This window comes from Excalfactoria chinensis, chromosome 1 (assembly GCF_039878825.1).
Source record: "Excalfactoria chinensis isolate bCotChi1 chromosome 1, bCotChi1.hap2, whole genome shotgun sequence".
In the NCBI taxonomy this organism is placed as follows: Eukaryota; Metazoa; Chordata; class Aves; order Galliformes; family Phasianidae; genus Excalfactoria; species Excalfactoria chinensis.
This window is the reverse complement of record NC_092825.1, coordinates 99,761,729-99,883,780: the sequence shown is the minus strand read 5'-3', so window position 1 is coordinate 99,883,780 and position 122,052 is coordinate 99,761,729. Positions and strand designations below refer to the sequence as shown.

The 122,052-nt window shown below is 43.1% G+C and overlaps 6 protein-coding genes across 13 annotated transcripts; 2 read left to right on the top strand and 4 right to left on the bottom strand.

The window, feature by feature from the left end:
• Window positions 1-1,589: 1,589 nt before the first annotated feature.
• On the bottom strand, window positions 1,590-21,178 carry LOC140254366 (trifunctional purine biosynthetic protein adenosine-3-like). Of its 2 annotated transcripts, none has more exons than XM_072340819.1 (21): window positions 21,034-21,178; window positions 20,165-20,260; window positions 19,395-19,569; window positions 17,632-17,743; window positions 17,029-17,088; window positions 16,074-16,199; window positions 15,259-15,343; window positions 13,763-13,848; window positions 13,098-13,266; window positions 11,682-11,913; window positions 11,454-11,548; window positions 10,394-10,503; window positions 9,128-9,326; window positions 8,338-8,589; window positions 7,895-8,047; window positions 7,236-7,442; window positions 6,153-6,296; window positions 5,699-5,829; window positions 3,600-3,741; window positions 2,949-3,064; window positions 1,590-2,267 (listed from the first exon to the last, which is right to left on the bottom strand). In XM_072340819.1, exons 1-21 carry the CDS (start codon window positions 21,176-21,178, stop codon window positions 1,995-1,997), a joined length of 3,108 nt encoding a protein of 1,035 aa, XP_072196920.1. In that variant the 3' UTR covers window positions 1,590-1,994. The 2 variants fall into 2 exon arrangements, with proteins under 2 accessions (XP_072196920.1, XP_072196926.1); XM_072340825.1 differs by having other exon boundaries at window positions 6,153-6,293.
• A 3,252-nt stretch (window positions 21,179-24,430) lies between these two features.
• DNAJC28 (DnaJ heat shock protein family (Hsp40) member C28) lies at window positions 24,431-27,858 on the top strand. Of its 3 annotated transcripts, none has more exons than XM_072345019.1 (2): window positions 24,431-24,539; window positions 25,849-27,858. In XM_072345019.1, the coding sequence occupies exon 2, from the start codon at window positions 25,902-25,904 to the stop codon at window positions 27,021-27,023; it is 1,122 nt and encodes a 373-aa protein (XP_072201120.1). In that variant the 5' UTR covers window positions 24,431-24,539; window positions 25,849-25,901; the 3' UTR covers window positions 27,024-27,858. The 3 variants fall into 3 exon arrangements, with proteins under 3 accessions (XP_072201120.1, XP_072201136.1, XP_072201130.1); XM_072345035.1 differs by having other exon boundaries at window positions 24,489-24,613; XM_072345029.1 differs by lacking the exon at window positions 24,431-24,539 and adding an exon at window positions 25,274-25,486.
• Window positions 27,859-28,237: 379 nt separating this feature from the next.
• On the top strand, window positions 28,238-39,378 carry TMEM50B (transmembrane protein 50B). Of its 3 annotated transcripts, none has more exons than XM_072345046.1 (7): window positions 28,238-28,315; window positions 32,071-32,246; window positions 32,965-33,077; window positions 33,835-33,902; window positions 35,004-35,096; window positions 35,720-35,777; window positions 37,743-39,378. In XM_072345046.1, exons 2-7 carry the CDS (start codon window positions 32,148-32,150, stop codon window positions 37,786-37,788), a joined length of 477 nt encoding a protein of 158 aa, XP_072201147.1. In that variant the 5' UTR covers window positions 28,238-28,315; window positions 32,071-32,147; the 3' UTR covers window positions 37,789-39,378. The 3 variants fall into 3 exon arrangements, with proteins under 3 accessions (XP_072201147.1, XP_072201148.1, XP_072201149.1); XM_072345047.1 differs by lacking the exon at window positions 28,238-28,315 and adding an exon at window positions 28,320-28,349; XM_072345048.1 differs by lacking the exon at window positions 28,238-28,315 and adding an exon at window positions 30,030-30,051.
• A 1,076-nt stretch (window positions 39,379-40,454) lies between these two features.
• IFNGR2 (interferon gamma receptor 2) lies at window positions 40,455-48,256 on the bottom strand. Of its 2 annotated transcripts, none has more exons than XM_072344834.1 (7): window positions 48,047-48,256; window positions 46,693-46,819; window positions 45,931-46,106; window positions 44,747-44,895; window positions 43,331-43,484; window positions 42,557-42,711; window positions 40,455-41,627 (listed from the first exon to the last, which is right to left on the bottom strand). In XM_072344834.1, the coding sequence occupies exons 1-7, from the start codon at window positions 48,117-48,119 to the stop codon at window positions 41,457-41,459; spliced, it is 1,005 nt and encodes a 334-aa protein (XP_072200935.1). In that variant the 5' UTR covers window positions 48,120-48,256; the 3' UTR covers window positions 40,455-41,456. The 2 variants fall into 2 exon arrangements, with proteins under 2 accessions (XP_072200935.1, XP_072200941.1); XM_072344840.1 differs by lacking the exon at window positions 48,047-48,256 and adding an exon at window positions 47,447-47,619.
• Window positions 48,257-57,548: 9,292 nt separating this feature from the next.
• On the bottom strand, window positions 57,549-75,533 carry IFNAR1 (interferon alpha and beta receptor subunit 1). Of its 2 annotated transcripts, XM_072338075.1 has the most exons (12): window positions 75,347-75,533; window positions 70,921-71,041; window positions 70,032-70,225; window positions 69,231-69,391; window positions 68,007-68,154; window positions 66,997-67,111; window positions 66,604-66,652; window positions 66,450-66,513; window positions 65,123-65,277; window positions 64,256-64,406; window positions 61,003-61,157; window positions 57,549-59,149 (listed from the first exon to the last, which is right to left on the bottom strand). In XM_072338075.1, exons 1-12 carry the CDS (start codon window positions 75,426-75,428, stop codon window positions 58,922-58,924), a joined length of 1,623 nt encoding a protein of 540 aa, XP_072194176.1. In that variant the 5' UTR covers window positions 75,429-75,533; the 3' UTR covers window positions 57,549-58,921. The 2 variants fall into 2 exon arrangements, with proteins under 2 accessions (XP_072194176.1, XP_072194165.1); XM_072338064.1 differs by having other exon boundaries at window positions 66,450-66,652.
• Window positions 75,534-82,025: 6,492 nt separating this feature from the next.
• On the bottom strand, window positions 82,026-104,556 carry IL10RB (interleukin 10 receptor subunit beta). The gene is made up of 16 exons (XM_072338770.1): window positions 104,306-104,556; window positions 102,715-102,868; window positions 101,350-101,443; window positions 98,121-98,165; window positions 97,660-97,789; window positions 97,317-97,480; window positions 97,044-97,216; window positions 96,266-96,428; window positions 95,735-95,853; window positions 94,528-95,217; window positions 90,466-90,650; window positions 89,483-89,649; window positions 87,572-87,738; window positions 85,833-85,983; window positions 84,224-84,381; window positions 82,026-82,802 (listed from the first exon to the last, which is right to left on the bottom strand). Exons 3-16 carry the CDS (start codon window positions 101,408-101,410, stop codon window positions 82,590-82,592), a joined length of 2,586 nt encoding a protein of 861 aa, XP_072194871.1. The 5' UTR covers window positions 101,411-101,443; window positions 102,715-102,868; window positions 104,306-104,556; the 3' UTR covers window positions 82,026-82,589.
• Window positions 104,557-122,052: the final 17,496 nt, after the last annotated feature.

Genomic DNA, 122,052 nt, shown 5'->3' with positions numbered 1-122,052 from the left:
AGATCTTCCTCTTGCAGAGAGAGAAGGTAAAGGTGTGGGGAGCATCCTGCTCTGGTTGGGATCCAGTCCGCACAAGGTCAGCACATCAGCCATGACAGGGCACAGCTTTTAAGAAGTTAAATTATCTTATACAGCGGTGCTACTTGTTTTGCTAATTGCAGAGTTAATGGTTGTAACATTGGTTGAAGCAGTTTAATCTGTGCCAGGAAGGCACTGGGTTAAAATACTGCTACCACTCCCAGTCTCAGTGGGATGCCATGAACTCCACTGGAGAAAGCTGTTTGATACAGTGGTGATAGTATGGAGAACTACAGAGCACAATAGCTTGCAATCTATAATCTTTTAACCATTTATTTGTTTGGTTTGAAACATCATCAATCATGCTTGCTATGCATTCCAAATAACACACAACGTGAAGTAACTACAGGCCAAGAGCAAAATAAGCAACATGTTTATCACAAGTATTAATCATAGATACCAAGGATTTGTTCATCTCTCCTTGTTACGATTCTTCCTATTTCTCCTACATTGAGCTCCATGCTCCTGCTGCCAGAGTGCAAAAGACAAATACAGGTTACTGTACATTAACGCAGAGCTTGCAGCAAGAAATGGATTTCCCCTTCCTCTCCCTCCACTGAAGCACCACTGAAACATGCATTAAGTAAATAAATAAACAAATAGGGGTTTCTGAATGGAGCTGACTCATGCTGACAAACAGCCCGACGCAGCCAGCAGCAGTTACACAGCATGTCCCTTACTGGTACAGGATGCGTAATTCCAAAACAAGAACTTTTTTTTCACTGCATCTAATGGCTGTTAGTGATCTCTCCCCAGGAAAAGTTAGCTCTGGCTAAGTGACAAATCGTGCTGGGGATGTCCTGCTGATTTCATGGATGAAGAAAGAAAAATGTCTGAAATCTGGTAACAGTTTCTAATCAATTTTCCACCCCACCAGATATAGAAGTTTTAACACCAAGTTCTGGGAACATCTGTCTGCAGTGCCTTCCAGGAATAGGGCAAAGTGTTAAGATTTATGTTTTACACTGCACTGGCAATGTAATCCATGAAGGGTGGTTTGTTTCACTTTGTTTTGCCTTCTGAAGAACTCCTGCCTTGCTGGCCATTGTCTCTTCTGCTTGGCAGCTCACTACACATCTGTTTGTTACAAGGACCTACAAAGAGAATTTCATTTCAAAAGTAATTTCCATGCTCACTTTTGCCTACTTAAAGGCACAACAGCAGACCAAAAGGACTGCAACAGTAATTTTGAACTCTTGATGACGGACAAAGTTCACCATGTTGAAGGCTGAATTACTGAATACTACATGCTCTGCATTGCCCTCCCACAAGGGCCCTGCTGGTGACAGTAATCCAGAATGAATATATGAATATACAAGATTTCCAGTGCAAACACTGGAAAATATGATTGATGTCCAGTGCTGCTGCTTTCTTCTTGGCTCTTAGCTACCTCAGACCCTTACCAGGGTCAGAGTGAAGACATATGTGCAGTGGCAGCTAGAGTGAAGACATATGTGCAGTGGCAGCTGGAGGTGCTTGCCATTGACCACACTAAGTTTGCAGGAGTAACCCAGTTGGCAGGAGTGGGTGGTGGTACTTGAAGGGAGCTTGTATTCAGGAGGGAGACCAACTTTACACAGTGATAGTGATAGGACAAGGGGGAATGCTTGTAAACTAAAAGGGGAAATTTAGGTTAGATGTTAGGAAGAATTCTTTTACTGAGAAGGGTGGTGATGTACTGGAACAGGTTGCCCACAGAAGTTGTGGATGCCCCATCCCTAGATGCAGAAAAACAGAACAAAGAAATTCAAGATGTGAAATGAGTTTGGCTCCAACAGCCAGTTTTGCAAACTAAGTGTAACTAAACATGCAAGCCCAGGAATACTGATCATAGCTCAGAATGGAAGCCTGGAATGAACATCAATACACCTGCAAAGAGAAGCACATGGAGGGAAGGAAGGAAAAGGAAAACCTGGCTACATCACATCATTTTCTTGTGGCTCTGGCATCACCAGGGAGGAAGTGCAGTCATTCTTCTCTTCTTGAAGACACAGATTTTGCCTGTCTTGTTTCCAGCAGGTTTTACCATCAGCTCCTAACTGCACTGCCCCGCTGGCCACCAGCTGTAGGGCAATAGGAAAAGCCCGGCACTCAGCTTCCTTAACCCTTTCTGACAGCATCTCCTCAGTGTCTTCTGCCTTCACAGATACCGGCTCCTGGTGGATTACTGCTTTTGGACAAGATTCCTCCTACAACAGAAATATTGGAAGAAGTCTTAGAAAAGGCTGGTCTGTGTTGTCAGTGAGGTTATGGAAAATGTTCAAGGCCAGGTTGGATGGGGTCCTGGGCAGCCTGAGCTGGTGGGGGGCAGCGCTAACCCATGGCAGTGGGTTGGGGCTGGGTGGGCTTTAAGGTCCCTTCCTACCCAAAACTTTCTGTGATGAAGACAGGATACAGAAAGTCTCATGAGATAACTCAAGTTAGCACAACTGCAGTTGTGTGCCAGAGGCTATAAGTACATATGAGGGCCACCTCCATTAGGAATACATACATCACATGTATTGGGTAGAGAGTGGGGAGAGACATGGGCTAGAAGACCTGGAGGGCACCTTGCTGTGGTTAGGAGAAACTGGAAAAAAAGTAAACTCCATAATATGAAAAAGGCAGGACCTTGAGAAACCACAAATAGGTGGGTGAGAAAACAGAAACAAGGCAAGCAAAATGTGGTGAAAGGGCAGGGCCTGCAAAGGATCTCCCCAAACACAAAGAGTAAAATTGTGCAAAGTAATCCCTGCAAACTTCCTGTTTTACAGGTAACTACCCTAAGATCTCTATGCATTCTTCTCATTTATTCATGCTTCTGCCTTCAGAAAGAGGAAGGAAAAAAAAACAAATTCCTTTTCATCACTGTTAGGAAAGAGGATGCTCACCAGGACAAAATGCACAGCACAGCCTGTGACTTTGAATCCAGTTTGGAGGGATTGCTGATGGGTGTTTCCAGCCTTGATTGGTGGGAAAAGTGATGGGGAAGCATTCAGAATTTTCCCTAGAGATCAGGGTGAGAGGAGAAAAGACAAATCCATCTGAATGGAATTTCCTTTGAAAATAAAAGTGAGACGTGACTACCACTTCAAAGCAGCATTCAGCACCTCAGGAGCTCAAAGAGCAGCCCACAGAGCAGTCAGGACATAGTGGGATATTTCCACGTTTAAAAGCAAGAAGAGGCTCTCCACCACAGCTCCTGGGAAAACAAGATGGTTATGCTACCTGCACAAAGAACCAAACTTCTGTTTGCTCCATATGCATTTCTTCTTCCCAGCAAAAAGATACACAAACTGCTGCTTTTTGTCCCTCTGTCAGTAATTGTGCCAGCACAGGGCAATTCACTGCCAGTGTACAGTCAGAGCTGATGGTTGGAACGAATGAAAGCATGTGGCAGCCCCACTGATTTACATTCCAGTCCTCAGTGTCACCAAGGCTGAGGGAGATTTAACCAAAGATGAAGAACCGTGACTGTGCAATTCTGGTAAGCCCAAGCATCTGTGTTTCAATTTCTGTTTTACAGAGTTATAATTTCTTACCTTTCCATTTCCTGAGAAAAGGACCAGACAATATTCTCATAAATCCTGAAAGACATATCAGTTCAACAGCAAATTCTTCAAGAACTCGGTCAATTGTGCTGTCAAATTCAGAGCGACTCCCATATAACTTGTGATCAATCACCTAAAACACATCAAAAAACATACCAAAGATGTAACTTCATGTGAATGAGAGCCGTTTCTTGAGCAACAAAGAAAAAATAAAACATTCATTCCAGGCTACTCAAGAACTTAATGAGGTATGAGCTTGCACGTTATTCAGGACACTTGTGATATATATAAGCATTCCTAGGAACATCCCAAGCACTTGCTAGTTTATACAGCCTTCTCACAACATGCTGTAATATACGTATAAAATCTGCATTAAGAAAAGCCAAGTGAAAAGAGAAACGTGGATAAGACAGAAATAAGGACATCTCTAGAATGCCTGGCCAGACTGAAGTAAAATCAACATCACCACCAGTCAGCCCATAACCACAGACTGAAATTAATTTATCGAGAAAGAAAACAAACTGACCAGAAATTCTGTGTAAGACGAGGAGTGAAATTTTGTTTTAATTCTACTCAACCACTTATCTCTGGGTCCCCAAGTATGTGTTGATTCCTGACTATTCCTGACTATTCACAAAGACATTCCAATGAGGTGCTGACGGAGCCGACATGCTCTTTCCTAGGAAAACATGAACTTTTTTTGACACCATGTAGATTTTTTTCTCCTTTTTCTTGCCAGAGTCTTTATACTGCCAGAAAATAAAAGTAATGTGGATCCAATTCAGATGCTGAGGAAGTTGCTGAAAACTTTTTAACTGAGAGAGCTTCTAACAGGCTCTTTAATGCCATCTATGCATAGCTGTACAAATATGATAACTGCTTCAAATAATCAAACACTAGACAGAAGAATTCCTGGTGGGCTGCATTTGAAATCACAAGTTGTTCAATGTTTTCAATAGCTACCTTCTACACTATCATAGAATCACAGAAGCATGAAGGTTGGCAAAGACCTCTGAGATCACCCAGTCCAACCACCAGCCCACCCCCACCATGCCCACTGCCCACATCCCTCAGTGCCACATCCACACGGCTCTTGAACACCTCCAGGGACAGTGACTGCACACCCTGGCAGCCTGTGCCACTGCAGCACTGCTCTTGCTGAGAAGAAGTCCTTCCTAATACTCAACCTGAACCTCCCCTGGTGCAACTTGAGGTCACTACCTCTCAACCTATCACTGTCACCTGGGAGAAGAGACTTGTCAAATATGATGACATGATGTTATTCTCTTTCTGTGTCTTTGTTTGATGAAACAAACCAGTGAAAGTTTCCACAACTCAGTACTACTTTACTGACCAAAAGCAGATGATTCTTAGATAGTGCCACTGAAACTGTGCACGAGGCAGAGGTCTTTATAAGAAAGGGCAAGCCAATAAGACAACATGCTTACATTTTTACAGAGCCTGAAGTCCTGCTGATTCTGGTACAGCTGTAAGCTGCTTGGGCTACAGTTTTAGAGCTAAATCAACAAAGCACTTGCACTTCCTGGACATTAGGAAGTATTACTTCTCGGAAAGTGTAGTCAGGCATTGGAATGCACTGCCCAGGGAGGTGGTAGAGTCACCGACCATGGGAGTGTTCAAGAAACGTTTGGATGTTGCGTTGAGGAATATGATTTAACTGGGAAGTATTGGTAATGGTTGGACTAGATGATCTTCTAGGTCTTTTCCAACCTTGAAAAATTCTGTGATTCTGTGAGTAGAATGTAAGCACACTAATTTCTGTGAGATTAAAGCACACTTGCAACTGCAGGTACATGCTTATTTTAAGTCTCTTCATAAGCTGGACTGAAGCACCCACTGAAGAGACAGAAAATATGCTCACAGCCTCCACTAAGTGCTGTGTAAGGTCCACAGAACTTCCAGTTTTGTCCCTACTGATTACTTCAACAGTTTTGTGCTACATTCACTTATCTACATAAAAGGCTGAAACTAATGTGAAACATGAAGTCTTATCAAGCTTTACATTAAAGACCTACAGATTCAGTAGGTGTGAGGCGGTGGTATAGAAGAAAGGAAATAGGTGCCTTTACCCTGGTGGGAATTCCAGCACGGGCTGCATTTCGTAATTCTTCCACACCAGACTTGCTGGAGATGACAAGGACAACTTGAGCACAGCTGCCTGGTTCTTTCGTGTAATTGATGAGCGCAGCAAGATTTGTGCCTCAAACGGGAAGAGGGCAAACGTTCATGAAATAGATAAGCATTTGTGTCACTGAAAAGGTACTCTCAGTTTTGTTTATCTAATAAAAATCTCCGTTTCAACAAATGCACAAATGGAAGAGTACAAAGTAATTTTATGTACTAATAAATCTCATTTGTTAAGCAGTACAAAACACATTATTGAACCCCAGTCAAAATACAGCCTGTTTTCAGAAGGCTCCATAGACTACCAAAAAAAAGTCAAGGTAAATGCATTTATACCAGGGTTGAATTCACCTCTCTTTGTATGAACATTTCTCTGTGCGATGATAAACAAAAGCTCACCTGTTCCAGAGACGAGAACAGCTACTTTGACTTTGTTCTTTCTGGGCTGTTGTTGACTCTCTACAACAGTGTTATTCAGCAGATGCTGGGGGCTGCTCAGCTGCAGAGCTTCAAGAAGATTCTCAACTTTGATGTGAGAACCTCCTCCAAATGCGTGCAGAAAACGTTAAAAATAAAACACTTTTGATCTGACTTTCCCTTCTAAAATTACTTTGCGTAGTTCACTAATCATAAATTTCAGTTAAGAAAGCCTATCATCAATAAATTTATGCAAGTACCAACTGAACTACAGAGACTGATACTAATTAAGCAAATCACACTAGTTGTGCTGACCTCTTTTGTGCTACCCATTGGCTGCAAAGGGATAGATATGGCATAGTACTTTCAAGGATTATCCCCATCTTTTACACTTCTCCTTTTCTCTCATATTGCAAAATGAAACTAACAGTGATGGTGACAGCTGACACTTCATTTTGACTGCCAAAACTGCTTCCCAAACTGTTCAGGAACCAGAGGAATTCCAGCTCATGTCTTTGTGCACATAATTATTGGACATACCAGAACGAAGACTTATTATTGTCACCTGTGACTGTACACAGCTGTGGCCTATCCTCAGTCTTTGCATGGGATCCATACGAGTTGGAAAGGAAGTGTGATTACCATAACTGTGCTAGAATATAATAGACTAAATAATGTCCTACCAGCCAGTCATCAGGTAAGAAACTGTTCAAGTAATGTCATTCAGCAAGCCATTTACTCTTTGTGGTATTTAATAATGAAATCTAGATGTGAAGGCATTGAATAGCCTTAAGCCTAGTGAAATCACAAAAGAAAAATGTGAACTACAGATAATTTGCAACAGAACATTTCCTACAGAACTAAGGACAATGGGTACCTCCCAGGAGATGCTCAGCACTTCACAGAATCACACTAGAACAACTTACTCTGCATCGAGTTAGAAGTAAATAGTGTACACCTAAATGGAAACCCTTCTGAAGAAGGAAAGGTGAATCTGTTACGCTTGCAGTCAAACCGTATTATTTGATTTTTGTGTCTTCATATCCCATTAGGAAACCTGCTTACCTGTGTGACAAGGGGCAACAACTTTCCCAATCAGCCAAGCTTCCTCATGTCTCTGTACATCCCTGAGAACATGCTGGGCCAACTCCTTCTGCACAATCAAGACTGCACCAATCCCACAATTAAATGACTGGACCATCTCCTTCTCAGTGAGGTTTCCTTCCTTGTAGAGCCAGCAGAAGATCTCAGGCATCTTCCAGCTAAGGGCATCTGAAAAAAAAGATTGGAAAATGTACTTGATCAGCACATGTGCACTACCCATCTGCTATTATATACAGCAATATATATTACAAGAGAAGATACATCTGAATTCCTGATATTTTAAGAATATTTCCCAAAGAGGACACTGACACAACTTCCAGTCAAGCTTATGGGTGCTGCTTAGGTAAAAGGTTTCTAGACATAATTTGTGCAAGACAAGGCCTTTCCAGGCCTTCTGAGAACATATAGGAAATGATGGCAGATTGAAACATGCTTGTCCTTGATGAGCCATAATGTTACAGATGACTTATGCTTCTTCTATGAGGGATAAAGGAGCCACATGACAAAACAACTTCTGGCTTTTTTGGACTATCCGACCAGCTCCTTTTCTTCTCTTTCAAAGAAGCAATGAATAGGAGTATAAATTCTGTCAAATAGAAACAGCCATATTTGATATTTACCCAGGACAGCGCTGACACGTTCTGGCAGGATTCGGGAGATGCCTTCCAGCAACCCTTCCTCAGCAATGAAGGCAAAAGACTTCACATGCCCCGAGCGAAGAACGGGCAGCAAAGATGGACTGTACAGTTTTGCTGGAGTCAGCAATACATCTCCTGCAAACAAAAGCCTCAATTAAAAGAAGTTTTTTTCTTAATTTACTAGGTGTTTTGATGGGAATGCTTCTTTGAACAGATTCCCCTTGATCTTTCTGGCAGACAGATTTGTAAAGTAGCAAACAGTGCTGGTCCACTCCTCCAAAACTAAGGAAGCAAGACCTACCCACCCCAAAGACTGATTAACACTAATCCATCTTGAAATAAACAACCCTTGGCATCATTTTGTTATGAAAATATCTACACACAATCCACTTGGAGGCTTGCTTCTAAGAAAGAAAATATTTTACCTAGAGTCTTGTCACCACAACTGCCAGGTGCTGGGGAGGAGTAGTGCAGGGAGGACATTAAGAGTATCTTCCTTATGATGGTAAAGGCTTGGCCGTGAATCCCAGAAGAGGCCAGTCCTATAAGCATATCCTCCTCATCAGCCCTCTGCAAACCCAAAAGCACCTGCCCTCGCTCCACTGCACCAACCACAAAGCCAGCCAAGTCGTACTCTCTAGAAGAATACATGCTAGTCACTGCAGCAATCTCCCTTCCTAAATAGGGGATAAAAAGCAGTCAGCATGAGCTGTAAACATATTTTAATGTTAACTTTAAATACATACCATCTCTTAAAGTAGGTAACATATCCAGGACAGCTGTAGAGACATACAGCCTAAACAGCACATCCACACACATTCTAAAAGTTCATTGTTTCTTACCTCATAGCTTCATTAAGTTAATGAAAGAAGAAAAGTGTTTTTTTTTTGCATTTTGCACTACTTACCTGACACTTCTCTGCTATGAGGAACATCAGAGTGGTAATGAAAGCATGTTTGCATCTCAAGAGTGTAAGGCATGGACAATTTTGATCTCCTTTGTACAAGGATAGATAAGAGAGACCCAGGAGCCAAAAAAGCAAAAATCATTCTTCCATGCTGACTTGTTTCATAAATCAAGATTTTGTGCCCTTTTTTCCCCCCGAAACAGAAACCAAATGTTCTAGTGCTATATAATAGAGCTGCCTATAAACTCTATGCATTAATTACCATTTTAACATCAGAATCTTCAAATACCAAAGATGTGTGTCTATACCTAGGAAAGCACATCCTGCATTTCTGCACGCTTCAGCTATTCCTTCTTTGATTGCTTCAGTCACTTTGACATCAAGTTTGCCACAGGAAAAATAGGTGAGAAAGAAGAGGGGCTCTGCTCCTTGAGTCAGGATGTCATTAACACACAAGGCAACCAGGTCCTGACCTATGGTGTCATATCTCTTACACGCTTGTGCAATCTGCAAAACATGGTAGGAACCAGCAGTGCTGATGGTAGATACAGAAAACTCAGATGGTAATCAAATACGCAGAAATTTTCACTTCCTTGATAATGATCACAACAGAAGATAGAGGTGGAAGGTATCTAGTAGATAATCTAGTTTAAATTAAGAGAAAACAGCTAATTTTCTTGAAGAGAAAATAAATATATATATTTTTAAGCATTCTTTCAAATTCTAATTACTGCTACTCATAAATTGTTATTTGGGGTTGTTTGTTCATTTTGGAATATTATCTCAAATCGAGCATAAGAGGTACCTTAAATCAATTACGAATTCTTGGAACATCCGACCTACAGAACATCCTAGAAGTTTCCACAAATAATACTAGGTTGCTTAAACATTACTGCATGTTCTGCAATGCCCACTGATTTCCCTGGGCTACACAGCAAAATGGAAGCAATAACACTAAGCAGTGTTTTGTTCATCCACAAACTGGCAAGGAATGAGATTCTCCACTCCCACCAACCACAAGGAATCTTTTGATCCAGCTACCTCATGACATGGAGAACACAGGCCTGGTTTATAAAGTTCCTTGATAGGCAGGTTTTCCATAGTGTAAAATGTTATTAAACCTTAGGAAGGCTGCTTTTGAATTAAAAAAAAACAAATAAATGAAATCCTTTTTTCACCCAGTGACCTGACAGAGGTAATCATGCTACCTCTGCATACCATTTATTACACTCAGACTAACAGTAATCATTTCAGCACTTTTCTGTACCAGTTTCTCCCTGAACTGATCCTTCTCAAAGCCAACAGATTTCCCAGTAGAAATTCTGGTTCTTAGCTCCTCAAGTGTGTGACTAAATGTTTTATTATCATCATAAAATATCCAAAATCTCCAAATTCTCCATGACATATGTGCACACTTTGCTCAAGTGATAATCTATAAAGCTCAATTGATTACTGCAGTGGATTTGGGATGTATTTGTAATGCTCAGAAGGGTGGAGATAGTGCAACTGGCTGTGGCACTTAAAACAGTCTTGGGAGATGACATGAGCTTTGCTACAGTCAAGATGCAAATTACCTGAAGTTTAGGTCCAAGGCCTTTAGTTTGAGAAACCAAGATAGGGTCATCATAACCAGATGCTTTTAAATCGAAGAAACCAGCAAAGCCTCTTACTTCTGAATGACTGCCTGCCAAATGCAAATATGTAAAGGACTGTTTTTAAGGGATACAAGAAGACCTAAAACACGCACCAAGCAAGTATTACAGATTATGATTTCTTGGACAAGCTAAAACAGACAAAACATACATAGCTTTATGAAGTTTGGACCCTAAAGTCATATATTTCGTAGTGTCGCTGAATTTTAACTAAGGAAGGAAGGAAGGAAGGAAGGAAGGAAGGAAGGAAGGAAGGAAGGAAGGAAGGAAGGAAGGAAGGAAGGAAGGAAGGAAGGAAGGAAGGAAGGAAGGAAGGAAGGAAGGAAGGAAGGAAGGAAGGAAGGAAGGAAGGAAGGAAGGAAGGAAGGAAGGAAGGAAGGAAGGAAGGAAGGAAGGAAGGAAGGAAGGAAGGAAGGGAGGAAGGAAGGAAGGAAGGGAAAGAGAGAAAGAGAGAAAGAGAGAAAGAGAGAAAGAGAGAAAGAGAGTAAGAGAGAAAGAGAGAAAGAGAGAGAGAGAGAAAGAGAGAAAGAGAGAAAGAGAGAAAGAGAGAAAGAGAGAAAGAAAATTTCCTCAACAGATCACTACTAAGAGTAAAGAGGCAAATACAGTTCTGAAGGGCAAGCAACAAGTTCAGTAACTGTCAGCCCCATCCTAAAAACTCTTTAGGTTTTGTGCTCATGCATACAGCTGGTAGGATGACTTTTGTCCACAATCGTTCAATGAATCCAAAAGTTATTCTGTTCACTAGACTACCCGTGAAAAAGTGCAATCATTCTCATGAAAAGCCAACTATCTTTTAAGTAAGATATAAGGAGGAAGGAGATAGAAATGAGTTTTCATTTTTCACGGTGACACCAGCCCAGTATCTCAAACTCAGTTTCAGTGCAAAGAGACTGTCCACTCAGCTCCTGAGGAAAAAAAAAATGTTCTGGTCTCATTTGATATACTGAAGAAATACAAGGATTGTTGTTCCTAATCTTACCTGATCTGGTACAATTTACAATTGGTCTTTTCGACTGATAGAACAAAACATCAGTGGTTACAGCTTCCACACATCTTTCTTTGTATATCAAACCCCTGCAGGGAGGAAAGGACATACTAGCAGCAATAGCTGTGTTTTCTGCACAGATCATCATTCATCGCACAAAGGGTAACAACAGATACAATTTTGGACTAGTATCAACTTCTACTAGTGCCTTTGCTTACATACAGAGACTGCTTGAGAAGTTGAATACCCCGATGGCCAATGTCCCTCCTGTACGTGGCACCCTTGAAACGTATGGCTGTTACTCCCCTGTTGGCTTCCCCCAGTGCCGTCATCAGATCCTCCTTAACAGCAGTAACCGAGAGGACTCTGCCACCACTTGTAACCACTCTGCCATCCTTCAGCATTGTGCCAGCATGGAACACCTGCAGGCCTAACTCTTTGGCTTGAAGCAGCCCTACAAAAGCAAAAGGAACTCTGAGTATTTTAAATGACATACTACAATGGTAAAGCAGTGAAGATTGAAGTCCTTTCTTCAGTCAAGGGAGAAGAACAAGGAGGCTTCCCACTTTACCTTTCTTATGAGAAACAGCTTCACCAGTGATGGGCATCACACTCCACTGGCCCAAAGATTCCCTTCTGAGAGAGCTGGTAAGGACACAGATCATACAGGAACAGAAACTGCTGTAGGACATACAACTATGCTGTGCCAGGGAAAAGCCTAGGAATAACTTCTGTAGGGCTTTCCAGATTAAATCATTCCACAATTCATAGCAATTTATTACTTGGAATCTCCCGATATTAAATTATTAATGCTAATGGCACTGTCCCAGCCATATTGCTATGACCACTTCACATAATACCCTACCATATTTGCAATCCATGCTTTATAAACATTTGCAGTTTTGCATTTTGTTATTTTGTTCCTGTGTATTTTCCAGTTGGAGGATTTTTTTGGAAGATTGTATTTTGAGAAGAAAACAAGGGAAGAGGAGGAACTGCTGCCATCACCTGGAGAAAGCAAAGCAAAACACACTTTTCCTTTTGCCTAGATAGATTTTATAAGCAAGTAAAAGTAACCTTTAAACTTGCTGGAATTCTGATACACCACCACAGCACTGCCTTGACAAGGGCAAAGCTGAGCCCCAGCTGGCCTTGCCACAATGGATACCTAGTGCCCTCATTGTGTCCTAAGGAATACCCTCAGATCTCACCCTTGCCTAAAATAGTGTGACTCTGGCAAAAGCAAAAGCTAGCAACAAAGCAGTCATGACCTGACAATGCTGCAGTCCACATTTCCAACACAGTCTGTGAAAATACTCCACATGTAGATGCGCCAGAATTTTTCCAGGAGGATATAACACTCTATCACCTTATCTCAACCAGCTACAGACTTTAAAGAATGATGCACTGTTAAACATTTAGCTCCTACGCCACTTTGGACAGGCCAGCTTTCCAGATAAACAATCTACTGATCAGTTATTTCTTCCACAAGGACAAGGAGTGACAGATGAAGGCAGATTCTGAAGAGCTTGAGGAATGGGATGGAGGAAAGCAGGACAACTCTATGGGAAAAGAGGTAAATGCAAGTCCTCCCAAGTACCAGGTTAGAGAAAATAGTAATTAATCTGTTCAAGTTACCTGTTACTTCCATGCCTTTGTCATAGTCTCCTGGGTATCCTTGACTCGCCATGACCACACACACAGCTGTACTATTTTCTGACCAGGCTGGCATGAAGCTGCAGAGTTTGCCATCAATTGCTGCTTGAATCACTTCATAAAAGTCATTTTTAAGCAGTGGAAGAATTACCTGCATAGAATTTTCATAGTGATAGAAGTTAATTCTTCTTTTGCTGACTTACTGAAAATTAACCTCGGGAAAATTCAATTGACAGAGTAAAATCTGTATCTGCCAAACTGAAAATGCTGTATTTCCCTGTATCTGTAGAATGGAAAGCATTGATGAACATTAATTTTAGCAGCATTTTGCAACAGGCAGAAATTCATAACAAGAGATTATGAAGAGACATGAATCCGTGCCTCTCCTAGTATGTTTCTATCCAGAAAAATAAAATGGAAGGAGCAGCTCTTTAACTTAAATTCTTTAACTAATCATTCACAGAAGCTTGCCAGCTAAAATTTTAAGTTACCTCATACACTGTCTGAGACATTCTCACTCAGATCTCCACGTTGAAGGCAAGGAAGACAGAAATCCAAATATACTATACAAATTTCCCAAGGGCCATGATGTAACGGTCAGAGTTAAAGAAGGAAGCACGTGTAAGTTTTCGGTGTCTGTCACTCACCTGGCACTGGGGGTCACCAAACTGACATTTAAAGTTCAGAATTTTCACACCATCTTTGGTAAGCATTAACCCCGTCTGCAGCACACCTGAGCAGAAAGAGAACAATCAGGCAAATGGATTTAAAGGTTTATTTTTCAACAACTCTTTTAAATGAAATCTAAAACTTTGGAATGAGGGATGCATTTCGGTGAACTGTAAGAAATTAGGAGCAGGGATTCAGCAGGCAGTTGTACACAAGTCATAATAGTTCCACAGGAACCATCGAAGTGACTTGCAGCAACATGACAAATATTGCATCTCATTTTAGACCGAATGCAATAGAAAGCAACCTTCTGGTACAGCCCTCTAATTGCAGGTATCCAGAGATTCAATGGAACAGATAGAATGAAAAAAAACACCAACAGAAACCCCACAATGAAACAGTTTCCATAAAACATCATGACGCGGATCTTGCAGCTTCCTTCTTATTGAGCATAGTACTGTTATCCATAAACACAGGTATGTTACTCTGCATTTCAGGCAAAAATACCAATGTAAAACTCATGGCCATTACTAATAGATGGAAACAAGTATTTTCTGAGGTTGGTATTTTGTGATTTCTACTGCAGCACACACATGCATATAACGATCTGAAGTGGGCCTTTCATTTTATCATGACTAGAGAATAAGTGTTATATATTGATCCCCGCAAAGCATCAGGTCCTCCAGCATCATCCTGAAAATGCTCAACACACATTCATTCCTTACTGTGGCACTGTAAAATCTTACTGGGTGTTGCAAAAAAGTTACCAAATAGCTGAGAAGACATTGCATCTCTCAAGAGTAGAATATAATTCTTTTCACATATGCAGTCTTGGCAGTTGGTGTTTCCTAGAGCAGCTGTTGGCCTACAATGACAGAGGTGAGCATCTCCTTTCCTTTTCCAAAAGTTCTTAAGACAAAGATTGTAAGAAAACTTAAATTGCCGTACACAGAAGTGAACAGCATGACTGAACTTAAGAATACATCATACCTCAACCTACAAAGAATCTGCCTGCAACTGTTATAAAATGTGCTAGTTTCATACAAGTACGGTATGTCCTATAGTCCAACGTAATTCAGATTGAGTATTTTCAAGCTAGTGAGGTTAAAATGCTACAGTTGTAAAAATCAGATTCAAGGGCCTACGTAGTTGACAAGTTTCCCACATTCTGGCTGATGTTTTTGCTTTGTAATCAATAAGAAACACATCTGTTAGCCTGTACTGCACAAATAAAATAAAAAATACAAAAACAGGCACAATACGTCCCCTGAAGTGCCATCTAAAGAAGAAAGTTCTCTCCAAAGGAAGAGCCATTAACTGAATCAGTGAGGTGTAATACTCTATGAAAAATAAACCTTTTTACCTTTTCTTATTTTTTTGGGATAAAGATCATTTAAAATTCAAAAGCAAAACCTAACAATGAAAGTAGTCTTGCTAGAACTTTACCTTCATTTTCAGTTGAATGCATACTCACCTACATATGCTGCTCCTTCTTGTCTCAGACCGTCAATCACATGTTGAAGAATAGCATCATTGATTTTCTCTAGAACTTCCGGAACCTGATGATCAACATCAAACTGATCGAGACAGTAATGACATTTGCTGAACTGGTTCTTGGATTTGGAAAGACTGGGGTAAGTGAATGCCTCAGCTGCCACTCCCACCTAGCATGCTCCTCACATTATGATGTTACTGCCCCCAAGGACAGATATACCGATGCTCTGTCTCTCAGATTTTTTTCTGTTTCCTTCTTTCTTTACAAGGCCAACTTTAAGGAAGTCTGAGACACTGAAAACCTGGGCTATACACAGTAAGACTGTTTCTGTACTTGTAAAACACACACTAATAATGTACTTGAGCGGCGTATATTAATAACAATAAATGCAAGACTATGTTCAAAACAAAGACTTCAGGCAAGTGGGAAATTTTGCTGAAACATCTCAAATGATGGTAATAGGAGCAAAGAAACACAAAGATTAGAAGTAACGTAAAAGGTAAATACCAAGTTTGGAAAGAAGGAAAAGAGAAACCCCGAGTTTACAGAGAAGGAGGAAGTAAACACCAAGTTTATGAATAATGGAAAAGAAAGACTATTCCTCAGAGCACTGGCAAAAGAAATCCTACAGAAGGACTACTAAACCTTGAGCCCTGTGTTGTTTTTACACAAGCACAGTATCAAACAGCTCCACAAGACATTCAGCCAATGTGATAGTAACAAGGTTGAGCCCTAAAGGTGCATTAACCACAGGCATGATCAGCTTTACTGCAGACCAAGGAAGACTGCTATACCTGAGGAACTGGGCAGTAGGCTCCCATCCCTCCAGTGTTTGGACCCTGGTCACCATCCAATAACCGTTTGTGGGCCTGGGCTGGGGGCATTGAGGCAACAGTGACACCATCCGTGAAACACAGGCACTGTTAAGAGAGGCACAAGACATGGGAACCGTGTCAACAACCTGTGCCATGGGAAGTCAACACTACTGGTCACAGGCTGAGGTAAATTTAGGAATCTGCCAGGAAAAGTTAGAAATCCAAGCTAAAAAGCAATGGGATCCATCCATTATGCTGCAGGGCTGATGACACAAGGAATTCAGTGAACTCTCTTTTTCTTATTTTTAAATGATGATGAAGATGAATGATGGCGCTCATAAGAATGACTTTCTGATGAACCAGATCTTGACCTATCCATCAATAACTGGACATGTGCTTACCTTAAGGCTTAACAGAATTACTTATATGTTCTAAGTTTGACATCTTTGCTTGCAAATCTGAGGTCTGAATGGGTGTGAGGTGTTCTCAATTCAGAACAAACCTTTCACAAATATTTGTTTTCAGTAGTCACACAGCATATGACACTCGCACATTATTAAGTTTTATCTTGTCACCGAATGATAACCCACAGTAAAAGAAGTGCTAAAGTGGGCACTAAGCATTAGCACAAAATTAATGATGCAACATGAATTACCAAGACAAGGTCCATACAAAAAATGTTTTAGGTGTCCCTAGGGGAAAAAAAAAAGATAAATTTGCATCAGAATTGCAAGTGTATGGCTAATGTAGGAAGAATTGTGCTGACATCATAATTGGTTAGTATGACATCAAGTTGCTTAGCTTGCATATTTATTTATTTGTCAAATAAAACAAACATACAAAACTATTTGAACCAATAAATGTGTGGTTATGCATAAAACATAGCAATAATGCCAAGGAATAAAAGCACATAACTTTGAAATTGATTACATACAGAAAGTTCTTCCCCTTGAAGAAGTTCTTCAACGACGACGATCTCTCCAAACATTCTGTCCTGCACACACAAAAAAGTAATCAGTCAATAAACATGGCATCTAATGGTTAAATCCTCTCTTTATTTTCTTTTATCAGAATAAAGACCATGGATATGAAAAGCAGCAGCTTGTCTGAACCCTGGGATGCTGGGCAAAGCTTGCAGAATCTCACTCAGAGATAAGGAAGAGACATTGTCAGGCACCAGGAGCAAAAGGGAAATGGAAAAGCCGGAGGGTCAGTAAAGTGGGACCTAGTGCTGGAATGAGAGTTCAGCCACAAACTCCACAGAGCCCTGCTGAGTGCTATACCTTATGTGGGCAAACCTAAGAGAAACACCCCAGTACCCACCAGGATGAGGAACAGGGAGAAAGTCCCACAGTGATCAAATATGTAAGACATGCAGATTGAAGCACCAAATCTAATAAATACATGCAGCTGGGCAGCCACAGTGCTGATTTCCAGCCCTAATGTGCAAGCTGGGTAGATGCAATTTTGGGGTTCCTCTTGCTCTTAGTCAAAGACATGAACTGCATTCCCACTATTTAATTAAAGACTTCTCTACCTGCATAATCTCTTGGACAGCTTTGCAGGCTTCCTCTTTGCTGGCTGCAATAGTCACTTCCTTTCTAGCTGCAGGGCCCCTTGCCCGTACCACTCGAGCAGGAAAGTCTGCGCTTTAAAAGGAAAGCAAAAGATTCAGGCATTTCTAGTGCACCCCATGAAAAGCACATTTTTAAGCTGAATGCTTCTCATTTTCTTCACCTTTTTATAAATGTGTAAGGAATAGCACATCAGAAAAACACATTCCCTGCCAGTCCATCCTATCATGGAGATGAACAGGCATTTGTAGTCATTGATATAGGACTGTGAATTGGAAATCCATGAATTTTCTTACTGGTTCTGATACCATCTCACTTTATACACTTGGACATGTCACTTAATTTTAACACTGTGTGCAGTGTCTCCCTCTTTTCCCTGATTTGGGTTACTATTTTATTCGTGTCATAGGGTTGTAAAGATGAATTCATTGGTGATTTGTTGGGTTATAACATTCGATTGTACTACAGAAACCTATTAGCCACCATGGAAATTCTGACTAGGATTGTAATGTTAAGGTTGACTTAGGTCTTACTCATCAAGGCTATGCTAGAACTGGGGAATTAACACTGTATAACCCAGAACTGTTCTGCTTACTTCTGAACACAAACTAAATTTAGAAAGAGAAAAGAGAAAATAAACACAACAAAAAGACAGCACAGCTTATTTTAACTACACTTTAGCCATTCACTTCTCTCCAGCTTGTGGTCAGTCAAATGGAATGTCCCTTTCAAAGAGCTGATTCATCACACTAGTGTATTTTCTGAAACACCTCACTCCTCTTTTCCACGTTGTAATTTATTTAAGGATAAACCACAACCCTTTATTTTTACAAGCAGCCGAAGTAGGCTCACGCAGAGCTCCTTTTCTTGGCAGCTTAAGAAGCTGAACTGTGATACTGTTTTGCTTTTGAAGTTTTAGGCACAGTTACAGACACAGAAGTTGGTCTGTTTCTCTACAGGACCATGATAGAAACAATGCTGTCACAGGGCAAGCCTGGACAAAGTCCATAAAAAGATTGTTGGGGGTTTTTTTTGGAAAAAATAAAAAAAGGTTCTGCCAGAGTATACCACATGAACTATGTTACAGCAAAGACAAAGAGTTGGTAACACCAGCACAGCCCAGTGTAGCTGAATACAGGCACTGCTATGACACAGGACCAAAATAGCCATTGCAGAAAGTTACTCTACCAAATGATTCCCCATGACTTCTGAGGTATTACTGATCAAAGAAACTGCAGAGATATGCAGTCACTTTTCTCTCATATGTAGAGAGATGCTGTGCAGCTCTGACGAATGAAGATTCTTTAAATTATCAGTATTTAGTCTGTTCCTCACAAATCCCCAAATCACACTATAGAGATGCCGCTGTTACCTGTCTGTATAGAAATGATTTTTATCCCTTCTTACCCTTACACAAAAATTTACTGAAATGTTTTCCTCTGCCTCATTTTTTCTTCCAAATGGCTAACTAGCATCTTAAAGAAGCTGATTTGAGGGAAGAGGACCTATGATCCATGAACAAAACAATCGACCCATTTAAGTGCCCTTCTCCTTCACCATCTGCCTCTGGTTATAACATTGGTTCAAAAATATTCAGTAGCTACTTAAAAAGATGAACATTTGAAAACAAAACACTAACTCACCAGATCTAGGCAACTATCATGGGCAAAGGCAAAGTGAATAAATAACCCAACAGAAAAGGTGTTTCCCGTATCAATGCATTTACCTGATAATAAACCTACAGGCTTCCTGGGGATTGGTAAAAGCTTTCCATCTTGCTGTTGGGATCCCATGTCTATCCAGAAAGGCTTTGGCAAAACTGGTGTTGGATGCTAGCTGAGCTGCTTTTGCTGACGGTCCAAAACATCTTACACCAGCTGCTTGTAAGTCATCAACAATACCTAGTTATCAAAAATAGCAAAAGAATCAAGTCATCTCTTTAGAAACATTCTGACACGCGTAACCATTCCGGCATTCAGCTAATGCTTCTCTTTGTCTCAAACAACTCATCCACTCTTAAAACAAGGTTCTGTATATCCAATGATCTTACTTCATATTGCTAAGCAGTGTCACAGTTACCAGCTCGTGGCTATATGATTGGTACTTCTGTTCACTCCTTAAGACATGGAGATCTTAAATACCACATTACAGTAAATGTCAGTGGTGGTTTGGATACTGTTACATAAAGCAGCAATACTGTGACTACTGCGAGAAAACTACTTATAGCAAAAATCACAGCAGAAGATACAAGAATACTTGTAACCATCACTGATCAGCTGTCTTTCATGATTTCCCCTGTTGGTTTCTAACATACAAAAAGCAGCATACAGCAGTTGAGCCAAAAATTGCATGTGGCTGCAACTTGCATCTACAAGATGCTCCAAATTTTCTTGAACTTTAGTTTAATTCAGCCAGTGTGTGCATTCAAAGGGATCATTTTAAAGCAAGATTCAAGGTGCTGATTTTTACTGTCAAGATAATTTACTCCAGCCTTACCAGCTGCCAAAAGACTTTCTTGTCCAACTACTACAAGTCCAATGTTATGATCTTTGCAGAACTGGGTAACAATAGTGTGATTGCTCACTAAAACAGCTGAAAAGGAAAAGGATATAGAAGAAGATACTGCTACAAAGCCTAAATAAGAAATGGAAAATACAAGTTTCAGTATTCAATCTCCTTTAAAAGTATGATTAAAAAACTGAAAGAGCCAGCAGCCCATGAAGGGCAAAGTGAAACAAATACTACAATAACAACAGAGTGCAGATTGAAAAGCGAACATTTCCAGTTTACACTGCTCTCTTTAATATCCATTCACTAACTTATTAATTATCTTCCACTTCACATACATAATCAGTATGAACTTCTTGAAGTTGCTTATCATAGCAGACTAAAAACTTCCAAAAACGAAACCTTAAGTTCATAAGAAAACTCAAACTTAATATCTGAGCTAAGATTTAATCACCGTTAGTGAATGAATTAACTACACTTAGCTGAGCAGCCTAGGCAGACACCAAAGTTTGCCAACAACAAAAGTAACGTCTCTGTTAAGCTGGAATGAAATTTGTCAAGCATAATAAACAGTATGAGGAAAGAGAGGAGGTACGGAAATACACAGTCTCATATAATCCTCACTATCTTAAGAAGTTAGGATAAAAACAGATACAATATGATGTTTTATTAGGCAGTTCTAATATACAGAAACAAAACATACTGAAAAAAAGGCATGTCTTAAATAACTTGCATTACCAGTAAAAGAACTGTTGTCTTCTACTGACTGAATACAAATGTGGTCAATCCTGTTTCAACTCCCGCATCCGTACCACCAACTGCTTGCCACAGTGTTTGATTTTTTCCCCTCTTTTTACCTGAATTTGAAATTTTTCCACTGTTGGCTGTCCCTGCATTTCCAGGAGCAACAAACACTTGTTTTACATGTGGGGACTGAGCCAGCTTCCAGGCCAATGCATGCTCTCTCCCTCCACTGCCGATCACAAGCACTCGATCAGCCATTAGCCTGTGCAAACCCAGAGTCATCATGTTGATTGCTGTCTAGTTATTCCACAAACCCAAGCAAAAAAGCAAAAAAAAAAAAAAGTATGTTACATCCTTCACTTACACATGGTAAGTAATAGCAATCCAGTTCTTATCAGAAAGATATCTACAAGACACTGCAAGTACAGAATCATACACTTATGGAGTCATAGAATCACAGAATGGCTTTGGTTGGAAGGGACCCCAAAGATCATTTAGTTCCAAACCTCTGCCGCAGGCAGGGCTGCCAGCTATTAGGTCAGGCATTAGATCAGGTTGCCCAGGGCCCTATCCAACCTGGCCTTGGAACACAACACAGTGACTGCATCAGAGTGTCATTGGATGGCTGCATCATTTGCATTCTGATTTAAATAGCGAGCACAGTCAAATTATGGAGAATTATTCCATTTGCTTCAGCACTGTCAAGATTTCCTCTCTTAAGCAGTCAGGCTGAAATAATTTTCTAATATCTAGGTCTCATCAAATTCGTCACACAGCTGAAGAGGACAGCAAGTTTCATATAAATGCTCAGGGTAACTTAATGGGCCTCTCAAACTGAACACTGTGGTCAATCTGGGAACTTTCATGAGTGTAAACATCATCAATAATAAATGGCAAAAGCAGTTCTCAGGCAGGTTTTATACTTTGACAATTGCTAAGAGGGTAACTTGAGCAGAATAGCATGCTCAATAAAAGAACAACTGTTAATTTTGCTATCACGCTGACATTTAAAAGAGATCCTCAATAATATTTCTAGGCAAATTAGTTTTGATTTATTTCAGAAATATTATCATACCAACATCTGCAAATTTAATTTTTTCCATATGTGCTGAATGTGGGCAAATGTCAGAAAGAAAAATAATCTCAGAGCATGACCTTTAAGGAAGATGCCATAGGCATAAAGCAGTCCTTACCCGGGCAATACATAATAAATTAAAGCCACCATAAAACAACAGCTTTGTAGGCAACACTGTCAGGCTTTTCCAAAGAAATCATGACTGTTGGTCTGAGGTCATTACGTAGCTTCCAAAGGTTAACAGAAGCTAAATATGTGACAATGAGTTATTATTGTGATACAACAATAAACGTGTTCCTAGTTCCTGAGATAGCATTAAGATGTCTTTACCTAATATCAACAAAGTAAAATTTAACTATATACTATATATATACTATATATAATTTAACTATACTTCAGGTGCCTTGTCCTGGGGAATTATAAACAGCTATGGATTATCTAAGAGAGATTTTAAAATTTAAGTACTGTGCTTTAGGCACATAAGCAGGGAGAGTGTGCTTAATGCTCTGTCAATCGCTAGACCTGTTTCCTGGGTAAAGAATTTTCTTTCCTTCTCCTTCACACTGTGTAAGTGTCCAATATATCAACCCCTGTCCTTTTTTACTGCTTGACCAATACTTCTCTAATCATAAGGAAGGTGCTGTGAGCTTAAAAGTAAGAACTGCTATAGCAAAGACGCACTCTACAAAGCTTCAGTGGTAATTAATGATAAGCCAAGTGTCTTTAAAAGCAAAATTGTTTTTCTCTTAATTATCATTTCACAATTCACCGAAGTTTTAGAAAGCAGAATAAATTCAATTTGCTAACTGAGAACAGGGCGAGTCCAAGCAGTGCCTCCTATTCTGTGGAAAAAAGAAAGAAAGTAAAAAAAAAGTATATTTCTGTTTTACATCACAGTGAGGACACAAAACAAAACAACAACAAAATCACAGTTTTCTTTTGCAAAGCAACTTGCATGCATACTGGATGAAAAGAAAGTCATAGGACAGCCAGTCCTGGGGGAAGGGCTGTGCAGAGGGGTATCTCACAGAGGGGTATCTCAAATAGAGCATCTTTCCTTACTTACCGCGTCGGACCCTGCAGCTCGTTCACACAAAAGGCTGAGGAGTCCCCCTGATGAATTCAAGTTTTCCTTCTGCTCCTGCTTCAGATCCAAAGGACTTCTGATCCCCTAAAGCCAGAGATAAGAATGAGAGGGTGAAAGAAGCAGACAGACAAGCATGCTGTCCTGTCCCCTCTTATACTGTCTGATGGTGGCCTAGCAGCATCACCTCAGTGCCTCCTGCTGTATGAAACAGACCTCCCAAAAAACTTCAGCAGTGTGCCCTGTTCTTCTCTCTTTCCATCTTTCCTTAGCTAACAATGAAACAGCTCCTCCCAACCAATCAGTCCTACAACATGAGCAGTATTCAACCCTAATAAAAATGAAAGAGCTACAATAAGGCATCAAAAAGCTGAGATCATCACTCAGTTCCCATGCTGTTCACAGCAATATTACATCTTCTAACAAGAGAGGAGTCTCAAAGACGGTGTGCAGAAATAAAATACAGCTTTCGTTGACTACAACTAAACAGAAATATTCAGGTTAAAGAAAAAAACCAAACCACCTCTCACAGCTCTATTCACCGTAATGAAATATATCCTTAGATTTATACGTAAAAATTATCTTCATGTCTTGCATGTACACGAATTGTGCCCCTTTGATTAATACGTTTTACCTTCAAAAGAAACTTAGTACAAACATGTGGTGTTATTTTATTCTCCACCAAGCACTATGCTGTCCTCTTCAGCATCCTAGTCCTGAAGCCATTTGGTTAGCAACCAACAAGCTTGCTGCTGGAACTGCAACGCCTTGCTTTGTGGAGACACATATGCCATATAAAACCCGAAAGTATCACTCAGCAAGCATTTGTAGATCCCCCTCTTTCGTTTTGTGGACTATTTCACATTTCCTATTCACAACTGAACGGCAAACTGCCAGAATAAGAGCCTTTTCTCCTATTAAATGAAGATAACACTTCAGAAATTCTCACAGTCCTGAAATGTTACACAGATTCGTGAAGCATTCCGTAGTTTTCTTAGGACAAGGGGGAATGACCTCAAATTGCTCCAGGGGAGGTTCAGGTTGGGTGTTAGGAAGAATTTCTTCTCAGCAAGAGCAGTGCTGCAGTGGCACAGGCTGCCCAGGGAGGTGGTGCAGTCACCATCCCTGGAGGTGTTCAAGAGCCGTGTGGATGTGGCACTGAGGGAGGTGGGCAGTGGGCATGGCAGGGGTAGGTTCAGAGCTAGACCACACAGCTAACCATACACACAGAAACCAAAGCGCTCTGACCGCCATATTGCCGCCGACCAGACTCCCCGGCGCATGCCCCCAGCGGCGGGCCCGCCATTGCCCCCCCTCCTCCCCCGCTAGCATGCCGGCGGGTCACGTGCCTCCCGGCAGAACTGGCGGCGGCGCTCGGGCTCCCCCCGGCGGGCGGCGGGGAGACGTCCGTGCGAGACGGGGAGAGCAGGGCAGGGGAGCGGGGAGGCGGCGGGCAGGAGGTGAGGCTTCGCGCGGAGGGGTGTCTTTCCTGCCCTACATCACCCCCGTCGCAGTGCATATGGGGGCTCTCTTCGTGAGTGCCAGCGCCCTCGTGGCTTGTGGGGGGTCGGCCGTTGGGACCTGGAGGGGCGGGGTCAGGCCTTGCTGCTGCCTTCTGTGTGGGGGCATCGGCCTTGTCCCCGCAGCCTGCCCCGCGTGGTTAGAGGGGGGCCTGGCGTGTAAGTCCCCGTTTTGTAAGGACGAGAAGATTGAAATCGAATCTGTAGATTTAGGAGAAACTGCTTCTTATCAAGGTGTTGAATTTCAAGAGATTATTCATTGATCGGCTGTTTACAAGGGTGGATAGTGATAGGACAAGGGAAAACAGTTTTAAACTGAGACAAGGGAGGTTTAGGTTAGATATTAGGAGGAAGTTTTTCACACAGAGGGTGGTGATGCACTGGAACAGGTTGCCCAAGGAGGCTGTGGATGCCCCATCCCTGGAGGCATTCAAGGCCAGGCTGGATGTGGCTCTGGGCAGCTGGTTGGCAACCCTACAGATAGCAGGGGGTAGAACTGGATGATCATTGTGGTCCTTTGCAACCCAGGCCACTCTGTGATTCTACGATCATTCCATTTTAGTGGTAGGTATGTGGGTTTTATGGACAAATGTAACAAAACTATCGTTACCAACCACCTAGTAGGAGAGAAATCAGTGATCTACATGCCATGCTGTGCTGCAGGTCTGGCAAGTTGATAGTCCCTCTGTACTCAGCTCTGGTGAGGCTGCACCTTGATAGCTGTGTTCAGTTTTGGGCCCCTCATTACAAAAGACATCGAGGCCCTGGAGTGTGTCCAGAGAAGGGCAACGAAGCTGTGAGGGGTCTGGAGCACAAGTCCGATGGGCAGCGGCTGAGGGAACTAGAGTTGTTCACTGGAGTTCAGCAATGAAGAGCATCTTTCCAATGTATGTTGCACTGGCTTTGTAGAAAGGCAGTAAAGCTTTGACCCTTTGGGAAGCAAGACATGCTTAACAAACCTATGCTGCTGTTGCTGTGACAGGAGAAAGCTGTATTGTGAGTTAATTTTCATTTACATTGTAATTCTACTGCTTCAGTAGAAATTAACAAGAAATTCAGAATTCACTGTTAGTCTGCAAAAGAAAGAATATATTCTGGTGTATATATATATACCAGGTCTGGTATACTGGTCTGAATTTTTTTGTAGGGATTTCTTTGATTCAGATGATATAACAAGATAAGACTTGAACAAACTGCCTAAGTTGACATGAGCACATTTAATATGATTTCTTTCAAAATGTGTTTGTAGGTCATTGTTTATAATGTATCTGCATCTGAAGAAATAGAAAGTGGTTTAATACGATGCTGACTAACACCATAGGACATCATTTAATGGTACATCAAGCAATGATTCCCAGAAGCCTGAAGCCATTTTCCTACATCTGCAGCAGTAGGATGTTGTCAGGCTACAAACCCAAAAGGAATATCAAGGACTCTTACAAAATTCTCGAGCTTGAGGAAGGATGTTCACTCGATGATATCAGAAGCTCGTATCGGAGTCTTGCCAAAAAATACCATCCAGACAGCGGTTCCATCACAGCAGATTCTGCAGCATTCGTGAAAGTAGAAGAAGCGTACAGAGTTGTGCTTAACGATGTGGCAAACAAAAAGAAATCCAGTGAGAATAGGGAAGAGGAGGAGGAAGACCAGCTCAAATCAAACGCGCCACAGCATAGGCACTACTTGAGTTTTGAAGGTGTTGGTTATGGAACACCAAGCCAAAGAGAAAAGCAGTACATGCAGTTCAGAGTAGACCGTGCTACTGAGCAAGTGCTGGCGTACCGTGCGCGGAAGCTTGAAAACCAGTATGTTGCAACGGACCTTATGAGAGCCAAAGATGTGAGACAGAGCAAAAAAGTGAAGATAACTCAGGCGGTTGAACGGTTGGTGGAGGATCTCATCCAGGAGTCGATGGCAAAAGGCGATTTCGACAATCTCAGCGGGAAAGGAAAACCTTTGCAGAAGTTTTCGGATTGTCCTCATGTCGATCCTATGACTCACAACCTGAACAGGATTCTGATAGACAACGGATACCAGCCGGAATGGATCCTCTTGCAGAAAGAAATCCGGGAAACCATCGAGCGATTAAGAAAGAGCATAGTGCTATCCAGGAGTAAGCTGGGAGAGCCCATGGCGCCGCATAGGCAAAAGGAATGGAATCACATCTGCCAGCAATTCGCGGAGGATATCGGGAAGTTAAACAAAAGAATCGACAGCTTCAATTTAGTTGTTCCTCTTCTGAGCAGACAAATGGTGCACTTCAGCGCTGACAAAGAAATCATCCGAGCACAAAAGACTTACGAAGCTTCAGTGGAAAACAGGGAGGTTTCTGGTTCAGACACAAAGGAAAATGAAGGGGAAGGTGTTAAACGGTTTGGGTGGAAGTCTTCTCTGCTGAAGTGGTTCAATACTACATTGAAATAACATCACAGTAGCTCACCTCTCGTCAAGCTTTTGAAGGCACTTTATAACTAAAACCTGTAGCATGAGGGGAGATTTCAGATTGACTGAAAATATCAAATCCACCTGGCTGTTAGACCGCTTGAAAGGAACTGGGGGGGGTCTGATGTTCACTTGTGGGTCGTTAATTCTTTGTGAATGCTGCTAAGGAACAAGTGAATTCAGTTATCCTATTGCAGCTCATTTTTTTCCTTCTGCTTAAATCCAAATTCGTGCTTAACTTATCGGTGTATAATGTAATGACCTCTGTAGCGCTGTTATCTCTTTGTAACATGAAACTGACGCGAGGACAAAGGGGAAGTAAAAGTCTGGCCGTGCCCTTTCCTTTGACCTTTATCCTTCCTTGTTTAAATGTCCCTTGGCATAGCAGGCTGAGAAAGATCAGCTTTTAATTCTCATTACGTCCCACAGGAATTGGATGCGAATTGCTGTTTAAATGAATCCAGTGACCGATGTGAAAAGAGCTCATTGTAAGTTGGATTCATTGCACGGGTGTAAATAGGAACGGGATCCCAATCAATCTGACTCGGGTGGAATCCATCTTGGCTCTCCGTGAAGAGAAGTATCAGCAGTTTAAATAGTGAAGTTGCCGTAATGGATGAGTCAGCATTCGGAATGGCTTTTGTGCTCCTTTTAAAGCTACTTGGTTCTAATGGAGCAGATGAGACCTTGCTGTTGGGCACTTACAGCCAGCTTTGTGCCTGTAGCATGAAAAGCTGCCAGGTGTAAAAGCCACTTTTTCAGTAGTTATTACAACGACGATTAAAAAAGAAACGAGTAACCAACAAGCGATGGTAATTTAATGTATGTTTGCACTGGATGTGGGATGGAGCAATTCCGTTTCAATGTCACAGCTGCGTTTTGCCTTCATCTCTGTAAAGCCTGGCTATGCAGCCCTTTGTGCCAGGCAGGTTTGATGGGGAGCTTGTGCTCAGGGTTGCTTTAAGTTTGTGCCTGGGTACCGCTGCAGCCTCTTTCAGCCTTACGGGAAGAGAGCGAGGCTTAGAGCGCCGAGCCCCGCGCGCAGCGCAGCAGGGCCGGAGGGGACACGGCCGCTGCCGCCCGGGGATACTGAGGGGGAGGGACCTCACTCGTGTGGGCAGAGGCGCCGCCCAATCGCGACGCTCGTTCCTCGCCCGGCCTCCGGTGACGTGCAGTGCCGGCTTCCCATTGGCTGGGTGCCGCGTCGCTCGCCGATCTGCCCGGGCTTCTGCCCCGCCCCTCCGGCAGGCGGAAGAGTCTCTCTCAGGACGGGGGTACGTGCGATCGCCGCTTCCCGCTCGCGCCGCGGTAGGGGGCGAAGGGGTGCGGGAGAGGGAGGGCGGCCGGGGCGGCGGGGACTCGTGCGCTCCGTTCTCACGCTTCGATCAGCGGGTCCCGCTTCCCGCCGCGTCTCCTCACCGTCCGCTCTCGCTGCTGTGGGGAGGCCGGCCCGGCACCGTCCGTCCCGGCCGGGGCAGCGCGCGGCGGTTCCGTGTTCACCGGGTCGGGTGGCCGGCCGCGCTGCCCGCCCAGGTGCCGTGACCTTTCGGGGCAGTCACGGGCCTGGCTCGGGGCGGGAACGTGGAGGTCTGTAGGCCGCCCTCAGCGTGACGGCCGCCGTCAGGGCTTGGGTTCCCGCTGTGGGGGGCTTGAGTCCCGTGGGGTAACAGAGCGATCGCAGCGCCTTGTAGCTCGGTGTCGTGCTGAGGGATGCGGGGGACTGTTGTAAGTTCGATACCTTGACCGCGCAGCCTTAGGCTTTTTAATCCGAAAGTTTCTGTCCTTTCTTTTGTTGCCTTACCTGAGAAGCAGACGATGCAGAATTGTGTGTGGGAAACTGAAAGTGAAACTGCACGTGGTGGCAGAAATGGGGGAGTGGTCCAGCGGGGACCACTGGCACAGAGTGCTGCTATAAGGTCCTTGCAGTGACTGCTGGTTATCCTCTAATAGTTTTTGCGTATTGCACGTATATGGCTTAAAGCATATTCCAACCGACTGCTTGTGGAAGGTGCTTTCTGCTTCCTTGCGGAAGGAGGAAAGGAGTAGAGTTTTCCTCATGGCTTTCAGTGGCTCTTCGTCTGGTCTGTCTTTTGCTTTCTGTTTTAGAAATAGCAGGCCCTGTTCTTTGGAGCCTGGTAGCATTGTACTCTAAGACAGTTCTCCCTGTGCAGGTTTGTTGTGCTTCCTTATCACTGCTTTCACATTTTATTCACTTGGATTCAGACCCTTTAGGAGAGAGAACCTAACTTTATGAAGAAGCTTTTATGCTCCAGCCCTCATGTGATACGTTGTTGTTTTGCCTCATTCACCTGAATGATATCCTAGTTGTTTTAACCAAGGTGCTGGCACCTACTGAATGTTATTTCTGCAGCAGCTATAACTTGTCCCTGTTATTTTTCAGTCCCAGTTTGTTCTTGCTTGGTCAGGGACGGTGTTGTCCTCTCACATAGAGGAATGTCTGTGTGGTGGGCATGGAGCAAGGCAGCACTCGATCACACAGGAAAGGATGGTTCATCACTGCCTTTAGTTGTGTGACTGTGAAGTCTCTACACATGCAGACCAATTGAAATAAGGAGACAGATGTTTAATTATTTTTACTCTTAAGCAGGACTCTTCTGAGGTAGTTGTATGAGAGACTCCTTTTCGGAGTTCTGCATGGCATCAGTTAATGTTTGCATTATACAAGGAAAAAGGGCAGGGTCCTTTATCCCCATTACTTACTGCCATTAGCCTACTCTCACACTGGCTTTTCTTTGTGAAATCAAAGCTGGTTTTTGGCATTAGACATATGTCGAAATACCTCCAAACTTTCTGTCTGTGTTGCATTGCAAATACACTGCGCTGTGTTTCCCAATGTCTGCCATTCCAGTGAAACAGGAAAACTGTACAGTCAGTTGCAACTCTTTGCTGTTGAAAGACTGCCAGCAGATAGTGCTTATCTCATCTCTTCGCATCATCGAGGTGCTTTTCTTCTCAGCACAGATTTGAAGCTAAAGCAAAGTGTAGGCTGGTAAGCCAGTATTTCTGGTAAAATAGCCTTTGGTAGAAAGCTGCTCTGTGTCTTAAAATGTATATTAAATATATGTATATATTAAAATAAATAAACAAATAAATGTAGCACTAGAATCATAGAATGGCCTGGGTTGCAAAGGACCACAATGATCATCCAGTTCCAACCCCCTGCTATGTGCAGGGCCTCCAATCACTAGACCAGGCTGCCCAGAGCCACATCCAGCCTGGCCTTGAATGCCTCCAGGAATGGGGCATCCACAGCCTCCTTGGGCACTAGTGTCCCAACATTCACTCATTTGTCACTAATGCAGATGTGAAAATTGTTTGCTACTCAAGACAGCTGGGAGAGGTTTTGTCTCAGATTTTTCAAGTGAGTAAAATGCCTCTGTTTGTTTCTAATCTTAGTGCTTAAAAGCGTTTAATAAGTAAGAGAGGTTTGTACCATGCATGTTATCTATGAAGTTTGTCATGACTGACTTGGTAGAGTAGAAGGGGTCTTACTATGTCACATATGTACTATGTGCATACATACATTAGTACTATGTACTAAATGTCAGCTGTTACTTGCTTTAGAAGTTCATTTAATTAAATTGGCTGGCCAAAGAAACCATTTAGTACCTTTAAATACATCAGTACTTTTGAAATAGTACGTTATGGAAAAAGAATCTGAAAGAAAATACAGATTTGAAAACATAGATCTTCAAAAAATACAGAATCATAGGCTCGTTAAGGCAGGAAAAGACCCCTAAGGTCACCCAGCCCAACCATCAGTGCACTCCACCATGCCCACTGCCCATGTCCCTCAGTGCCACATCCATGCGGCTCTTGAACACCTCCAGGGATGGTGACTGCACCACCTCCCTGGGCAGCCTGTGCCACTGCAGCACTGCTCTTGCTGAGAAGTCCTTCCTAATACCCAACCTGAACCCCCGCTGCTGCAACTTGAGGACATTAACTCTCATCCTGTCACTGTTAGCCAGGAGGAGAGGCCAACCCCCACCTTTCAGGTGGTTGTAGAGAACGATGAGGTCTTTCCTGAGCAGCCTCTTGTCCAGACTGAACAACCCCAGCTCCCTCAGCCACTCCTTCTGAGAGTATTAGCAGGCAAGATAATGAATTTGGTGAATTTGACATAAGCTCTGTTTTTTTCAGTAGAGGAAAAAAACAACAACAAAGTGCTGCATTACTTACTCCTGCTTGTGGCCAGCTGTACTGCAGGGCATGATCTGTACAGTCCACAGTGAAGACGGGATCCATGGGCTGCATTCTGTTGTGGGTATATGAGTGGGAGAGATTGTGGCAGGAAGAGTAGAGATTACTGCTTGAGGAAGATAAAGAAGTTTCATGGACTGAAGAGGAACAAATCAAGTACATATGGAACCATTTTACGAGTGCAAAACAAGGAAGGGCCACAGGAGCGCTGATGAACTTTGCTTTCGTCTTTCTGTGGCTAGAGATCTGTGACTGATCATCCGTCTGCAAAGGAGGATGTCCCTTACCCTTGGTATTAGCTGTCTCACTGAGGTGATCAGTTTTCCACTGTGCTAGAAAGACACTGTATTCTCTTTTTTGTTTGGAGACAGGAAATATGGGCATCCTGTCTAAGATTCCTTTGTCAGACTCAAAGGCCAGGTTCTTGCTCTGCACGTGAAGTCCTGCCGTGTGTCTCTTTCTCCTTTTTTAACTGCCAATGATAGGATTGCGGTTCAGTGGTGAAACTTTGGGTGAAATATTTTTGCTTTTTTTGTCTCCCGTTTTTGTTTCTATATGTTACAAATACACAGTATATTTACATTTCGATTATGATGCCTTGAGTGCAGTGCCTGTGTGCCGATTTTATATTGTAATTCTATTTGTGAGGTAGGTTGCTCTGTTTAATGTATCTCAGTAGAGCAGCTATACAGTGTGTGGAATGCGTCTGCAAAAAATAGGCATTTTAAAGTCTGCTCATGACAGTTTGTCAAACATCTTGAGTTTTTACCCTTCCATGCTAAATGCGTTTTTGGCCATGTTTCAGGTACTCAGAACATTGCTGTTAATGGAAGAATTCATGTTTAAGTGCAGAACAAGAAGGGCAATCTAATCTGGGAGGAAATGGCAGGATTCTTGGACAACTTCCGGTGGCCAGAATGTGAGTGTATTGACTGGAGTGAAAGAAGAAATGCCATTGCTTCCATAGTTGCAGGTGTATTGGTAAGTTATGAATATGTGAGTGTTGGATCCTCTGTGAGAGGAGCTGGGTCATAACTGTGCTGACAAATCTGGAAATACAACGAACAGTTATTTTTGCAGAATTCTGTGGAGTTTTGCTGTAACTGAACCTTGATCCAGTGTATTTCTTGGATTTTTTTTTTTTCCAAGTGTAACTGTTAGCAATCTTTTTTATGGACCACGTAAATTTGCATTTTATCTAATTTTCCAGGCTGGATGTGGCTCTGGGCAGCCTGGTCTGGTGGTTGGCAACCCTGCCCATGGCAGGAGGGTTGAAACTGGATGATCATTGATGGTCCTTTTCAACCCAGGCCATTCTGTGATTCCAGTAGTAATATACTGGTCCTCTTCTTTAAAAAAAGATTGGAATTCCAAATGGAGTTTTGGCAGAAGTAATTATGTTATACACAGGTTATATTTCGGATCCTTGTCCTTAAAGTAGTACAGCGAAATCAGCCTTAGGCTGAGATGTAATTTGAGTAGAAGCAGAACCAATTCTCCAGTGCTTCTGTGAATACATCCACTTCAAGGTATATGCAGAACTCGCTTATCAAACATTTAGTGTGACTTGAAGCGAGTCACTTTCTCTGTCAGTATTTGATAATGGGAGATTAAATGATGTACGCAAACATTTGACATGCTTTGTCACTCCGTTTCTGTGCCCTTCCTGCCTCATAGTAGTGGTGTTATTTATTTCTAGTTTTTCACAGGTTGGTGGATAATGATAGATGCTGCAGTAGTTTACCCTAAGCCAGAACAAATGAACCACGCGTTCCATACCTGTGGGGTGTTTTCAACTCTAGCTTTTTTCATGTAAGTGTATACAGAAGGAAGTTCTTTCATTATGTAGTAAATATGAGCTGTTAAAGACCATTTTTACTAGGCCATATGTATATGGTAAAACTTGGAATTGCTTTGTTATAAATTACTTTTGAGTAATCTTGTATCTGCTGTGAAGATGTAAACATGGCAAGCTTGAGGGAGAAGTAATAGGTTTTAGTGAGAAGAAATTAGTTTTTATTGGAGAGAAAAAAGGATACTTTGGGATCTTCACAGCTTTCTTGTTATTTGGTATTTTGAAGTTTGTTTTTCTTCCTCAGCAGTGTAATTTAAGGAAATAAATGATCCCCCCTTACAGGATGCGTCTTGCTTGAAAATTTGTGCTATTCACTGTAAAACAGAGACATCAAAAAGCATCTTAGAATCATGAAACCAGTGCATTACTGACTGTTACTGTTCCTGAAAAGTGACTTTAGAGCTACTAGAAACTTAAACAAATGGCCAAAAAAATGCCCAGGAATGTTTCAGTCACTTAAAAAAAGGTAGTTCTGATCTTTCAGCTTACAGGTCTGTTAATCTGAATGTTTAAGTCACTTCAGCAGGAATACAGGCTTTGCTTGAAGGCCAGTTGGGATCCTTCCATTAAGGGTGATGTAATATTGTGTGACTGTACAGAATGTCAGTAATTCTTCCAGAGTTTTTTACACCTTTTAAAAACTAAATAAATAACAGCTTTATACTTAGGATTTTTAACTGATAACCTGAAATCTGCACACTTGTTTGTTCCTAGGATAAATGCTGTATCAAATGCACAGGTGAGAGGAGACAGCTACAGTGATGGATGCTTAGGAAGAACAGGTAAATTAAAATAATGCTGGGTTAAATGGCTCATGTTTTAGGCTTTTTTGTTTGGTTTTTATGCAGTGGTTAAATAATAATCAGAAGCTCAGAAGTAGGACAAAGGTTCTGTTAATTTCTTGACAGAATTAACACTTGGAGGTAAGAACTGTCATTGTTAAAAGGCAAACATGGGAAAATGTGGTTTCCTTATAGTGTGAACACCTGAAGTTTTCTCTGCTTGTCCCACATAGCTGTTCAGAGAAATAAATTTCTGCCCTGTGGTAAGCGATGGAGCTGAGTTCCGTATGAATCTGTTGTTTTAGAGTGCATTGCAAACACTGTTTCCTCTGTACATCACCCACTGTGCGGTGTCTGTAGGCCTGTTGTCTTCTCTCTTCTTTCACCCATAATTCCCTTCCAACTTCCCATCTGGCTCCCAGCATCAATTTTCATGTGATCTGCAGGACGCCTTATGGGAAATCTGGTAGGATTTGCTCATTTTTGAATGAGACTACAACTACGATGCCTTCCTGTGCTTCGTTCTTAAGCCTGTCAGAGTACATTTTTGCACGTAAAGATTTTATCCTTTACCGTGAGTGAGCAAGTTGGTTATTTGCAATGGTATCATCCTCCTTTCTATGTGGGCAGTGTCTCACAGTGCGGGGTCTCCAGCGTTTCAATTAATTATCTACCTTGACCTTTACTTGAGGAGGATGGCATGTAAGAGAAATAGACCTCTAGGGTCACTGAGTAAATCAGGGGATTTCACATGTCTGAAAATACCTTTCTGAAGTAAACACCAAAAGGGTTTGTTTTGTGTACCTTATCGGAGTGCCATCCTTATCTCAGAAAAACTAGCTTTGGCAGGGTACCTCTTTAGTAGTTCACTCCATGTGTGTTAAATGATGTTACAGGCGTTCCTTTCAGATGAGGAGAAATTTCTGGTAACTGCTAATATCCACCTCCTATCTGCTTTATTGGAGAAGACCATTTTTGGATGATCTTATCCTTTACACAGGGTTCAACCCTTTCCATTTGAACCTTCAGTGTCTGATGTCTCTATATGTCACTATGAATAGTATACTACGTGATTCTCAGAGGTTTTAATGTTTCCTGCAGGTGCTCGTGTCTGGCTCTTCATTGGCTTTATGCTGATGTTTGGTTCACTAATTGCTTCAATGTGGATTCTTTTTGGAGCATATGTTACACAGAGTAAGTTTCTTTCTTGATTAGTTTTGGAAATGGACTTCACTGCTTTCCAGAAGTATCATCAAGTTTGGTGTGAAGTATTCAAGCTTCAGCTTGGCATATATCTTGTGATATGGTTTGTTTATTAGCTTTATTTTCATAAAGGTTGTGAATATGAAAATCTGTGATCTGTTGGACTCTTCCCAGTCCCTTACTGTATGGATTTGAGCACTGCTTGATGAAATTGAAGTTAGGAACTACCACAGTGAACCATTTTAAACAGTCCAGGTGTACAAGCGTTCTGTATAAAATACTGACATCGGTAGCTGTGATTGTTATTCAGGATGTGCTACCAAGTACTGTTTTAAGAACAAACAATAGAAAACCAAAAAGCAACCAAACGCAATGCCCAAACTCTTGATTGAAATCTAGAAATGTCTTAACTGTTACAGATTGTCACCTGGCATTGAACTTTATTTTCAGATATAGGAAATACTTTTGCTGAAAGACAGAAAATCTGGAAGAATGGAAGCGTGGTCTGTGCTTGCTAGAGCAATGCCACCTAGTTTTGTTGTTGGTGATGAGTGTTTTAGATACCCTTTTCTGTACAGAAAATCTTAGTATTTCCTTTGTTACTTACTTTGCAGACACTAATGTTTACCCTGGATTAGCAGTGTTTTTCCAGAATGCATTGATATTTTTCAGGTAAGATACCTGGGTCAGTTTCCTTCCCTTTAAAGGAGTGTTGCACACACCTGCTTCTATCTGCACAGGTACCTCTGGGAAATTAATTCTAACCAAAGCTGACACCAGACTTGATCTTTGACAATGTGGAGCTCTGCTCACAGCGCAGAACCCCCCTGTATTTCAGTTAATTACTCACTCTGGCCTTTGCTTGAGGAGTGAAGCATGTGAGGCAGAGATCACTTGGATCACAGAGTAAACTGGCATGATACAGATAATTGATGTGATGATATTGTCATTTTATAAACAGATCCAGTTATTACTTTTCTTACTCTGCTACCATTACTACCTTGTTTGCTACAGTGATTAGAAGCAATTCTTTATTTACCCCTTCTCAGAAACAGAGCACTGTTCCGAGATTTGTGTTCTTATTCATAGAATCATAGAATGGTTTAGGTTCGAGGAGACCTCAAGGATCATCTGGTTCCAACCCCTGCCGTGGGCAGGGCTGCCACCCCACCAGCTCAGGCTGCCTAGGGCCCCATCCAACCTGGCCTTGAGCGCCTCCAGGGATGGAGTATCCACAACCTCTTTAAGCAACTTGTTCCAGCACCTCACACCCTCTACGTAAAAAATTTCTTCTGAACATCTAACCAAAGTTTCCCCTCTTTATCTTAAAGCCATTCCCCTTTGTCCTATTGCTATCAGACCATGTAAAAAGTCAGTGCCCCTCCAGCCTGTAAGCACTGTTCAAGTACTGGAAGGCTACAGTGAGGTCTCCCTGGAGCCTTCTCATTTCCAAGCTATACAAGCTCAACTCCCTCAAGCTTTCTTTACAGGAGAGGTGCTCCAGCCCTCTGATCATCTTCATGGCCCTCTTGTGGACCCTGTCCTACAGCTCTGCTTATTCCTGTATTGGGAGCCCCAGGCTTGGACACAGTACTCTGGATGGGGCCTCGCAAGGGCAGGGTTGAGGGGGACCATCACCTCCCTCTCCCTGCTGTCCACTCCTCTTTTATTGCCATTCCAGCCACCTAACAGTCCCAGCCTTGTTAGTCCAGTTCTTTCTGGACTAGAATTTGGATGACTAAGCAATGACACATTTCTGGGTGAAGTATTCAGTGTCTGTGACATAATGGATAATAGCAATATCATCTCTGTACAACAAATACCTTGGCATCTTTCCTACAGCGATAGGTGAGACATCCTATTGCCTTTTTCTTGAATATTTTGTAACGGTGGCTAGCTTATCTAATACCTGATAGAACTAGGTTTGTTCCTGCCAGGTGGAAAGTTCCCAGAACGTTCTCCAGTTTATAAACTTCCTTTTTTTGGAAGTTCTCATCCACCTAAATTAGTGCACTGTTTTCTTTCTAGTGCTAGTGATCCCAATTGACTGGCTCTTCTGTGGTTTTGTTTGGAAAGCCAGTTATGTTCTTGTGCAAAATAGCAGCTCCTAAATCTGTTCGTCTTCAGTCTATTCTAGTTCTCTAGTTAATTGTCCAGGCGTTAGGCTTGTTCTCTCACTGCTTCTTATTATTGTTCCCATTGTTGATGATACTTCCCATTTCCCTCACTAGTCTTATGATTTAGTATGACCATGCCCTTCTTTATAAGGAAAAAAGTAAGGTAAGGAACAGGAAGGAAATAATGTTTTTTTTTGTTCCTTAAAGTTGTTTTATTATTTTTTATTTATTTTTTTTATTCATGGCATTGCATCCAACCTTATAAAAGGAATTTTACTGTGAACTTCATTAATATTTTGCTGGTCAGTTGCTTCAGCTGGATGTCATGGTTTTAGTCATGTATAGTAAGTGAAATAGAAACAGAAAAATAGATATTAACATGAATAAAAGTTAAGATTGCTGGTCATTGATTTTTGTGGTGTAAACAGTGTAAGATGTTACATTTACTATTCAAATGCCCTTTTCCACTTGATGTATGGCCTGATTTATTTATTTTTTCCCCTTTCTTTTTCCTTTTCAGTACTCTGATCTACAAGTTTGGAAGAACAGAGGAGCTATGGGGATGAGAGATCAGATACAGCATTGTCTATTCCATAGTTGCTCTGTTGTACTCTGTATGTAGATATTTACGTTTATTTGTTCTCATTTTGCTCTCTAAATTGTATGAACTGAGATGAACTACGATTTCTGTAATAAGCTCTCTCTTTTCATAGGACAGACTTGTGAATATGTACATATGACTGTATATATCTTAAAAAGGGAAAGTCAGGCTTTCTGAAATCTTCAGGCTTATTTCTTCAAATACACGAGTTTCCATTGGTTGTTATGATTTGATCTTCCAAACCTTCACATGTGTGAGAGACTTCATTAGAACTGCAAGTGAATAAGCGGGATGGAAGGGGTTGGTATCTTTATGCATAGGTGAGCTATTGCTGGTTGTTAAATGCTGCTTGTATACCTGGAGGGGAGCGGTAGCTCATGGAAGTGGCCCTTCATTTCCTGAGGGTAAATCCTACTGTATGCTGAGTTAAGGGTTGAGTTTTATATGTTTCCGAATGGTTATATCCAATTAGCCAGCTATTTTTTTGTAAAAGGTTCTGAGTTTTTAAACAAGACCCTATTTTAAGTAGGTTCTGCATGACCAATCCAACTGTACTTGATTACCATTGCACAAAGGAAATTTGGTAGCAGCACAGGATGTATTTCTTGCTGTTCAGTGTAATAGATGCCAATCAATATTTATTGTATTTACTGATACTAGAATCTCAAAAACTCTGCAGCTGATGCCAATTGTTGTTAGGGAATAGAAAGAATAGGTGACAAACAGACTGACAGCTTTAAATTATGCTCAGATAGATTTTCTTCGGGGGAAGCTTTTTGTTGAGAAATGAGCAGTTCTGCTGCCACCTACTTATTACCTTAGGTAATAGAGCAAGTGTTTCAAATGGGAGTACAGCAGATTGTGTTATTGCTACCAGTCTTACCTTGAAATAATTGCCAATTTTAGGACTGTCACTTGCCCCAGTTAAAATTATATTCCAAATCTCACAGTTATTTTCTAGGGTGTTTTATAGGAGTGTGTTCATTATTGAAATCCATTTTCTTCTAGCTGGAGTGTACAGAAAGGGAGAACAGCGGTGTTTTATGGCTTTGGACTGATGTTGTGTATTCATCTTGCTGTCGGTGACTTCCTTGTAAGTTCTATGTGTTTTTAAAGCAATTGAATCTACCTTGTGTCTGAGAGCTTTTATAACTTTCCATGTATCAAGATTGCTGACCAAATGGCATTAAACTTCAGAATGTAACTTACGTGCATGTTTACTGCATACCGTTAGTCATCTAATTGCTCCCTTGCGGGAATCTTCCCAGTGGACAGAATATGAAGCAAATGCTACAGCTGAAACTGTGCTACTGGCTAGACTAACTTCCATGCTCATTTTGTCATCCTGCAGTGAGTTACCATATATTTGCTGGTGTTAATCGCAGCTCTGTACATACGTTGTCTGGTTGGTTGTAATTCCAGAAAACTGCAATAAACTTTATCTTATGTTCTCCAAATAATGAACAGCAGCAGATAATTGGGCAGTAGTTGTCTACTGAACAGCTGAAGGAGTACAGACTTCTAAGCGACTCTTGCAAAACCTAAGATTTAAACCCAAGGCTTTTGTTTTCATGTCTCCCACATTCTCATACAGGAGCTCAGGAGTGGTTGCTGGCTTTTCTATGAAGCGAGAAACAAAGTTTGCCTCTAAGTAACCCCGGTCAGGGTCTGACATCTGACACTTGAACAGCACAAGCAGAGGTACACACTTCACTTAGGAAGAACTCTTCCAGTGTGCCTTATTGCAAGTTTCCTGTTAAGAAACTTATTTGTAAAAGTACCCAGCTGGCACTGAGCTTCCTTCTGAGGCTACCTCTGTTTTCTGCCGGAAGCTCATTGCTGTCTGCATAGCTGCTGATAAGAGACAGCACGGAAGCTGCTTCTCTTCCAAAGTTCAGAATACATTTGGTGTAAGAAGCATGCAGAGCACATGAACGTGTATGAACATTATTCAGAGTAACCCTAGGTCTTTTACACCAGGGATTGTTCCAGCAGAGTCCCAGATGATCAGGAGTTGCACATTGCAGGTTAACTGCTGTGGTTGGCAGTCATGAAGCTTATCTTTTGAGTTTACCCAAACAGTTTTTGTTTCGGTGGCCTATTTGTACAACTAAGAAATATTAAATAACCCTCTGTAACAGAAGTCTAGGATGTAGTCTCTGCAGTACAGCGTACTTAGCAAGTCATATTTTGTACTGACAGATACTCACCTGAGGTGCTTAAAAAGCTATTTATGTCCTGTGTTATGCATGTAGGCTGTTCCTGTGGGGAGCCTGTGGTTATTTGTGTGCAGTACCACGTGCAGAAATACAGATGAAGGGAGGGAGCAGTTAACCCTGTAGCTTGTGGCTGAGTTGCAAGTTCTTAATGGGGCTTGAAGCTGACTAAGTCTTCAGGTAACTCTACTGTCTTGGCAGGGTGCTTGATTAGATTACTTATAGGACACAGACTGAGGGGGCTTCTGGGAAATATTGCTTAATTTTGTCCCTAGTTGTGTGTGTGCCCCCAGAAGGGAGGGAACAGCAGTAGCTGAGATAGCTAGATAACTTCTAGCTGTGGCACTGACTGATAACCTGTATCCATGGCAGCAGCAGACTCCATTACTAGATTTAAGTATCTGAGCAAGCCACGTGCAAACAACCAAGCATTTTTATTTTTTAAAACAACTTGTATCAAACATGAAAAAAGTCGCATTTTTAATGGAATAACCCTATTTATTTATTTATTTATTACTATAAAAGTGGTTACTTTTGTGTTATGAGACACCTTCCAGATCCCGCAGCATTATGACATGACATAAGGCTTAATTTGCGATCTGCTGTTTCTCCTTTGAGGTAGTGAAACCACAACCCTTGCAGAACCGGGCTGCTAGTCAACAAGAGATTGTTAACACCTGACCAGTAGCAAGATATTTTATATAACTTCTGAGCAAAATAGGTTTTATTGCTGTGAAGGATATGATTGTCTCACTGCGGGTACAGATTAATGCTTTTTAACACTGTATGAAGATGCACAGACCCAAGGGGGAATGGAATTAACTACCCTTTGCCTTTCTTGAAGTAGTTCTCTGCATGTATTCACAATGAGGGGGATTAAGTACCAAGTACCGAAGTTTCTTTTAGCAGGCGTGGAAGGCACATTTAAAACTATGTGGGAAAGCATATTGGATTGGGTATAATACACTTCAAGTGAGTGGCAATACAGACTTCACAAATAAAGTAACAAAACAAAAACCACTATAAAGTAATTGAAAAATTCCTTGTTATACTCAGTCCTACAATAAAGTGCCATTATTTTTCAAAGCTGGGCTCCAGGGAGAGGAAGAGGGAAGTATGATGATGATACAGTCAGTTGTAGCCAGCTGTCTTTCTTAAGGCAATTTAGTGTTCGTTTTGCCTTCAAATTCCACCTTTCTAATCCGTGGCAGAAAGAATATTGCTGCTGCCTTAGCACAGCAGAAACTGCTTTAAAAAAGGCTCAGGTTCCACATAATTCTCAGGCAGCAAGGTCTTGCTCAGGATTTGTTAGTGGCTGCATTGCTCACTGTCTGTCCAGGTGGGAGCCGAGCAGCACCGCTTGCAGGCAAAAGCTTCTGCAAAAACTGGATACAGGTGTTCCTACAAAGGTGCCCCCCTAAGTCACATCAAGGCCTCTGGAGCTGCTGCGTGAGCAAGTGTTACCATCCAACGCGTCACCATAAGCGCTGCTTCCTTCTCCTGTATACACAACTGTTAGAGAATCTTCGGGATCTTCATCGTGGTTCTCCAGCACCTCTAAGTGAGGCATGCTCGGGTCTCTCAAATACTGGAAAATGGCAGAAATGACAGTTTAGCTACTGATCCACAGAACAGGTACTTTAGAATTTGCAGAGACAGAGCAAGTAGCACTGGCTATAGGCAAGTTGGTTTAGAACAGAATTCAAAACACTAATTAAACATATGTTTATTCTGGATTTCCTTGAAGGAGATAACAACTGAATAAGGCAAAGGTTAAAAACACGTCACTTCTCTTTCTGCAGAAAGAAATACGGCAGACATCCATTTCAGTGAGCTAAAAACATCCCACCGTTACATACTGTTGATAAGCTTATCTTTGGACAATACGTCAAAGTTCTACAAGAGAATAAGCCACAGAAGAGCTTTTTCCTATTAGACTGCTGGAGCCATGCCCTATAGCTGCAGGAATCTGGCAACTGACGGCTTGTGTTGTCAACACTGCCAGGGCGAGTGAGAGAGGAGATTCTGCCTTGTTCAGTGTGAGATGAGATAAATCAGTATTGCACCTTTCACTGTCACCAGAAAACTCCATGGTGTCATCCTTCTCTTATAGTTACTATTTGCTTTGACTTTCCCTTCGTCTCCTTCGCTCCAAAATTATCAGTGTCACACTGAATAGATGAAACTTTTAATCACAGAAAGGAAGATTAGAAAAAATAAGAAGCCAGAGAAAAGGATTTGTTCTTCCTATTAACTCCATGTAGTCTCCTTACTAAACAGACCCCATGTTTCAGGAGGAACATTAGGAATGTTCTATATGGAATACACGCTGAGTGAGAACTTTTAAATTAAGAGTAGTGCTTGAAGACTACTTCCTGTTTAAAAAGAGGAAGATCAACAGGACCGAGACAACTGGTTAGTACAGAAATGTGTCTGAAGGAGAAAAGTCCCAGGATTCACTGTCTCTTGCAAGAGGAGGTGGAGGGAGGGGAAGAGAAACAACTTGTCTACACGTACCTCTTCAAAGTGTGATGGGATTCTCAAAGGTGGCTGGGACAAATATTTAATTGCTTTCTGGTGTCTCCATAAACAAAATAAACCCACTATTAAGAAAATTAAAAGCAGACCAATGGACATAAATATTGCGACGATATATCCAGCTTTGGCCGCCTCTGAAAAAGAACACATGGTAGGTTCATATTTGTATAGCCCACATAAAGCAACATACAACATTTGCTGTCTGCGGTAATCAAACTTCCAAGGTTAAGGTCACATCCTACCACAGATGCGCTCCAAACACCTGTGCTGAGAAGTAACTTGGTGGTGATGCCATAGAGCAATCACCAGCCTGTCCTCCTGCGCACACAGCCTAATGAATGCTTCTACACGACATGCTGGTGGGTGGAAGGCATGCAGGGAATGTAATCTGCCCTTCTTCCACCTTTGGTTTTTATCAGCAAAATGCCATTAATGCCAGGGGCTTCAGAACATGTGATTCTCTTAAGCAAAAGAAGCACCGCTGATCCAACGTCACATCTCAGGGGCTTGTGATCAACGTGCTCAAAACTAGCAGGGAGGTCGGCTCCTGGGGGCAGCAGAAACTGCAGTGACTGAGGACAAGGACAGCTGGAAGAGTGTAACACAGACCATCAACTACTGACCAATCCATTACCTACTGATTTGCCATTAATGGCAATTATGGATTGGTACCTATTAATACTCCTGACAAACACAGGTATGTATCCAGTCCTACACCCATCCCACCATATAAGAACAAAAACAGGTTTATACCACTGATGGTTGTTCTGTAGCACTCCGGGACTGTTTGCAGTCCAAGCAACTGGAAATCTAAATATGTCGTCAATTCTACTTGAATTGTAAAACAATAAAGTGTCAATTGCTTCAGGTCTTTAATTTTGAATAGTGTATGGACCGTCTTTATCTCCTGTTGAAAGGAAAAAAGAATATGTATGTTACTGCAGGAATTGGAGCCTGGCTTCAGTGCAGTTCTCCTCCCCTTACTGAAGTCTGTCATTCAAAAAGAGGATGGTTTTCTTAACTCAGCTTTTCCTAACGTGTCAAGAGAAATCATGAAATACGGCGAAGGAGGAATGCTGAGATGTATTTGAAATCTCTTTGTTTTTACACGAAATACACCCAACCATGTAAAACCTACCCACAAGGGTATGAACAGCAAGGTCTCACTTTAACCACACCGTGCTGCCAGATGCTTTCACAAGGCTGCTGTAACTCTGGCAGTTAATGCAAGGCAGGAAGGGGGAAGGAAAAGGGAGCCATGAGAAATGTCTTCACCATCAGAGGCTGACAGAAACGCACTGCAGCGCTTCCACTATTTTTCCGCCGGGGGGAAAAACAGCTGATGGGCAGTGCAAAACCTCCATGCTCCTACCAAGGCTGATCTTTTTAACCCGCGACGGCTTCAAGGAAGCCTAAAAAAGCCTCCAAGAGTGACATCTCATTTCACTCTCAAACATTTGACTCCACGTCAAAAACACGTTTGTCTAAGGGAGGAAGGAAGTGGAGGCGTTTCAGATTTAGCAAGACCTTTAGAACACAGAAGGCTTGAAATGATTTTTTTTCCCCTGCTTCTGTTTTTCAGCAATCAGCTTGAAAACGACATTCTTGTGATTCTTCTTCCTTTTTCATTCTTACTTTTATCTTTCTGAAAGGCGGTGGCACAGGCACACCGTGAGGTAGGTCAAACCCACTGAGTTTCAGTGCAAATGAGAGACAGCTCTTCCCGGCTGCATCCAATGTGTTTTGAAGAACTGCAGCCTTTCTCTGCCCTGAGAACACAGGCATCAGCAGCCTGTCACTGAAGCTGCCTACACAAACATTCCCTGAAAGGAGGAAGAACGTCCCACAATTTCCAAATTGCCCAAACAACCTTTGGAATCTAAATATTATTTTAAAGCCACCTTTGACACTGTGCGGATTCTCTCCTTGGAGCTGCAGTGTGATCTAACTTTGATTTCATACGGAGGAAAAAAAGCCCGTGTTTGTGAAAGTTCTGTAATACATGCATTACTTGTGCCAGAACCAGACTAACTTATATTCAGGCCACCAAATGGTGACCTTTGCTCTCAAAAATCCATTCATTTTCTTCCTCCACAACTGTTGTTTTGCCACGAAATACTGACTCGTCTCTTAGTCATAGAGGCAATAGAAACAAATCAGAATTCTTACTTTTTTAGTAGTAACTGTTGTGTTCTCCCAGTAGGACACATGATATTGGAAAAGGTAACCTGCCTCAGGTCCAAAAGGAGGTGCGACGCTAATGAGAAGGGAGTCAGAGCTTACAATCACACTGTTCACTTTAGGAGGCCCTATAGTAGCTGAAAAGAAACAAAGAAAGAGCAGTGAACCTCTGGGATGCTGAACAGCTCATCACATTACATATTACATTATGCAGGCTGGATGTGGCTCTGGGCAGCCTGGTCTGGTGGCTGGCAACCCTGCACATAGCAGAGGGGTTGAAACTGGATGATCACTGTAGTCCTTTGCAACCCAGACCGTTCTGTGATTCTATGATTACATCCAGCTTTATTTAGATACTCTTATGGTACTCAGCAAACACTGAATGTCAACATTTTTTTTCCCCCCCTCAAGAAAGGTAACGCAACATTTTTTCATCTACTTAATGCTTTCCTAACCCCACATGGGATCCCACTCTTCCCCCACACAGACAATCTTGCATCACAAGCTATGGATACATCAACTGTAATCTTCAACTCAGGACTCTGGCAATTCCTTAGCCCTGCATTCTTTACTACCAGGGAAAACAGACTCTTCCCACTACAGAGCACCGTTACTCATCACAAAGTACAGGAGAAGGCGAACCAAAGACTCTGTAAACCCATTCTTCTGCCTCTCTACTATTTGAGGGGTCTTCTAAAACTCAACATTTATCTTCTCCAAATCCTGAAACCAATCACAGCAAGGAATAGGGCAGATCTCATAAAGAACAGTAACACGACTGTCCACACATCTCATAGGATTTAAAGTGTGCCCTTCACCCCTCTGCACCATAGCAAAGGCAGGACAGCTTAGATGTGTTAGAAAAGAGATCTGTTCAACAGAAACAGGTAGTTCATACAGAAACTGCCACAAATGACAGGGGTGCATGTGACACGGGCTGTAGTTCTTACAAGGCTTGACCATCCAAGGAACATCATCATCAGTGACATGTTTCCAATACCTGTCAAAGGAATGGGCTGCTAATGTCCCCACATTGGAACTGATGGCTATCAAATTCCTAGCGATACACAGAGACCTTGCAGCATTTGCTAACTGAGCACCTACAGATAAAATCTTAGAACGCTTAACAAGTCTCCTTAGAGAGATGTACTGGTATCACAAATAACACTTACTGTTTCTCTCTGCCACAAACGGGCCCGTTTCCACCCAAGCTGAAGTCCTTGGCCCCATTTCAGCCCTCACTCGCAGAACGACGGTCCAGCGACGTGCCTTTGCCGACTGGAGGAAACTGCACTCAGTCTGGGCAATACGGGTGCAGTTTATCTCACTCCAGTGATTGTAGGCACCCCTGTAACACAGACCAGAGGCTAAATAAAGCATCAGCAGGATGACCAGCTATCAAAGCTCTAAAATACAGTCCCTCCTACCTAGAGGGCTTTTCTAAGAATAGGGTATGTAACAAAACAACTGATTTCACAAGCATTTATTCCACAGCCCTTTTAGTTCCTGCATCTCTTCAGCACTGGGGAAAAAAAAAAAAAAGAGCGAGGGAGAATTCAGTGAGCTAAGAATTACACTGGAAACTATGCACCGTTTCTGGATGCTTTTTGGGTCTTCAGTCTTTACTCAATGCAGTGGAAACACAAGAAGCTACGAGAACCTCTGTCGTTGGAAGATGCTTAAGGATATACACAAAAACATCAGTAATTAGCAGCTCATACTTTCATTTCTATGCTTTTTCATTCTTAGTATATATGTATATATATATATATATATGTATATATATATATGTGTGTGTGTGTATATATATATATATGTGTATATATATGTGTGTATATATATATATATATATATATATATATATATATTTAAACCAACTTTGTTACCGGATTAAAGCAAAATCAGTTTGGTTGCTTCTCAAACTACTTGCTTACGTTTTAAGCTGGACGGTGTAGGACACTGAGCCTCCATCCACTTTAACAGGAGACCACCTCAGGGAATTACGAAAGTTAGAGGAATAAACTGTTACGTCCTTCGGTGCCGGCAGATCTGGAGAAGATTCTAAAACGAGAAGTAAAAGCAATTACTAAAACATTCAACTACGGTGCTACCTTTCAGAGGAGACGTAATGGCAGGATCTTATAGTCCCTCACACACAGGAAGGAAACTGCACAAAAAGGTGTGCACTAAGACCTAAGTCCCAAACACAAAACAACCGGCAAGCTACTAAAATCTCTGTTGTGTTCTAAGGGTTACTTAGAAACATTCATTTGAGAAAAAGTTTTCACTTTCTAGTCACTTCTGGCAACCTCAGCTCTGGTCTGGCATGTGGCGGGGTATCTCACACCATCAGCAATCTGTGCAGTCTGACACTCCATACAAATTAATCATACAAAACTCAAGGCTGCCACCGCAAAATATGACCAGCAGCAGCAGCATTCTTTTCTCCCTCTTAAAAAAGGGATGTGGGAAGCTGGTTCATATTCTCTGCTCTCAGGACCACATGCTCATTATTTTGCTGTATATTAGCATGCGGACGATAATGATTTCCCCTACCAGCTTCTGAAAACACTAACAGTCTCAGACTTATAGCTCTGTAGCTGAACATCAAGCTGCCACGTGCCACACAGCGCTGACTGCTGTGCTGAGAAGAGGTTCTGCAGCACAGTTCACATTTCAGTTGGCTACCTGTGTCCTGTCTTTCTGTCCGGTCTGGATGTGGTCTTGCCTGAACAGCTAACATTCCTCAGGCTCTTCCCTCCTGCAGATGCTTGCTGGCTCGTTAGGCCTCAAATCAGAGCTCTGACACTGCAGAGCATGAAGCCATAAGCTACAGCGTGGGACACCAACCCAGTCTGGCCTAGCCACGGGTTTCAGCGCCACTCTTGCTGGCACACACGCCGAAGACTCATCCTCACCCCTGAGCTCGGGCTCTGCCCGGACGGCAAAAACTCACCCCCCCGCGCTGCACAGCCAGCGGGCCTTTCAGCTTAAAATAAACGGCCAAGCATTTACGCTCTAAATCCGAACCGACGTCAAGAACTCGAACCACGTGCTGAAGCGCAGCGATAGATCGAGTGTCTCATCACGAGCTCCGAGCTTTCCCAGGAACCGCAGCGCCGGGTAAGGAAGGCGCCCGTGCGGGGCGAGAGGAGGCAGCGGCCCGCACCAGCCCAGCCGCGGTGAGGTCACCCCGGGAGGGCCCCGCCGCGCTCGCACCGCCCCTCCAAGCCCGAGCGCTCAATCCCGCGCCGCTCGGACCGCCACGCCACGCCACGCCACACGCACCTGTGCCCGAGGCCCGGGCCGGGCCGAGGAGGAAGATGCCGAGGAGGAAGAGGAGCAGCGGTCGCCACGGCATGGCCCGGCCGAGAGCACCCTGCCGCCCCGGCCCCGCCCGCCCGCCCGCCTGCCTGCCGGCCGGCCGAGGCCACGGGGCGACTGCCGGTGCCCGAGGAGCGGGGCCGGCGGCGGGCGGGCCTGAGAGGTCACCTCACGCCCGCAGTCTGGCTGCCGCTGCCACCACCGCCGCCAAAGGGAAGCCAGACGCGACCGAAGACCGACTCACGGGCGGCGGCCGGCCCCGCTCCTCCTCCCCTGCTAGGCAGAGCCCGCCCCTCGGCACCGCCTGTGGCCGAACAGCAGCGTTCCCTTAGGGGCGCGGCGCCGCAGCCCGACCGCAGGCGGTGCGTGCGTGCTTGCAGGCGCGGCCTTGTGCCGTTCTCGGCCGCGTGCGGTCGATGTGAGAAAATCTGCCACGGGGCGGTCAGAGGCTTCTGTTCGCTTTCTCCGCTTGTGCGCAGCGCTGACACGAGGTTAGGCCTAACCGCAGCCCTTAGATGGTGCTGTGCTGGCGGCTGCGCAGAGTACGTCGAAGTTCTCTTCTTCAGGAGAGGGGGGAACGCAGAACTGTGCCAGCAGGAGGCCTCTCAGAGTGGGGATGCTGAATACTTCCTCTGAAAAGTGATACTTCCTCTAAAAAGTGGCAATTGAGCTGCAGGAAGGCTGCATCAGCAAGGGCTGGGGATCCAGAGACATCCAGTCTCCAGCAAAAGGCACTGGAGTGCATCCAGTGGAGCTGTGAGGGGTCTGGAGCACAAGTCTGATAGGGACCGGCTGAGGGAGCTGGAGTTGTTCAGTCTAGAGAAGAGGAGGCTCAGGGGAGACCGCATCACTCCGTATAACCACCTGAAAGGAGGTTGTGGTGAGGTGGGTTCGGCCTCTTCTCCCAGTTAACAGCAATAGGATGAGAGGAGATGGCCTGAAGTTGCAGCAGGGGAGGTTCAGGTTGGCTATTAGGAGCAATTTCTTCTCAGCAAGAGCAGTGCTGCAGTGGCACAGGCTGCCCAGGGAGGTGGTGCAGTCACCATCCCTGGAGGTGTTCAAGAGCCGTGTGGATGTGGCACTGAGGGACGTGGGCAGTGGGCATGGTGGGGGTGGGCTGGTGGTTGGACTGGGTGATCTTAGTGATCTCCAAACTTAAAATTCCATGCTTCTATGAAAAGGATACCAGACAAGAACAACGCATCTTGTATCTCTAGCACCAGATAAGGCTGAGTAGCTCTTGGTTTACAGCTGACCTTGGATGAATCACTTCATTCTGCTTTAGTTCAGTTCTTCCTCAATCAAAAGAGAGCTTCCTTTATCTGGCCCATGTCTGGCCTGCTGATATCAACAGCAGGCAGAGGTCTTCATTTCCAAAGGTTGAGGTCTCAGCTGATGGCTTTTGGCACTGACAGGTGTGTTGATAGCTGGAAACAAGTATAAACAAAGGGAAAAATCAGAGCAAGGGCTGAAGGCAGACTGGTTGTTTGGTTGGTTACAAAAGTAGAAGAAACTAGATAGGGATGGTAGAGATTGAAGTTATTCAGTTGCAGGTTCGTAAGGTTTTCTTTGCAGTGAACTCACCTGACCTGTTTTTCAACCATTCTGGGAAGAGTGACTCATCTCTCAGTTGACTGCTGCGGTTCTACTAAAACCCTCTGCTCCACAGGCTTCACCATAGGATTTCCCCAGTGACACGCCTGTGCTGAAACACAGATCCTTGATTAATGGTTCTCAAGCTAGTGGATGCACTTTGGTCACACAGCATTAGCATGACTCACGGTGCTTTCCTGGTGATGCGCGGCCAAGTACCCACTTGCCTGGGAAGGCCAAGAGCAGTTTGTGACTCTGAAACATACATAGCAAATGACTGGGCAAAGCAAGTCCAGAAGGCACACTGAATTTGGTGATGTCTCTAATTCATGCATTAAAAGAGATTCAGAGAAGCACTCAAGTATGTTGAAAAGCAATTCAATACATCAATTAATTCTGAAGCTGGGTTTCCCTCTGCCCTTGTGTGGAAAGATGTGTAGTTACTGGGTTGGAGGAATCCTATAACCAGTAATCTTACCTGTCTTCTCCTTGCCAAACCAGACAGGAAACTAAGGAAATACATTTTAGGGGAGAAATGGCTCCATCCATCGCCCCGAGCTACAAGGCTCTGAAAAGAACAATCACTGAAAAGACTTATATGTAGAGAAAAAAATCACTATGGCACATAACAGCAATATATTGATGTAGTAAGTGTGCGCATTTCACCTTTGTGAGCAGCTTTCTGCTCTAAAATCCCAGTCTCACTGGTTATTATGTGTTATGTGTGGATTGCCAAGACAGGCAGCAAAGCAACATCGAGCCAATTACTTCGCTGCACAGAATCTCAAAGAACTGAAATCTATGCATGATAAGAAATTTACCCCAAGTTTACTTTTCCATGTGGGAAAGGAGAGGTGAAATGCTTCAGTTCAAAGATCCAAGGACACCAAGACCCAAGAAGTAACTGAGCTGTTTGATGTCCTGACATTAAAGCAAATCACAGAATCCCCCCGCTTGGAGGGGACCCATAGGGATCACTGAGCCCAACTCCTGGCCCTACACAGGACCACCCAAAAATCAGAGCATTGCCAACTTTCAAAGTGAAAAACAGTTTAGAAAAATGCTTATAACATCTTGATGTTGGAGATAAAGATTGTATTGCATCTTTATGTGGTGCTCGTATTCAGACATCCCATACACATCACCACTCCACGTGAGTGTCCAAAATGCATGGGGGGAGGTGATTCAAGCTGGTGCTATGGAGCTGATAAACATCTGCTTATTCTCACTCTCTGTCATGGCTTAATGCAACTAGATAAGTCTTGATCCCCACGTGGCGGTTCTCCTTCCTGTCAGTTGCTTTTTAGCACCCAAATCTGCCCTGCTTTCCCAGCTGCATTTATGCAGTGATTCCTGTATCACTGAATCACAGAATGGCCTGGGTTGCAAAGGACCACAGTGATATCCAGTTTCAACCCCCCTGCTATGTGCAGGGTCACCAACCACCAGACCAGGCTGCCCAGAGCCACATCCAGCCTGGCCTTGAATGCCTCCAGGGATGGGGCATCCACAGCCTCCTTGGGCAACCTGTGTCAGTGCGTCTGTACTCAGAAGGAAATTGTAAGTACAAGTCTTCACCCTACAAGGAGACATGAATACCCACCAGCTACAAGCTGTGCCTGGATCCTGCTCAGACCTCAGGAAGACTTAGAAATACCTGAGTCTGCATGTATAAATTTGGTATTCTGGTGGTGTTAGCAGTGGGACCCTAATATGGACCATGATGAGATATGTACATAAGAGCAGGTTTCCAAAGTTAGTGACTTGTGGAGCCTAAGTTCCCACCAGCTCTCTTCTGACCTGATGTCCTTTACCACCTCTCAGAAGTCAGCCATTCTGGCAGCAGGACAGATGCACGCTGGTTTGGGAATCCACCCACCACTGAGAAAGGATTTGCCTTTGACCGGAAGGAATCCCCATGGTGGTACTCAGTAAAACACACCTGAGTTATGCAAAATGAAGTTTTAAAGACCATCAGTGTGTTCCATATATTTCTCTAAGCTGCTTTGAAATAAGTTTAAAGTAAAAAATAGATCTATGGCAATTATCTCACACTAGGAAAGAGATTTGTTTTGTATCTTAGTATTTGAATTTTAATTGGAAACTTGGCTTTGGCATACTTTGCATTTTGATTTTATAGCACATGAATGTCTTGTTTTTAATTAGCAATTACTTCGTGGGCATAAGGTCGAAAGAAGAGGAAAAGATAGGAGGAAAAGAGAGAAACACCTCCTGCCCTTGATCTCGTTTGTATATTCTGAATTACAGCATTATTTGATACATTTACCAGAACTGAGCAACTAGAACAGACTTTCCTACAAGGTAACATATTTGAGTCCATTTAAGGTATGTGTGTATCTCAGTGTTTAAATTAGGGGGGGAGTCGGGCAGGGGGGGAAGACCTTAGTGATTCATTTACAGTAATTATCTGATGAAATATAAACTAGAAACAGAGAGGAAGTAAGAATAACGAGTCCTGGCATGCTTACTTAGAGCAGCTTTGGTAATCAGCAAAAACAGGAGCGGTTATGTAGATAGATAAAAGCCCTGCATGTGCTATGGACAAACATTTCTATCAGACCGCTATTTTTAAGACAGGGCATGTCTTTGTATCTGCAAAGTGACCATTAAGGTAAGAAGATGTTTCATGTGTTATTGATGTTGAACAGTTACATTAGCAAAAAGATCACAGTGGCAGAGAAACCAAAAACAACTTCCTCAAATACTGACATTCAGATACAGCATTGCTTGGAAGACAGAGATTTTGGTGTGGGAATTTCCAAGGGTCAGGAGTAGGAGGTTAAAACAGATTGGGAAGCACATTAGCTGATGGGCTATTAAGCATTATTTCTGGTGATGGAAGGCATGCAGTTCTGGGAGGTGACCTTAAAAGCACTTGTAGGAAACATGAGTATCCCACAACAGTTAGATGTAAACAGCTCCCTTTTTTTCTTGGAGCCCCCTCATGTTGTGGGCACATCCAGGCCATGACCACATTAAAGGGACAGGTAGAGAATCTCTGGCTTCCCTCCTGACCAGAAGGGGGACTCCCCCAGCTCATTGCACAAGGGCAGCCTGCTGACCCAACTGACCTGGCACAACTCTATTCAGGGTTAATTGAACCAATTCATCCTGATGCCGATTAATTACTAGATTCAGCATGAGGGAGTGGGGAAGGATCATGAAGCTCCAACCCTCCCCCTGCCACAGGCAGGGCCACCAACCTCCACATTTAATACTAGACCAGGCTGTCCAGGGCCCATCCAATCTTTCTTTGAACATCTCCAGGGACGGGACATCCACAGCCTGTGCCAGCACCTCATCACTCTCATAGTAAAGAACTTCCCCTTGACATCCAACTTCAGTCTTCCCTCCTTCAACTTAAAACCATTTCCCCTTGTCCTACCCCTTCAAAGAGTTGACTCCCCTCCTGTTTCCCTTTTGTCTGAATTTAGCACTGATGGTGATTCTGGTTTTCCCAAAGACTCTGTGCATTCTTACAAAGATAGGGAAGTGAATCTGTGTTAGGAATGGTTTGGGACCACTGTGAAGCAAAGATCCTTCTGACACAAGACCTAAAGATGATGTCAAAACATACAACAAATAGCCAGGAAATAGTGACTGTTACATCTCTTTCTCTGAAGTTGAATGGAACTGAACCTGTCACCCTCAGACTTAGACAGAGAATATTCTCCAGTGGGACATTCAGCAAGGTTCCTGAAATAGAAACAGGCAGGAAACAGGCCATTTAGAAATGGCAATGCTTTAAGTTAGTTTTAGATATCATAACCGAAGGCCATCTATCTGTTCAACATTTTAGTCTGCCAAGTGCAATTAGATGCTTACTGCAACATCCTTTGGGGACCTTGGGGGAAAACAGGTGACTAAAGCCAGGAAACTACATTGATTTATGTCTTCCAGGTTACTCTTGGAAGTTCTTTAGAGCTGTGGGCTGCAGTGCCAATATGGCAGAACTTTGATGCATTAATGAAAACTCTGATTAAATTTCAGGCGTCCCTGTATGAGGAAGTACTTGCAAGTGAGAAGATGCACAGTATGGGCAGAAATGGGCATCATTTTCCTCCTAGAGGTAAGACTTGAGATCTTAAAAGTGTTCTGTGAAAAGTTTGGTTGAGGAAAATGCTTCATTTCAGGTGCTGGATAATTCTTTTTTTATGCAAACAGCAAGTCCTTGGCATTACACATTTATGGTAGAGAACATCCTGAAGTACAACTGATATGGCAATTGCTGATAAGGCAGGCTGAAGTCACCAGGGGAGACCAGCTTGCTTCTGAAGATGCATACAGACCTCTCATATCTGATTTAGACTTTGCACAGTTTCTCTGCAGTGTAAACAGGCAGATTCTATGCTTAGAGAAATGGCACTGCTGTATGCATGGGCAGTGGCATCCCCATGTGGCCTTTGCCACAGGGGCACAAGGAGCCATTGGCCTCGGGTTATGCATGAGGAGACGGGAAATCACTGCTGGGGATCAACACAAGACGGGTGGCTGATAATCATCTCCTGAAGTCACTGCAGGCAGAGAGTAAACAGAGTAAAGGTGAGGGAGAATCAGATACCTGATACTCCCGCTAGCGGCAACGTGACTGCAGGCAGCCAAATTTTCCGTTAGGTGTGGTAGAGAAGAATCAGTATGAAGAGCAAGCGGGGGATGAGGGAAAATTGGTCATACCAGAGGAGTGAATAATTGCTTAGGAGCTTATTCAAAAAAAAAAAAAAGAAAGAAAGAAAGAAAAAAGAACCAACAGCACAGTTTGCGAGGAAGGCGAGGGCAGAAATTTGCTATGACAGCCAAAAAACTCAATGGAACTGAGAGGGAGAGGCATGCTGCTCCTTTCATAAACACATCGGTGTAGATAGGAATGGCAGAAGCAGCCAGTATAGCATGCTGATCAGTGCTCTGTGCACTAACTGCATTGATGCCAGAACAAGGTGAAACAAATATGTACATAAAAGTTACTCAGTTCCAGTCTCGCAGTCTGAGCTACAGTGCCAACATGCAGCTGTTTTCTGAGGCTTCGGTCATAGAATCAGGGCCTGTAAGCCCAGCGGAGGAAATTCACTCTGGAAAAAATAACTCATGGAAAACACTCGTGAGATGAAGACGGCTACACCAGTACGCATGTGCATGTATATACAGTACACACATGTACAGGGAGAAGCTGATGTAGAGAAATCTTTTTGAGCTTTCTAAGGAAATATCTAAGTATATGTATAAAAAAGAAGGCATCATCAGTCCCATGGGGGAGAAGACATAAAATGACACTAATATCTTCTGCTTCCCAGCTACGATCTTTCCTGTATGTGTGTTTTACTTCAGTGCAGAGATAGGACATAACCGTACGTTCAGTCTGATCTTTATCATACGTGGGAAGGAAGAGACACTCTGCTGTAGCTTTGTAGCTATGGAGCTGTAAAATCACTCCTATCCATTTTCTTCCTCCTACACATCTTTACTATACTTAAAAAGTTGTGTAAGTGCACAGAGCCGGGAATACAAAGATGTCATAGAATCATTTGAGCTGAAGGTTCTCTTAAAGACCATCTGAGCCTACTCCCCTCCTGCAATAAGCAGGAACACCCACAGCTCCATCAGGTGCTCAGAGCCCCGTCCAGCCTGACCTTGACTGTCTCCACAGAAGGGGCATCCGCCACCTCTCTAGGCAACCTGTTCCACTGCCTCACCACCCTTATGACAAAAAACTTCCTTATATCAAATCTGAATGTCCCCTCTTTTAGTTTGAAACCATTTCCCCCTGTCCTATCACAACAGCAGAGATGGCTGGAGGGTATCACCCTAAATTCCATAAGGCACAAACAAGAATAGTTCACCTACTATAAAATTTTCTGGGAAGTTTTTGCATCCATTTAACATTTAACAAGACATTTTGTTTTAAAAGGGCTAATAGGGACCTCTCTTGGGATTTTAGGCAGAATCCTAAGGCGAGTTCTTCTCCAATATGCATATGTGACAATTCCACTCAAACATCTAGGTGCTGGGGATCGTAGTGTATCTCTGTTCGTATATTACAAATTAATAATCACAGAATGGTCTGGGATGGAAGAGAGCTCAGAGCCCACCCAGCCCCAACCCCTGCCATGGGCAAGGCTGCCCCCCACCAGGCTCAGGCTGCCCAGGGCCCCATCCAACTTGGCCTTGAGTGCCCTGCAGGGATGAGGCACCACAGTTTCTCCATAGGTCCCTTCCAGCCCCTGTGATTCCATGCGGTAAGATGAACACTTGCATCTCCCTGCTCTGGCTGTGCTCAGCTTCACCACGGGGTGTAGCTGCAAACAGGAAAGGGGCAGCCACACTCCTCATAGTGGGCAGAGACACCGGGCTGGGTTGGGGCCCAGGCCCCAGCCTCTTCTCCCCCAGCTCTTGGGATTAGAGTTTGAATTCGCTGCTGAAAGACCAGCAGAGGGAGCACAAATTATTAGGTACCAACATTGCTCATGGGGAGAAATGCCAAGATAAATAATCACTTCCTTGTAGTTGGATGACAAAACCTGGCAGGCTTGGTAATTAAACTACACTCAATGAAAGGGAATACAGTTACTGGAACCTAAGCAGAGCTGACATCACCACCATTTTCCTTTTTGAGCATGCTTTGCATTTGCTGCCTTAGGAAAACACAAGGAACGAGCAAGGCAGCAATTACATCTGGTGCTAATTATGAGATTCTTTTCAGGATGCCAGAAACTGCACAACAAACAAAATTAGTTAAAAGCACAGGATGTTTCTTTTCTGTCTTTTGCAAAACATTAAACATTGGTACAGGGTCAAGCAGTTCCAGCAGCACTACACAGGTGATTATCACTCAGTAAAGCATCTCTGAAAAGATGATCCAGTATCCCCAGGAGGTCATAGAATCACAGAATATCCTGAGTTGGAGGAGACCCACAAGGATCACTGAGTGCAACACTGGGCTCCACACAGCACCTCCCAAAGTTCAAATCCTATCTGATAGTGTTAACCAGACTCTCCGTGAATGCCAGCACTGGGGGCCGGTTCCATGCCCACCGCCCTGTGGTGCAGCCCCTTTCCCTGCCCCCCAGCTGCCCCTCCCCTGGCACAGCTCCATGCCGTTCCCTCGGGCCCTGTCGCTGTCACACAGAGCAGAGCTCAGCGCTGCCCCTCCGCTCCCTCTGAGGAGCTGCAGCCGCCATCAGGCCTCCCCTCAGCTCCTCTGCTCAGTGCTGGACACACCGAGGGGCCTCCTCAGCCGCTCATCATGCACCTTTCCTCTCTGAACCCACTAAAGGGATTGTCTACCAACTATATTTTTTAGCTTACAACATCAAGCGTTTGATTCTGAAATGAGATGTAAGAAAACCCTAAAAACAAAATCCATTCCAGAAGCAGAAACCATGGGAAAGTCACAGCATACGCGACCTGGCATGCAGAAATGGTTACCAGATGCTTGTTTCCTTCCAACTAAAAATCCCACGAGAGGAAGAGTCTGCTGCACTGTCTATCCTCATTCCAGATTATATTCCAAGTAAAGCAAACCGCATTCCAAGTATTCCACAGTGTCAACACTGGGTAAGTGCTTCAGGTCTGAAATCCCATTGTTTTTGCTGAACTTGCTTACATGCGTCAGTACTGACAAATCCTTCTCTGGAGTCTCCATAAAGTATTTGGCTATTAACAGGGCTGTATCCAATCCCACTGAATAATTCTGGTGGGAATGATCAAATGCAAGGTTCCCACATAAGTTCTCATTAAGTTTATATGTGATATTCTTCACACAGTGTTTTTCTGGAAGGACAATAACAAAGAATCATGGGGATTTCCAACATGCTGTAGCTTCAATGCCGCTATTTTGGAAGCAGACAGAACCGAGGATGGGTTAAAGAAGTAAATGTGCAAAATTTATTAAGTTCTTCAATGAACACCAGAACATGGAAGTTACAAAATTAGAACAAATTTTTGAAATTAAAAAAATAATGATAATTAAAAAAAAATAGAAAACCACCAGCAGCTGCTTGCTGTAATACACAATGGCCCACGTGTAACTCAAACCTGCTTCATTCCACATCCATTCTGCCATAAAAAACAATCTATAAAAAATAGAAATACTTTGAAAGAAGGAAGTGGTATGCAAACAGTAACTGCAGCACCCTTACAGATTGTACAAAGAGCTGGCTGTTGGCAAGAAAAGACTGACTTGGATAAGCTCTGAAGGACAGTGTCCTTGCCACGTTGTTAAAAGGCGTTTTTGAAATACGACTTGGATATTTCTACATACAGAATAAAGTTTCGCATTGGCAAATCCCATTCAATTACAAGAGTTCTGAACTTCTGGCTGTGTAAACATGAGAAAGGAGAAAAAAATAGCAGGATATTCCTCTTAATACGCCTTACCATCAAAGTAATTTTGGAAGTATTTTTCCAAGTATTATTTGGTTATTCTATGCATTCATTGTCTGCCACCCTAAAAGGCAGCACAATGCAATTTGACCATACCTCTATTTACAAAGCGCTTCCACTGTGACATCTGTATTTTCCACAGTGGAGTGTCTTCTCCCGACCTGGTACTCGCCCACATTACTCAGTGCTGTGGGAGAAGAGCACCCCGATACACAGCTTCACACGCATGGAAGCGGGCACTGGGAGCACCTGGCAGCCACGGCTGTAAGGAATTACACAAGGATGCTCGGAGGAGTTGCCTCATTGATTGGCTGTTGTCTTCTTTGCATACTTTGCTCTGGACCTACTGACTCAAAAAACACTGTCTCCAAGGGGGCTGGAAGATGTCAGAGAAGTACCTGAAATGGTATCTGGCATCAACTTTCTTCTGCCTGTGTAAAGATAATCTAAGGACTCTGTCAAAGTACACACTGGCACTCAAAATAAACCTATAAGAGAGAAATCCTTCTTATGCAACACAGTAGGCGTTCACCAAGGTTATCAGGTTCAAGTATACGAAGCATACAGATCTCTTCTCTGTATTCAGATAGTATTCCTTTTATCATCAGAGGACTATTCAGTCAAAATGGTGTAAGCTACCAGAACTCCAGTGTGCTTTAACTGCAGTTAGCCGGCAGCAGAGAAGGTATGTAACTTTCCAGTAACAAAGTGCACATTTGGAAACTTCGGAACAAAGATCCCAAAGTCATACAGTCTTCATATGGCCGAAGAGTTTCATAATACAAAAAAAAGTTCAAGTGTTTATTATGCCCCTACTGGTCCCATATTTGAATTTGTTCTTCATAGAAGTTATAGTATGTCTTTTCCTAGTGTCTCTTCTGACCCTTTGCTCTGTGAGGTATTATCATCGTAAGAATAATTCCCCGAATCTCGACTGCTGTGCTTAAAATGTCTGTTTTCTTTGAAATCAATTTGATTTACTTCTTCTGCGATGCTGCTCTCAATTATGTAACACATTTCTACTGGTTCCTCTGCAGTAGGCACATACGGACTGCTAAAGAGCTGCCCTCCAAAGCCCTGCAAAAACAGAAGCACAAAGAAAGATGAATATTCACCTATAAAATAACCCCACTTAAGATGAAAGCCATACAACTCCACTGCATTGTATTCAGCAGCATCACAATTATTTCTACCCATAACATGCAGCCCGCTCTCTTAAGTTCAGGAATGAAAAGTTGTGACAAAGTTTAGCTGCATTTATCCATCATTCTAGCAACGTAACCTCAACTCTTTTGCTATGTTTGCAGAAGTTAATCATGCACACAATCACAGTACTTCATTGATTATAACCTTGAGACAACTCAGGAAATAAAAGAAATGAACAAAGCAAGCTGCTATAACACAACACCAAGCCTTACACAGCTCTCAAGAGTGCTGTTGTCCGTTTTATGTGCTTCAGATCGACTCTCTGAAATGGTTTTTATATCAAATAAATACACACAGTATTATGTTATCAGAATTCTACTGAACAGAAGAACTAAAACACTGCCTTACAAATTTAGTTCAGATTAGCCATTGTAAACAATGAGACTAGTGTTAGATTTCAGCTGTATTCAGAAAGCTCTGCACGCTACATGTCATAAGAGCCTCGATAAGAAGGAGATACGTTAGGAAGGCCACACACCTCTCAAGTCAATGGTCTGAGAAACACTGTAGAAAGCTGTGTGAGGAATAGTTCTGGACATGCTTCAAAATATAGAATCATGATTCTATGATATACCCACATTCCAAAATGTATCCACATTTACATGTGAGCCTGTGTACTCTAGAATGGGATTGCTATTAAGTACAATGCAAGGCAGAACTCAGAAACTGCACAATGACCCTTTTTGAGACTTGAACCATAAGGTCATCATGTCAGGAGATGACAGACATTTGCTACATCAAAATTTCCTCCAAAGACTGGACTTGTATTTTTACCTCCTTTGAGTTTTAAAGGGCAGGCAACAACAACAGTTCTTGGATCGCGCAGCCTCTCAGATGATACAAACACATGGAAGATGCATCAGAAATGTAATATGACTTTCATAGAACACACAAAGCTGGAAATACACTTCCAATGTCCAGTTCTCACCAGCTTCCTGAGCCAGATGTGGTTTCTCTTTATTTTAGTAATGTTTCATTCAATTCTCTTCCACAAAGATTCCCTTGATCCAAATAACCCATAATAATTCAGAGCCTTCTCTGTGCCAAACAATCCCAACTCTCAGCATTTCCTCACAGGAGAGGTGCTCCAGGCCTCTGACCATCTTTGTGGCCCTCCTGTAGAGGTGCTCCAACAGCTCCATGGCCCTCCTGCATTGGGAGGCCCAGACCTGAATGCAGTACTGCAGGTAGAGCCATATGAGCATTAAAGGAGGCAGTCAACTCCCTTGACCTGCTGACTAGGCCTCTTCTGAGGCAGTCCAGGGTTATGACTGCCTTGCTGGGATGCAAACACACATTGCCAGCTCATATCCACCACCAGTATCCCCAGGTCCTTCATTGCTGTGGTGCTCTCAGACAATTCCCCTTTCTAAGATACTCATGATCTCCCAAAGAAACCTTCAGAGAAACCAGTGAGGTGTAACACAACAAGGAACAAACAAACTAGAAGCAATAAAAATCAAGTTCCACGCAGCAAGAAAACAGTTTCAAGCTGGTAAATGAAAGGATGTAAGACAATGTACCCACTCTGTGTTATGCATAATTCTAGAAACTGATACTGCCCAATTTTTCCCCTTGGGCATTCCTACAATTTGTTAGAAAGTACACAATTCATCTGTAAGACTACAAGATAACAGAATCACTTTTCTTTTCCCATAATATTTTTTGCTTGTTTTTCTAAAAATGCATCTGTTTAATGAATAAGAAAAATCTCGTCATCTTACCTCTATGTTCAAAGGAGTCCGGCATGAAGGAAAGAACATATACTTGATTTTATTATAGGCTTGATACAGGAAAAAAATAACCAGTGATGCCACTATCAAGACAGCAATCAGCGCAGCTACAAATGTTGCTAAAAGGATCAGAGGTAAGCTTTTACCTAAAGAAGGAAAAGAAAAAACAACCAATAAACCTACCATTTAGTCTAGGTATTCATGAACTGTCATGATTAAAACAGATGTTCTCCAAATCTGCTGCAGTGCTTATCATAGAGTTTCACATTCCGACACCACTATAGCCAGGCATGATGATAATTATGAAAACAACATCATTCTAATACCTTCAATAGTTTAATTAAAATCAAAGCACGAGAGATTTATCAAATATGAGAGCACAGGCATCTGCATACAGGATCAGAACCAAGATCCAATGATTCTCTCACTACCTGACAGCAGGACAGAAAAGCTGCCCACAGACAGTAATCATGAAGCACCTGATGTACATAAATCTGTTACTCTGCTGGCTCTAGCCACAGGCAACATAACATGAAACTAATGGAAATACAGGAGTAAAAGTTTCCATGTTGCAGAAATTTCCATGGGTTATGGAAGAAGAACGGACAATTAAAACAGTGAAGTTGGCCGATGAATTTTTAGCCAGGAAATGATCAGACCGGCCAGACTTGAAAGACCTCTAGGAACACAAAAGATTTTCTTTGACAGGAAGAGAACTCCAGTTCTAAGATTCAAATGACTGTGGCCCAGTCAGCAGAGAGGAAAAAAAGAGACCTAGCAAGCAGCTTATCTATTCCTTTCATATGAGTATCTAGGAATAAATAAATCCCAAACATGTTCCAACTATTTCCTATACTGGTAATCTAGACACCAGCTTGACTTTTTCCACTGTCAGTATAGAAACCTATTTAAGTATGGAAAACTATATAAGTATCATAGTATCGTGTGAGTTGGAAGGGACCTTAGAGATCATCGAGTCCAACTCCCGGGATTCGAGCCCTCTGTGTAGCAGCGCAGCAGTTCTGCCACTTGCGCCACAGGGGGGATTCGAACCCAGGCCCCCGGAGTTGCAAGCGGCAGTTCTACCACCGTGCGCCACTGGGGGCACACCAGGTGATGCTGGGGTGAGTGCCATGGTGGCACAATGGCTGCGGTGACATCACTGAGCAACAGGCTGTGATGCCACCCAGCTTTGGGCGCTGGCAGGGCCTGGCCCAGTCAGTCTCGAGCCTGGACTCCTGCCGAGCGAGTGTGTGCGGCTTGGAGGTGGAGCGAGAATTTTACTTGTGTGGTGGGCTGTGCTTTGGGGACTGCTGGCAGCTGCTCTCAGTGCCCATCCCTACAGCCATCACCTGTAATCCCCTGGCCTGCCTGGTTCAGGCAGCCGGGGTCCCACGGGGTGCACGTGCAGCAGCACAGGTGAGCTGGGTGGGCACGCGTCCCCACCAGGGTGGTAAGGGGGTGAGCTCTGGGATGGGGGAGCTGCCAGGACTGGGGCAGCAGTCTGACCCTGTGAGGGCGTGGGGCATTGGTGGCACAGGTGTGGGGTTAGGAGGGTTTCCTGCTGAGGGAGCAGGACGTTTCTTCTGCCTGTCCCAGAGACAGAGAATGACCACGGCCTCTCTCCCCCTTGCAGTGCACAACTTTCACCGCTGAGGCGCTGTCGAGGGAGAACAATTCATCTTCACTCCCCATCAGGCCACAGCGTTAAGACCATGGCAGCAGAGGAGGCATGGACATGTCCCATCTGCCGTGACGTGCAAAAGGACATTGCCTACGCAGTGCCGTGCCGTCACGAGTTCTGCCTTGGCTGCATCCTGCGCTGGGCCAAGCAGAAAGAGACCTGCCCACTCTGCCGCAGGGTCATGACAGTCGTCAAGGTTGCTGCGTGGGACGACGACGACTTGGATTTCATCATCTGTCCCCCAGCACCACCAGTTCCTGCCTGCTTCCAGGCAGGCATCACCCGCATCTACAGCCCCCAGCACGATGTGCCATCCCCTCCAGCCCTTCTGATGCTGCCGGAGGAGCAGGAGGCTGTGGAGGCACAGGAGGGGCGTATGGTGGGCGGCCTGCTGCTGGAGGTCTGGGCAGCCCTGTTCAGGCAGCACCGGGAGATCCTCGACCCTGTGCTGCCATGGCTGCGCCAGGAGCTGCGAGCCATCCTTGGGACGCAGTGGTGGCAGGCAATGGCAATGGAGAACATCATCCTCAACGCCCTGTGTAACATCGGGCTGGACAGCGAGGCCCTGACCCAGCTGCTGCGGCCTGCCCTGGGGGACAGAGCGGAGACACTCATCCAGGGCCTTGTGGACGCCGTTGTGAGCCGGTGGGGCGAGGAGGCCCACGGGCAGCTAGGTCTCCAGGGTGTCCACGTGTCCGGAGGGCAGGAGGAGGGCCCTGCAGCCAGCGGGCAGGAGGACAGCTCTGTGGGCGCCCCTGGCCCCGCAGCCTCCCAACGAGGGACCGTTACATCAATTGCCGGACCCAATGGCTTCACTGAAAGTGCCAGTAGAGAGGAGCAGCCCAGCACACCACAGGCTGTTCTCCATGTGGATCCCAGTCACATCCCTACTGTGCACATCTCAAGTCAACGGGAGGAGCCCCAGGCGGAGACGGAGCAGCTGGCAGCAGCAGATCCCTCTGCTCAGGGCAGCAGCCCCTCCGCTCCTGGCCGCTCAGCTGGGAGGGCCCGGCGGCCCCGTAAGAGGAGGGCTGGCAGTGACCTGGACCCACAGCAGCCCTGCAAGAAGCCGCCCCCTCGGAAAAACTAGCAGGGACTGCACTTCTCTTTAATTAAAAAATAAAAAATAACTTTAAAAAAGACTCGTGTCATTTGAAGGGGTATATTTGGACTCAGCACTGGGTTTTAAGATTTTCTGCAAAGCATGCACATGAAACACACACTAGTACCCATTCATCCTGAGACCCTTTCAATTCAGCCTTTTAATTCATAATCATTACAGTGACTATTCTAAGACAGTTTCTAAAGTCAGATGTACCATGGAATAATCACACTGCAGTTTTGTCCAGGTCAGAACAGGAGTTGTATCAGTACAGCAGTGAGATAGAACACAGCAGCAGTGGCAGACTGCTGATATGACCTCTGCCCAAATGGGTGCTGACTGGGTAAAGGCCATTATGCTGTGACGCAAATACTTCCTAACTAGTGAGGACTGCAAAGGCCTGTGAAGTGTTAATAGTTTCGATTCCATATGTGTAACAAGTCCCAAGTTCGTCCTACCTCCAGGTGTTCCTACGCATTCCTCTTTGCTGAAATCACTGCTTTTGTTGTAAGCTCTTGAGAACGCTTGTACTTTCACACAGTACAGAGTCGAAGGTGTCAGATCAGAGATTGTCGCTATCGTCTGTTTTGTTTCTTTCATTTTTACTTCCTGAAAAAGAGCAAAGTAAGGTTCACGTACATATTACAAGAATCACTCAACAAATCCAGAGTCTCTGCCTCTGCTGAAGAAGTAATTCTGTAAGTAGCTGGACATCATTCTGCACTCAGACTGAATAAAACGGAAGAAGCACGTAACTCTAAAGCAAGCCCATTCAGAAAACATTTGTTGCCAAGAAGATACCATCTTCACAACACCAACATTTTACAATTCAAAACTGACATACCCTGTGCAAAATCAAACTCCTTCCAGTTACTGTTTTCCTTCTCCAACAAGTTTATATACACACATTTACCCATTATGATATAAACGCTTTGCTCTAAGAAGCATTTAAAGACTATGGAGAAATGGACTAACACATGAACCGGAAACATTCAAGGCTTTGTTTTTTTATGACACGTGAAGGTATAAAACTGCAAATACAGAAATAAGCATTTAAGAGGCAGGAATCTTTATGAAACTCAGAGCGTAGCTCTACAAAATCATTACACGGCCACGTGAATGAAAAAAGATCAAAATCTCCTCAAGGTGTAATGCCAGACTTTTTAGAAGAATCTTTCACAAAAACGGGCAAACAAACAGGCAGCATGACTGGCACAAAGTGTACGTGCCTCTTCCGAAAATAAGCTTCTTGAGAAGAACTTAAGCGTAGTGTTTATGGCATAGCAAACTGCACATACTGTTTTAAGCACTTGATGACTTCGTACCTCGTTATATGATGAATTCTTCCAATACAGAATCTGGTAAGATAAATCGTAAAGGTCACTCATGATTTCATTCTCAGGTCCTCCTGGAGGAGTAATCTTGACATGGAGCAAAACATCACTGATGTCCACATTTACATCAGGAGGGCCAATTTCATCTTCAGACATTAAAAGGAAAAAAGGGTTAAAAATAAGATTAACAGAGTAGAAACAACAATATTGAATAAAACACTGCCATTAGATCTACAAAAATTTTTACAAACATGTATTTAAAACCCTGACTCGACTAGTAGCTTTACCTATTTGTATCTGCAAATACAAGGGCAGCTCTGAAAGTACTGCCTCCTGTTTTGTTATATTGACCCACAACATCAGAGGCGGATGTTGGTGGTGTGGCAGTAGAGAATGAACCTTCCTACCAATATTCCATTACATTTTTTCGACGTGTGACAGATGGCAGCAGAGAGGCAAACTGACACAATGGTGTTTGACATGGAAGTGCACATAAAGCAAAGGCGTGTCGCTGAATTCCTCTGTATGGAAAAAATGGCATGCAATGACATTCACTGACACATGCTGAATGGAAACCAAAGAGTGGATGTGAATACAGTGAGGCAATGGGTGGTGCATTTTAGCAGAGGTAACAGGAGAGACAAAGCACGTTCCGGACAGCCATGCACAGCTGTCACAACTCAAAGTGAAGTGTGTATCAATCAGCTCATCCATCATCAGTACCTAAAGGGGAGCTACAGGAAAGGAGGGGACAGAGTCTTTAGCAGGGTCTGTGGTGACAGAACAAGGGGACATGGTTTCAGGCTCAAAGAGAGTAGATTTAGGTTAGATATAAGGAAAAAATCCTTTACAGTGAGGGCGGTGAGGCACAGGAACAGGCTACCCAGTGATATGGTTGATGCCCTGTCCCTGGAGACTTTCAAAATAAGGCTGGATAAGACCCTGGGCAACCTGACCTCTTCAGGCCAAGAAGGATGGACCACATGGGCAACATTTTCCTAGCAATTATACCATCATAGCAGCTGTGAAACTGCGGGTCACATTAGCCACCTCCACTGCTATAGATATTTACAAACACAGCAGGCAGCCTCCTGTTCATCACCAATGGAAAGATACAGCTAACCGTAGTGACTGTGTTGAAAAATATTGTTTTGTAGCTGAGAACTTGCTCTATCAAATAGTGTTACTCTCACCTTTTTATCTGTGTTAGTTTCCATGGAATTAAATAGGAGGCATCAGATTCAGAGCAACTCAAATAGCATGAAGTACAAGTTGACTGAGAAACGAAAAAAAAAATGAAGAAAGAATCTCTCCTTACTTGTTACCAGCGGATCTACTTTTATGTCCTTAGACAAACATGATTTATTATATTCATTCATGGCCTGCACACGGAAGTAATGAGATGCTGAAGTAGGTTCGATGACAGATGACAAATTGCATTTCATGTTAGTGATGTTCTCACATCCTGATACCTTCTGCCACTTTGAGGAGTAATCATCATAAAGGTTCTTTAGGAACCCACTGCAAGAGATATTTTAATGTTTTTGATGATGTTGGGACCACAAAGTTTAAAAAAACAAACAAACAAAAAAATGATTTCACCTATTTATAACTGAAACAATGAAGTCAAGTACAAGGAAATGTAAACTTTGTATCTTATAAAAATGCTACTTAGAATATACAGAGAAGTCAATTATATCACATGCAATCCTTCTAAAAGGCACTAGATGCATTCAGTGTTTAACAGAACGTGTTAAAACACATTTACAAACTATTTAACTTCTAGCAAGCGTTTATAAATGACAGCATATGACATTTAGAACTATACTACAGGTCGATAGAGATGTGGAAATTGCTTAACTCACGTGAGATACTGCACCGTATAGTTCACGTGTTCTTTATAGTGATTATTCCAAAGCAGATAGAATTTCATGTTCAAAGCAAAAACTCTCACATGTGTTGGACAAAGAAGGTCATTCACTGCTCAAAACAAAAAGCAGAAGTTACTGGGTAGTAATAAGCTTTATATAACATACAGCAATTGCTCAGCACGTGAGCATTTCTGACACAAATGGTCACAGCACACATTCAGGAACTTTGCAGAACAGTTAAAAAAAAGCAATCAAAATCACATTTGAACTAAAAAGATGACAAACTAAAATGCTGTATATACAACAGAATGCAAGCCTTTAGCAATAAAAGCATTAGTTAAATTCACTACAGTTAAAATTAAGGACAGATGCATGGAGGTTTGTAGAAATAAACACAGTCCAGCAGTAGCTTGCCTAGGAAACTACGTAAATATACACAAATAAACACAAAGCAGTTTTGATGTACCATCCACTCAATCTAGCATTTAATTTTCTACATTCCCACACTGTAATTTTTCCTGAAATAAATATTTAGGGATACTTAAAGACTCCTGAACAGCACTCAGAAGAATTTAAATGTGGACACGCAAAACAAGCTATTAACTGCAAGCAAGCTGCACAAAGTAATTCTTCAGAATAAGCAAGAATGAAGTCCAAAAGGCTTGCATAAAAGGCATTCTTCTAAGCTTGGCTCCACTTCACATGCACACATTTATTACCTAATACAAAAAGTATTTTGTCAACACACGCTTCCCCTTCCTCTTGATTCAAAGTCACAAATGCAAAAAATATCAAGTTTTCCAATACAGTGAAAATAGTTTTTACAGTCCAAATTACTGGACAGAATTTGCCTCCAAGTGAAAACCTCTGTGCACTATAAAAACTTCCAAGATCGATAGGCAACATTTTATATTGATTTACAATATAACATTCTAAATAACTGTAATGATTGCTGCTATGCCAAAGTAGGAACTTGTTTGAAGTAAGATGACTTCACGCTTTACCTTTACGAGTGGTTTTAATGCAATGAATTGGACTGAACAGGCCTTCTTGATAGTCCAGAGGAACAGTTGCTTGAACTTTCAAACAATAGGTAGTCTCTGGAGCAAGACCATCTATTACATCAATAGGTAAAATCTTTTGAGTTCTGACCTGTAAGAGAGATTTGTGAATAGCATGTGAATATAACTGCTCTACAAGATTAGCTGATTTTTAAGTATCCTTCCCCCACACTGCGCTTCAGCCTATTTGTATAATATCACAGAACCATAGAATGGCTTGGGTTGGAAGGGACCTTTAGGATCACCTCATTCCAACCCCCTGCTATAGGAAGGGACACCTCCCTCTAGACCAGGCTGCTCACAGCCCCATCCAGCCTGGCCTTGAATGCCTTCACATGCCTGAGGGGCATCCACAACCTCACTGGGTAACCAATGCCTGTTCCAGTGTCTCACCACCTTCACAGTAAAGAATTTCTTCCTAATATCTGGTCTAAATATACCGGCTTCCAGTTTAAAGCCATTTCCCCTTGTCCTGTCAATATAGGTCCTCATAAAAAGTTCCTCCCCAGCTCTCCCTAAGCAGTGCCAAAGTAAAGAACAAAGGACAATATGTGTAGGCTGATTCAGCGCTGAAAGGAAGTTTCTAACTTTGCTCCTTTATGCATGAAACTAGATTTCCAGCTTTAGGAGTGCAGCACAGCTCTATATGAAACGCAACTGACTGCACTTGAATTCCTCAGTTCATTGAACAAACACTTCCTCCTCTTCCCTCTTGGCTGACCAGACAGACATGTCACACACACAGCTTGTACTTTAATTATAAGAACTCCAGAAGATCAAATTAACCTCTTATCTCGCCCTTCCCCTTTATCCCCTATATCCTACATAAGTGTTTCTTCCCACTGCCTTGAACTTTCTTTCCTTTCCCTGTTCCTGCTGGCTGACAGTGGATCCTGCTCCAGCTCGTGTGAGCTTCCATCCCTCATGCATTAAAAACTGGCTCTGGGATTCAAGAGAAATACAGCAGTTCTCATAAAATATCTGAAGCAGTCCTCTAGAAATACAAACAAACTAACTAAAAACAACAACTTTTCAGCCACATTGCGACAGTTATACAGTCGTGTAGCTAAACAAGCTATATAATTAAACAATTCAGGTTTAGAGCATTAAACAGTTAATGCAAAGGTCCAGCAGTTATGGTCAAGAAAAATCAGAATGCAGTCATACCTCTTCTACATTAGATGAATTTTCCCAGATAACTACGTTGTATTTAAAAAGCAGAGGATTTAGCCACATTTTTCGGACCTGATTTGCTTCTGGAGGAGAAACCTTAATTTTAATGTCTCCATTTATGGACTGCAACGCTATTTCGGGGGGACCAATCTGAGCTGCAAATATGAAAACACATGGTAAACGTTTAGAGGAAAACAAACTAACATTTAAGTTACATTAATAATACACAGCTACTGTGATTTAGTATCTTCCAACTCTTTCGAGGCTGTAACAAAACTACAGGAACTGCCCATAGGATCTTAGTTTTAATTCTTCTCAAGCAGTAACTCATAGAAATCTAACTTAAAATATATGACAATGTTGCCTGAAGCTAAAATGCAATATTACTGATGAATGTTTTTCACAAAGGAATGAAAAAGCTGGATTGTATTTTAAAATAAGCAGGGCAAGAAATGTAGCTCAAACAAATCAATCCAGTAGTACTGCCCAGTAGCCTTCCTTCATTATCCTATAATGAAAAGTCAAGAGGTCAGCAGAAGACCTCCAGGAAAGTCCATTTCAGGGAGGCTTTATGGAATCCAGAAAGACAGAGTGATAGAAAAATCCCTCAGAAGAACAGCACCGCTATCAATATTTTTCCCTTTCCAGAAATCACCTATAAATACCTTACATCACTTTAAGGTTGAGAAAGTCTCTAGTTTATGCTGTTGTAAGCAGTAGAAACTACATATAAGCCACAGTAAAGTGCAGAAGGACATTTAACTAGATACGTTGCAATATGTAAGGAGCTCATACCTATTTCATATGGAATCATTTCAAAAATGCTAGACCATGGGGACTTGTCTTCCCTTCGTTCAGCCCTAATGCGCACATGATGCATATCATAGTATGCAGTTATTGCTGAAGAAAAGTCACATTCCGTGTGACTGACATTCTGACAACCAGATAATTCCCTCCATTCCGGTTCATTTGTCTGAAGATCATCAAAGCTGCAAGAAGAGAATAAAAAATAAAAATGAAAAACAAAGCAAACTAAATCCTCAGTTTTCCTCACCTTTTTCTAAATGCTAGTTTAGTAGTATTAGTTTGCCCAGCATTTAGCACCAATTACATCGGTGCTGGTGATATCTATTTTGTCAGCCTTGATATCACCATTTAATTCAAGCCTCAAGTTGATATCACCATTTAATTCATTACTTTAATCTACCCTGTTATTAGTTTAACCTTTTTACCCAATCGTATCAGACTTTATAGACTGATAGTTCACCACTTGGTTTATTCAATGTGTGAACACAGTGTCTGAGAACAGCAACAAAGAACCCCTCTCAAATGTAGTTTGCATGTGTTGACACAACCTAGCTCAAAAAGAAGAAACAACAACAAAAAAGCCAGAGAAGAATCAATACATTTAAAACCTACATTTCTAAGTGTACCACTTTACTGCCCAGCACTGAGAATTACTACTAAGTGTGCTTTGTATTTATAACACCTCTCTATCAGAAACAATCTAATTTATACATGAACTAGAAATTGAAGGACAACTCTTGGATTCTACATCAAGAAATATCTTCCTAGAAGTTTTATGTGGCAGCACCAAGAGGCATAAATCAATCAGTAAACCAGTTTACTCTTCTACACAACTACGGGTCTGATATTTGTGGCTTGGAATGAAGCTACTACTTACCACTGGTATTGTGCTGAAAATGTCACATTGGTACCATCCCCAGTGTAGTTCCATCTTAGGGTGAAATTAGTATTTACAGCATAAACCTCAATATCCTGAGGACTCTTCAGATTAGTGTGGCCTATAAAAAAAAGACAGTATCAAGCTACATAAGGATCGGGATAAATAATTTTGACATAATTTAAGGAGAAAATACTTTTGTTAAAAAGAGTGACAAAAATAATAATCTCCCTACCTCCCTTTTAAAAGCACCTGCAGTTGTAACTTTCAGCACATGAAGTTCACTGCTATGGGTGATTATAAGCAATCTGAATGCATTTATGCTGTATTTTATTGGTTAGATCCAACACCTGGAGCTCAGCTGCAAACCACTTGGGATTGACCTTATGGTCTCATTCCACAGCTGTGGAACAGACAGTACGTCAGACTTTGTGCCACACATTACTGCCGCCAAATCAATGCATGGCTATGAACATAAATCCCATCCAGTGAGTTTTCCTCACACAGAATTACCTTAAATGAGGTAGAAGACGTGCTATGTTTTCTTTCACCCAAGGAACAGTGCATAAAATGACATGGGAAAGAGCAGTCCAAGAGAGGAGAAGAACTAACCTCTGTCAGGGAGATTGCCAACAGGAGGCAATTTTAGATACGAATTAAAGTGTTCAAACTAAAATGAGGAAGCTTTGTGAAATATAGATTACAGATTAATCACTGAAATGAGCATTTCAAAAGAGGAAAGAAGGGAACATTTATCAAAAATGTACTTGTTCAATAGGGATCCTGCTTGCACGTGGTCTGCATATAAATCTAAGCAGTATAGAATCACAGAATTGTTTAAGTCAGAAGGAACCTTTCTTTCCAAGGCCATTTGGTTCTATCCCCTGCAATGAACAAGGACACCCACAGCACCATCAGGTGCTTAGAGCCCCATCCAGCCTGACCTTGAGTGTCTGCAGGGATTGGGCGTCCACCACCTCTCTGGGCAGCCTGCACCAGTGTCTCACCACCGTTGCTGTAAAAACTTCTTCCTTATATTTGATCTAGACCTCCCCACTTTTAGTTTCAAACAATTTTCACTTGTCATATCACAACAAGCCCTGCTAAAGAGTCTGTCCCCTACTTTCTTGTAGCCCCTGTACCACAGGCTATGCTCTTACCCTATCTAAAAGTGGAATATGAGAGCATTAAACATATTCAGTAGTTTTGCAGAAGCTCACAATCTTTTTCCACTGTCAGTTGGATAAAAGAAGTATCAAATAATCTCCTTTAAAAGCAGCAGGATGGGTAAGGAAGCTCACTGGAATGAGGATATTAGCTTACTTCCACAACCTTCCTTCCCTTTCCCCTCACCTCCCATAGGTTCTGTTATAAGAGAAAGAGTTCAAAAGCTTTTCCAACCATAGCGTAGGCAGTGAAGGCTGGTATGACGTGACACAGGAAAGGATGTGATGTTTTGGGAAATGGACTTAAGACTATCACAAAAGGTGCCCAGCAATACTTCCTCACAGGAACTGCTGCATTTTGAGGCCTATCTGAACAAGCATGTTCACAGCAGAAGCCATTCTGATATAAATTCTCCAAATCCGGAAGAGAAGCAAATCACTCTGAACTCCATCACAAGCCTTTCTGGTGGCTGAACAGTGAAATGAGTAGGAATGGCTTTAGTAACAGGCCCAAAAGCAGACTGTCATGGGCCTCAGGTTTGATTTCCCCTTTTCTCTGAGAACTTCCTCACACAAGCTGGAACAACACGGACCCCAGCCTGACACTGGCTCTTCTGTAACCCTCACAAACTGCTAAAACCAGACACTAAGAACTGCTTTCAGGGGCCAAGAAGCATCAAAACATGCAGCTCTGCTCTGCACAAATGAAACTGCCGCTTCATCGAGCACTTTGTCTGTGTGACTTCCTCCCTCAGGACTGCACGTGCTCAGCTCTTGCCTGGTTTATGAAATGAGTCAAACACACAAACTCTGTGCTACAAGCTGCTGTCCCGTTAAGCTGCAGGTATCACCACGTAGTTGCTGTTTCCTTTCTGTTCCGCTGCCAGCTGCTGCTGTAGACCAACACTAAACCAGATGGCCTTTTGGCTTCAAAAGATACAAAACGTAAATACAGAAACAAAACACCCACAACCCCATAGCACTCGTAGATCTGTCCTGAATGTAATTAGGCATCTTCCTCCACGCCCTGGCTGGAAAAAACAACAACAGATTACTGCTTTATAAAGCTCTCCTGATCCTCAGAGACAACCCTGGGAATTCAATCTAACTCCTTCATGAGGAAATCAAGTTTCTTACACGAGCTTAAATAACTATTTATTGAAGGTTCCAAGCCCCAGTCATCCTTCTCACTCCATCTCCTGCTTTCATTGTCCCTTCTAAGTCAAACTTGCTAGTTTTCCGAATAATTGCCATTCTTGTTTTATACATTCTCTCTAAATAAGCACTCTTGGAACAATGTAACTCACCAGTCACAGTGCTCCAGCTGAGTTCTATAAACGGAGTTCAGCCTTACAGAAGACGTGACCCAACCTTTTCATTCTGCTTAGCGCTGCTACACCCCAGCACTTTTCCGGTTTTCCCCAGAACCATTTAACATTGTTCTCAATAACACAGATGTGCACAGATGTACATGCCTAACCTTACACACAGTAATTCCCATTTCCAGTGGTTTGTACTTGCTTCCCTAAATCACTTTCCTAAATTCAAACGAAGAACAACAACCGTGCAGTCAAGGAGTGAACTCGGCAACAGAGAAGCGCCATGATTTAGCTAGAAACCCAATGCACAAAGTATTACTTACTCCAAAGGCTCTACTTTCTTTGGTTGATTCAATGACAAAAACAAAAAGAACGCACCTCTCCCCAGACCCTCTGTTCCTTCACTACCAAATCAGTTCAACTTACATTCCTATCTGAGGGAGAATAAACCAACCAAAAAACACCCTCTAAAGGTCATCACGGAACTGTTTGAGTTGGAAGGAGCCTTTCAAAAGATATCTGGTCCAACCCCCCCCCCCTGCAATGAACAGGGACACCCACAGCTCCATCAGGTGCTCAGAGCCCCATTCAACCTGACCTTGAGTGTCTGCAGGGATGGGGCATCCACTGCCTCTCTCTGTTCCACTGCCTCACTATTCTTATGGTAAAAAACTTCTTCCAACCTATATTTCCCTTCTTTTAGTTTGAAATCATTTCTTCTTGTCCTGTCGCAACAAACTCTGCTACAGAGTCTGCACCTTTCTTTTTTACAGACCCCTTTCAGATGCTGAATCAACTCATCATCAACTTTCCCCACCCATCAGCTTTCCACATATTTCAGTTCCCTGCTATTTGCTACGAATCATCCATCTGAATACAAGAAATAATACCTTCTAGCTTATGGTAACACAAAGAGCCAGAGTTTGCTGAAGATGCCAAGACTCACAATGCACTGCTGTGACTTACAGATATGCCCACAGAGGGATTCACCACATCAGCCAATGTAGGTTTTGCTGCCCTAGAAAAAGCGGTTATCTTACAAACTTCTTGTGAATCCTTAAACACTGTTTCTAAACCAACTGTCAGACCCAAAGTTGAGCTGACACACCATTCCTCTCAAAAGGGAAACGTTCTAACAAAAACGATTGGTTTTGGTCTCCTATCTGAGTTATAAAGGCAAGCACAGTGTGACAGAACACAACTATATGTCCTACTTCATGTCTGCTGCAACGCTGCCTGCTAGCAGCTGCGAGGAGCTCAGCGACAGCCTGCTGCTTATCGTGTGTGGGTTAGAACCACGGAAACTCTGTCTCAGCCTTTCAGCGCTAGGCCTGTTACGTGTGGGTACGGAACACAGACAGAAAGCCACAACCAAACACAGCAAAGGCAGCCCGACTGCTGCTGACTCCATGGGCAGAACGGTGCTCTGAGGCGGCAGGGTTATCACCAGGGCTTTCAGACTGGCACAGAAGAGGAACTGCTGGTTTTGGACAGGGCAGAAGGTGACAGGTCACTGCAGCCCAGCAGCCACTTCTACATACAGAAGCAGCACGCAGCATGCCCATTAATTTCTGCCCTCTGCGTGGGTTAACTGAAGCGGCTGCAGGTAGCACAGCGCCGACAGCAACGGGCTGGAACTTGGAATGAACGCACAAAGCAAAGAGCTGCTTTTCCACCCCAGCCCTACCGCAAAGGCACAGCGCAGACCCCAGAAAACAGCCTCCGGTCTTCTGTCGTGTTACTACCCATGAGATCACGCCCTGAAATCCAGCAGCGTTGCTCCCCTTCGGTTCCCTACTTGAACTTCACGCTCCGAGGCGCCTTCGCAGTAAGTTAACGGGATCCCAAAGCCCGTTTCCCACAGACAACACCGCCTCACCCGAAGCTCCGCAAAGCCCCAGCCTCACCCCAACGCCACCGCCGGTGCCGCACCGCGCTCACCTGCACACAGAGGGAACGCCACGAGCAGCAGACAGAGCAGCACAGCCGCTAATGGCCCCGCAGCACGCACCATCGCAGCCATCAACCCGCGGCTGCTCTCGCCCTTACCGGAAGCCTCTGCTGGCTGCGCATGCGGCCTGCCGCGGCCGCCGAGATGGGGGCGGTGACGTGTGCGTGTGTTGTGAGGTTTGGGGTTGCCGCTGGGGCTGTGAGAGCAGCACAAGTCTTAAATGCAGATTGGAACAGCGGGGATAAAGGAATATTAGCAGGCATCCTTCTGATCGACTGCTGAGGGCATAGACCAGTGACAGAGCTTCGGAAGATATATGTGCCAGTGTAGCGTCACCTGGAAGACAGCCATGAGTTATACTGCAGAGAGATGCCTGTATCCCAGTCATATTCTAAGTGTTCCCAAAGAGGTGAATGAAAGCGAGATACTATGAAACCAGTATTGTCAGAAATAGAAAAACAAGATTAATAATAAAAAGGCAGTGCCATCTTTTTTGTCTAACTGTGCTTATGAAATCTAGATGCTGGTGTTCCCTGCAAATCAGGGAATCAAAGAACCATAGAATGGTTTGAGTTGGAAAGGCCCTTGAAGACCATCCAGTTCCAACTGCCTGCCATGGTTTCAGGTTTCTACTATTAATTTCTTTTGATCGATAAGTATGCAATGCAACAAACATTTAATGCGGAAGTGTGTTTATTGTGTAGCAGAACTGAGTGACTAACAGAGTTGTTAGGCTACTAAGTACCACTCAGTGGGAGCCATCACGGTCTCCATGTGTCGTGGTGAACAGTGAGGAGAAACAGTGTTGTAATGAAAGCAACAGAGAAGGACGTGATCTATCAAACATCATCAGCTTCACCACAACTTCCTGAGTAATTCCACATAAACAGGCGTTCTTTCAGACAAGGGCTATTTGCCCTTTTCAAGTAGCTAAAGAAGAAGAAATCAGTGGAAGACAGCTGCTGTCTGATGGGGTCAGGCTGAGCCTGTACCAGACAGCTCCTCCCCGTCACGGGGTGGATGTTACTGCATATCAACAGCAGTCCTGACCACAGGGAGTTGCTCAGCTCTTTCCCAGGAGTGCTGATTTAGCTGTATACGTGCAGATCATTTGTATAATACGGGCACACCAAGTTCAGTGTTAGTGAAAGCTCAGCCTTTTCTTACACACACCTCTGTTTTTCTTTTGTGCCTGCTGCCATGCAGATCTGAGCAACACCCGCAGGCGGCTGCTCTCGGGATGGTTCATGCAGCTTCTTGCAGCTTCCTGCACACCAAAACACTCTTGGAACCAATGCAGACTATGGGCTCTGGTGGATGAGGGGAGGAAGGCTTTGGACAAAGGAACACCTTGGTGGCTGAGAGAATGTGACTCCCAGCTCTTGGCTAGCACAGTCACAAAGTGCTAATGCTAACAGATATATTTAGTACACTTCTGTTATTAGTAGTAGTACTAGTAGTATTTTCTTTCAGCTTTGGAGTAAAAGTATGAGCTGGCTGTAAGAATTATGCAAGATGTATATTCTTGCATATTATATATTCTAAGATATAGAGCATTCCGGTACTAACATGATGAGGCTGTTTAAAAGCATCCATAAAGCAGAACTATTTAGGTCTGCTCAGCTGCGGAAGCCTTACCAGAAAAAGAAACAAAAACATTTCCTTCTGCAATCAACAGTGGGCAACTACTGAGATAAGTGACAGGTTCTGATCTAGCCTGGGGGAGATAAGTGCATGGATATCACATGTTTCTTAGGATAATGTAGATCTTTTCTGACCTTGACCCAGATTTACCTTTTTGGCGATTTGTTATCTTGTGTGGAGGCAGTTTATAGGAAACCATTTTTATGGCACCTTGTATCAGTCACATTTCACAGTAACCACCTTGCAGTCAAAGATCGTAAAATGAATTACAGCAGGCTCACTAGTTTCCTACTGTTGGAAATAGTGAGTAGTCTAATATAAAAGCCACAACATTCACGGTTTATGTTCCGGTAAGTTTGAATGCAACTTTCTCACAGGTGTCACAGAAGAAAGAAACAGAAACCGGTGTTGATAAAATCCGTTCTATGAGAAGCTCTATCTCCAGTACGCAGGCAGACAAACAGAAGGGAAGACAATGCGTGGACAAGAATGCCAGTCCTAAAACACGTGTGCTATGGAGGAAACCAAGCCGGTCAGGCTCCACTGAATTTATTTCTGTTGGCGGACGGGCAAAGGAGAAATCATTCCCTTGTTTCTTCTCACGTCAGCTCTGGAACAGGATAAAAGAAGCAAATACAGCATTTCAACTTGCTTGAATAGTGTAGAAACATGAGATAAGGAAAGGAGGACTTAGGAAGTCAGCTGCATGTAGTAGAGCCCCGGGACAGGCTCTTTTGTATCCATCCCTTTCTCGATGTACTTTTGCCTTTAGAGTCAGGTTTTCTGCCACTTCTCAGGCAGTATCTCCCACACCTTTTCTGTTAGAAATCTTTTCCTCGTATCTGCCTTGTTTCAGTCTTGTAACTGCTTTCATGTCTGTCATGGACGTAGAGATTATTCATTTCCTGTTTTCAGAAGTCTCTCACATATTTGAAGACTGTCATGTCAGCATCAGTCTTCTTTTTGTCAGACCACAATGTGCTGGATCTTTTCACCATCCTTCACAGAGAATGCTTTTTGTCCTCCTGACTTTTCTCAGCTCTGGGTATAGCTCTCCAGCTCTCCCTGGTGCTAGACAGTAGGGAACGTTGTCTCACACATGACGTGTACTGTTCTGTGGTCTGTACATTCTCTGTGGCATTTGCCTCTTTCACATCAGTGCAGTGTTGACTCACTTGTAGCCTGACCCAATATAAACTCTGTTTTCACCTTCTTCCACCTAAATTAATTTTCCTAGTCTGTGACAGCATCTTGTAAGACGTGGAAAGTCTTACTGAAGTCAGAATAGAACCTACTGCTTCTGCCTCATGCGGAAGTTTGCTGGTGCTCACTGAAAGGAGTGAAACCATTTTCCTTTTGTTAGTGCACTGATGTTCTCTGGCTGAATGCTAGTTTCTCAACATCATTTTGAAAGCTAAAAACATAATGGGTGAAGTACATGCTAAAAAAGCCTGCCTGCTGCCTGCCTGTTCCCAGCACAGTGCTCACACATTCAGGCCCTATTTCTACTTTTCTGGAAGAAGTGTAGTTGGAGTGCTGTGCTTACATTAAACCCTTGATCACCTCACACAGAAGTAGACTTTTCACCCCTTTCCAGACAGTGGTATGAATTATAGCAGGGCAATAGTTCAGAGCTTTTTCACGAGTAAACTTTTCACAAGTTCTCTCTCTGTGATGCAACTTCTTCCATCACGTGTTACCAGCAACTTGCTTTTAGACATTGCTGGCATTGAGACCTGGGTGTTTCACATCAGGAAAGGTTATATAGAAGCAGTTCAGATTTTCCACAATATTTCCATATCCCTTCACACTCACGAAGTTGCAGGACGACTCATAGATTCAGCTCTTGCCCTTCTCTTCTGACCCTCCTCACACACTGAGATCTACAAGGAGAAGGTTGGTTTTGGGCAGGTGTAATTCTGTGTATCAAAGACGCTTAGTATTTTAAGTGCATGACAAAGCTCAGGTAAATAAAAACACAGGTATCTGGTCAGAAGACTGCATTTGGTTTTGAAGGGCAGAGGCGCCGTGATTTGCAACAGCCAGCCTCCAGAATGTGAGAAGTTTGCTGTCAACCTGTATTTTTTTACAGTCCTTGAAGACCTACCAAGTGTCTTCACAGCACCTGGTCACCATAATATATCTCCAGCTTCCTTCCTTATAGATAATATAATGATCAACAAGTTGTGCTTGGTTAGGATGAGATTCAGAGCCTCATTGTATCAACAGTTACATCAGCATGTCTGAAAATCTAACCCACGTGCAGAGCTCCAGCTGTGATTTACATGGTGTCACCCAAACGGATCTGTAAAGAAAGTCCCTGTTTGGAGAACCAGCAGTCTGGTTTTACAAAGTGCAGTAGAAATAACAGGAGCTGGAAGAAGGGAGTAGAAATGAGAGATGGTATATGAGTTACACAGTGTCTGTCAATGGGAAGATGGAAGAGCTGAGGTGTTAAACGTTCTTTGGTCTGCTGATTTTATCAGTGTGTAGTCCTTGCACCAGTGAATTCACATCAATGCTGCTGCAGCCAGGACTTCCTCTGTAAGGCTTCCCCAATGTTATCTCACTTTTCTTCTTGATATCAGTATCTTTCTGTACCTTCAGCCCTTTGCAGTAATTACGTGAAAGCACTGATATTAACTCAAGGTAATACAAGGGAATTGTGACTGGGCCGTAGCTGGAACAACCTGCCATCCCCCAGAAAAGCTGCTTAGGAAAGTGTGAGTGAAAGCTGAAGTCACGAATGGTTTAGCTTGGCTTTAGCCAGGATAATTATAAACGAGGTGAACAAACGTCTCAGAGGTGAGAAGTCAGAAGTAAAAAAGGGCTTTCCCTTTTTGTAGTGCTGTGAATTCTTCACATCCTGCTTGCACAGCTCTGTATTTGTCCTTTATATCGTGTGGCTGAAATTGAACAAAAATGTCCTTTGATGTACACAGGAAGAATGTGGTTTGCCCCCAGCAGATCCCTCGACTCGTAATCAGTGTTATCTGCCAGAATTGCACTTGTGAACACTCCACCTTTATCACAGGTGAATTCTCAGTGAGCGCTGTGTGCGGGAGCTGTGAAGTAACAATTATCACAGCCTATTTAGCCACAAACCCTGGTATGGTGTCAGAAGAGTCAAATTTAGCAAAGAAACTAGAAGTCATCCAAGGACTTTCTGGAATCCCCCATGAACCAAAGAGATGTAGAGTTGAGGAATTCATTCCTATTGCATGCTAAGCAAGGCACAGCTGGACTATGAATATACTTTTCATTTGGGAGTTAATCACATAAAGGATTTTGATGGTGATACGGACAGCGAGTGAAAGGCAGCCCCATAGGAACTTAAAGCAGCTGTTTCTTTGAGGACAGTGTGCTCCATATCAAAGCAAAGTTAACCAAGGTTATCAAGACAAACGCTTCCTTTCTCCGCTTTGAATTCATTGAAAGAGGAACAATCCCTCTCCTCGTGATACAACAACAACTGGTGTCAGCAGAGACACAAGGGGAAACACTTCCTCTTTTTAAATGAGGAAAGCCAGACTCTCAAGATTTCAGAGACAATGTTCTTGAAGAGATTCTTGCTGCCTTAATCTACAGGAACTGTATTTCTGAATAGCCAAGGTTTTTATTTTTAAATTGGGCTTACCAATGAATCTGTGATCAAGAGGCAAAGCACAGCGCGTTATCTGTGCCATCATCATCATTGTGTGTTTTCAGCCACTTCTGATAGACGAGAACTTCACGTGCTTCCATGAAAGTCAGCAGTCAGAGAGAGAAAGGGCCTTCCCTGACAGCCTGAGCAAAGGGCAGGGAAATGCCAGCCTTCATATCAGCTGGCCACCCCACTGCTGACATATGCTTTGGTCTATGACTACAAAGAGGCTGCTTATGACTACAAAGAGGCTGTTAAGATGCGTAGAGGGAAAAATCAGAGAGGCAAAAGCCCAGCTTGAATCTAACCTGGCCGCTGGGTAAAAACAAACAAGAAACTCTTTTACAAATACATCAACTGTAAGAGGAGGACAAAGGGGGAATCTCCATTCTTTACTGGACGAGGCTGGGAATGTGATCACAGAGGATAAGGAAAAGGCAGAGGTTCTGAATGGTCATAAGAGCTATGCTATGTCATTTTTGCTTCTGAGAAAGCCAAAAAACCCTAAACAACCCAACCCAACAATGTACAGAAGTTGAAGAAGCTGCTAATATGGAAGAATAGGGAGCACTGCTGCGTATTTACAGAGGTGAGGCATGCCAGGTGTGCCATGCAAAATGTCTGAAAAAACATAGCGAAAACGCCTTCACGTATTTCCATATCCCAAATGGTTCATTAAAACAAAAGATGATGGAAATTAGGAAGCACAGGAAAAGCTAATCCAAACGACATGGAACTACCCTGTACAAGGAATCAGCACCTGTTCACATGGTTCTTTCTGCAACAGTTCCTGCAGTGCGTGCTAACGAGTCTCGAGACCGTAACCCCAAATGTTGTAATTTCCACATGAAGTTACACAGTTTCATTTGTAACAAATCACTTGTGCTGGCTGCATTTTTCATCGTCAAATGAATGCAATAACACTTACACAAATTATAATGGCATCACTCAAAGGGTTGGAGCGCAACGCAAAGGTCATTCTTGATGATACCGTGACAGTGGTGTGGACACAACCTTGGCACAAATGAATGGGTCTATAAATGTCAGATAGCATTATGTAGCATGTCACAACCAGCTGCCTTTCATTTTATATATTAAAATGAGAATACGTATTAGTAGGTAATCAAAATGAACCATAGAATCATAGAATCACAAGGTTGGAAAGGACCTACAAGATCATCCTGTCCAACCATCCTCCCATTACCATTGCTACCACAAGCCACTAAACCACATCTTGTAGCTCCTCATCCAGACATGAACTTTTAAATCTCTTTTAACTGTAAAGTTTTCCATAGAGTTCAGTTGATTCCAGATAAGGTCAGCAAACTTCAGTAAGCCATGGAAAGTTCCTGTTCTCCTTAGCAAGGATGAATACGATCTTGCAATGCAAATCGCACTGAACGTTCATGTTTGGTTTATTACGATGGTACATTATTTGCTGTGAATAACTCCACAGTTTTGCAACAGGTTAAAAAACAAACAAACAAAACAACAACAACAACAACAAATCCAAACAATTAAAAGATTACGTTGCTATGGATATCTTAAATATACACACTTTCTCATTAGAAAAATAAGTCTGGTTGGCTCTTTCTTTGCAAAATGTGATCTGTGAAAGCCTTATATAGCATGCCATTGTAACTAGCTGCTGTAATAAATAGTTCAAGTTAAATTAGCTAGTAACCCATTTCTGATATTTCCTTCTTAAATTAATGGCATAATATAGCCAGAGTACTGCTACAACTCGTCAGTGAGCCACTAAAAACCGTGGCAAAAAATTATGTATCATTTACTTTCACAGCCATCAGCAAGTGTCTTGGACTTTAAAAAACAACGTCAGAAGTCTGTGCTCAGAGTTTCAAGTATGAATTTCCCTAAGAACGTAGCAGTAAGAGAAACCTAACAGCCTTTGCTTTTCTTTCAGTCTACTGAAGTGTGAGGAATGTTTAGTCCCTTTCCAAAGGTGGTACTATTTCTGAATCAGGAACTTCTTGTTCGGAGTCCTGATGGTGCTCTGTTGTTTCGCTGGCCTCTTCCACAGTCTCATCACTTTGACTTTTAGGTTCTTCTGAAATGACAGTGAGCAAATCATGACAATGATGCTCTTCTTCTGGAACTGGAGAAAAAAACTGCGAACCACTAGGAGGCTTGCTCAAAAACTGTGAAGGAAAGAAGAAATGAGAGGTAGCTGCACCAGTCATCCCATCCTGCTTGCTTAGTTTTATATTGTTTTCCACACAAGCTGACTTTCTTAGTCCTTAGAAGCCCTTTAGAGTGCTGACAACAGAGTAACCCTGTTCCCCCTTGCAAACCTGAACTGCCTTTATTTGTAAGAACCAACCCCAGTGCAACCAACCTTTATGGAACATAAACTTACTTTCTTTATAAAAACCAACCTCCTAGGTCTTGTTTGAGAAGAAAAATGACAATGACTTTGCTGTAGGTCAAGGAGTCTACAGAGAGATTTGTAGAATAGCTTCAAGAGATGCGAATCTTTCAATCCACCTCAGAGAGATATTAGCTCGATACACTGAATAGTGCTGTCAACATTTATGTCAACATAAAACATAACTATTGGGTAAAGGATAGGGAGGTAGATCTACAGACAGCTATGCCTTCACAGCAGCTGAGCTCCAGATTCAGCAACTGCTGAGTGCTGAGCATATGCTTAACTTAAAGTACAAGGTGATTGCCTGCTACAAAGCTTTGGAGTGCTAAATCCTGAAGGAGGAAAAATGGAAGGCTGAAGAAAAAAACTTCAGGAAATTTAGAGCAAGTTAGCAACTTTAGCAACATGTAACACTCTGCATAACCGTGTTCCTTAGAAGAGATTCTGGTATAGCGTAATTGATTTTAAGTTGCTGCATGGGTAACAAGGTGCTGCTCCCCAGAAGCAGTGGCTTATGTTATCCCAAGTTCAGATCTCACTAAATTCTTTGCTTGAGTTGAGTTTTAGTACATTTGTGTAAGAGCCATTTCAGAACAGGTGTACAATCTGAAGTGTAACATGAGATAGTGGAGACAGATCTCAGCTGCTCGCCATCTTAAAAGAGGAACCATGGGTTAACACCTGCTGTTCTCTGACTTCAAAATGCAAGACAACATCCTGTTTCTAAGCCATAGAAAGCCTCATATTACAGATTATGTAATTGCTTTAGGAATAAAATAGGTAAAATGAATGCAAAGTTTATAACCCTGAAGTGTCAGAAACTAAACATTTAATGAACCCATTTCCACCACCATGCTCCTGCTGAAAAGCACCACCTTTTGACAGCTTTTGTCACCAAAGATCACAGCTTCATCACTTACACTTAGTTAAATAAATTGTCTTTAGTTCATGTACAGCAAGAGCTACCACACACAGCAGATATATAGTAGCAGACCACACAATGGGCTCTTCAGAGCACCTACCAACAACCAGCACTGCTCTTTATCATCTACAAGCCTCCCAGATGGCTGACAAGCAGGAGCAAAAGAAGAATGCAAAATAAAATGGAAAGGTTTGGCTGCAGAGAAGCTTTGAGAAGCAGACAGTCGTATCAAAAAGACCAATTTTAATTGTGTTAGGTAGGGAACAAACCTCTTTCAAGTGTTGTGGTAAAATATAGGAAGGGCAGAAAACATCCTTGGTGAATCGGTATAGACACCGAATGGAAAAGAAACAAACAGGAACGGATATCATAACAGCCAGCATTGATCCTAGAAGAACAGTCACAACTATCCACACAGGAGTTACACCTGCAAAGAGACAAAGAAAAATACATTAAAACTGCAACTATGAATTCTATACATGCTCATCAAATAATCACCTTCCCAATGGAATCATAAAAAAACCCAACCTGCCAGGATTACAAAACTGTAACTGCAAACACGAGTCTTTTTATTCCAGGTGGAAAATACATCTTAGCTCTTGTGTTTCCAGTCTTAACAGGCTGAGAAGGTTCTCAGTAAAGTGCATATAGAAACTATTAGATTTAGAAATTTACAGTTACACTGCTACGTGATTCTGCATGAAACACTAAGCAGAAGGCAAATGTAATCATCCACTGGATGATATGTAAAAAGAAAGCTCTTGTATGCATTTTTTGGTATTTCTGGGGTGTAGGAGTTGATACATGATACTGCCAGACTATAGGGTTTCATTTTCCTCTTATGGATATGTGTAGCAGCAGCAGCAAAGTAAAGACACAAGACAAAAGGCTGTAGGCTTCCAAAATACTGAGACTTTGAGAGAATTTGTGTCCATTTATGGATTTCACAACAGGTGATGGGAACGATGCAGCCATGCAACACTGAAAATATTTTACGTCTGGATTGCTAAGTGTTGCTTTAGCCACAGATGACCAAGCAATACCACCACCTAACGCCATCTGCAATTCAACTGCAGTGCAGGTAGGCAACGCATAGCAAAAATATTTAGGAAATTTTTAAGAGGAACAGGTTAGCTTCCCAAAAATGCCTTCATCTCCTCATTAACTTGTGTCTGAATGAAGAGAGTGTGTAAGTTACCTGATTATATCTATGAAACAGACATTGTGTAGTGTTCCTTCTTCCATTTTAACTGATCATTTATCCTAAATCTCCCTGCTGAGATGGCAGGGTTCAACAAGATGGATTGCTGGACGCCATGGGCAGCAGCTAAAGTGGCAGGGCTGGAGATGAATGTGGTTTTGGTGCCTAATGGCCTTAAAAACGAAAAGCAATTTGTTTTTATGATCAATTAATAACTACCGTGCTTTACACAGAAAAAAGCGCCGTGGCATCATTGAAGACATTAGCACCAGCATCACAAATGGAGCAGACTGCAATTTGGAGTCCAATTCCTTTCTCAGGCTTATGGAACAAAAGCTTTAGTACAAGAGTGAGTACAGCTAATGGTAACTGGAATTCAGAAACACAGCAGTGATCAGTGAAGAGCCTGTACTTCATTTAACTCTTACTTTCAAAGTCTGAGCAATGCAGAGGCCTCTGCAGCAAAGTGACCGTGATCAGAGCCACATTGATCGTAGCTTTCAGTTAGTTTCTAACCCCTCAGTTCCAAGGGTACACGTGTCACCAAATAATATTAAACTAATCAATGCAAAAGTTTTTGGAAGGTTTACACATTATGCTGATTTTCACTTTGGATGCCTTTTGACATTTCCTAATTGAACACCATGTTTATAATGTTCTGATGCTCCAGATCTTACCATCATGGGTAGTCTGCTCACAAAGCTCTTGACTCAGTTCTCCTGTTTTGTTCCACTCCGGAATAACCCCTTGCACTTGAATACAATACGTCGTCCATGGCTCCAACTGAGATAATATTTCAGAGTTATGCTTAGTATCTATGTGAATTACCTAATAAAAGAGAAGGATACAAAATAAATGCAAAGCATGAGCCCAGTGAATGCACGAAGTAATTAAAATGGCTGTAGGACAAATCCTAGCAGCTACATCTCCAATGTGAATCAGGCTTTTAAAGGCAGAATGAAATGTCTTACCAGCATCAAATAACTGGTAACTCTCGCTGATTTCATCTCTGGTTGGAGAGTGAGATCACTCATACCACTGCCTTTGTCTGCCTCTAGCTGCATTAGTGAAGCTGTGGCCTAAAGAGCCCTACAGAGACAAATTAACAGGATGCTTGCAGAGAGAAAGAATTGCCTTGCCAGATGAAATCACCAGAGAATGCTGTTACAGACAAACATCACTTAGTTCCAGACAGAGCCAGTAGGATGGAAGATCTAGACAAAATTTAAAAGAAAGAGAAATAAAAAGGATTGTTGAAGCTTTAGAAAATGGACAACAATGCACGGTTTACATTTACAGGCACGGTTGGTTATGTTTCTTTAGTTACATTTACGGTCCCTGCAAAATATAGCAACTCCTATGACTTGGCTCACTGTGTAATAAGAACAGACTCTTAGGGCTGAGAAGACTTTCTAGCAAGTTTTCAAGACTTTGAGCAAGCCTCCACTTCAGAAGAACAGCCTATGAAATTACACAGGCTGTCCTTTTGCCTCTGATCCCAGTGGGAAATTTCTCAGACTGAACACAGATTCTAACTGAAGTTCCCACCTTCTCTGGTAAACGGCCTAAGTTTGTGGCCCGTATGCAAAACCATCTTTGTTTCTTGTAATTAGAGAACTGAAAAGCAGTATATTGTTTGGGAACTAATGATCCTTCAGCCTTTCTGAAATTGAATGCCAAGGAGTTTTGCAGAGTAACAAACACGCACTGTGCTTATATGTAATAGAGTCCTATTAGATGAAAATTATAGTGATGTACAAAGACCTTCCAGTAAAGTGCTTCCTTCTTTTCCTGTAATGGAATTTATGACCCTAAATTATTACTAAATCATTTATGATCTTTCACCAGGCGTTCTTTAAGGAGAGGCCTTTTGAGTTGAGTGACAAACCTGCCTGGGGGAAAGGCTGTGTATGTCTATCAAAGAAAGCAGGCAAACAGAAAGCAGTAAGGTAAAAAAGCGATCACAGGAACAGAAGGCCCCAGCCACGGTGTTGCTGAAGGCTCAGGGTTCCACAAAGAGCACAAACAACACAAGATCTGAATCTATGTCAGCTTATCACCACGTTCATAGATACCATTGATGTCACAGCTTCTATGTTTAACCTTGACTGTGAAATGCACAGACTTGGTGGGAAGACTGCACCACAGATCACAGCATCACTTCCTGAGGGAATTAAGTCTTATGATGTACCGGTTATTTCTAATTAAAGAAGAAGCAAATCATCTCCGCGCTACTGTTTAGCTACACAACTATCTACCATTTTGCTCTGAATACCAGTTGTACTCACTAATTAGTACTGATATATTTTTATGCCAGTACTGCTATTTTGTTGAAACTTCATATCAACGCAGCATTTTACCAAGAAAACCCTATACCAAAGTCACGGAGTCACAACATCTTGGAGGCAGCAATTACCTTTTCATTGCTGCCTTTCTTCCAGTACAGTATTCGGTAATTCCATGAGCCGTAATATTGCTTCAAAGACCACTTGTCATGCTTACGGTCAGCAGCAGGGCCTGTGAAGTCCACGTGCAAAGTCCCTGACTCAGACTTCACATTCACACTGGGTGGCCCAATGACCGCTATAGGGAAGAGACGAAAGAGCACAATTCAGTTTTATGTTGTTTCTGTTTTGAATTTGTATATAAATTGTGACAATTCATGCTCTAAATCTTCTGTATTAGAAGAAAGCAATTTTCTGTCCTGAGTCAGGCATAAATAAACCTTTTCTTAGTAGAAAGGCTCTTTAAATAGATTTGTTTTTGCAGATCATACACTCAATTCACTCAGTTCTCTTTTTCCAGCTGTGGGCACCCCTTGGGGAGGAAGGACTATTTCCATGTGTTATTACTCACTTCTCCTCCTGTGCCACACTGTTGCAACATCTGTTACCTGAGCTGACCTTCCAGTGAAGCATCTCAATGTTTCTTTCACAGCGATTGTTTTGACGAACTGAAACATTTTAATTACTTCTATACGTCTTGATTGAGCTCTTTATGTTTAATATTGTATTTCTGTGTTTAAAAAATGGCTCGTCTTTATCAAGTTTTTCTGCCACCCCTAATTTCATGACTAGTTCGGTTGTCAGCTGCACTGTGTGCTGTGAGCTCTCCATTAAGGCCTCCTCTAATTCCAGCAGCACAGCTCTGCCTTAGCTGCCTGTAATAAAGTCTGACCTGCCTACAGTCACACTATAAAGTGTCTAGGAAAGGAAGAGCTCAATATACAGGTAACTTTGCATTGACAGATACGTGTTTAATTAAAACAAAACACTTTTTCTTTTCAGGACCATAGATTCATATAACACTCATTAATTTGTTTGTATTTGAGCTTGTCTAAAATGACGTGAGGAAGGTCTCCGTTACTTTCTTAAGCTGTTCCTACAACGAAGCGTGGAATTTCTTTTAGAATAAAATAAACTAAAATATACACCACCAAAAATGGTAACACAGAGAGGCATTTCAGGTATTTTTATCACATTGCCTTGCTCAGATCACCTATGACCACCATATAAATCTCCATGCCTTCTGCAGAGATCTGGCCCAGGTAGTACTCCCAGGTCCTTCTTTCCAGGTGCTTATATATCCAGATTTGCCTTTCTAAAGCCAAGCCTGCACTGAAGACTACATTTTCTTTCAAACATATGCCAAACTACAACTTCGTTAATGCTTTACACGGTTGCTCTCTGCTCTGATAACCAATTCATACTTTTTGTATTACACTTTCTTTTGGCTGTAACTTGCATTTGCCATACATGTCCAACCTGCCAGTTTTATGGGTTGCTTTTTATGTTGTTGCCCCTTTAATTTTATGCTTACACATAAATGTATGCATATATATTTATAAAAAGAAGTTTTTTTACTCCTATACATTATCTATACTACATATTTTATATGCAGCCCCACGACAATTGCTCTTCACTCAGTGCAGCCCAGGCAAGCTAAAAGGTTGGACACCCACATTCATTTGCAGTGTTGTGGCTTGTTTATTGTGCTATGTTCCAGCACTTCAGTTCGGGGTAGATTAAGTTACATCAATATTGTGCTTTTGGAGAGATAACTAATAGAAATGTTTAGAACAACAAGGCTGTAAGATTACTCTGAAATCCAATGAAGCCTGGTCTGGTATTACATGTGAAGTTGGTGGCCCTGCCTGTGGCAGGGGGTATCATGATCCTTGAGGTCTCTTCCAACACAGGCTGTTTTGTGATTCTGAGATTTTTGATTTAAAATTGTTTTCTACACTACAGCTTTTCTTCTGGGGCCAAATTGTGTAGGTGTGTCAAGAGCAGACAACATTTTCATGGCAGATTTAAAGAAGGCTTACTGTCAGCCATTGGCTTAAACCTGACGACCGCCCAGTCCGAGTGCTCATCTTCCCCCTCCGCCCTGACCCGTAGCACGTAGGCTCCATAAACAGACAGAGAAGAGACGTCGCACTCTGTGACATTCAAGTTGGTTTTCACATTGTTAAAGTTCTGCTTGGGGAAAATGCTACATGGAAGGAGGAGGAAAAGAAAAAAAAAAGCAAACGATGGGTAAATTATAAAATGGACAAAATATCTTTCCTGACAGTGAACAGGGACAGTGACATATCTGCTTCTTTATACACCCTGCTATGACTCACAGACAAGGAAAGGTAGATTGAGTTAGATTATCTCTAGTGTGTACATGCACATTAAGTACTTTAAAAGTACGTATACATTCATGATAGACTTGGAGATTAAAATTATGAGTCAGAAAGCCCTTCTCTTGGCAGCGGTTACAAAGATGTGATTCTACAGACACTAGGTATCAGACCAGACTTCTAATATGGGACAATACCTCTGCGTGTCTTTGCTCTCTAACTGATTTTGCTGGACCCCTCAGACATACATCTAAGAGAGAGCTGGGGAAACACAGCCTGAGAGCTGACTGGGGACTGTGTAATATGAGATTATGCTGCTGGGAGTGAGAGATCAGAGAAGGATCCTCAGCAGGATTACAGCTGTCAAACAACAGGTGATGGCTATGCAGGCAGTGAAGAACATACAGCTCATTCATAACAGCCAACTCCAAATGCGTTTCCAGCTCTGAAAAAGCACATATGAAACTGCTTTGGGTGTGAAATGCATAGAAAAAAATGTCAGCCTTGTTACTCAGCTCAGAAGACGAGCATCTCACAAGCTAAGAGAAGAGCTACCTATCTCCCTATAAGAAATGGGAAGAAATCAAACATGCACAGCTGTAAAATGTGGATTTTAAAACACAAAATCACCAAAAAACCCAAAAACACAACACAACAAAACCCCACAACTCTGCCAGACTTACCTTTTGGACTGGACAGTGTAACTTAGATTGCCTTTGTGAACCCCAGGTGGGTCCCATAGTAAAATGCTCCGAAAATTTACTGAACTTATCCTTGTATTTCGAGGCTTGGGCACTATTCCAGACACTGGGGGAGCAATCAACAACAAACATTTTAGTATACCTTCCTCCACTGACTTTTCAGTCATCTGTAACATAAATACAACCCTCCCTTCTAATCTCAGCCTTTAAAATGTTTTCTTAAAGAGACTTCAGGGGTTAATTAGTTGTTTAGCACATGCTGATATGTACCACTTGTCTCAAGATTGCACAACAAAAACAAATCAGCTGGCATCAATGACTTCCAGTAAGCACTGCCTTCACAATCACATCACTTCCAAGCAATGACTGTTCCCTCTTATGACTTGTTGCCTATCAAGCTGCCTGCACAAGCTTTCACTGAGATTGCCAAGGCAATCTGTTTCTCAGTGGTGCTTCTGTACTATGGCTAAATATGGATGAGCGGATGATTTGTTTTTTCATGCTGAAGGAGACCACAAACCATAGATCCAGAATGGATTGGGTTGGAGAAGACCTCGAAGCCCATCCACACCAACCCTGCTGTGGGCAGGGCTGCCCCCCACCAGCTCAGGCTGCCCAGGGCCCCATCCAGCCTGGCCTTGACAGAAAAGCCTCCTCCATACAGAACCAAAAGAACGAAACAGAAACCCTACAGATGTCATCAGTGCATGGATTAGTGCTGATACCTATAATGCTTTGTTCATCCCTTTTAATAGTCACCCTTTGGAAAAAGGGAGATAAACGAGAAGTAGCCTCGAAGACAAGAGATCTATGAAGTATGCCGTACAGATAGAGGTGGTATTAATCGGCATTCTTCATTAGTGACGAGAACAAAACTGAAATTAAGTAAAGGAAATCCTCAAGCAGCACCGGCCGTAGTCCATTACTGCTACGACTTAATCATTATAAAGCAACAGCTGATACCGAAACGAAATCGAAAAGACCTTGCCCCGCACCGCAGCACACCTGAGCCTCGTAAACAAGCCTCACCCGACCGCTGCTCCGATAGCTCAGGAGCGGAGCCCCAGCACGCCCTGCCCCCCTCGGGTTTCGCGCACCCCACGCGGGCTGGGTCCCACCGCAGCGGCCCGGCCCGGGGAACGCCGCCGCCGAGCGCCCCGCCGAGGCGCCTCTCCGCCCGCCAGCACTCACCGCACAGCAGCAGGCAGCCCCAGAGGGCGCCCCTCAGGGCGGCTGCCATGGCGGCTCCCTCCCGCCTTCAGCCGCCGCCTCACGGAGTCGGGCGCTGCCACAGCGGCGGGGCTGCCCCGCAGCCCTTCCGCACTGCCGCGGGCCGCTGGGGCGGGGCGGCCTGGGGAAGGCGGAACAGCTGTCCAAAGGGAAATTCCCTCTCACAGCGGCACCGGTGCTCGAGATGAAACGCAAGCGGCACCCGGCGTTCCCCTGGCCTGGTTATATGGAGGGGCCGAGTCGGGCGTGTAAACCTGCAATTTATTAACTTGGCAAGATCCGAAGTGGCAAGGAACTGTACCTGCTTCGTTCTGAAGAAGTCAATACACAGTATATTTTAGTAGCGCATTTTTAGAAACGCAGCTGTTGAATCGTCATATTGTGTGATTAGTTCTTGCTTGATGGCTTTTAGGTGTTGCACTGTGGACTAGAAAGCAGGCTGTAAGGCTATTCTGTTTTAACGAGAGAACTTCAGCAAAAGAAACAGTAATGAAAAGACAAGAGTAGGCTATCAAACATTAAGAGGAGCCAGGGCCTCCACACAAGACCAAACTGTCTCATCCATGAGTACAGCGGGATGCAACAAGCAGATGTTAAGATACTCTCCTCTATCCTCCTTATTTTCCAACACTCCGGTATATCTCATTAAAAGATAGGTTGCCAAACTTACATCTATCCAAGGATGAGCAGATGTTCAGAAATAATGGCTGAATGAGCAGATCTTACAATTTTGGTACCCATAGATTACTTACAATTGATATTCTCCTACTGAGTATGCATCAAGAAAGAAAGATCATCTGGAGGGCAAGTGAGAAAGGCCACTGGATGAAGTAAAAGGCTGTCAGTTGGACTGTCATGGTGCTAACAGTACATTAGACAGTAGAAGAGACCATGGAATAGAAGACTGGAAACATCATCAAACACTGCCTGAAAGAGGTATATACATATTATCTTGCACACAATTGAATACATACTATCTCTGGAAATATAACAAACTCTGAATCATGTCAAAGGGCTGGAGCACCTCCCCTACAAAGACAGGCTGAGGGAGCTGGGCTTGTTCAGCCTGGAGAAAAGAAGGCGAAGGGGTGACCTCACTGCTGCCTTTCAGTACCTAAAGGGAGCCTATAAACAGGAGGGGAGTCAGCTCTCCAAAGGGGTAGGACAAAGGGAAATGGTTTTAAGTTGAAGGAGGAAAGACTGAAGTTGGATGTCAAGGGGAAGTTCTTTACTATGAGAGTGATGAGGTGCTGGGACAGGCTGTGGATGTCCCATGCCTGGAGATGTTCAAGGCCAGGTTGGATGGTTGGATGGGTTGGATGGTTGGACAGCCTGGTCTAGGATTGAAGGGGAGGGGGGAGGGGAAAGGTTGGAGCTTCATGATCCTTGAGGTCCCTTCCAACCCAGGCCATTCTGTGATGTGTAAGGTGGAATGATACAAAGATGGTAACAGATATTCAAAAGGTTATTTATAAGGAAAAACTCACCAACATGGATGCCTTTAGCTGGGAAATGCTGAGGCAATCTCCACTGAGGAGTGATCTCCAAGAGAGGCTGCCTTAGTGGTGGTCAGCCCTTAAATGAGGTCTAGAAGAGGTGGAGTCAAGCTCCACCCCTTCCGGGAGCACAGCTAAATTACTCTCACCTGTGCTCCCACAGCTGACCCAACACTTGCCTCAGCTGCTTAATCAGAGGTTCAGGTTGTGATTACCAGTGTCCCATACAGTGATGTCATCTTTGAAGTGCTTATGGTGGAAATGTCCCCAGTGCCTCTCAGCACCACCAATACAGAATCCATGACTTGATGCAGCAGTTTCTTAGAATGTGGTACGGCACTGTAGAGAACACCCTCATCTCCACCAGTCAAAAGAATGAGTGCCAGACACACACCTCAGAAAGTGCTGAGCCGATCAGCAGAAAGAGAGAAGAGCTGCTTACCTGGCAAAGTGACACCTACGGTCCCCAGCCCCCAGGAGTCAATTCTTAGCAGGCTAACAAATGTAACTTAACAAACGCATGAAGGAGCTGCTGTTAAGAATTCACAGACAGAAGTATGAAAAAATTGCTTTTTATCAAGTGTTGGAAGTACAACTTCGCTCTCCAGACATTTTTAAATGTCATATAAACATTAAAAAGTAGTATGCAAATGCACAACATTGTATTAAAAAGGTATACATATAATGCCTTGATTCACAGTAAGAACTCTTAAGCATTCTTTTCTGGGCATTTTCACCTCCCTTCCCCAGCCCTTCATGATTTCATTTGATCAGCTTTCTCTGTGCAAATATAGAAATCAGTTAACTGAGCCGAACCCAGCACTGTCCTTCTAGCCGTGATCCACCCAGCAACAGGTTTCAGAGTAACCCACCAAGAGAGCTAAAGAATGGTAGCAGAGCCCTTTCACACTAAAAAACCGACAGGTTAAAAGGCAGGCTGCTCACATCTCCCTGTTCTATAAGCTACCTCCTCACTTGGGTTTATAGAAAATATTTACTATGTTACAGCTAAAAGGTATGATACGGTATTGAACAGCAAAACAAAATAACGACTCCCTTTTTTCTGCTACATCCTAACAGCGCTCTTCATTCTTCTGTAGGTAACACCACCTGAATCATACCTGGGAAGGTCATAGAAATATTTGTTACATAGAAGTCCTGTGTATTTCTGATACTCGGGTATATGTTTTCAGAATGTTAAAAAGAAATAAAAATGACAAAAAGATCAGATCTGTCTATTCAGTCCAGAAATAGGTAAGCTAGATGATATCTGTTGGTATGCTACAAGTTATTAGTGGTTCTCAGTTATTCATCTTCGTATGTATTCGCTTTTTGGGTCCATATCTGAATCCGATGAGTCACTCTCAGTGGAAGAACGAGATGAGATTTGCCACACATCAGAGCTGTTTAGATGATGTGGTTTCTGTGCGCTTTCTGTGTCGTCGAGGAGTTTTGATTCAACAGCGTGTGCACATTGCCAGTCAACGGCATCTTCTTGGGAAGAGAGGAGAGCTGCAGAACTATCTGCGGTCTCTTCAGAGATTCCCAGAAGCACAGATTTTAAGTTTATGGTAAAGCAAACATTGTCCCTTGACCTCTGAGAATAGGTACAATTTACCTTAGACAAAGGACTGAGTAACTCACTATCCGTGTCTTTCTCTTCTTCAGCATCCATCCTGTTTTCCTCAAAGACTTCTGGGTCATCATCTGGATTCTGACTCACCCGGCTGCTACTGTCATCACACGTACTGCTCGTAGAGTGCTGCACAAATACATTAGATGTGTCAGAAGACTGAGGTGCTCTACGTACGATATCACGCCTTGTGTAGTCATGATCACTCATGGCATCGCTTTCACTGTCATCACTGTCATCACTGTCATCTTCATTGCTGACCGTCCCGATGGATCCTTCCGCCTTTTTTTTAACCTCTTTATAAATGATCTCTACAGAGTCTATTTCTTCAGATTCAATTGTGCACGGTAAGTAGGTAAACGTCTTCATGAATACCTAAAAGAACAAAGCGGATCACAAAACAACAGACTATAAGCCGAACTGGCACACTCACACAGGAAAGCCTGAAAGAAAGACCCCAACCATGAGGCTGTCAAACAAATGATTCTCTTTATGCCACACTGTCAGCTTTTCTGCAGAGGTCAAGGCGTCTAGGACTTTTCCCTTTTCTCCACTCCTGTAACTTGACAGCCCTCACTTCAAGTCAAAGCACACAGAATGAAATGAATATGCTGCACAAAGGACTTACATATACTAGATAATTTTCAAAGGCTAGAAAACTCTCTTTATGCAGGGTGCTCTGCTGGGGAATCTAGCCTGTTTCTGTGCACCACAAGGCGCTTGTTTAAGTGTGTGTGATTCAGTAGCCTATAGACTATCTTTGATGCAAACTAATGGCAAACTTAAACGCTATACAGACATACATTACTTGTACCTAGTACATATACTTAGAAATGTTATATGGCAAGCTTCCTGCTTCCAACCAGGAAGGTTAAATATGAAAATTACATACCAAGGTATCTGGAAGTGCTGTCTTTAGAAGAATACAACCTCCTAGATGCAGACATCTCATGATGACAACTAAAATAAGTGAGAAACATACAGCACCTACAATTGTGATGCTATGATAATCTGCAAGTGAAAACAAACAAACAAACAAGCATGAATGAAGTTTCTAATTATCACGTTTCGTATTTCACATTCAGAACAGCTACTTAGAATAATTTCGGATAGAAGGGACACCTACAGGTCAAGACAACAGCAAATTTCAAGTTAGAATCAGAAACTAAAGACAAATTACACCAATCTTTGATAACTACACGGTTAGTGCGGATTCCAGTCATTCATGGGATTAGCAATGGATCTGTACCCCAAATGGATGAGATTTTATATTTCGCTTATGAATCCCCATAATGTTTATCACTTTTGTAAGCGCTTTCTCTCTCACTATTTTTTGAATCAACTTGTAAACCTTCTTAAGTACAAAGAAACCACTGGTACCTAATGGAAGCAAAAGGCAGTTTCTGCATCACAGCACAGTTACCTTTCTCAGCTACGGAGTCTGTAGTTACGCATTTCCAGGCTGATGGGATGGAATGTTTATTTAGAGATGCAGTGACCATAACAGACACACAGTAATTTCTATTCGGATACAGTTCTTCAATGACTGTACTAAAAGACTCTTCGGTGATTCTCTCGGGTGACCTCTGTTATGAAAGAGATTGTTTTAAAGTTATCTGTTTACCTAAAAAGAGAGAACGTGGCACGTGAAACTGGAAAAGCTGACATAGTAACTCAGTGTTTTACCTAGACAATTGCTTCATTACTTGTTCTAGCTGTCAAGATGCCTACTTTACACCTACAAAATTTCCCATGCAGGCAGTCATCTCTCTGACTAGCCAATTTAGTCCAGTGCTGTGCCAGCCCCAGTGCTAATGCCTCCCTTTTTAACCTAAGTTCTGCACAAGTGTCAATTTCAGTTTACTGTTTTTGGTTACAAGGAATGGATTATTTCTTCTGTTTCTACAACAAATTTACACACTCAGAGACTGCAGCCTCTCACTGAGCTTTGCCTGCAAACACTAAGCCATCCTCCATTATACCAGCATCTTCTTATGGGTCATAGATAAACCTTTCAACTGAGGATACAGGACAACTAGGATTCCTTCCAAGGCCTGCCACTTTGCAGTATAAGGAAGTCAAGATTATGTTTTCTTCTAAGTATTTTCTGTTCACTTGTATGAATCTGCTGACCATTAGAGCCATTTTGTGCTTTCTATATTTCTCGTCTAAAGAAAGAAGCAGAAACAAAAGTTCTTCACCTTATGTTCTTCATCAACTGTTCTCAGTGTTATTTCATAACTGAGATAGTTATATATGTCAAATAAAGACAGCAGCTTCCCATTTTTTCTTAAGTGAGTGGATGGCAGCTTTATGGTGATATTTATGCAGCGCAGACAGGAACTGATATTAAATTCTGGGGGTCCCAAGAATGCTGTTCAAAAAAAGAAAGAAAAAAGGTGGTTTGTAATGCCTTACTGTAAAGCTAGCAGAGCATTTACACCTCACTGGAACAAAATCTAAAATGAACTTACTATCGTAGAGTGGTGAAAAACGAAGTATAGAGGAATTGAATACTTCAGTTCCTACGAAGCTCTGAACGAATGCAAAATATTCATCAGACACAACTTCAAAATCATCGGTCAGGTTACAGAAGGCCTGTGTGATTCGTGAGCACTGCTTTGCAATCTTCCAGTTTCTGTAAATCAAAACAAAGAGTAACTAAAGATCTAAAGCAATCTGTTTGGGTCCTGTGTTACATGAAGGCATCTTTGCGGAGTGGAAAAAGCAGAAGGCAAAAAAATAACAAGGCTGAGTATTTTGAACTGATAAACATAAGAAGAAAAACAAATGTGTCTTATATGAAGCAAGACTTGCCTGTGGTTATTGTACAGCACACGATAGTAGGTTGGCACAGTTGGATCACTTTGTGCCTGCCAGGACAAAATGTGCTGAAAGTTGTTAGATGTCATTTGTAAATTACCAAGTGGCCCGCTGCGAGTCTCTTCTAGAAAAGGAAGGAAAAAAAAAAGAGAACACACAACAGCCATCATCATCATCATCATCATTATCAATACGAATGACACAATTTGAGATCGCAACAAATCTAATCAATAAACCTGATTAGAGAAGACCAATATTAGCCCCCAGGTAAAGCAACCATACAGCAGAACAACGAGTTCAGCACAACAGCAACAACGCAAAGAACCGTCCCCCTGCATTTCATGTAAGTTCTTTCCTCAAGAAGAATGAAGCTGTACAATGCTGCTTGGTGAGGACATGCAAGTCTTCTGAACCGTATTAGGAAAAGTGTTGGAAAGACAATAGAAGCATCTTACCAGGCAAGCTGCTGCAACAAGCTGCACACAGAATGCTGATGAATGCTGGAAAATTAAACTATGTATTAGTGGATTTGCAAGTGTACAAAATCTGATAATTAGTTTACTATTGGCAATGTTAATCCACCATGGCCAGAGACAAAACTAAGTATTCCTTTGGTGTAAGTGTTTCCACAGCCCTTTGACTTAACTTTGTACGTTATGGGGTTCTTTGTTCCACAACTTCTTCCACCTGCTTTTCTCTGTTTGCTTCCTTCCTTCTATCAGAGTACAGGATGTCACCTTCTCCAACCACCGTAGTTAGTTCAAATAATTCATGGTTCCTAGGAGATGGGTTTTTTTTTTAACTAGCTGTGGTTTATGCTTCTGTTGGTCCTCACCAAAAGAGATTCAAGACTCAGTTCAAACAAATCTACTTAAGATGCTCTTATCGAATGGCATCTTTAAGGATTCTAATAGCTTCAAGCCAAATTATCTATAAAACACCACGTTAAGACAGAATCTTATAAGCCTCCTGAAATAAAATGAAGAACATTAAAAACTCATCTTCAGTAATGAAAGGACAGATGTCTTTTGCTAAATGTGGGGAATCCTTAAGGCTGTACATAGAACTTTGGCATTAAGATGTCTGTTTTCAGTCACCTAATTCATGTAACTCCCTCTCTAGTTCAGTGGCCTCTCCTTCCCAAATCAAAGCTTGTGCCCTGTTTATGTAACACTACCAAAACCATGACACCCAGACACACTGTGAGTAACTCCTAATTCATGGGTGTCCTTTTAGCTTGCCTGGGAAGGTAATGTATTTATGACAACTGAAAATGGAGTTGCAAACATAAACTGATGCTTTTGTTAATCATGAAACCTACTCTCAAGATTCCTTTATCGAAACAGAGAGCATAGCCACCTATTTCTTTTCTGTTCTCAGGGCTGTGTTTAGCCAGCGTACCCAACTGAATAAAGTTATTCGCCATCCCTTGAGTTAGCACTGCCCTGTGCCCTCCCCATTCCTCAGTTTCAGCACAGGCAGTGCTGATCTCATACCCATGCACAAATTATGGTAGGTGGAGGTTAATTAGGTTGGATAAGGTTATACAAACTGCAAGGGAGGTAAATTAGGGTAGAAAAGGTTATACTACCTGTCTTGTTGACATGTTTGTTGCAGGATGGGGCCCAAAGGGTGAGGGGAGCTCCAAAAGCTGTCCCCCAGCACCCTGATTTTATTCCCTTTTTAACAGGTGGTTTGCCTTGCTCAGCAAGGAGGGGTGAAATTCTACAAGGTATGCAAACTACAATATAAGCAGGGGTATGAAAAGCACAAGACTCTACAGAAAAGCAGACAAACTTCTGTTGGTTTCTAAAGACCTTGTTTTCAGTTCCCAATGAAGCTGTGAGGGGCCTGGAGCACAGGCCTTATGAGGACGGCCTGAGGGAGCTGAGATTGTTCAGTCTGGAGAAGAGGAGGCTCAAGGGAGACCTCACTGATCTCTACAGCCACCTGAAGGGAGGTTTTGGTGAGAGGGGGATGGGCCTCTTCTGTCATGTAACAGTGACAGAACTAGAAGGAATGGCTTGAAGCTGCACATTAGGAAATACTACTTCTCTGAAAGAGTGGTCAGGCAGTGGAATGGGCTGCCCAGGGAGGTAGTGGAGTCACCAACCCTAGAAGTGTTCAAGGAATGTTTAGACGTTCTGTTGAAGACATGGTTTGGTGAGAACTATTGGTGACAGGTGGACGGTTGGACTGGATGATCTTGCAGGTCTTTTCCAACCTTGGTGTTTCTATGATTACACGATTCAGCAGGCCATACTTGGGCCATATTCCATGCATGCCTGTTCTAATGCATCAGTTATTTTTTGTTCCTTGCCTATGTTTGCAGGCAGTACTGGGAGAGAAAAGGGAAAATTTCCCAGTAAATTAGTTAGAATCTTTATGGTTCTGGAAAAGTGAGTTAAAAATCACCCTTTAAGGAGCAGTAGGCATACAAAGCAGCACACGCAAATATACTTTGGTGTCAATTCTGTCAACAGAATTGTTGACAGAACACCATTTGGGTTGGATACTTAGCCAAGCAAGTGTCTCTTGCAAATTTGGCTTTTAGGATATTAGTCTTACAAGTATTAAACAGCATTCCCAGGATTCATTCTGAAATTGGATGCAAAAGAGATCAAGCCACTCACTTGAGTTGCCTACATAAAAAGTGTACATTCCCAGAGGACAGGAAAGTGCTTTCTCTAGTTTAATTTTGCCACGCACACCACAAACATCCTCTCTTGTATGTCTTCCTTTTGCATTTGTTCTTCTACATCATTAATGAATAATAAACATCTCTTCGAGATGTGTAATTAAAACTAGAACAATTCATTTCTTCCAAACCAGCAACAAATCACCTGTCTGGAAAAAGCAACCCGTGGGTATGAATAATAAGGCAATACTTTCATTGTTTTTATTTGTTACCTGAACACAAGCTCAGATTTGTGATCACACAGCCTTTAGCACACTGAGAACACAGCATCAGTATGCAGGCTCTAGTAATGACACACTTCCAATCCATTGAGTACCTTCTACCTTCTTTGGATTAGGAAATGCAAACAGTCATTTGCCTTTCTTTCTTATCCCAGACACCTCATGTCAGCTGTCTTGCTGAAGGAATTCCTGTTGACACGGATGTTTTCCTTTTCTCTCTGTACTTGTGATTGTTGAATACCTCACCCCTTTCAAAACAAACCCAGTTCCTCTAGAATTCAAGCTGCTTCAGTAACTTTGTTTCAACAAACATGATTAACAAAGGTAGTTGGAAACCCACATCATTTACTACGTTGCTTCCTTATAAAGGGGAAACAAAAAGGAAAACATAAGTATCAGAACTCTTTCCCACTCCCATCACATCACAGCCAACAAACTACATTGCACTTGCTAACCCAGTGACCTTATAAGGAGTCCTTAGGAAAAAAACAATAAGGACACGAAAAACAATGTAGTCAATAAAAGCTCACTATTATATATTTAGAGAGTCAGTACGCTGTTTCAAAGCAATATTTCTCTAAGGGGAAAATCTGGTTTATTTATAGAATGGTATATACAGAATATAATATACTAGATATTTGATTCCGTGAATCAAATTCTAGAGATAATAACATCATGGAATCTTACTCCAGTAACTCAGGAGGAGTCATAGTGAAAAGCCAGCAGTACTACCTCTCTCCCAGTGTAAAAGTAGAAGCAACTTACCAAGCTGATAAAAACGCAGGGGTCCACCCATCAGTGTTTCCACAGTGATAAGGAAATACATCCTGACTGTAAAATGAACATTTTGCTCCTGTACCTGCAAATACATTTAAAACAACCACACTCAGTAGACAGTATTGGTGAAAGACTTGTAAGTAAAATGAAGTCCGTGTACAAAGAATTATTTTAACCCTTACAATGCATTGGAGAAAGAGGCACTGGCACTGAAACAATCACTGCTATCATCCTGGGTGGTGTTCCTTAGGACAACCAATTTTCCCCTCCCCTCCTCTCCTCAGATGGAAAGGGCTCCTATGATTTCAAAGGAAATAAATACCTCCAGCACTGCATGACTATTTGTGCAAAACAAATAGTTCAGTAGAGTAGTTAGAATTTAATACCATGGCCAAGCATACCATGCTCTAACTCAACACGCTATTTTAAAGGATTCTTGGCTTTCCTTTTCTTTTTTAATTCGCCTATCTGACGTGCAATTCTTCCTCTGCTCAAAGGTTTAGTGTGATTACAGGAAGTCACTGGTTAAGTGTCAAGAGCCTGTATCTGTGCAACTGATAATCATAATTACAAAGCAATAAACTCTTTCACCGATGAAGAGAAAGTTCTTTTTCATTGCAGCTTGGTTCATTTCCTTTATTGGTTGAAGCACGGAAAATATTTCAGAGATTTAAAATGCCCTCTTCCCCCTTTTCAATCAAAATTAGAAGTGATGGATAAGAAGATGAGATTTACCAGTTACAGTCACAGAATCATAGGGGTTGGAAGGGACCTCTGGAGATTACCTAGTTGAACTCCAGTCTTTAAAGTTTGCCACTGATATCAGCAAGCCAGAAAACAATTAATTAATTAATTAATGTCTACCAAGTCTCTTTAGTTTTAGCACTAGTGAATGATATATAAAAAAAAATTGACTTTCCCATTCAGATCAAGCTTACAGATTTCAGAAGTAGAAAAAACACCTTTTCTGCTTTTCAACAAGCTAAGCTAACCAGCTGCATCCAGAAGCTACACAGAAAACAATGTTACTTTCACAGTAACTTGAAGGAATTATGCAATCACTAGTCCACCACAGACCCTTGCAGTATATACCGTCATAAATAACTCTCATACTCTTGAATATTTCTTACATATTCTAAGGTTCAGCACCTTAGGATACGTAAGAAAACTGCATCTTTGAGTCTGCACAGCTGCTTAAATCTATATGTCCTTGGCAAACTAATCAATAGTAGCAGAAATTCAAAGGGAAAACCATTTCCGTCAGAAATGTTACTAGCTTTTGTCACTCCTTACAGCCTCAGCAACCCTGAGAAAGAAGCCAGGGAAACACCTGTGACTCCAACCCTCACTCACCTCATAGGCCAGCTCCAACACAGTAACTGGGTTGGGTACTCCTGGGTGCTGCTTGAAGGCTCCAGCACATTGTAAACTCAGCTTCACAATTTCACCTCATGTGCAGAGGCAGTTCATCTTTAACTTGAGCTCAGGCTAGGCTGTCTTGGATTGACTGCTTCCAATCAAGGGAAAAAATAAAAATAAAAATAAAAATAAAAATAAAAATAAAAATAAAAATAAAAATAAAAATAAAAATAAAAATAAAAATAATGATGATAGCAATTTCTGAAGTCACTGGCTTGCATTTCAGAAACGCTTCACGCCATGGAATTAGGAAAACACACCATATTCTTTGAAACAAGAAGACTGCATGCTTACTTGTAGAATTCTATGTATTTCAGTACTAGGGGGCAGATGGACATGGGAGAGATGCCTTACGTATGGAAGTAAGCAAAGGAATGTTACACAGTAACAGTATGATATATGAGCCAGATTTATTACAGAAACCACAGAAGTGAAAGAACTGCTCAGTCTGGATAAGAGAAAGCTCAGGAGACACCTCATTCTCTCTACAACCATCTGAAAGGCAGTTGTGGTGAGGTGGGGGTCAGTCTCTTCTCCCAGAATGAGTAGTAATTGGGTATTTGGAACAATTTCTTCTCAGCAAGAGCAGTGCTGCAGTGGCACAGGCTGCCCAGGGATGTGGTGCAGTCACCATACCTGGAGGTGTCTAAGAGCCGTGTGGATGTGACACTGAGGGACATGGGCAGTGGGCATGGTGGGGGTGGGCTGATGGTTGGACTGGGTGGTCTTAGAGGTTTTTTCCAATCTTAATGATTCTATGCTCTAAGCTGTACAGGTGTGGCATCAACTCAAGTAGTTTGTGAAGTTTTGGGCACTGCAGTACAAAAAGGGCACACAAAATTATTAGAGAGCATCCAAGGGAGGGCTACAAAGATGGTGAGAGGCTTGGAAGGGATAAGAGTGGTCCCTGGGTGTGCTCAGCTCAGCGCAGAGGAGCTGAGGGGAGGCCTGATGGCGGCTGCAGCTCCTCAGAGGGAGCGGAGGGGCAGCGCTGAGCTCTGCTCTGTGTGACAGCGACAGGGCCCGAGGGAACGGCATGGAGCTGTGCCAGGGGAGGGGCAGCTGGGGGGCAGGGACAGGGGCTGCACCACAGGGCGGTGGGCATGGAACGGGATGCACAGGGCTGTGGGCACGGCCCCCAGTGCTGGAGTTCAAGGAGCAATGTCAGAGATAGGATTTGAACGCTGGTGATGCTGCGTGGAGCCCGGAGTTGGGCTCGATGATCCTAAGCGCACGGCCTGTCCCTGCAACAAGCAGCTGGGGACGCGGATCTCGACCAATAGGACGCAAACAGAAAGAAGCGGCCTTTCCAGGAAACACCCGCCCCCCCACCGCACGCCGCCGAGCGAGCCCCGCAGATTCCTCTCCCCAAGGCAGGGCTGGGCCGGGACACCGCATGCGTTACCTCTGCGGCCGCCCCAGCGCTCACGCTGCTCCCCCTGTGCCCCTAACGGCGCGGCTCCGACGGCCAGACGAGAGCCAGCCGTCCCGGCCCCGCCTGTGGCGGGGATCTCCGCGGCCGTACCTCGCAGCGGGTGCCATCCTTTCGGTGTACGGAGACCGCGCCCGGCGGCTCCCCGCAGCTCCCTGCCGGGCTCAGTCAGAGCCGCGCGTCGAAGCGCCCCACGGCTCCGCCAAGGGCGAAATGGTGCAGGGGGCTACGCCGCACAGGGAACGCGACCGAATCCGCCCCGCCAGAGCGACGCCTCGGGGGCGGTACAGACAGCGCACTGCCGCCGGCCGGGCTGCCGGCCCGCTCGCTGCCGCTGACGGACGCCCCGCCCCGCATCCCGGTTGGCTCCCGGGTTCGGCCTTGGAGTGCCTCCGCCAAACGTCCCCCCGCTCTGCTCGTTTCGGTTTCTTCACGCAGACGCGTCACTCGCCTCTTTGATTTCTGTGTTTATTGATTTGTTAATCCTGAGAGAAGCGTTCGCAGAGAACTGCCAAAGCCCCTGCCGGTGCCCTTACTCGTTCGTGGCTCCTTTGTCCTCAATGCAGGGCACTGTGCTGCTGCGCCCATCCTTTAACGGGTACGCAGATGGGTGAGATGTCCTCTGGGAGAGTGCGTCCTGACGGCCAAATATATTACATATAACTCTTATCGACGGTTGTGACGGTTATTCATGAGATGATCTTTGTACTTAGGAGGGCGGTGAGGTGCTGGCACAGCTGCCCAGAGAAGTGTCCAGGTCTGAGGCCCCCAATACAGGAAAGATGTGGGGCTGTTGGAGAAGGTCCAGAGGAGGGTCGCAAAGATGATCAGAGGGCTGGAGCACCTCTCCTATGAAGATAGGCTGAGGGAGCTGAGCTTGTTTATCCTGAAGAATACTGCAAGGAGACCTCTTTGTAGTCTTCCGGTATTTAAAAGGGGATTATACAAACAAGGGGAATGGTTTCAAGCTCAAGTCCAGATTGGATGCCAGGGAGAAGCTCCTCACAGAGAGGGTGGTGAGGTGTTGGAGCAGGCTGCCCAGAGAGGCTGTGGATGCTCCATTCCTGGAGGCATTCGAGACCAGGTTGGATGGAGCCCTTGGCAGCCTGGTCTAATACCAGATCTGGAGGTTGGTGGCCCTGCTTGTGGCAGAATAATTGGAACTTGGGGATCCTTCCAGCCCAAACCATTCTATGATTCTATGAACTTGTAATATTTTGTTCATTGCTTTATCAGCACTATCTGCTCAGAACCCTCTTTCTAATTTCCTGTTGTCTTTGCAGAAGCTTTCTCCTGAACCTGCAGCTCTTTCCCACACATGACATGAATTTATTGGGTGGGTCTCTTGGTCTCTCAGCACTTTATGCTGAAGACTATGAAATTCACGTTCACTTTTTTTCCCCTCTATTTACTTCCTTCTCTCCCTCCTCCCCTGACTATTTCTTGTCTCTCCTTCTGAAAACTTGGTCAATCCAAAATTGGGAAATACATCTCCTTAACAAAAAAACGGTGCTCAGTCTAGTAAAAAAATATGTATACTCACACATAGGATCAGAAAGACACAAAAACCATGCAAGGTTTAAGAAGCGATTTTTAAGTCTTTCCCGACTCAACAAATTGGAATGCGGTCTTGTTTGGCCTGAAGGTGATGCTATTTCTCTAGGAAAAAATGTTGGAAAAGATAACGGAGTACTTCAGAAGCGCTTTCAGAACTGCCTCCACTAAAGTTAGATACAGACCTATGTAGGTTCTCAGACTTAATAAGATTCTAGAGCTCTGTTTCATGAGCAATTTGGAAGGTTCAGACTTCTCTTAGCACAACTCAAATGTATCATCGAACCTTCCAACATATGATGGACAAACACACTTAAACTAAGAGAGATTTCCTCCTTTCTCCTTTTCATTTTTCTTTCCCTCTCCTTTTCCCTTTCCATTCTCCACTACACAGAGAATCACAAATGGGAACATGCTGTCCCTCCTTTGAAAGGGGCATGTTGAAAAGGAATGGTGACTCCCTGCTCTCTAGTCCATACTTTTCACCTCGGATTCTATCCTGTATGCTTTTTCTGAAAGGAAAGGAAGAATTTTAGTTCTTGGAAGCACTTGCTCAGCTTTTATAGGGAGCTGAATGTGTTTTCTAAAATATGGCTCATGTTTGAAAACAGAGAGCTTTTACTTCTGGCTGGCTAATCAGTGTTGGAAGCTCCCACATTGGCTGTGTTGACAAAAGTGTGGTTAAACTTCTGTGTAACTTCAGAAGACAGATAAGAAAGCACTACTCAGCAGTGCTTTCACGTGACCCCATGCTTTGGCTACAGGCTTCTGCTGTGTTAAATGAGATGAGACCCTGTGAAGTGAATTGTGGTAGAAACCAACAGAGAAGGGAAGCAGTGGGAAGGAGAACTGAAACACTTGGTAGTTACAAGTAACATACTACAAAAATAGGTCATTTACAGGATATTTTCTTATGTTTAGAGTGATTTTTACAATGGGCTCTTCCAGCACCTAAAGACAATTCTGTATCATCACCCAACAGCACTGAATATAATGAAATCAGCCATGGGAACCTTCATACAGAGCTCCAGTGAAACATCCATTTCTAGCCACAGAGTAAGCCTCGGAAGAAATTCTGGTACTGTTTACATGTAAAATACATGTGGCAGATTGGATTTGATGCCCTGGTACGTCAAACAACTGAGTCAGGATTTGCTTTGGCATTACTCTGGCAGCAAGGTTGGTACCTGGCCCATAGCCTTCACTGCCCTCAGTGTAATAATTAAAGCTATATAGGTAAAGCTGGTTCAGCCAAGTTCCATGTGATATCATGTCACCTCTTTGAAGCCAATTAACCCAGTAGGGTCTGCAGTAGGGCAGTGCAAAACTCAGTTGATGGATATTCATTAAAAATTTGAAGTGTCTGGTCTGATTTTTTTTATCTGAACGAATGGTACAGAACTAGAAAATACCAAATGTTTTTTGAGGCTGCTGATCTCTCAGAAATAGTATGATTTTTTTTGTTGTTGTTGTTTCAAAATACTCCGTTTTGGAAGAGCTTTAATCTTTGATTAGAATCTGGTAGTGGCAGCAAAAGCTGCACGGTCCAGGAGCGTATGATAACACATTATTCCCAGCATGGGAACATTACTTTCACAGTTTTCTCAGACAAATACAAACATAGAAACATGTAATGAGTGTTACTCAAAGCAGAGCATGTATCAGCTGGGATTTGACCGTCTGCAAGTTTAAATTCAGCAGTGTCCCTAGAGGTTAATCAGCGTTGATGGCAATTATTCTTGGTTTACACACCAAACAAAATGAATGTTTATCTTTTTCCTGTTTTGCTTTGTCTCTTGGCTAAGTAACACGGATGTAACATGAAAGTATCAAAACAGTGCAGAGATGGTGTTGGGGCTGCAGCAGGCTGACAGAGCAGTTACCTTCTATGATTCTGTGATTCTATGGTTTGTTTGGTGTCAGTAACCATCTCCACTGCCTTAATCCTCAGGGAGAAGGAGGATGTGTAGCAGCTGTCCGTGCTGCACAAGAATGAAGAATCACTACAACCTTGATTTGAAGAACAGTTCAGACCATATCTTGGGGTTTTATTTCTGTTTTCCCTTTGGTAAACTTCAACCTCTGGCGTGCCTGGGGATTAGGTCTATGGGAATATTGTGGTAGGTGCTGCATCCAGTACACAATGCACACAAAGCACAGTATAGTTGCTAAATAGGGGCAATTAAACTTAGAAATTCCTGTAGCCATACAGGGATTGACATCCATCTTTGGTGTTTCTTACACAAATTAGCTGAGTGAAATAAAAGAGATTATTAAATAATTACACATGTGAATATGAGTAAAGAGTCTAAAAAGGCTGGGAAAATCGTGTTAAATTTTCCGTTGCCCTACTGTGGGTTTTTCAGCACTCACATCCTGTCAGAATCTGGACGTTTAATAGCAAATGCCTGTCCCACCTGTTAGTGTGATGAGGAGATTTTCTCTCTTCCCCCAGTTCTTGAACCAGATAAATGCTCACTTTTGCCTCATGGCGGTGTCTGACCAGAAGAGAATAGAGAAAGTGGATGGAGGCGGAAGTTGCACAGCTCTGAGGGACTGCAGTCCCCTACTCTGTGTGCTGGGTAAACAGGGGCTTCACAGATGTGGGCTGAGGTTTCTGCTTCTGTGGCGTCTTGTTCTTCAGAGACCTGTGGTTTCAGAAGTTCAGCCTCGCTGCTTTGTAGTTTCCCTTCCCTCAACACTTTCCTTCTTGTAGGTAATCACTTAATGGCATGGCAGAGCCCAGGAAAATCACTGTTAATATTATAGTAACATAATCTGCAGCTCTGACTGCTATTCTTTCGTTTGGGGAAATAATGTGTAGTTTTGCCAAATCTACAATTGGAATAGGAAACACATAAAGCTCCAGTCACTTCATCTTACAGTTTGGAACACCCTGTATTAAAGGTACTGGATTTGTGGCAGGGATGTGTTGTTAATTATCATTAGACCTCTGCTTTTGATTAATGCTGCTAATTAGTTTCTGTCCTTGACTTTTTCCAATTAAGGAGTAGATGCCTTGGTGCTAAACACCTGGGCATATTGTCTAATTATATGAAAGAAACACGTATTCTTTCTGTAGGTAATTATTTTAACTTTCAGTGGTACTTTTGTGCTTAACAGAGATGGCTCTGTCTCTCTGAACAACGGCACAGGAAGCTTCAAGACACCAGAAAGAAAACGCTGCAGAATGAACAGAGCGCTGGGTGCGAGCTGCTTCCTGCTGGGTATTTTCTTGACATGCACATGAAAGAAAGAATCACACTTCTAATTCTTGCAGATGTAGGGCTCTGGAAGGAGGAAATAGAACAAAATAAAAACCAAAGGAAGGAAATCACATTCAGATGCGGCTGCCTGAATACATACAAGGGCCTGACATGGTCTGGCTGATGCCAGTATTTGGAGACTCTCTTCTTTCTTATGATGGAGAGTTAGAAGAAGCAGACCCACATGCAATGGGCTCCAGGGAGACCTCGGGAGAAAGAAAAGGATTGGCTTTGAGGAAACAGCCTGCAGTTCTCTGGTCTCCTTCCTGAATGAGCTGCCCACCTGAATGTGATAGCAGTATCTACCAGGAAGACCTGGCTTTATTGTGTGGATCTGGCTGATACTGTACTGGCCACCACTACCCTGTATGGGTCTGGCTCCCTTACTCCCCTCTGGGATGGGCTAGGTGCAGTTTCTGCCACTCTTTTACTTGCTGCTGTGGCTGGAGATGCTGCTCTTACTCTACAGAAATAGAGAGGCTCCTTTTCAGAAGACAGGACTCTGAAGCCACAGGTTTGGTTCTGTTGTTAGTGTCATAAGGCACATCCTGGCTGAGGCTGAGCCCACATGGTGCAGGTAGTGTGCAAGGCATCCCACAGCCTGCTTCTCCAAGTCAGCTCCCAGCCTACTTTGTGTAAACATAGAAGATACAGCTTCAGACCCAGTGAGTTTATTTTCTAAATCCAAAAGCTAGGGACTGCCATATCTGAGCTAAGGAAGCACAGGTTATCCTTACTTTGATTTTAGGAAAAACAAAACAAAATAAGCAAACAAAATAACAGCACAAATATATATATATATTCTAGTAAAAATGACTGAGCTTTATCTACCCCCCAATCTTGTAAAGCCATGTGTGATTTCATGGGCTTGTATCAGGCAGTAACAATAGTAAAGAGAGAAGGTTAGCCCAATTAGCCCAGCTGTTCCTGAAGATGGAGCAAGTAGATGAAACACTGCTGCTCCATTGCTGATGCAGGGCAGTGCCTGGACTTTGCAGTGCTAGCAAATTTGCACAGTGCTTTGAGGATACCCGCTATATGAGCTCAGGGTGAGCAGATTTCTGTTGTGTTGTTCCCTGTGCTTTTGAAAAGTCCTCTTTTTAATTGGTACACTTAGTGCTATTTCAATGTCTCTTTGGATGGAAATGCCCTGTCACTGTATGTGATAATTTTGCAGTCTGTGGTGCGTTATTCCAGCTGGGTTATCTCTCTTCTACTACTACTCCTGCTCAAGAATGCTCCAGCTGGTGATAGACTTTCACCTTTGTCCTATCAAATGAAGCCAACCGACTACCTGATCAAGAATTGACAATGACATAAAAAACACATTCTATTAAGTTTTCTGGGCTACTAACCATGGAAATGTTAGCACGCTGCACTCTCATTACCATACACAAGGGAATTCAATGTATATTTCCAGGGAGGGGTAATCAGAAGTTTGTGCACAAATCCCCATGAACAATGCCGTGGGATTTGTGCAGACCTCTGAGCCGTCTCCCTTAGTGTATGTGGGAGCATTAACTCGTCATGGATGAATGTGTTATTGACTCTGAGTAAACAGCTCTTTCTAAAGACTCTACACTGTGTTATCGGTCAGTAATACACAGTAAATAGATGGAGAATTACACTGTGACGGCTTGAACAAAGGAGAGAAAGAGAGGGGTGCAGATAATGAATCATTAATAATCCTGAGTTTTTGTGTTGCTCTTTAAAAGTCGCCTGAGGGAGGGAAGTGACAGGGCTCCAACTCCACTATGTGGCACAGACATCAGACTAAAATACAGTTTCTTTTCCATCAAAATGTGGCTCCACTCTGGTGTTACCAGACCCAGGGTGTTCTGCCCAGGGCTTCCAACCACAGTCATTTGCTATGAACTTGGCTGAAATGCAAGGCTAGTAGGAGAGATCTGAGGAGAAGAAAGGGTCTCAGAGATAACACAGATTCTCCTTTCATGGATTTTTAAATTATTATTATTTTTAATATTTTGAATGATAACAACCTACCAGAATGTGTTTCGGCCTACAAATACTGGGCTTGCCTTGCTTAGACAAAGAGCATCTTCACACTGTCCTGATGTCTGTTCCTACATAATGCAAAAGAGAGCTCTGATCAGCTGCATATAGCAGAGGAGGAAATATTCTTGTCCATCAAAATGATATGAAAAAACAGAAGCGGATTAACTTTTATCCAGCATTTTAACAATTTCCTGATTTGCTTCAATAGAAAACCCCAGACATTCAAAGACTGCTGATACCTTCTTAAATGAGAAAGGTAGCTCATAACCCAATAGCATGATTTCTTTAGAAAAAAAGAACAAAAAACTAACTGGCTGCCTTAAATGACTTTGCTCAGTTATGACTGTAGCTGAGCCATCCATGAGAAACATGTATTCTGTACGTTCACGCACTGCGCAGGTTAAACCAATAACTAAAGAAATTGGTTTTGTTTTGGCTGTGCAGATGCAGGCTTTTCATATTGCCAAGCAGAGTCTATAGGAAAAGATGCACTCTGACAATTATTGTTTGGGGAACAAAGGCTTCCTGCTGCTTCTGAAGGTGCCACATCAAATGGGATGTGCCCCATTGAATGCGACCAGATGTGGCAGGGAGAAACAGCCCCCACCGAGATGGGCATATGGCCCTGGTGGGACAGCGGCACCTGGTAGGGTGAGGATAGAGAACTGAACCTGCAGTCTGAACTGCATGCAAGTTAAGTTATAGAGGGCCCTGAACGGCATGGTCAGTACATTGCTGGCTGAATGTAAAGCATAACCAAAGCCTAATCTGCAATCTTTTGTTTTTAAACTTTTTTAAAGTGGGGGGAAGAAACACAAGGAAAAGTGGAATCCTCAGTCTCTATATTTCTTTGAGTCCATACAGCTTGACAGACGTGCATACTTGTCTTATATGTGAACCAGTGCTGACTCTTTCTTTGAGCCACGTTAGCTCTGGAGGATTCAACAAAACCTGTGTATCACTCAACAGATTACATACATATGCTAAATTACTTACAATTTCACTACGAGCGCAGCCCTAACATTTTGAATCTAACTGGCTTGAGTGCTATGTACCATTGTTTTAAGTACAAAAATACATCGCTTTCTGATGCATAGGGAATGGTTTACTTTCAGGCTTTCCTCAAAACAATTTAGGTTTTTGGTTGAAAAAAAGAATAAGGTTGAGAAAAAAGATTAAGAAAGTGAATGTGTGAATCTGAAAGCTAACAGATGTGCAGTCTGAAATGGAGGCATGACTTCAGCCATATAGAACAGTTTGAGTTGGAAGGGACCATTAGAAGTCATGTAGCTCAATCCCCCTAACACTGAGTAGGGACAGCTACAGTTAGATCAGGAGCTCAGAGCCCCCCATCTAGTCTTACCATGAATGTCTCCAGGGATGGGCCATCCAACCCCTCTCTGGGCAACCTGTGCCACTGCCTCATCACCCTTACAGTAAAACACTTCTTTCTTATGTACAGTTTAAATCTCCCTCCAGTTATGGCACTTCAGCTGGGCAGGTGGCCTCATTGCCTTCTTGGAAGGTAACTCCTTAATTCCTTTGAAGTGTTTTCTTTGAGTTTCCCTGTTGACTTTTCCTATTGCCTCAACACATACTCAATAACCAGAAACATTTACTATTATGAATGGGGCACACAAGGACTCGCAATGGTTTTTATACAAGTGGAAAGAGCTGCTATGGAGGAATCATGTGGGTTAGAAAATGAAGAGGAAATTGTTAATTGGTTGAGTGAGAAAGCATCAAGAACCTCTTTGCATCCGTTCCCTTCACCTCTCCCCAGCTGCCTCTGAGTGCTTCCGAATTAACTTTGCAGCTCTTAACTTCTGATAAAACTGTGAAAATAGATGGCACTAGGTCCTGTGGGTGACCTCCTCTGAGCAGCTGGGGAGTGGCCATCTTGCTGGCAGACGTTCAGGGCTGGTGTGTGGGATCCAGGCAGGAGTGTGCCATATCCCCTCAGCATCCTGAGCAGGAACGTCCTTGGCCTTTGGGGTCGCCGCCTTGCCTCCCAAACGCTGGCCCCAGGCTGTGGTGTCAGCAGCATGATGTGGAGGAGCAGTGGGGAGAGCAAAGGAAAAGTGACATCTTTGGCTCACCTGGTCCCTCTAAACTGCTGTGCTGAGCCCAGGGCTTTTCCTGACTGTGCTTGGCTGCCTGCACAATTGCTGCATGCCATTCCAGCGAGGCCTCGGCACCATGCCTCAGGCTGTGGCCGTTGTGTTGTGTTGGTTAATTAAGGCTGGCTGCCTAGGAAGGCCCATCTGTTCCCAGGTAAATTGTGCTGCTATTTTTCCCTTTGGCAGGCATACAAAAAGCTCCCATCAGTTTGTCCAAAGGATGGACGGGTAGTCCTGTGTGCCAGAGCCTGCATTCCTTCTCTGCTTGCCTGGAGTCACAACAGCAAACACGGAGTCACACTGAGATTGCCATGTGGTAGTATAAAAGACAGGGCAACACCCTCCCCTACGGCTGCCCGCTAAATGCTTGCAAAACATCCGCTCCTCTTGCTCTGCTACTGGCAGCTCCTGTGTCCTTTGCTTTCTCTGATGTCTCCTCTGGCTGTGGCTATACAGACACCTCCTCATCATGACTGCTCTCTGATCTGCTTCAGGTCTCTGATCATCCTCTGCCCAGAGCTCCAGAGAGCCTCACGGGAGGGGAAATATTTACCTGGTCCACAAGTGTAACTGTGAGCTTGGCACATCACAGCTATTCACACACAGGTCGCTGTTGCTGCAAGAATGATGCAGTTATCTTACCACCTTCTACCCTGGCATGTAAGAAATGGAGTTTCCTCCATTTCAGAGGCCGGGTGCTATCAAGGCAGTTGCCCCAAATCTGTGCTGTATTTTTCTGAATCCTGGAAAAACGCCTGGATTCCCAGCTGCCTTCACTCACAGGATGGAGTCATTGTAGGAGATGTTAAACATCATGGACAGGGCATCTGTCAGCTGCCCTTCAAGAGAACTGGTACAAGCTCACAATAAGCCCATGTTTTCTCTCTTAGATCCCTTCTCCCATCCTAACCACTACTGCTGTGAACAGCAGTAACTAGTGAAAGAGAGAGCCTTTATGGAGGAACAGCTTGCAAATTCAGTGATACTCAAGAATGACTTCAGAGCAAAAATCCTTATTTAAAATTTGACTTGATAGCACATGGACACAAGGACCTGTTATCAAACCAAAATAATAAAAGGGAGCTAAGAAGACCAATCTAAGTCATATAGAAGTTGTTTAGGGAGGTGGGACTGACTGCATTTTTCCTGCTTTCCTTCTCCCTGTATGTAGGCTGGAAATGAAGATAACAATTCTGTCAGAGGTGCTCAGATCACACTGGCAATAATCAGCACATGTTTTGAATGAATAAAATGAGGACATTCTTGCCAAGTAGTTTCACAAATGTTCAAATATAGTCAAACAAAGACTTAATCTAGGCTCAAAGACACGTATCTCAACAGATGTGTGTAAACTAAATCAAATCCCCTGGGAACAGTACTTAGGAGTTATTCTTAGGCACTGGAAGGACAGGGATGGTCCATCTGTGAATTTATTACAGGAGACGAGAAGCATCATATGAAAGTCATTCCTGGGCTGGAGGACAGCATGGTTGATTTTTTAGGGAGTTTGGAGGTCATTCCTAAAATCAATATTTAATTGGAATAGAATCCCTAAAAATTAGAACTGAAAATAACATGTGAAGACATTGATTTACCAAGGTGTATCTGGTTAGGAGGAAGACGGGTAATTTTGCCACTCCATTCAGTGGGGCCAGGATTTTGTGGAGTATTTGGAACGATATACAATTTTTTTTTTACCTGCTCTTCTGACATTTTCTCACTTGTCAGAGTAAATCTCTTGAATTTCAGGAGCCAAAATATCTTAGAAATTTCTGATTTAAAATAGCATGAGAGATTTCTGGTGGAAAGGTACACATTCTGTGGCAGATTATTATTATTATTATTAGTTACACACCATCAGGAAAGCCAAACAGATACAGTAAGTTCTTAAACCACATAATGCAGCCCTTTAGATAAAATCTCCAGAAGAACGTCTCTCCACTGTGCCTTTGCTTCTCTCTTCCCACTGATGAGAGTATCAAAATAGTGGAGCTCTAGCTACATGCAGAATTCAGAACTGTAGGATTAGTCTTGGGAGCAGACACCAAAATTCATATTTTCCTAGTAGCAACTCCAATATAAATGATTCAGGGGAATCGGACTAGATGATCTCTAAAGGTTCCTTCCAACTCAAATGATTCTGTGATTCTATGATTGCAGCTGGATCAGCACAGCTCAGATACGGCATACTGTCCTTCATAGAAGAATGTCACAATCCATGGAAGTTCTCACAGACCAGATTCTATGCTTTAATTTTAATCTGGGTGCTCAGTTGTTGGCAGGTACGAATCTGAAGGCATTAGGAGCACTTCTGTAGAAATCTATCCTGTCCTGCAAACAGGTCTTTTCTTCAGTATGCATGCAAATGAGCTTCGTTCTGGGTGTAGGAAGGAATTATGAAATAGTTTACACACATCAGAGAAGTTCTGCATATTGCGTAAGTGTAAAAAGTACCATAATTTTAATCTGATTGCAAAGAGAAAGTAAAAATAATCTTGTTGATATAACATCACTGTGTTCCCCCTGGAGGCTAAACCCATGCTAATAGTCCGCCTACAGATACGTCCCAAGAAATGAAAACAAAAGTTCCAACCTGAGCAAAACCAGACAGACAACATTTGCCACCCAGAGATATGGGCAAGTGAGTTGCAACTTGCTAACTAGAGGAAGTCAGGAAGGCTGCAGTGAAACGGAGAGCGTGATTAGTCTGATTCTTAGTGCAAGTGAACCCATCCTCACAACACGAGGGCACAAACTGACTGTGAATAGCCAAGACAGTAAGTAACTGTGCTCAGCCTGAACAGAAGCTCCACTTAACAGGTTAGGCAGAAAGGAGCTGCTGAAATTAATTTGTTGGCTGTCACCTCCACATTACTGAGATCATTTCTGAGACACATTCACCTGTGGATTCGCTTCCAGGAAATATGTCCATGGACTGTTTCAAATTACTGCGTTTCCATCCTCAAAAAGGACTGTTTCATGTTTCTTCACTCCTTAATTGCTAACAAGCAATGATTTCCAAAAATTCCTGCTTTTGCATGCACTCATTCAGCTTGAAGTTTCTTTGCTAAATGTGGAATCTGGATTTGAAAACAAGCAGTAGTGGATATTGAGAGCAGAGACAGTGAGCAGGAAGCAGGATGTTGCTGAGCACCCTCTGTCAGCAAGCTGTGTTTGAGATCTCATCCTCAGAAGTGTTCAGCATTTCCTACTCTGTCTTTTTCTAGCTGTAGGAACTTAACAACTTGGAAGTGAAGCTCCATCTGGAGTTGTGCTAGCTTCTGTGCTGGAGGTACTGTTTCTGTTCTTGCTACGATTTTAGGTAGTGAATACTTTCCTCTTTCTCCAGCAAATCATTTGAGCAGAACTGTGTTTTTCTTCACCTGAGATCAAGATCAGGTGGAGGAAAGGTTGCAGGCAATCTTCCATTTTTGAAATCAGTGGTTAGATTTAACTGTCCAAGTTGATCCTTACCTCTCCATCTGGAAGCTGTGGTGTCATTGCAAAACATGGGCTGGTTTCAGGAGAACAGTATCAACATTCACAGTAACATCTGATGTCTCTTCCCAGTGCATACCACTGCTAAACTTCTGTGCAAAAATTAGGAGCGGGATGACTTCAAGAGATGATAAGTACTTTAGAAGCTGTAAATATTTTTCATACCCCTATTCTTAAGGGAATAATGTCTATTTACACCACTCAGGCATCTGTCCCCCTTAGGAGACTTCTAACTGACACTTTGCAATAATCACACAGAGAATACAATCAAAGCTTTCAACAAAACTTTCATCTGTGTTTTATTATGGTAAACACAAACAACAGGAAAAAAAATACATTTTTTTTTTCTCTCTGAAGAACTTGTTGACGGTGAAAGTGTTAATATATTTAGTTTGCTTTCTTCTTCACAAGATTGTTTTGCAAAGCTGATGACTGTGAGTACTTGCCATGCTCACTGAAGTGTCCACAGGCCAAAGACCAGTCTGAAATTGTCTGTGTCACATGAAGACTTGGACACCAGTTGCTTCCATAAGCTCCCAGATGCTCATCTTGGATGATCAGGGTGCCTAACCATGGAGCTGCCTAAATACCTGCTTAGAAATGTGTCTAGTGCTGCTCTGATCCTGATGATGCTGTACCAAAATGTCTGTGCTCAATGTGACATGACAATCAGTCATTCCCTACTAGCCTTGCATGGTAAGGATTGTACACCTGGCTTCCTCCAAACACAGCGACTATATTACTTGCAAATGGTTTTTCTATAGTAGCCAGCAGTTTGGTTTATCTTCCACCTGTTCCCAAGGGAATTTGAACCTGTGCCTTCCATCACAGTGATGAATGCCCTCAGGATTGTACTATAAGGCCTCCCAGGCTTCCAAGTCTGGGGCTGGATATGCAAAAAAAGTGGGTGGTAATATATTTTGTTAAAGAGAAAGCAGGTGACTGTTTAAAAGTGTATTCAGGCAGAAATAACTGAGCACTTAATTTTGTGACAAATACTCAGTGCTTGAACGCCCTGAATATGGCCCTGTAAAAACATTAAAAACCAAGGAACCCTGGAGTTCCAGAGCTCATCCTTAATGTACAGTTGTGTGTCCTGCTGACTGACTTCAGAGAAGAAACAGGATTCCTGGTCACAACTCTGTCCACAAAGTGTTTAAAGCTATTTAGATACTTGTCAGCTGTTTGCTTGCATTCACATAGACAGCCTCCTTAATTGCCTCTCCAGGGTGGGAGTGGTAGCATTCACCTCAAACATCTCTTATGCTGAAGACTTGAGGGAAATCTTTGGTGCTTTGTTTTGTTTCCTGACAGGTAAAAGCACTACTGATTACTGCTTGAAAACTCTGCTGAAGACAAGATTTTTCTCTGCTTGAGGATTACTCCTGTCTCTGCTCCCATCGTCAGAGGATGAATTGGAAGTGCTTTGCCATGGCTCCAAGAAGCAGGAGGGGGCATCCAGTATGAAGCGTATGAAATGTTATGGCTTTATTTTCTTGGCTGGTGAAAAGAAGCCTGAGCATGACCCTGCAAATTCTTCTTGTGGAGATGCAAGTCAGGATAGGGCCTGTTCTGTTCCTCTCCAGAGAGGTGGAGAGAAAGCAGTGGTTGCCATGAAGGCAGTCACAGCGCAGCACAGGTGACATCTATTTAATAAAAATGAGGCTTTCAGTTCAGTACCCTTCAATACCAGAGCCTCTCCCCCTCCTCTTTGCTTTCCAGCAAGGAGATTTCAGCCTGGCTCCCCCGTGGGGACAGGCTGATCACCATGGGTATTCACCGGCTCCCTTTTGCCCTCTCCCCAGCTCCCTGAAGCACGGGATGCCCCGCGGTGCCACTACCGGCACACATCGATGTGTGAAGGCCCGCAACGGTGCGAGGGGTTGGGGCTGGGCCTGGCTGCGGCCCGGCCAGCAGGCTGTGAGGGGCCTGGAGTAAACAGAGGCAGCTGGTGACACAGCATGGTGTGGCGGGCCCACGAAGCGTGGCAGATGCAGCTTCAGCTGTTATCGGGTGCCCAGCACCGGCCCCAGAGCCTGGGTCACATGAAGGAGCTGCCGCGACGGTGACAGGGCGGTGTCAAACTGCCACTCTCCGCCTGAAGGCTGCCACACGGCTCTGTGGCAGCGCAGCCCCCGGTCCGCAGGGCAGGGGACAAAAAGATCACGTTTGTCAAGGATTGTGCTTTTACAGTGAGCTCGGCAGTCATGGCAGAGTTCTGCTTTTGGAATTCAGGATTTTGCTCAGGGCTGCAACTAAAATATAATAAAAAAATCCGCTGCTAAATTACTGCACGGTAAGGCGCAGCTTCTCCTTACTGACGGGAGCTTTGCAGGACAAGAAGAATGATGGTGATGCTCTCAGCACTTTGTCCTCTTGTCTTTCATCACCAGTTTGTTCCCTTCTTGAGAAGTGGCATGCTGCAAGGTTGTCAAACCTCCTCACAGAGAGCAGTGAGCAGTCCCACACCATTCCCTTCCATGCCTCCATGGCCCAAGCACTTCATGGTGCTCAACTCTGTTCTCACATCACAGTGGCTTGAAGAAGCGAAAATGCTCACTGTCTGCCTCTGACACTGAGATTGGTTGTGAAACATGAATTATTTCTTCTTTTGTAACATCCAGGACAGATGGATTACACGCACAGCTTTTTCTAGTCACACATTCCTGTATGTGAACACAACACCGCGAAACATTAAACTTCTCAGGAAAATACTGGAATCACAAAAGTGTACTCCTGACTTTCAAAACTTCCTTCCGTGGGTGTTAATTGAGAGGCTTAAAAACACCCAGGTATTGTCTTTCTGGCACTTCACATGCACCAGCATGTACCTTGTGAATACATCCTTCAGGCACAAAGTGATACATCCATCTGTCTACCAAAGACAAAATACGTATGTATATATTTCTAAAAAAAAATAATAAAGAGAAATCCTTGGCAGGGCATCAGGAAAAAGAAAAAGAAGAAGAAGAAAAAGCATTGTGATGGGCCAGTTTTAGGTCTGCAACTTAAAAGGCAGTGTCTTTTGATCCCTCTTATTCAGGTTCTGTTTGCCGAGGGATCAGTCTTAGGTGTTTGTGGATCAATATGAACTGGATCCTGAGGCTGCATTGCTTCATTGCTGGTACGAGTGTCCATAGAAACAGACGTAAAAAGAAAGGGGAAAAATGGCAAATCTAGTATGATGTTCAAAGACTCTCTGATAAGGATCTTTCAACACTGTGGAGTCTTCATGGAAAATCCCGGACCAGTATCCAGAGAAAACCCTGCATTTGTGCACAGGGTGGAAGGAAAATGATTCCAACAGGTGAAGGGAGCATTAGATAGTTCTGATTTCAGAACATTCAGCACTGATCTCAAAGCCTGACACAAAGCAGCAACAGTGTTGACAAAAGGATAAATCAGATTTTTGTGTCATCAAAGTATTCTCTCTGGCATGTACAGAACTAAATCGGAAATAGCCTATTTATTTACAATATATATGTGGTTTTTAAAGACGTGGGCAGCCAAGATGGTTAAGAGGTCTGTGGAAACCAGGGGTTTCCCACTTATGCCATTGGCTTCCCAAGATTAAAGACTGAAAACAAAACACCCAGCAGCAGCAGCTCATGCATAGATGCTGGAGATGTCAAAAATGTAGTAGGTCTATTTGTCCCATCCCCATCACAGCCCCATCCCTCTGGGATGCATTTCTTCTCCTGCTTTGTCCTGTCTACACTGAGCATGTGATGGGACTTCTGCTGTGGGATTTACCCTTCAGATTAATGAGCTGCAAAACTTCACATATGTTTAAATGATTGTACTCGCTCCCCCCTGTTTATATCTCTGTTGTCAACAAGGTGGCAGAGAAGCAAGCACAAATCCATTCATCAATCCGTCCTGCCTGCGAGAGGCGGCTGGGCGCAGCTCCTGACACCATAATAAGCATCAAAGCTTTCGCACCTGATGTTAGCACAAGGTGCCTTTCCTCCCCAAACATCTGGTCCCCTGGTAAATTGTTACACTCCCGGCTCCTCCGCTCCCCAGGTTATTGCCGAGCCTGGGCCGGTGCGTGCTGCTCGGGGTCTGTTCTCAAGTTGTTGCGATACGCCGGCCGTATGATGGCAATTAGAGGCAGTTAGTGTGCAGATGAGGCTCGCGAGTGGCAGGTGGCGGGAACGGGGCTCAATTAACTAACATGCACAAAATCCTTTGCTAATGAGGCTGGGCCACCCCCAGACGAGCAGGAAAGCATGTGTCGCTGACAGCAACAGAGGATTTGAAACTGTGAGGGAGAAACCAGTCAACAGGTATCATCGGTGGGCAAATAAACCTTTCTATCTCTCCGCACATGGATTAAGGCACTGGTTTAAGCCTGCATTCTGAAATCCAGTGGCTGAGACTGTTTATTGGAGAGCTACAAAGAATTTAACATCACCATCTTTAAATCTGTTGTCTTATCTTTTCCCTGTGTCTCTCCCTTAAACTGCTCTTTCGAGAGAGCTGGGTAGTGCAATGTGAAATTAAACATCATCCCTCTGTACTGAACGAAGACTAGTATGCAAGGCAATGGAGGCCAGAAATGCTGTTAATTTTCTTGGCTTTCCAAGTAGATAATTTTAAAATGCAAAGGCTGTTTGGGAAGTGTTACTTAATCCCCTGGTCGTTTTATATCATGCAATGTATTACTTGTTGTCCCTCTGTATTAAAAAGCAGTTTGCAGTAAGACGTCACAGATAATCCATGAAGAGAAGTGTGACCAACAGGTGGAGGGAGGTGATCCTGCCCCTCCGCTCTGTGCTGGTGAGGAGTCACAGGCAGTACTGTGTCCAGGTGTGGAGTTCTCAGCACAGGACAGACATGGACCTGTTGGAGTGCATCCAGAGCAGGGCCACAAAAGTGATCCAAGGAATGGAGCACCTCTCCTACGAGGGCAGATTGAGAGACCTGAGGCTGTTCACTATGGAGAAGAGAAGGCTCAAGGAAGACCCAAGAGCAGCCTTTCAGTGTCTAAAGGGGAGCTGTATGAAAGAAAGGAACAGACTCTTTATAGGGTCTACTGTGATAGGACAAGAGAAATGGTTTCAAACTTAAAGAGGATAAATTCAGGTTGGATATAAGGAAAAAAGTCTTTTACAGTGAGGGTAGTGAGGCACTGGAACAAGGTGCTCAGAGAGGTGGTAGATGCCCCATTCCCTGGAGATAGACATTCAAGGTGAGGCTAGACAGGGTTCTGAACAGCTGATGTAGCTGTGCATGTCCCTGTTCATTGCAGGGGAGTAGAACTAGATGACCTTTAAAGACCCTTTCCAAGTCTACAGATTCTATGATTCTATGATTTTATGATAACCCATAAACAATTTTAATTACTGTAAAACTATTTCAGTGATCATTTACATTTAGAAGG

Bases quoted from the DNA above. Each gene is read 5' to 3' on its own strand.
- LOC140254366 (XM_072340819.1), bottom strand. From the start codon at position 21,178: ATGGCTGATCGAGTGCTTGTGATCGGCAGTGGAGGGAGAGAGCATGCA. The intron at 19,570-20,164 runs GTAAGGCTGGAG...TTTGATAACTAG, and splicing joins AGAAAGTCTTTTGGCAGCTG to GTATTGTTGATGACTTACAA. The intron at 16,200-17,028 runs GTATGTAATCAA...CTCTCTTAACAG, and splicing joins TTCAAGGGGAAGAACTTTCT to TGCCTGTGTTTCACGGATGG.
- DNAJC28 (XM_072345019.1), top strand. From the start codon at position 25,902: ATGCTGACTAACACCATAGGACATCATTTAATGGTACATCAAGCAATG.
- TMEM50B (XM_072345046.1), top strand. From the start codon at position 32,148: ATGGCAGGATTCTTGGACAACTTCCGGTGGCCAGAATGTGAGTGTATT. The intron at 33,078-33,834 runs GTAAGTGTATAC...GTTTGTTCCTAG, and splicing joins TCAACTCTAGCTTTTTTCAT to GATAAATGCTGTATCAAATG. The intron at 35,778-37,742 runs GTAAGATACCTG...TTTCCTTTTCAG, and splicing joins AATGCATTGATATTTTTCAG to TACTCTGATCTACAAGTTTG.
- IFNGR2 (XM_072344834.1), bottom strand. From the start codon at position 48,119: ATGCCGTGGCGACCGCTGCTCCTCTTCCTCCTCGGCATCTTCCTCCTC. The intron at 46,107-46,692 runs GTAAGCAAGTAG...TCTGTGTTACAG, and splicing joins TACACCGTCCAGCTTAAAAC to GGGTGCCTACAATCACTGGA. The intron at 44,896-45,930 runs GTAAGTGTTATT...GTTTCTTTTCAG, and splicing joins GTTTGTGGCAGAGAGAAACA to CTACTATAGGGCCTCCTAAA.
- IFNAR1 (XM_072338064.1), bottom strand. From the start codon at position 75,428: ATGGCTGCGATGGTGCGTGCTGCGGGGCCATTAGCGGCTGTGCTGCTC. The intron at 71,042-75,346 runs GTGAGCGCGGTG...TTTTTTTTATAG, and splicing joins GGCGTTCCCTCTGTGTGCAG to GCCACACTAATCTGAAGAGT. The intron at 61,158-64,255 runs GTAGGACGAACT...TTCCTTCTTTAG, and splicing joins ATGCGTAGGAACACCTGGAG to GTAAAAGCTTACCTCTGATC.
- IL10RB (XM_072338770.1), bottom strand. From the start codon at position 101,410: ATGTATTTCCTTATCACTGTGGAAACACTGATGGGTGGACCCCTGCGT. The intron at 95,218-95,734 runs GTATGTAATTTT...TTGTTCTTTTAG, and splicing joins CAGCACTTCCAGATACCTTG to GTATTCATGAAGACGTTTAC. The intron at 89,650-90,465 runs GTAAGTCTGGCA...CCTTCCATGTAG, and splicing joins TACACTGTCCAGTCCAAAAG to CATTTTCCCCAAGCAGAACT.